General features: G+C 36.3%; 1 protein-coding gene across 6 annotated transcripts; it reads left to right on the plus strand.

The window, feature by feature from the left end:
- The first annotated feature begins 12,852 nt into the window (after positions 1 to 12,852).
- On the plus strand, positions 12,853 to 106,963 carry ATG4C (autophagy related 4C cysteine peptidase). Of its 6 annotated transcripts, XM_039255295.1 has the most exons (13): positions 12,853 to 12,982; positions 13,795 to 13,931; positions 14,810 to 14,935; positions 37,529 to 37,667; positions 45,826 to 45,909; positions 62,434 to 62,667; positions 64,508 to 64,838; positions 66,735 to 66,805; positions 69,359 to 69,495; positions 74,841 to 74,919; positions 75,575 to 75,651; positions 83,605 to 83,724; positions 105,810 to 106,963. In XM_039255295.1, the coding sequence occupies exons 4-13, from the start codon at positions 37,592 to 37,594 to the stop codon at positions 105,975 to 105,977; spliced, it is 1,377 nt and encodes a 458-aa protein (XP_039111226.1). In that variant the 5' UTR covers positions 12,853 to 12,982; positions 13,795 to 13,931; positions 14,810 to 14,935; positions 37,529 to 37,591; the 3' UTR covers positions 105,978 to 106,963. The 6 variants fall into 6 exon arrangements, with proteins under 6 accessions (XP_039111226.1, XP_039111225.1, XP_039111230.1 ...); XM_039255294.1 differs by lacking the exon at positions 13,795 to 13,931; XM_039255298.1 differs by lacking the exon at positions 13,795 to 13,931 and having other exon boundaries at positions 12,887 to 12,903.
- Positions 106,964 to 144,179: the final 37,216 nt, after the last annotated feature.

The following is a 144,179-nucleotide window of genomic DNA, read 5'->3' on the forward strand; positions in this document are numbered from 1 at the left end:
ACTTGAACTCACAACCTTAAGATAAAGAGTTGCTGCTTTTCCTACTGAGCCAACCAGGAGTCCCTATTTTATTTTTTATATATTCTGTCTTAACCAACTAAAATATAACCTCCTTGAGAAGAGGAATCATTGTTTTTGTCCACTGATGTAACCCAAGCCCCTAAAATAGTGCCTAGCACATTGTAGGCAATGCATATATATACATTAAATTAACAAATGTTTGTAATATTTCATGTTAATATATTCATAAAAAGTTAAAGAGTATATATAATATTCTTAGGGTTCATTATCTTGATTGTATGATATATTTCCTCAATGTCTGAATTTTTATCAAAGACTTAGGTTATTTTATTTTATTTATTTATTTTTTTTAATTTTTTTTTCTTTTTTATTTCTAGGAGAGAGAGAGAGCGTGAGCAGGGGAGGGTCAGAGAGAGAGGGAGTCACAGACTGAAACAGGCTCCAGGCTCTGAGCTGGCAGTCAGCACAGAGCCCGACGCGGGGCTCGAACCCACGAACCGCGAGATCATGACCCAAGCGAAAGTCGGACGCTCAACTGACTAAGCCACCCAGGCGCCCCGACTTAGGTTATTTTAAAAATCAGAATATATATGTGCATACATGTGTACATATATGTATACACATAGACACAAAAGTGCATGTATATGTATATCCGCGCGCGCGCGCACACACACACACACACACACACACACACACACACACACACATATTTAGCGCAGTCCAAATAACCTACTATTCCAAGACGGATTAAAAAATTTTTTTAATCTTTATTTTTGAGAGAGAGACAGAGCATGAGTGGGGGAGGATTAGAGAGAGAGGGAGACACAGGATGCAAAGCTGGCTCCAGGCACTGAGCTGTGAGCACAGATGACCTGAGCTGAAGTTGGAGGCTTAACCAACTGAGCCATCAGGCACCCCACCAAGATGGAATTTACTCTGAGGAATTTATTACTTTTGTATGCCACAATAAGACTTTGTGTCTTTATTAAGTCCTGTTCATGCCCTGCTTTGTCTTATAATTCATTGTATATACGCTTGTCTCCCTCGGTAGATTTCAAGCCCTTCAATGGCAAGAAAATGTCATGTTCACATAGGCACCTGGCCAACTCATTATTTAGCTATGATTCAAAATTAAACATTTTCAAAACTAGAATAGATGTATTTTGAAGCTGGCATTTGTCATTCAATGGTACAAACTTTGTGAACTTAAGTAAATAATAATTTTGAACTAAGTACCAAGACTTAATAAATATGATCCTTCCTAGCTTCTGTGTTTCTGTAGGTAAGTCAGAAAGAATAAATATCAGGAGGTATTCTCTTGTGGCAGCCTTTTTTTCTTTTTAAGTTTATTTATTTAGTATTGAGAGAGACAGAGACAGCACAAATGGGGAAAGGGCAGAGAGCAAGGGAGACAGAAAATCTGCCAGCACAGAGTCCAATGCAAAGTTTGAATTCAGAAACTGTGAGATCATCACCTGAGCTGACGTCAAGAGTCAGACACTTTACCAAATGAGCCTCTCAGGTGCCCCATTGTGGTTGTCTTTTTACTCTAAAATATAACAGTTTAAGGACACCTGGGTGGCTCAGTCATTAAGCATCTGACTTTGCTCAGGTCATGATCTCACAGTTGGTGAGTTCAAGTCCCAACATAGATGAGCTCCAGCCCAGCTACGGGTGAGCATGAGCCCTGCTTTGGGTAAAAACACAAGCCTCGAGGGAGCCCCGCCTCTCTTTCTCCCTCTCTCTCTCTCTCTCTCTCTCTCTGCACCTTGCTCACTTGTTCCCTTTCTCTCTCTAATAACACATAGTATTAGTTTAATATAAACTACAGCTTTTGTGATAGCAAGGTTTAAATTAATATCAACTTATTAAGTCAGTAATCCTTTTATATTTATAAAATAAACTACAAATTGTAAATCATTTGTAAATGCAGCAGTAAAAAAAAACATTATTCAAAACTGCATCATCTAAAGGCAACTACTATTGATATTTTTATCTATATTTCTTGATATCTTTTCTTCTAAGTGTCGTTTTCCATTTGTTTGTTTGCAAAGGTTGTGATTATTTTACAATCATAATTTTTTAGCCAGCTTTTTTTTTCACTTGCCATTAAAACATGAAGCACATTTCCATGTTATGATGACCTATTCATAAACATTATTATTTGAATCTTCCCCCATTTTAAAGTTTGAGACCTGGATTTTGGTTCAAGTGACAAACTGCCAGTATTAGGCTCTTTCTTCTTTCTCCAGGCTCATTGAATTCCAGTGTCTTAACACCCAAAAAAGTTAATGATTTTCTGTTACCAAAGAGAGACATAGAGATGGAGAGAGAGAGAGGGAGGGAGGGGGGCGAGGGAGGAGAGAGAGAGAGAGACTTTATTTATTTGTTAATTTATTAAATGTTTATTTATTTTGAGAGAGAGGGAAATTGGGGGGAGGGGTGCAGAGAAAGAGGTAGAGAGAATCCCAAGCAGACTCCATGCCGTCAGCGCAGAATCTGATGCAGGGCTTGATTCTACGAACTGTGGGATCATAACCCAGGCCAAAATCAAGAGTCGGATGCTCAACCGACTGAGCCACCCAGACTCTCTGAGAGAGGCTATATTTAGATTCAGAAGAATCTGAAACTGGGTCAGGCTAAAATTTAAACTAACAGAAGTAATGTTTATGAGCAATATTTAACTTGCTGTCTTTCCCTGGAAAGCAGTGTAAGGTAGAAAGAAGAGCATAGGTTTTTAAAAAATAATTGGAAAATAGTTAATTTTCCTAAGAATGGAAGAAATAAAGAGGAAAAAAATGTGAATTTTGAGGTAATACTGACCGGAGTTCAAATCATCTAAAAGTTGAGAAATGTTAGACAAGCCAAAGAGTGTAATATTTACTGCCTACAGGGTTCCAGGTACTTTACACATAGCAGTTATGCAACTAGCCCCAGGCAAGAGGAATCATTGTTTTATGTCCCCAAGCCTTAGAGGGCTGCATATATAATATACCCACAAAATCTATACCAAATACACAAAAGTGTCTTTATCCTTCTTTAACTGGTTCTCAGCACTAACTCAGTACAACCTCTTACGTATAATATTTGTTCTCATGATTAATATTGTTTAAGCCCCGAGGAAATGATTCTCACATCCTTTGCCCTGTATAATTCAACAGTGTTAAAAATGCTGTAACGGTTTTGAAATTTGTTGGTGGCAACATCAAAGATAAACACTGCCTCAGGGTATGGAGAAGATGTGAGTGGGAAATGCTTAGGTACGGAAAAAAAAGACAACTTGTCAAATCCTTTCTCTCAGAAAGCATGGATGCAATAGATTTTTTTTTTTTTTGCCTTGCAATAGATTCTTGAATAGCAAAGAATCACTTCAATAAAAATTGTCATTCACTTTCTTGCTTCAGTTCCTATTTCATTTTGTGGTTCCAAGGTACTCAAAAATTTGCATGATATTTGCAACAATTATATAAGGAAGGTGACTGTGGTAGGTATTTTTAAAGGGCTTCCAGGGATGCCTGGGTGGCTCAGTCAGTTGAGCTTTTGACTTCACCTCAGGTCATGATCTCACGGATCATAGGTTCGAGCCCTGCATCAGGCTGAGCTGACAGCTAGCTCAGTGCCCTGTAGCCTGTTTCAGATTCTGTATCTCCCTCTCTCTCTGACCCTCCCCTGCTCTCTCTTGCTCTCTCTCTCTCTCCATCAGAAATAAATAAAACATTAAAAAAAATGGCCTCCAATGATCCCTGCTTCCTTGTGTGTATGCCCTTTTGATATCATCTCTCCTTGAGTGTGGGCTAGATACAGTGGATTGTTTCTAATATGTAGAATACAACAGCAGTGATGAGATGTCACTTCTAAGACTTCCAGAGCGCCTCGGTGGCTCCATCGGTTAACTTGGCTGACTCTGGATTTTGGCTCAGGTCATGATCTCACAGTTTGTGGGACTGAGCCCTGCATCAAGCCCTGCATCAGGCTCAGCACTGACAGTGGAGAACTTGCTTGGGATTCTCTCTCTGTGTGTCTCTCTCCTGCTGGTGCTTGCTCTCTCTCTCTCAAAATAAATAAATTAAAAAAAAAAAAGAAAGATTCTCTCTCTTTTCCCATGTTCCTCTCCCCTGCTGACACATACTCTCTCTCTCAAATTAAAAAAAAAAAAAAAAAAAAAGGACTATGACTTCTATTTTGCTAGCAGACTCTCTAGTGCTTCTTGGCTCACATGTTTTTAAGAAGCAAGATACTCTGTGGCAAAGAAATGAGGGTGGTGATGACCAATAGCCCGTGAAGAACAAAGAACTGAATCCTGTCAACAACCACTGAAATGAACTTGGAAGCACATTCGTCCCCAGTCATGCCTTCAGATGGGTCCATAGATCTTCGCCATCACTTTGATTACAAACTTGATTGAAACCAGGAAGCAGAGGACTCAGCTAAATTATACCCAGATTATTAATCCTCCTAAATTGTGAAATAATAAATGTTGTTCTTTAAAACCACCAAGAAATGGGTAATTTGTAATATAGAATACATAATTAGTACAGTAGCTATTTAACATTTTGTAGTTTAAAACATTATATATTACTCTTAAGTGTGTATATGTATATATACCTATGTATATAGGTCTAAACATAAAAAATACATTTTAGTTAGCATAAAAATATGATTAGTGATGTTGAACATTTTTTCATGTACTTATTGACTACCTGTACATATCCTTTGGAGAAGTGTCTATTCAATTCCTTTGCCTATCTTTTAACTGGGTGTTGTCTTTTTATTGCTGATCTGTAAATTCTTCATATATTCTGGATACTAGACATTTATTAAATATATGACTTGCAAATATTATTTCCATTCTGTGGACTGTGTTTTCACTTTCTTCAGAATGTCCTTTGATACATGAAAGTTTTTAATTTTGATGAAGTCCAATTTATTTATTTTTTTAATTTATTTTTTTAATTTATTTTTTTTAAATTTTTTTTTTAATGTTTTTATTTATTTCTAGGAGAGAGAGAGAGACAGCATGAGCAGGGGAGGGTCAGAGAGAGAGGGAGTCACAGACTGAAACAGGCTCCAGACTCTGAGCTGGCAGTCAGCACAGAGCCCGACGCGGGCCTCGAACCCACGAACCGCGAGATCATGACCTAAGCGAAAGTCGGACGCTTAACCGACTAAGCCACCCAGGCGCCCCTATTTTTTTAATTTTTAAAAAACGTTTATTTATTTTTGAGAAAAAGAGCATGAGTGGGGAGGGACAGAGAGAGAGGGAGACACAGAATCTGAAGCAGGCTCCAGGCTCTGAGCTGTCAGCACAGAGCCTGACGCATGGCTTGAACCCTGAAGTTGGACCTTGATCAACTGGGTCACCCTAGTGCCCCTAATTTATCTATTTTTTCTTTGGTGTCATATCTAAGAAGCTACTGCCAAATCCAGGTCACAAAAATTTACCTGTACACTTTCTTCTAAGAGTTTTATTAGTTTAACTTTTATATTTAGATCTTCAATCCATTTTGAGTTAATTTTTAAATATGGTATGGAATACAAGCTGTTTAGGAATCCAACTTTATTCTTTAGCAGATGGAAGTGCAGTTGTCTTATCACTATTTGTTGAAGAGACTATTCTTTTGCCGTTAAATAGTCTTGGCACACAATGCTTTATTTCTCCTCCATTTTTTTTATTGTGGTATAATACACGAACATAAAATTTATTGCTTTTACTATTTTTAACAAATGCTTATTTGTTTATTTTGAGAGAAAAGGAGAGAGCACGTTTGTGGGAGAGGGGCAAAGTGAGAAGGAGAGAGAGAATCCCAAGCAGGCTTCATGCTGTCAGTGCAGAGCCCAATGTGGGGCTTGAACTCATCAACCATGAGATCCTGAATTGAACTGAAATCAAGAGTCAGATGCTTAACCAACTGAGCCACCCAGGTGCCCCCTGCTTTAATCATTTGTAAACACGCAGTTGAACAGCATTAAGTACATTCATGTTGTGGTGCAGCCTCACCACCATTTATCTCTAGATTCATTTCATCTTACAAAAGCGAAACTCTCTACCCATTAAATAATAACTCCTCATTCCTCCCTCTCCAGACCCTGGCAACCACCATTCTACTTTCTATCTCTGAATGTGGCTGCTCTGGGTACCTGTGTAAGTGGAATCGTATAGTATTTGTCTTTTTGTGCTGGATTATTTCATTCACTATAATGTTCTGAAGGTTCATCCGTGTTGTAACATGTGTCATAATTTCACAACTTTTTTAAAGATTAAAAAAATTTTTTTGTTTATTTATTTTTGAGAAAGAGAGAGAGAGAGAGAGAGAGAAAGCATGAGCAGGGGAGGGGCGGAGAGAGATGGAGACACAGAATCTGAAGCAGGCTCCAGGCTCTGAGCTGTTAGCACAGAGCCTGATGCAGAGTTCAAACCCATGAACAGTGAGATCATGGCCTGAGCCAAAGTCAGAGGTTTAAGTGACTAAGCCACCCATGTGCCCCAAAGATTTATTTATTTTTAAGAAAGAGAGTGCAAGTGGAAAGGACCAGAGAGAGGGGACCAAAGATACAAAGCAGGCTGTGTGCTGATGGCAGGGAGCCCAACTCAGGACTTGAACTCACAAACCATGAGATGTTGACTGGAAGCTTGATGGACTGAGCCACCCAGCCTCCTCTCAATTCATACTTTTTAAAGGCTGAATAATATTACACTGTATCTGTATACATTTCACTTATTCATTCACCTGTGGATGAACACTTGGGCTGCTTCCACCTTTTAGCTATTGTGAATGATACTGCTATGACCAGGGCATACAGCATGAACTGCTTTTCATTAGAAAGAGAGAGAAAACTTTCCCCAGAAGCTCTCTAGCAAATTTTCCCTCACATCTCATTGCCTGAAATTGTGTCACATATTCATTCCTAACCCAAGAAAAATGGGCCACAATGTTTAATTAGGGTCTAAACTTTAGGCAGATCATAATTATGTCTCGTGGGGTTTGAGGAGGGAGTAGCCCTCCCCAGAAGCTCTGGGCTGTAGGAAGACGGTGGATTCCATTATAAAAGAATGATGTAAGTGTGAGCAACTCAGTTATACTCGCTGCTGCCAAGAGGAGTGAAAGTGACACATACAAGTTAAGGTGAATCTCAGATTTATATAGAATTTCTGTTATGAAACTTTGAGGTTGGTGAATATACCTCATATTCCTGTCATCCTAGGTCATCATCTTCCATTTTGTGTTCTCACCTGTGCTTCCTTCCCCTGACCCAATCCTCTTTCTACTTTTCCCCCTCTGCAATCTCTCCATTTCTTCCTTCATGCTCTAATTTGCTAAAACCTGGTTCTCCTCATAGAATTCTTATTTCACATCCTGGTTTTACTGAATGCTCACTTTTCTCTGAATTTGGTCTCCCTGAAACCTTCTTGAATTTATGTGGGCCTTTTTTTTTATTGTCTTTTTTTTCTCATTTATTCATGCACGCCAGGTCCAGAGATGAATTCAGCTTTCTCCTCATTCTGTAGTCCTCTGCTCTTATATAAAAGTCCTGTTCCCTGAATGATTTGAGACATTTGTATATACCATACTCCATCCTACCTCATTTCTGGCTAGGAGCTTACATCTCTATCTACCTAGCTCACCATCTTATCCATGCCCATGTTTTTTTCAATTGTTGTTTAAAGTTAATCACTCCTAAAGGCATATATATTCAGCTCAAAGCTTCCTCTTAAGCTTCACATCTGTCTCCTGGACATAGCCTTCTGACAACTCCTAAGCATTCTTTTTTTTTAAAGATTTAATTAATTAATTAATATATTGAGAGAGAAAGCGTGCAAGTGGGAGAAGGGCAGAGAGAAGGAGAGAGAAGGAGAGAGAAAGAGAGAGAGAGAGAGAGAGAATCCCAAGCAGGCTCCGCACTGTCAGCCCAGAGCCTGATGTGGGACTCAAACTCACTAACTGTGAGATCATGACCCAAGACAAAATCTAGAGTTGGATGCTCAAACCAACGGAGCCATTCAGGTGCCCCTATTTTTTTTATTATTTTAATTTTTAAGTAGGCTTCATGCCCAGTGTGGAGCCCAACACAGGCCTTAAAGTCACTACCCTGAGATCAAGACCTGAGCCCATATCAAGAGTCAGACGCCCAACTGACTGAGCTACCTAGGTGCCCCTTGAGATTTTATTTTTAAGTAATCTGTACACCCAGTGTAGGGCTTGAACTCACAATCCTGAGACCAAGAGTAGCATGCTCTTCCGACTGAGCAAGCCAGGTGCTCCAAGCATTCCTAACTCAACATCTGGAAAATCGGAAAACCAGAAACCTGGAAGTCTTTCTTGATTCCTTCTCCTCTTCACATGAGCCTCCTCTTGGTTCTATTATCCTTGGTTTTAATATCTCTGACCAATTCTTTTTGTTCTTTCCTTATCACTATTTACTTCATATTTCTCATTTTTAAACCTGAATTTTAACAATCTCCTAACTGTTCTTTACAGCCGAATCATTCCCGATAATACTGCAACCGGCAACTAAAATGTCATTCCCTAAATCGTTCCTATATAACCAGGTTCAAGTCCAAGATTCTCATCATAGTACACAAGACCCTTTTAGGAAATAGCCCCAGTCTGTCTTTCCAGTCTTATATTGGACCACTCCTTCACTCTCATGTTCCAGCTATAATGAATTTCTAAATTATTCTACATTGGTTGAGCCCCTTTCTTTTTAGCTGGTTAATTATTTTTCTCATTTAAGTTATCTGAGGATTTTCTCCTCTAGGGTCCTTCAATTTGAGAGTAACTGACAATCCTTGTTTCCTTAATACCTTGTCCATACCTTTACATCATGTTTATCACACTGTATCATGGACCATAATTTTCTTATCTGAATTCTCCATATTTCCAGGATTTAGCAAAGTGCTGGGTGTTTGGTAGGTATAAGCTGTGAATATAGATCCTGTGCTGCATTTTAAGATGAAAGTTTACTTTGCAGCACTTGCTGAATGTGACTATGAAAGGAATAGGAGGATGGAATAATATTGCATTTAGGAGAGAAGCTGAGTTCACTGAAGTTGCTTTAAAAATTATGGGGATTCTGTGCATGTTTGTAGGTTGAGGTAAAGGGGGCAGTGAAGCAAGAGAGGTTGAAGATGCAGAAGTGACAGAAATTAGGTCATTTGAGAAGATGAAAAGGTTTTAAGTTTTCCTCAAAATAATTTTTTTAGCTTTTAGAGGCCTGCAAGTTATTTGTCTCATCAAGGCTTGAGTTCATTTTATCTAAAGATAATATTCTTGATCAGGGATTTATGTTACACATTTACTTATTAAGCAGAACTTTCATCTTTACTTGGGTCCAGGAAGGAGGTGGATAAAGAAGTATATTTGGTAGAAGTTAAGGATTTAAAGTTTACTAACAAAAATCTGGAGTTGTATCACAGTCAATGCTACTAGAATGCCTGATATTCTTTCAAAGGACAGTAAATGCCTGGGATATGATGACATTTTAGAAAGGTCTTGACACTTAAGATAAATGTTGTTATATATACCCATACACAGTAGTAAATGCTTTTTCATGATTTTTGAGTGTACCATTCTGATTAATCAAATATTCTGTTTTTAATACTTATTTTATTGTACAGTCTGAATTAATAATTAAGAAAATGAAGCTCAGATGCTAAAAATAGCTTATATTAAAACTACATAGTATGAATAGGGAGGGAGTTTCGGGACCTCAGATATCACAGTGAACTCCCACAAATCTCTTATGGAGAATAAGTTACTTTAAACAAAGTACTGTGTTAGAGCTAAGATGTACACAAATATATAAGATGTGGCTCCTGCCTTTTAGAATGTGTATTAGCTATTGTAGAGTTCCAATTAACTGAATCCATAAGTGATTTTTAGAAGACAATGTTACACATATTTTACTTTCTGCTTTCCATTCTTTTCTTAAAAATGTTTTTTAAAATAATTTATTTCTGAGAGAGAGAGAGAGAGAGAGAGAGAGCAAGCACACAAGTGAGCAGGGGAGGGTCAGAGAGAGAAGGGGACACAAGATCTGAAGCAGGCTCCAGGCTCTGAGCTAGCTGTCAGCACAGAGCTCGACTAGGGGCTTGAACCCACATACCGTGAGATCATGACCTGAGTCAAAGTCAAACGCTTAACCAACTGAGCCACCCAGGTGCCCCTCTGCTTTCCATTCTGATTAAGCTCTTATCTTCTTTTCATTTCCCTTTTAAATCTCTCCCAGCTATCAAAACTATCTGTGCTTCAGAAATAGACTTTAGTGGCTAAGTGGAGGGCTTTGTACCTAGCAGCACTCATTGTGTATTTGTTGAACTCAAATGAATATCTTGTCTGGTTTTGATTTTTATGTGCTTGGCAATTGGCTGGATTGGAAAGTCGAATTTTAAGTCACATTTAAAAGCGAGGAGGGAGGGGTGCCTGGGTGTCTCAGTTGGTTAGGTGTTTGACTTCAGTTCAGGTCATGACATCATGGTTTGTGGGTTCAAGCCCCTCATGGGGCTCTGTGCTGACAGCTCAGAGCCTGAAGCCTCCTTCTGATTTTGTGTCCTCCTCTCTCTCTGCTCCTCCCCCACTCCCGCTCTGTCTCACTCTCAAAAATGAATAAACATTAAAAATATTTTTAAATGAGAAGAGAACATTGCTGAGTACTGCAGCTGCAAGAATCTCCTTTAAAAACCTACAGTCTGTTACATAAATTATGTACTCTTTAAACTCTCTTCCATGTTCATTTACACAATTGATCATTGAAACTACTTTAGAATATGTGTATCAATTATTTAGCATATTTTAAAAGCTTCCTTAATAACATCTTTAATAAGTGGATGCAATTATGTATTTACTGCAGTTATGAATAACAGATAACCTAATTATAGTTTATCATTAGCTCTAATCATTCCAATGGAAATATTTCTCTCACTGCATTTGTATTGTTTTGGTGCATGAGTATAGAAAGCAGCAGATTGTTTTCTGTGATCATAGATTTTAAATATTTACTTGCTAGTGCTGCATAATTTAGTACACTGGAGTTGGAAAGCAGTTTGTATGGTATTGGATGCCATGTCCGTGTTACAGAATACAGTTACCCTCTGTGACTTCTATGAGAGGTTATAAACATGGTAAGTGTTCTACTCCATTTTTCCAACCAATTAAAATCTGTTTTGCTGTTAATCCACAGAAAACCAATGTTAATGGTATAAGTCAACTTTATTTTATATAATTACCATATAGTTTAAGAATTCAAGCATTGTTTCTCATGGCCTATTAGTGCACAATGTAAAAAATAAAATATATTCATTCTTGGTATTGGTAATCCAAATCTTTATCAAAGTAACAAAAAGGCATCCAGACAGCTTGTTCAATGGTTGCTATCTGTCCTAAGAAATCAAAACAAAGTTCTCTATTTTAAAATATGGTCTTGCTATATACCCTTTGTGTGATTGGTTACTTGTTGCCCTACCACGTAATAGAAAATAATAGTTCCAGGTACTTGTTTTTGTAAGAATAACAATAAAACTAATACAAAACCATTAACATGTTAAAAAAAAGTGAGAAATATTTAAAAAATGTTTCTTTAGTTTTGAGAGAGGACAGGCAGGGGCGGGGCAAAGAGAGGGGGTACAGAGAATACAAAGAGGGCTCTGCGCTGTCAGCAGAGATGTGGGGCTCGAACTCAGCAACAGTGAGCTCATGACCTGACCTCAATCTACTGAGCCACCCAGCCACCCCAAAAGTGAAAACCATTTTAAAATTTAATTTTGAACTTTCAACTCTGCATTCTGAAATGTTTCTTTTCCCTTGTGGGTACATAGTCCGGTAGTACAGACTGTTAATTTTTTACTCCCAGGTTTTACTATAATTTCCTATGCAATTCAGGAGCATGTCTGGTAGTCCTTGTTCCAACGCAATCTTTCAGTACTGCAAAACGACCTAGGATTACACTTTCCCATACTTTAGTATTTCCCTCATACTCCTTTCTTTTTAAATTTTTTTAAATTTATTTATTTTTGAGAGGCAGATTACAAGTGGAGGAGGGGCAGAGAGAGGAGGAGACACAAAATCCGAAACAGGCTCTAGGCCTCCGAGCTGTCAGCACAGAGCCTGATGCGGGGCTCAAACTCACAAACTGTGAGTCATGACCTGAGCCGAAGTCGGACACTTAACCGACTGAGCCACCCAGGCGCCCCAGCATTTCCCTCACACTCCTTAGGAATGTGGATAAAAATTCCCATTTCATAAAAAGCCTTGCTACCGTCCAGTGTTTCAATCCTTGAAAAATAATAGGAATTTGGAAAACGAGCGCATACATTCCTTAGTATTTTGTAAGTATTTATCTGTCAGTCTCAACTATAGCTTGACTTAGAGACTTTCACAACCGGATAGAAGGGATAATGGGTATGTTTATCAAAGTGGGGTTCGACAGTAAGGTCTACGTTATGACAAGAAATTAGTGACTCTTCTGAATACATAACTGGGATCTCAAGAGTGACAGATGGAAACCGAAGAAAGAGGGGCGCAGTGCACATTGGGTTTTGTAGTTCCGCGCCGAGGAGACGGTGTGGCGTTGCATGCTGGGAGTTGAAGTACCATTGTTCAGTGGGACCTCAAAGTAGACATAATGTGGGTTGTCTGTTAGAGACATTGCTTACAGATACTTTCCCTGTCTCTGCGCTTGCCCTACTGGTGACCCAGGGGCTGGGATGGCAAAGAGCGGAGAAGGGATGGATGAAGTGAGTGGGTCATGGGCCTGTGCGCTATTTGCTACAGCCAATCAAATGGATTAGTGCCCCGGAAGTGGCTGACATACTGGGTTCGAAAGGGAGGCCTTTCCTCATACTACGGTGGCCGGGAAGCTCGAGATGCCTGTGGCTGCGGCGCTGAGGTCGGAGTGTATTCGTGTGTGAGGGCTGCGTGAGGGCTGCTTTTGGGGCGGCTGCTGCTAGAGCTGGAACACTTCCCTGGTTGGTGGCTCCTGCACATTTTTTACACTTCTCCAGTTCTGTTTCGGTGAGGGGCTACTTGAGCCTGGTGGAGTCAGGAGAAGGTTGGGACTCGGTGTCTCTGATCCCCAAATAACCTGGTTTTGGGGGGACCTGCCTTCAGTGGAGATCCTCTGGCCAACCGTTTAGGCTTCCTGAGGGTTTTGGCACCTCCCTCATATACTTTTTAGTGTAATTTGTCTTCTGACCCCTTGCTCTTCCTGGGCTCCAAACCTAACTAACCGTAAGGCTTCCTGTGGGCAGCTGTTCCCCCCTCTCCCTGTGGCTTTTGTTAATTATTCCAGATACGACTTGTCCCCTAAGCTACCGCATCCGTTTAACTGTTTTCCATCAAAAAAGAAATGAAAAAAAAAAATTAGATTCTCAGGATCTCAATCTTATCATTCCTAACACCTTATCTCTTTTTTGGCCTTTGTTACTGCGGCAGACGTTAACACACTCGCCTGAATATCTTAATGCCTTTCCATCCAGAAATTAACGTTCACTCACTTTATTTGGTTCTCACTTACCCTCAACTTTTCTACCTCCATTCGCATGTAAGGGCTTTATAGGTTGGAGGTTCGAATACATTCTTATGGTGACTAGTGAACGTGAGAGAGGTCACTGGTCATCTCAGCATGACTCTGTTTATTCAGTTTATATTTCTTAATGTTTCTTGGCTTACATTTTCATTTTGTGTTATTTTCCAAGAGGTTTGGTGCTTCCTTACAGTTAAAGTAAAATACTTTGTCCTACAACTTAGGTGGGCTTTTTTCCCCTCTATTCCTACTCAGAATGTTTCCCTACTGGAATTTGCAATGACTTTAATAGCAGACACAACGGAGCGCTCTTCCCTTCTTGCTTGCTTGTGATTTGTAATTAGATTATGAGTCATTGAAAGTACCCAGAGGGATTGGAAAAGCTTTGAAAGGTAAAGTCTATGTATGTTCCAATTTACAAATTAATAAAGCTTGTATGCTGAACAAGGAAGATTCTAATTCTAAGAGTTTCTAATTGGCCCAGTAATCTGATATTATGGTGAATTATAAGTTCATTCTCTGTAAAATTTGGGGAACAGTTTAAAGTTAGTAAGTAGTCAATATAAGGCATTGTATAGTTTAGTAAAAAAAGTTTATAAACCATTTAACTGATACTCTTTCTGTAAAATAGAATGCACATATGTTGAAAAGCTTATTTGTTGTAATTGTTTATGGTATATTTTTACATATTTTGATAAATCTGGTAAAACAGCATTATATACTATTCATTAATGTTTTGTAGACAGAAATTATTGTACTTCCTGGCTTTATGGGGACTGTGTAAGCTCAAACAAAAAGTTTGTAGCTTTTCTTCTATTCTGATTATTGCACTATGGAAATCCTAATAGTAAAACTTTTGTTCTTCTTTAAGCATTCACATACAATCTGTGCATGTGAGTAAAATATAGATATTAATACTTGTACCCTGTCAAATGGAAATTATTCCTATTAATCAAAATGGTTTCAGCCATGCTTACAGTTTGGAGTTTAATATATAATATTTCAGATGTAATTCACTCTTAGAATTCTTGACTAGATAAATGTTAAGAAGTTAGACATTCCTCACACTTTATTTTTCCTGAGATTTTATTAATTTAGTAGGCATTCATTGAATATGCCTTACTATTTAGCAATCATGAAAAAAATCATCAAAACATTTATTGAGAGCATCCTCTTGTTCTCAGCTCTGTACTAGATGCTGTTAAAGAATTATTGCACTTAATCAATATAACAACTTCTTGAGTTGCTGAATATTATTTACATTTTGCAGATTGAGAAACTGAAGTTCAAAGAGTTCAAGTCATTTAGTCCAGTTCATTTTGACTCTTCCCACTCTACCGCAGCTGCAAAGATGTGTTCTCTACCCTCTATCCTATATATAAGGAGCATTAATTCAGTAAGTATTTACTGAAGCAGCTGTGATGTACCAGATACTCTTCTAGGTGCTGAAGATGTAACAGTGAACAAAAGAGACAAAAGTAAGCTCTTGGGGAGCTTACACTATAGCAGAATGTATGACATGTAAACCTTGCCTTCAAGAAGCAGTAAATATAGCCAATATGCATCAGATTTTATGTATTTTAGAATGTTAAAGTTGAAAAGAGATTAACTAGGAACGGTTTAATGAAGAGGATGAGATTTAATCTAGAACTAAAATAGTGTATGTAGATTTGGTACATAGAAACTGGAAGAAAAGTGATTCTAGCTTGAGGCATAAAAAGAACAAAATTCTGAATTGTAGGGGAGATAGGAGAGAGAGGGACAGAAAACTGGACTGCTTTGTTTGCTCAGTAACTTGCACATGTAAGTGCACAGTATTGGTTGAATTTGAAGCAAATGTTTAAATAAATGAAGCTATGACAAGAGTTCAGATATGAAGGAAAGAGGGATTAGACAGATCTACTGTTATTGTAGTGGGACTGGAAGAAAGGAATCGATTTGATCACTGTTGATGAAAGCACCAGTAGGTCCTGTTAATTATTGAATGTTGGGAGTAGGGTGGTGGCCAAAGGAGAAGTAAGACTGTGTTACCGATTTCGAACTGAGTGGACCAGGCATGTTGTAGATTTATTTACTTATTTCATCAAATCATGAGGTTTTAGGAAAAATTCCAAGATATTCCTTTGTTAATGAAGAAAATACTGCCAGTTAAACAGAACTTGTCAAGTATAAGTTGTATTCATTTTCAGAGTTAAAATGTGAAAAATGTGTGATCTAGAAATGATGAAATAAAGTACTCTTTATAATGGTTGGTGGACCTTATAACCATTCCCCCCCCCCCCCGTTTGTAAATAAACTTGTAATCTTTGAAATGCACATAATCATTTAGCATTTATTTGTTATTTATTAACTGGGTACTTTTCTAGGTCATAATGATGAAATGGTGAGCTTCATCATAGAACCACCCTCATAGAACTTACTGTATAATAGGGAAGGCAGACATAAATCAAATGTTCAAAGACGTTTAAAGTTCCAGCTATTTTAAGTGCTGTAAGAAAGGACTTGATGTTATACAGAGGAAAACCCTGTTTACAAGAGGGACAGCAAGGTGAATGGGAAGAAGCCAGATTAGAGATGATTATATCTTGGACTAGATGATGGTGAAGATAGAAGTGATGGATTTAGAGATATTTAGGAGGTGGAACTAGGTGATGGATTGGATGTCAGGAGTGAGGAAGAGGAGGGTGGTGCCGCCACTAGGCTTCTGGCTTATGTAACTGGATGGATAGTGGTATAGTTCACTAAGGTAGAGAACACTGTAAGATGACCAGGTTTCAGGGGACATGGTTTATTTGTTAATATTTTTTATGGTGGCATCAGTTTTCAAGGTTAATTGCTTATTCTTTTTTTTCTTTTATGTCATTGTTTCAATTAAGTATGTTTGAGGAATGATGTGCCTGAAATAAATGTTTTCAGTGTTTTTTTTCCCCCTTGAGTGAGCAGGGATAAAGTTCTAGATGAAAGCATATGGAAATATGTTGGTATTTGTTTTCAATTTATATGAACATATTCAACCATATATATGAATAGGTAACTGAGTAGTACAGTTATATATGATCTTTATTTTCACGTGGGATTTGGCAATACATTAGGCATCTGGTTAAATTCTAACTTTTTCATTCAGTTAGTGTATATGTAAATTTAAATGTGTATTTGGGAAGAAAGGCATGCTTTTGATTTTTCCTTGCAATGTCTCCTTTGTGTAATTTTTGATAGATTTTGAATTAATACAATCAGTTTATTTTTAAAATTTTACATTTCATAGTAAAGCAGTAGAAGAGCAAAGAGCATGGGCTCTGGAGTCAGACTGCCTGGTTTCAAGATGTGTTGTGCTGTGACCTTGTAGAAGTTATTTAGTCCTTCCAAGCCTTTTTCCCTTTAATCTGTAAGATGAGGATAATAATATTATCTGCGTTATTGTTGTAAGTATTAAATGATATATATGCATAGATTAATAAAATTCATAGTACATAGTTTATTATTATTATACATATGTGGTCTGAAATTATCTGTATATCTGTGTCAACATTTTAATTTTAGAGATCTTTGTAACTAATAGATCCCAATTAGAGAAAAAATGTGTTTGGTTAGTCATATTTGGATTTGGGATAAATATCATGTAACATAGTTCTGCTAATTCATAATTGTCCTAGATGACTTAAGACATGTCATCTTGTAAGAATTTTCATCGGAGACTATGCTTAGTCTGCAGCTATTATAGGAAACTAATGGTGGTTTGGTGTGTAATTACTTCTTTGTTAGGATTATTACTTTAATTTTTAGCCAAACCTTTCTGAACTTTGTACTTGATTTTAGTGCTTATGGATAGGATAAAGAAGTAGTTAGACTTAATATAGTCTGATCAGCTGCATGAAAGTATATTTAATTTCCACCCTACTTTTTCTCCCAACTTTTTTCTTTTATAAGTTTCAAACCTATAAAAAAGCTGAAAGAATAGTACAACAAATATCTGCACATCTTGTACTTAAATTCACTGGTTGTTAACATTATACCTCATTTGCTTTCTCTCTAAATACACACACATGTATGCCTTTTTTTTTTTCCATGCTGAGGAACCATTGGGGAGACATCCTGCTGCTTCACTCCTAAATTCTTTGCCATGCATCTTGAATGAACTAGGACATTCTCCTACATAGCTATGATGCTATGAGCACACTCAAGTAATTTAATCCTGATTGATATTATTTAATGTATAGGCCATATTCAAAAATTTGAATTTACCCAAATGTTTATCAGTAATCTCCCTTATAGCTTAAAAAACATACTGAATTCAATCAGAGATTATGAATATTCTTAGCTGCCATGTCTATTTTCTTTTATGTAGAGCAATCCCCACCTTTTCTTCTTCCTCCCTCTTTTTTTTTTTCAAGGCTGACATGTTTTTAATTAAAAAAATTTTTTTTTTTTAAATTTTTATTTATTTTCGGGGCGCCTGGGTGGCTTAGTCGGTTAAGCGTCCGACTTTCGCTTAGGTCATGATCTCGCGGTTCGTGGGTTCGAGCCCCGCGTCGGGCTCTGTGCTGACTGCCAGCTCAGAGCCTGGAGCCTGTTTCGTTCTGTGACTCCCTCTCTCTCTGACCCTCCCCTGTTCACGCTGTCTCTCTCTCTCTCTCTCTCTCTCTCCTAGAAATAAAAAAATAAAAAAATAAAAAAAAAATTTTTTTTATTTATTTTCGAGAGAGAGAATGGCAGAGTTTGAGCAGGGGAGGAACTGAAAGAGAGGGAGACACAGAATCTGAAGCTGGCTCTAAGCTGTCAGCACAGAGCCCCTGACACAAGAGTTGAACTCATGAACCATGAGTTAATGACCTGAGACGAAGCTGGATGCTTAACCAACTGAGCCACCCAGGCATCCCTCAAGACTGATTTGAAGAGTGTAGGCTGTTTTGTTTTGTTATATATATATAACATATATATATATCTTTCATTAAAATTTTTTCTTAATGTTTATTTTTGAGAGAGAGAGAGAGAGAGAGCAAGTCGAGCAGGGGCAGAGAGAGGGAGAGACAGAATCCAAAACAGGCTCCAGATTCTGAGCTGTCAGCGCAGAGCCCAGCACAAAGCACAATGTGGGGCTCAAACCCACAAACTGAGATCGTGACTTGTGCCAAAATCAAGAGTTGGATGCTCAACTGACTGAGCCACCCAGGTGCCCCCTTTTTTTCTTCCTTTTTTAAAGTAGGCTCCATGCCCAATGTGGAGCTTGGACTCATGACCCAGAGATCAAGATTCACATGCTCTACCAACTGAGCCAGCCAGAAGCCCCACTGTTATTCTTTTTTTGATGATTAAATGAGTTATCTCAAATTTAATTTTGATTAGTTCCCTCAAGCCAGTTCCTCTGGCCTTCACATATGTTCATATTGGTATTTGGGTACATTCTTAATTTTTTGTACAAAAGATGTTCCAGTCTCACCTTCCATATTCCTTGCTTAAGACCTGGAATTAGCCATTTTGCATTGGAGTCCTCGTTCAATTTAGTGGAAAATAGTACTCAGAAATCAAGATTGAATATACTCATTGCTACTGGAGTATCCGTGCTTTTAGGCTCTTTAAATAAATGGACACACATGCACACACACACATTTTAAAAGAAATCATGAATTTTATAGGATATTTTCAATTCAGATTCAGAACCACTTCACCTTCTGTCAGTTCATATGTATATCTCCCTTTTCCTACAGGGAGAATTCTGATTCAAAACTATTAATATAGGGGCGCCTGGGTGGCTCAGTCAGTTGAGCGTCTGACTTCAGCTCAGGTCAAGTCCCATGTGGGGCTCTATGCTGACAAGCCCGGAGCCTGTTCAAACTCTGTATCTCCTCTCCCTCTCCCCCTACCCGGCTGGTGCTCTGTCTCTCTCTCAAAAATAAACATTTAAAAAGAACTGTAGTAATAATTTACCCATCTATCCTATAAAACACTTAAGTTAGTTTTGGAATTACTATACTGATGCTCTCCAACAACAGATTTACCAATTAAAGATTTCTTTGCCATTTTATGTCCTTAGACTATATCTCACTAAAGATGTATAGTCAAATTATGTGTTCAAAGTTATTTGTATTATTTTTTCCATGTGATTATGTTACCAATTTAAAATATAAAGATCGTACTAAGCTAATTTTTAGTAGACTCTGTAAAATAAGTTGTCTAGTAAAATGATGAAAGTAGCCATGATAATTTAAACCTTTATCATAATATATAGTCATAGGGAACTCCAGAACAGTTATATCAGGTAGAAAATATGCAGTTTTTATCTTTGTAAGGCTGTAAACCTGTAGCTCTATTTTCAAATTGATACACTATTGTTTAAAATTAGAAATGATGAAAAAATGACATCAAACAATTCCATTTATAAGTCAAAACAATTGTGTTTGTGAACATTTTAAACAATGCTCTTCTTTTGAGTGATGATACAATTCAAGCATTAATGTTTAACAATAGACATAATTGTTGAGGGTACTTTAACACATTCCTAAGAAATATGGTTAGTGTTATCCTCATTTACACCCAGAATAGTAAGATTTGTGTTATTTGTGTGTCCTTGGTCTGTGTATTTGAAGAATCCCTGTTGTGACTGTGTGATATTTTTCCTGTGTGACTATTCTCATTGGAAAGGGGGAAAATATTTCTCTGAATAATTGTAACATTTTATATTTCTACTGTGAGACATACCATATTCTGTCTTGACTTCTGGTTAGTTATAAACATCTTTCACATTAGAATGTAAGTTTAATGGAGTCAGGAACTGGGTTTCATGGCTCATTATATCTCCCACAGTCCCTTATGAAAGTAACTACTCAAATACTTGATAAATGAATGAATGTGATATTTTGTGTTTAAATGAAGTATAATCACTAGTCTTAGTAATATGGATGCACCTTTTTGTCGCAGAAGTAAACTAATGGAATGGGACTTGGAAAAGATCTTATCCATATTTACTTGTTAAACAAACCTCAAAACTACTGTATCTCAAATTGAATTTCTCATCTTCCCCTTTAGTCTTCTCCTGTTGGGTTAACTGTTTCTGTTAATGGCATTATTATCCTCCAAGACATCAGACCTGAAATCTGAGTTACTTTAGTCTTTCCTGTATATGAGTATATAAACATTTATATATTTTTTGATGTTGCTAGTCCTACCATCTCAGCTTCTTGCTTATATCTCATTTTTTAACCTTACCAATATTCTGACTGAGGCCCTCATTAACACTCATATAGTAGTTTTCTGACTAATTGAAGGAATTGAGAATATTAATTTTTACAATTTTATTAAAATTTTTTTAAAATGTTTTATTTATTTCTGAGAGAGAGAGAGAAAGACAGCATGAGCAGGGGAGGGTCAGAGAGATAGGGAGACACAGAATCTGAAACAGGCTCCAGAGTCTGAGCTAGCTGTCAGCACAGAGCCCGACGTGGGGCTCAAACCCACGAACTGCGAGATCATGATCTGAGGCAAAGTCGGACACTCAACCGACTGAGCCACCCAGGCACCCCAAGAATATTTAATGTGGAAAAGAGATGATGCAGGTGGGAGGTGGGTGGGAGGGCATGGGAGGTCTTTATATGATGGGTTATCAGATGGAAGACAGATTAATTTCAGAAGGCCCAACCAGGATCAGTTGGTAGAAATTATAAGGATACAGACTTTTGATTTCATATGTCTTTCAAGCAAGTGAAGTTGTTTAAAATGAACTAGAATGGGTACCTGGGTAGCTCAGTGAGTTAAACATCTGCCTTTGGCTCAGTTCATGATCTCACAGCTCATGAGTTTGAGCCCCATGTCAGGCTCTGTGCTGACAGCCCAAAGCCTGGAGTCTGCTTCAGATTCTGTCTCTGTCTCTGCTCCTCCCCTGTTCGTGCTCTCTCTCTCTCTCTCTCTCAAATATAAATAAACATTAAAAGAATTTATAAATTCTGGAATCATGTAGTTATATGGACACTCTAGAACAGTTATGTTAGTAAAGAAAAATAGTTTAAAATACTATCAGGCTTTTACATTTATAGCTGTATCTTTAGCTCATGCGGTATAAATCTCATTAAATCCTGAGCTCCTTGTTTTGGAGGTGTTCCCTAGAAGCTGGGTGAGTGCAAATGGCTAGGATGTTGTAAAAGAGATCTCACTACTATATAGGTGGTTGAATGTGATTAATAATTAGTGAGTGAGTTTGAACCAGACAGCAGATTAGATTCCTGGGGATGGGAGTGTTGTTTTTTTTTTTTTTAATTTTTGAAATTTACACATTTTCTTTCATTGTACACTATAGGTTAGGAGAGATTACTGATAGATTGGAGTGAATTACGTGGGAAAAATGGTTAAGAACTGTTATTAATATTACTACTCTCTGGTTACTAGATAACTTTGTAAATTCCCTTTCAATCCTGAGATTCTGACATCCTTCAGTATTTGTAGAGGTTAGGTTAATTCTGTCGATTAAATGACTTGACCCCATATGTTGCTTCCTATATGAAGACTACCTATTTAACCACTTGCAAAGTTGTATTTTGAAGTATGGGGGCCCCAACCATTCATAGTTACCCCAGGCTCAGAGGTTATGTGATATAATTAAAATTTATTTATCAAATTATAGTAAATATGCTTCTTAGAGATAAGATCAAGTAAATATTATATGATCTTAGAGATAAGATCAAGAACATCTAAAGAATACTTAAGACAGCCCAGATATCATTGATACTTCTTACTAGAATTTTCAAGTAAATGACTGAAGTCATTTAAACTCCTTATATCCTGTTTAGATTGTTACGATGACCACTGAGTACAGTCTGAACATGCAATACTCTACTGCACAAATGGAGGCTTTTGCCTGTAGGTACTTGATACAAGACCTTGTTTGAGGGTAAATGAATGAATGCTCAGTACTTAGTATCTTCTTTTTAACTCTTAAGTTTAAGAGGATAATGCATAAGTAGTACCTTTTATTTGCGTTATCATTGTAAAGTAGCTGTGCATCGATGTAGTGCTTTTGCCTGGAGAGTGTGATCCTGCGGAATCCTAAGACTCTTTATAAGGTGTATCCTTGAGGCAAACTATCTTATTAAAAAAAGTTTTTAATTTTTTTTTTTTATTTTGAGAGAGAGAGCACTAAAGCAAGTGAGCCCATGAGCGGGGGAGGGGCAGAGATAGAGGGTGACAGAGGATCCAAAGCAGGCTCTGTGCTGACAGCAGAGAGCTTGATGGAGAGCTCGAACTCATGACCTGAGCTAAAGTCAGAAGCTCAGCTGACTGAGCCACCCAGATACCCCTCTCATCCCTCTTTTATTTTTATTTATTTTTTATTTATTTATTTATTTATTATTTATTTATTTATTTATTTATTTCTAGGAGAGAGAGAGAGAGAGACAGTGCGAGCAGGGGAGGGTCAGAGAGAGAGGGAGTCACAGACTGAAACAGGCTCCAGGCTCTGAGCTGGCAGTGAGCACAGAGCCCGACACGGGGCTTGAACCCACGAACTGCGAGATCATGACTTAAGCGAAAGTCGGACGCTTAACCGACTAAGCCACCCAGGCGCCCCTCTCATCCCTCTTTTAAAAGCCAGTTTCTAAATATGTGAGTTGTGCCTTTATTATATTGCTGCTCCTTTTCTCAGTCTTTTTTATCTTTATCTCTTACTGCCATCTATTTTGCCTAACCCTTAGGTCTGAAAGGAGACAATCCAAATAAATATTACCAGTGTTCTCCCTTTCTTCATATTAGTAACTTTTTAAAAGAAAATGCTAGGTTTACAAATAACATTGTTAGACTACCAAGTTCAGTGTAGGAAGATAGAAGCTTGGCAAATATAGGAAAAGAGGGAATAGAAATGGATACAGTAATTGATGTTTCTTCAAACAAAGAACTGAGACTGAGAGAAGTAAGAGAGCAAGGATGACACACCAACATATTGAGAGACATTCAAGGTCAGAGATGGGATTAATATTTGTTACTAAAATTGCAAGCAGGTAGAAAAGGTTACAGTAGATGAAAACTTAGAATGGACCTCACAGTTCATTTTATTTGATGGTATAGCTAAAAGCACATAAAAATTCTAAATCAATATCTATATTTCATCTTGCTGCAGAATACCATTTGGAGAAGATGCCCAAGCATACGCAAATCCTGTAAATCTGCAGTGTTTTTGTCGGTTGTACTATGTGACTGAGATATATTCTGTAGAATCAGTTCCTAAAGTTCTTTCAAGAGCTTTTACTTGGCTTTAAATTCTCAGTGGATAAAATATTCTATCTATTGCCATATGGGAGAGGCTGATTACCTTCATCTGCCCTTCAAGGGCATTGATTTGAGTACCCTTTACATTTATCAGTTTATAATTTATTGACTGTCTTAACTCATGGTTATGGTTAGGAAAGTGACTCTCTAAAAATGACATCTGGGTCTCAATCGATGATTTTCATATCAAATGTTGTAGCTCTGCTTTCCAAAGGAACTCTGCTTAGTCTTCACTCTGCTTTTCACACTATTAACAGTAAAGTTTAGGAATAAACCTCATCTGATAGCTTTATGTTTATTAAGATAAAATAGAATTGTCTCTTCTTTACTGCTATTTTTTTAATTAAAATGGATTTGTCAGAATATAAGAAGTGAACAGAAATATGGGAATGGTGGATGGTAAGATTTATTGTAGTATGCATTAATGAAGTTTACTTGAAAAGAGTTACTAATTTCCTTAAAGTTTATGAAATAAGTATAAATCCCTTCTTAAAAGTGTGTGGAAATTGGGAAGAGTGTTATTTTGATGGTTTTCCAGACTGAGGCTCTGACAGAACTACATAAAATAAATAAGAGTTTTGGCATATTGTTTTGATATGCAGCAGTGAAACCAGGTATTTTAGATAACAAAAGAGATTGAAATATACTAGATAATGGATAAATAATCAATTTATACCTGATAGGATGAATTTTAATTTCTTTTAAAAATCAGGAAAGCTTTTGGAAAGGGAATTTGTGGGTGAGGATAGTTTAGAATTTTGCAATGAGACTACTGTCAAAGCTCCTCGTGGTTTTATTTACTTTTTGTTCATTTGTGGTTAAACTAAAAGTACTGTTTGTCTTGCCTTTCATTGGCTTATCTCACACAGGTATAAAAAAAGATATTTTAATAGACTGAATGGACTCAGTTATTAATTTATTCCTTTTCCTCTTTCCAAATCTCACTATTATTTTAAGGAGAAGCAAAAATTATGAATTAACTAGGGATTTCCTCTAAGTCATTTTATTCAGCCAAAACTGCTCTAGGAAATTATATTGAGGAAGTTAAGTTTTCTACATGACTAAATAGCTGAGTGTGATGTCTTTAAGAACTGGAAAAATAAAATTGTTTGTCTTAAAAAGGAAAAAGCACTCTCTCAGCATTTTATCTTTCTTACAGGCTGTTTAGGAACTTTGTAATAGAATGTCTTCTCTGTAGACTTCTTAGTCAAGCAATTTCAGGCACATTTGTAATGTTCTGTATTCAGTTTTTAATGGGACCAGTTTTTGAATATTTTGTTAATTTAAAATGGGCTCAAAGTAAACAGTTTAGATAATATAGTACAAAAAATTAAGAAAAGATGACATTTCATTTTTTAGAGAGTTCTACTTTTAACGTGTACTTCTAGACATTGTTTTTGCATATTTTGTGTATGTGTGCAGTCCTATATACATATATAATATGCACATAGATGTGTAAATTGTACTTATGCTATTCTTTCTTCCTTTGCCTCACTCTATATAAAGTTAGTAAACTTTACTTTTTTAGGTTTATTGCAAAATTGAGCAGAGTTTTTATATTACCTCCTGTCCCACGAAACACAGAACCACACTGCCCAACCCCCAATAAACATCCTGCACCAGAGTGGTACATTTATTACAGTCACATCTACAATGACATATCATTATCACTCCAGGTCTATAGTTTATATTAGGGTTCACTTTTGGTGTACATCTTGGGGGTTTGGATTAATGTATAATAATATGTATCTACAACTGTAGTATTCTAGAGAATAATTTCATTGCCTAAAAGTCCTCTATGTTCTGCCTACTCATTCTTTACCCCTATAGTCTGAATCCTTCACAAACAAATCTTTTTACTGCTTCTGTAGTTCTTAAAAAATTTTTTAGGGACACCTGGGTGGCTCAGTCGGTTAAGTGTCCGACTTCAGCTCAGGTCATGAACTCCCAGTTCGTGGGTTCAAGCCCTGTGTCAGGCTCTGTGCTGACAGCTAGCTCAGAGCCTGGGGCCTGTTTCAGATCCTGTGTCTCCTCCCTCTCTCTCTGACCCTTCCCTGCTCATGCTCTCTCTCTCTCTCTCTCAGAAATAAATTAAGAAAAAAACATTAAAAAATAAAACATTTTTAAAATATTTATTTTGAGAGAGTGTGAGAGAGCGCATGAGCGTGATGGAGGGCCAGAGAGAGAGAGGGTGAGAGAAAATCCCAACCAGGTTCACACTCAGCATGGAGCCCAATGTGGTGGGCCTCCATCTCATGACCAGGAGATCAAGACCTGAGCAGATATCAAGAGTTCGATGCTAAACCAGCTGAGTCACCCAGGTGCCCCTACTGTGTCTGTAGTTCTGCTTTTTCCAGAATGTACAGTTTGACATATAGTGGCCTCTTGAGATCGGCTTCTTTCATTTAGTAAAATACATTTAGTTTTCTTTAATATCTTTTTATGACCTGATAGCTCATTTAAGTGCCTGAGTAACATTCTATTGTCTGGATGTATTCTAGCTTGTCTCTTCACATACTGAAGGACATCTTGGTTGCTTTCAAGTTCCAGTAAAACTGCTGTACACACCTGTGTGCAGGTTTTTGTGTGGATTGTCTTCATTTCATTTTGGGTAAATACCAAGGAGCATAACTGCTAGATCATTTGCTGAGAGCATGTTTAGTTTTCTAAGAAGCTGCCAAACTGTCTTCCAAAGTAGCTGTAACATTTTACATACCCATCAGCAATGAATAAGAGTACATATTCCTTGACATCCTTGCCAGCATTTGGTGTTATCACTGTTTTGGATTTTGGCCATTTTAATAGGTATGCAGTGGTATCTCATTGTTTTAATTTGATTTCCCTGATAACATACGTGGAGTATATATTCATATGCTTGTTTGCCATCTCTATATTTTCTTTGGGGTGAATCTGTTAAGGTCTTTGGCCCATTTTAAAGTTAGGTTGTTTATTTTCTTATTGTTGAGTTTTAAACATCTTTGTGTATATTTTGCATAGCATACCTTTATCAGATGTGTGTTTTGCAAATATTTTCTCCCAGTCTATGGCTTGTCTTTTCATTATCTTGACATTGTCTTTCACAGAGAAGTTTTAAATTAAGAAAATATATATTTATTTATTTTTGAGAGAGAGAGAGAGAGAGCGCACGCAAGTGAGAGGGGGAGGGGCAAAGAGAGAAGGAGACACAGAATCCGAAGCAGGTTTCCAACTGAGCTGTCAGCACAGAGCCTGACATGGGGCTTAAACTCACAGACCATGAAATCATGACCTGATTGGAAGTCAGAGGCTTAACCGACTGACCTACCCAGGTGCACTAAGATGTTCTTAATTTTAATGAAGTCCAGTTTACCAGTTATTTTTTTAGGGTTTGTGCCTTTGGTGCTATGACTAATGACTGCTAAAAAGTCATTGCCGTGCTGAAGGTCATTTAGGTTTTCTTCCACATTCTCTTCTAGGGATTTTTATAGTTTTGTGCTTCACATTTAGGTCTACAATCCCTTTGGAGTTAATTTTTGTGGAAGGTGTATGGCCTTATCTTGCTTCTATTTTTTTTTTTTTTTTTGCATGTGAATGTCCAGTTGTTCCAGCACCATTTATTGAAAAGACTGTCTTTGCTCCATTTTATTGCCTTTACTCGTTTGTCAAAGACCCGTTGACTGTATTTATTTTGGTCTGTCTGTGAGTTCTCTATTCTGTTCCATTGATCTATTTGTCTATTCTTTTGCCAGTACCAATAATGTCTTTGTCTGATTTTGGTATCAGGGTAATGCTGACCTCATAGAATGAGTTAGGAAGTATCTTCCTTGCTTCTACTGGGAGAGATTGTAGAGAATTGGTATAAATGTTTGGTAGAATTCAACAGTGAAACCATCTGAGCCTGATGCTTTCTTTTTTGGAAGGTTATTAATTGTTGATTCAATTTTTAAAATAGATACAGACCTATTTAAATTGTCTTCTTGTGTGATTTTTGGCAAACTGTCTTTAAAGGAATTGCTTCATTTCATCTAGGTTATCAAATTAGTGAGCATAGAATTGTTGATAATATTCCTTTATTGTCCTTTTTATGGCCATTGGATCTGTGGTGATGTACCATTTCATTTCTGATATTAGTAATTTGTGTGTTTTCTTTCTCTTTCTCTCTCTCTTTTTTTCTAAATTAGCCTGGGTTGAGGCTTTAGATTTTAGTGATCTTTTCAAAGAATCAGTTTTGGTTTTGTTGCTTTTCTCTATTATTTCTTTCTATTATTGCCTTAATTTTTACTATTTCTTTTCTTCTGCTTACTTTAGATTTAATATGCTCTCCTTTCCTGGTTTCCTAAGGTGAAGGCTTAGATTATTGATTTTAGATCTTTCTTTTTTTTCTAATATGCGCATTCAATGGTATTAATTTCCCTGTAAATTTTAAGGTAATTTTGCTGCATCTCACAAATTTTAAGTTGTAGTATCATTTTCATTTAGTTGAAAACATTTCTTAATTTCTCTTGATGTTTCTTATTTGGCCCTGTCTTATTTAGAAGTGTTTTGTTTAGTCTCTAAGTATTTGGAGATTTTCCAGCTAACTTTCTGTTAGTGACTTCTAGTTTAATTCCATTGTGGCGAGAACAAATGTTGTATGATTTTTCTTCTTTTAAATTTGTTAATAGATGTTTTATGGCCCAGAATCTGGTCATTCTTGGTGAATATTCTTTGTGAACTTGAGAATAATGTGTAATCTATTTTTGTTGGGTGAAGTAGTCTGTCAGTTATGTCCAGTTAATTAATGGTGCTATTTATTTACTTATTTATTCTTAAAATGCTTATATACTTTTGAGAGAGAACGAGAGCAAGTGGGAGAGGGGAAGAGAGAGAGGTGAACAGAGGATCCAAAGTGGGCTCCGCGCTGATAGCATAGAGCCCGTTGTGGGGCTAAACTTGTGAACTGCGAGATCATGACCTGAGCCAAAGTCTGAGGCTTTGACTGAGCCACTCAGGTGCCACTGATTTTCTGCCTGCTGGACCTATATTTCTGTTAGAGGGATTTTAAAGTCTCTAACCTTAATAGAGGATTCATCTGTTTCTTCTTACAGTTTTATCAGTTTGCCTCACATATTTTGATGCTCCCTGGATATCTTTTTATGGTAATACAGATCTATATCATAATATGCATATACTGTAATTTAGTCATCAGCAGATATTTGTGTCTATTAGCACATCAGTGTGCTAGGTGTAAGGATATAGTAGTGAACAAGACACATTCTCTGCATTCATGGACTTTATTATTTGAGAAATAATTATGTAAAATGCTTGTTTCTTCAGGCTCACCAATTTCATATCTTATGATGAAATAAATGAAATTCTTTAATAGGCATTGCTTAGATTTTATAATTTTGAAAACACTTTCCTGTGTTTATTGGCCTTTTTCTTTGGAATGCCTCGGTTTTTTTAGGGGGAATTTTTTTTATAGGAGCTCTTTGTATATTAGAGACATCCTTTTTCTATGTAATAGATACTGAAAATTTTCCTAATTGATGAATTGTAATTTAACCTAGTTAAAGTTCTTTTTCTTCTTCCTGTATTGAAGTTTTCATTTTTATGTAATTACATCTTCCTTTACTATTAAACTTAATTACTCTAGTTTTCTTTAATGTTTATTTTTGAGAGAGAGAGAGTGAGTGAGCACAAGCGGGGGAGGGACAGAGAGAGAGTGGCAGACAGAATTCAAAGCAGGCTCCAGGCTCTGAGCTGTCAGCACAGAGCCTGATGTAGGGCTCAAACCCACAAACTGTGAGATCATGATCTGAGCTGAAGTCAGATGCTTAACTGACTGAGCCACCCAGATGCCCTGAATTACTCTAGTTTTATAATGTGTTTTAATAGTCAATAAAGGAAATCCTCCCTTATTCGGAATTTTTACTTATTCCCTTTTTAAAACATTTTAAAATCTTTTTATTTAGAAGTAACTTTAAACTTAGAGAAAATATACAATAATAATAATAGTACATAAAACACAACTAAAACCCTTTATCCTGTTTAATCTTTTATATATATATATAATGTATATGTATATATATGTATACATATGAAATTATTTTTGGAACCATTTGAGAATAAGTTGTATTCATCGTGACCATCTATGCCTAAATATTTTATTGTAGATTTCATAAAAATACTACTGTCATCTAGTTAGATCTGTCAAACTAATACCTTTTATAATTTTATTCCTTTTGCTCAGAAGCAGGTATTACATTTATCTTTTGTATTTCTTTTGTCTTCTTTAATGTGGAAAGATTCCAAGCCTTTCTTTGTCTCACATGACACTGACATTTTTGAAGAAAATAATTCTCTCTCCCCTTTTGAAATACATTATTCCTCATTTGGCGTTTGAGTGATGTTTCCCCATGCTAGGTTCAGATTTCGCATTCTAGGCTGGACTGTTGTATTTGATGTACTCTTCTCAAGACTCACCTCTGAAGGCAAAGAAAGGCCATCTGTTCCACATTGGCAAAATGACTGTTTAATAGACATTTTTAGTGAAGTTTAATTTACATATAGAAAAGTATACAGGGGCACTTGGCATAAGTATGTGTCCAACTCTTGATTTTGGCTCAGGTCATGATCTCATGGTTTTGTTTGAGCCCATGTCGGGCTCTGTGCTGTCAGTGTGGAGCCTGCTTGGGATTCTCTCTCTGACTCTCTGCCCTTCCCTTGCTCTCACGTGCTCTCTCTCTTAAAATGAATAAACTTAAAAAAAAGTTAGAAAAATACACAAATAATAAATGGACAGTTCTGTTATCACAAAGTGATCACGGACCTTTGTTTTTACCATGTAGATTGTAATAGAACATTAGCACCCCAAAGCTTACCCTTGTATTTCCTCTTGGTCATTCCTTCCTCTTTCCCCTTTCCTGAAGGTAATCTCTTAACTGACTTCTAATATCATAGATTAGTTTTGCCTATTTTTGAACTTTTAAGAAGGGATTTGTGTGTGTGTGTTCTTTAGCTCAATATTATATTTATAAGATTTATTCACATTGTCGATATAGTTGTAGTTCATTCATTCAATGCTATATAATATTCCATTCAAAAAATATACCACTGAGGCACCTGGGTGGCTCAGTTGGTTAAGTGTCAGTTTAGGTCATGATCTCATAGTTCATGAATTCAAGCCCTGCACTGGGCTCTCTGCTGTCATCACAGACCCTGCTTTGGATCCTCTGTCTCCCTCTCTCTCTGCCCTCCCCTGTTCATGTGACTCTCTCAAAATTACATATTTAAAAAAATATATACCGCAATACATCCATTTCACAGTTGATAGGCATTTAAGTTGTAAGTTTGGAGCTACTAAGAATAGTACTGCTGTTAACTAACTAGAATTTAAATAAAATTTGAAAAAAAAAAGAATAGTACTGTTATGAATAGGTTTATACATACACTTTATTGAACATATGTATGCATTTCTGTTGGATATATTCCTAGAAATGCAGTTTGTGGGTCAGAGGCTATGCAAATGTTCAGCTTTAATAGATAATGCCAAACATTTTTGCGAAGTGGTTTCATTAATTTTTAACCACACCAGTAGTGTGAAAGAGTTCCTGGTGCTCAGCATCTCTCTAACACTTGTAATTTACTGACTTTTTAAGATTTAGCAAATCTGGTGTGTTTGTAAGATAATCTCATTCTGTTTTAAATACTTGTTTTCCCTTTTAAAGACCTTTTCTTAGGCACATTGACCATTTGGTCATCCACTTATAAAATTATAAGTGTCATCCACTGATTAATATAAAGTTCTTGGGTAAGTCTTTTGTGTATTGTTCTACTGGTTTTTCTGAGATTTTGTTATTGACGTGTAGGAGGTCTTTGAGTATTCTATTTTTATTAATTGAAATATTATTGACATATTAGTTTCAGATGTACAACATTGATTTGATACTTTGAGAAATAATCACCACCATAAGGCTAGTTGTGTGTTACCATACAAAGTTACAAATTTGTCTTTCTTATGATGAGAACTTTTAAGATTTACTCTTAGCAACTTTCTGCTATACAGTATCCTGTTATTGACTGTAGCCATCACTGCTGTACATTATATCCCCACTGCATTTTTATTTTATAACTGTAAGTTTATAACTCTTAATTCCTTCACTCATTTTGCTTATCCCCATACCTCCTACTCTTTGGCAACTACCTGTTTTTTCTGTGAGTTAGTTTGTTTGTTTAGATTCCACATATAGTGCAGTCATACTGTGTCTTTCTCTAACTTATGTCACTTACCAAAATACCCACAAGGTCCATCAATGTTGTTGCAAATGGTAAGATTTTCCTTTTTTATGGCTGAATAGTATTCGTGTGTGTGTGTATGTGTGTGTGTGTGAGAGAGAGAGAGAGATACACTTCTTTATCCATTCATCCATTGATGGACACTTATGTTGCTTTTGTATCTTGGCTATTCTAAATAATCCTGCAGCGAGCATAGGGTGTACATATCTTGAGTTAGTATTTTAGTTTTCCTTGGATACTTGGAAAGGAATTGTTGAATCATATGCTATTTCTTTTTTTAATGTTTTGGTGAACCCACATACTGTTTTCCAAAGTGGCTGTATCAACAATGTACACAGGTCCCTTTTCTCCACATCCTCACCAATACTTATTATTTCTTATCTTTTTGAAAATAGCCATTTTGACAGGTATGAGGTGATAGTCACTATGGTTTTGATTTGCATTTTTCTGATGATGAGTGATGTTCATGTGCCTGTTAGCCATCTGTGTGTCTACTTTGGGAAAATGTACATTCTGATCCTTTACACATTTTTAATTGAATTGTTTGATATTTTGTTATTAAGTTGTATGAGTTTTTTTAATATATTTTGGATATATACCCTTTATTGGATATAGGAGTTGCAATATTTTCTCCCATTTAGTAGGTTGCCTTTTTAAAAACAATTTTTTTTCATGTCTATTTATTTTTAAGAGGAAGAGGAATGAACATGAGCAGGGGAGGGTCAGAGAGAAAGTGAGACACAGAACCCGAAGCAGGCTCTGAGTTGTCAGCACAGAGCCCAACGTAGGCCTTAAACCTGCAAACCATGAGATCATGACCTGAGCTGAAGTCGGATGCTTAACCGATTGAGTCACCCAGGTGCCCCCATTCAGTAGGCTGTCTTACCATTTTGTTGATGGTTTCCTTCACTGTACAAAAGCATTTTAGTTTGATGTAGTCCCTGTTGTTTTTGTTTTTGTTGTCCTTGCCTTTGGATTCAGATCTGGTTATTCCTTTCTTATAGCATTTGATTTATACTGCTTTCTAACATGGTTCAAAGGATCACCTTCCAAAATCCTCTCTGCTCTCAAGTTAGTATTCTTAGAAACATCCGTTTAAATTTTTGTTATGGAAATAAAGTGGGTTTCTGTCTTTATAGAAGACTGGAACTCAATTTTATTTATATAAAAGTAATAACTACAATTAACTCTTGAACAACACAGGTTTGAATGGCATGGGCCCACTTATACATTTATTTTTTTTTTGTAAATACAGTACTATAAATTTATTTTATCTTATGATTTTTACTAACTCTTTTTCTAGCTTTACTGTAAGAATATAGTATATAGAATATACTATAGTATATAGTAATATGACTGTATACTATAATATGACTGTATACTATAATATGACTGTATACTATAATTAATAGTATATAATGCCCCCAACCCCTGCATTGTACATTGTTCAAAGGTTCGTCTGTATACCAAATTATTAGACCAGCAACATCTTAGCTAGTTTGACCTTATGATAATAATTTTATTATTCTCATCTACCCTTTCTATGGTGACAATAAAAGTATTCTTATAGGATAGTCAAGGATATGTTCCAAAAATGTTTCAAATGTTTCATGTTTGGGAATATAGTTATTCTGAGTGAATGAATAGTTTATAGCAGAAATTTTGAGGAAAAATAATAATAAAAGAACAACTTAATTTATTCTACTTTAAGTTCCTTGAGGTTAGAAAATTTTCTCATTAATTTCTGAATCTGTTATTTATTTAGGAGTCATCATCTAAGATACAGACTCCTCATACAAAATGTCTCACTTTGTCTTCATGTTCCCCCCACCCACTTTAAGGCATTAATTTTACATTCTTGCCTAGGACTATCTAAGGTATCCCTGGTAACCAGAGTTGTGAACTGTTTGAAACAAAGTCTTGCCTATGGCCTACTTTCTTTCTGACTTAAAAAGAAAATATATGCATGTACATTCTCTTATTTTCAACATTTGAATTTAGAAGATTCATGGTTGGTGGCTTTTTAACAATAAAAATTTTAAAGTCTAAAAGTTACATATGTTGTTTGTATAAGATTTGAAAAGGTGGACCATAGTGGTATAAAAATAACCACACACAGGAGCACTTGAATGGCTCAGTCGGTTGTGTCTTTTTTTTTTTTTTTGAGAGAGAGAGAGTGGGTGCAAGTGAATGAGAGGCAGAGAGAGAAAGAATCCCACAAGGGGCAGAGAGAGGAAGAGAGAGGGAGAAAGATAGGGGTGCCTGAGTGGCTCAGTCGGCATCCGACTTTGGCTCAGGTCATGATCTCAGAGCTTGTGAGTTTGAGCCCCTCATCAGGCTCTGTGCTGACAGCTCAGAAGCTGCCTGCTTCAGATTCTGTCTCTCCCTCTCTCTCTGCCCCATGCCCACTCACGCTCCATCTCTTTCTCTCCTTCAAAAATAAACATTAAAAAAAATTTTTTTTTAAAGGAAGAGAAGCATGGCTCACCTGAATAGGGGCTCATGTTTTTACCTGAAGCAGGGCACAAGTTCACCCTAAGTGGGACTCGGCTCAGGTCATGGTTTCATGGTTTGGAGACTTCTCTCTCTCTCTCCATCTCTGTCTACCCCTGCCTCACTCTAAATAAATAAATAATTTGATTTTGGCTCTCAGGTCATGGTCTCACGGTTTGGAGCCTTCTCTTTCTTTCCCTCTCTCTCTCTCTGCACCTCCCCCACTCTAAATAAATAAATAAACAAATAACCAACCGCGTACAATTTTACATCCAGAGAAACTTGTCAATTTTTGATGTACTTCTTTCTAACTCTTCCCCTGTCCCTTCCCCAGCCAGTATCATATGATGCATAAAGGTTTAAGTTCTGCAATGTTTTGCCATTTTCACAAACTTTCTGAAGACATTTTTAATGGATGTGAATTCCATCATGTGGATGCACATTTTATAAGCCTTTCTTCTTGCTTTTCCAAATTCTGTTAAATTATGCAATTTTCTGGAGGAAAAATTTTCTTTCCTTTTCTATATTCTAGTTGTCAGTGAAAAATATGTCCAATTGACTGAGGTTTATAACTTGTAGAGTGCTACTAGTGATATTCCTATATTTATTAATTTATCAGTTCACTATTCGTTTAATAAACATTTTGAAAACCAACCAAATGCCAGGCAGAACTTAAGGACACTCAGAAAGTTGACCATCTAGTGGAAGAGGTAAGAAGTAATTACAATGCAGTATGATGAGTCCTGTGATAGAGGAAGATATAGGATCCTGTAGGAGCTAAGAACAAGGACATCTGTCTTAATTTGAGGTATGGAGGTGGGCAGAAATCTTACAGGTCTTATAAGAGGAGGTGAAACTTAAGCTGAGTCTTAGGGACTCAAGATAATAAGGTAGTCAAAAAGTGAGAGTGAGCAGGAAGACCTTCCAGGTGAAGGAAATAGCACATAAAAGGCATAAAGTATCAGATAGCATGTCCAATTAGGAAGCTTTCATATTAATATTAAAAATGGCTCCAGTATATGGTGCATGGGAAGGAGTGGCAAGAGCATAAGCTAAGAAAGAGGGCAGATGTAAATTCTCGACGGGCCTTGAATATCATTCTCAAGGCTGAGAGTGTAAACATTAACATGGCAAAGTTCCTTGAGGAATGTGTTTGTAGCTCTAATTTTCTTTGGTACATCAGCAATTCTTAATAGCTCTTACTCTTTAAGCTCCTGATCTATATATATCCAGCTCCCTAGTTGGCCTCTCTAGAATATATCTAGAATGTAAGCTCCATGAGAGGAAGTATGTCCCTACTTTTGTCCTAAGCTGTATCTACATTACCTTGAACAGTGCCTAGCAATAATTTATTGAATAATTAACTAAATGTTTGATAGAGAATCATGTATCTCTCAGAAGCATCTCAAACTACATATAAATCAAATTTGTGATCTTCATCCTCTAACCAGATCCTTTCTGATGTTCCGTATTTCAATCATTGTCACTATTTATTTAGTTTCACAAGCCAGGAACATGGGTATATCTTTGGCATATCTGTTTTTATTGCCTTTCATAGTCATCTAATCACCAAGACATTGAAGTTTTGACACATTTCCTTATATGACTGTTTCTCTCCCTCTTCACTGTTCCAGGTTATTATCATCTCTTTCCTAGTCCTGTACAATCCTAGGAAACTCTAATCATGTACTCTGGTCCTTTTTAGTCATTCTTTGTGCTGCTCTTAGAGTCAAACAAATCCACAGAAATCAGATTTTGATATTCCTGTTTGAAATCAGTTGTTCTTAGGGTGAAGAACAACATTCGTAGCATGGTCTACAAGGCTCTGTATGTTCTAGCCCATATCAAACCTTTGGCTGTTACATCTCAAGTGCCTTTTCTGGACTATCCATGCTCTAGTCATATTGGCTTTTAAATTTTTCCAATGGAACATGCTTTCTCTTGACTCTATAATTAGTAGCTTTTAGTACATATTGTAAAATGGGTCATCTATTGTTAGAGAAATAAATGTATCAGTACTTTTGAGGAAATATTTATAACCCATTAAGGGCACTTTCCTGTGTGGCACTGTTTTCTTGAAAAGTAAACTTCTGTAAGTTATTGTAAATAAACACAAGCATTTTAAAGTATAATTTGTTCCTCTGAGATTGTATCACACATCTCACCTTTCCCTCAAGTCAGTTATAAGACAAGTACTTACAAGCTACATTTATTCTTATTTGAAAGTAAGAAAACATTTTCTGTTATGAATTTCAGCTATTTTTTTTAAATGCTGCAGTATTGAGATAGGAAGGAAATGTAGGAAATGTCTTAAAAAACAAAAAAAACCAATTAGGTTTTATATGAAAGTAATGACTTAATCAGTTTAAGTCAAAGCCTCCATTCTGAAGATAGTTGTCATTTCTTTTTTTTTAATTAAAAAAATTTTAACATTTTTATTTATTATTGAGAGACACAGAGATAGAGCATGAGCATGGGAGGGGCAGAGAGAGGGGGAGACACAGAATCTGAAGCAGGTTCCAGGCTCTGGGCTGCCAGCACAGAGCCCATTGTGGGGCTTGAACTCACAATCCCTCAGATCATTACCTGAGCCGAAGTCAGACGCTTAACCGACTGAGCCACCCAGGAGCCCTGGTTGTCATTTCTTATAAGATTTAAAACCACCTTCCTATAATAACAAATAAAACAAGTTGAAAAGCTTCACAATTACTAAAGCTGAGTTGTTTTACTAAGCTAATTTATTCTTAATTGTGAGCACCTGGTGGAAATTATTGTTTAGTTTTGTATGATAATTTTTATTGTATATTTGGTATTGAATGTTTTTGTAATTAAAATATTTATAAGAGAATATTGTATTCTGTTATGTAAAATGAGAAATCGGTTTGCTTATTTGTAGTTCAAGTTGTATTTAATCACTTAAGTAACTAGCAGGTATTGTACCATATAATATATATTCATTACTGATTTTTCTTTAATTATTTTTCCTTTTTAGTCAAAAGATTAAACTTTACAGAAGAATGCAATCAAGTGATGGCTTTTCCTTTAGAATTTGAATATGGAGGCCACAGGAACAGATGAAGTTGACAAGCTAAAAACTAAATTTATATCTGCTTGGAACAACATGAAATATAGTAAGTATCATGATTTAAAAATTATATAAATCCAAAGAAATATTTGAAGATGTATATCATCTGCCCTATAAATTCACTGACAATTGCTTGAGGTTTTCTTTGAATGAAATATTTATGCAAGGAATCTAAATAAGAATATATTCTGAAGAAAGAGCCAAAAATCATCATAAACATTGCCTAGAAACTTAGGCATACCGTGTGGTCCTTTTTTCTTTAAACATTCAGAAGCAAAAAGAATTTATTTAGGTGATGATAATACCTCAGTTTTTCAGACTCAGTTTCAGGCAACCGTATGTATAAACCAAGAAGCAAGCAAAACAGACCTTTGAACACACCAAGCAGATAATTTTCACACACCAATACCTATGAATTTCTTTTAGACCCTGATGTTTAACCTAGTTATTCTTGGTTTGCGAACAAATCCATTAAGGATCATACGGTGGTTTTAAAGCCCACCTTGGACTAGGAACAAATTGGAGATGAAGAAGTTTTCAAAGATGGAGAAATACTCAGCAGAACCAGTTTCAACGGAAAGAAGTTTATATCCATAAAATAGGAATGATAACCCACAAACCGCGAGATCATGACCCAAGCGAAAGTCGGACGCTTAACCGACTAAGCCACCCAGGTGCCCCAGGTTATATTTGTCACTGGGAAGGAAGTCAGCATCCCTCGCAGGTATATTTTGTTAATAACGGTATCCCTGGGGGGCACCTGGGTGGCTGAGTCAGTTGAGCGTCCCAACTTCGGCTCAGGTCATGATCTCACGGTTCGTGAGTTCGAGCCCTGCGTCGGGCTCTGTGCTGACTGCCAGCTCAGAGCCTGGAGCCTGTTTCGGAGTCTGTGTCTCCCTCTCTCTCTGACCCTCCCCTGCTCACGCTGTCTCTCTCTTTCCTAGAAATAAATAAAAATATTAAAAAAAAAATAGGAATGATAACATTTAGAAAAATCCCTTTATAATGCAAATTCAGGTAAAACACAATGGACTTTTGGCCATTTGGAAAGCATGGCCAGCTAGAGGCCATGTTAGATAGTTACAACTTGATAATAAGACATTGTATTTGAAAACTATGAGCATTGACTTTTTAAAATTTGATATATAATATACTAAAAAAATCATCCTTTTTATGATTCAGTGGTTTTCAGCATATTTACAAGATTGTACAACCATCATCACTAGCTACTTCCAGAACATTTTTATCACCCCAAAATGCAACCCTGTACCTATTAGCACCTACTCCCTATTCCTCCCCACCTCTTCTCCAGCCCTGGCCACCACCAGTCTAGCTACTGTCTCTATGGATTTGACTGTTCTGGACATTTCATATAAATGGAATTATGCAACTTGTGGTCTTTTGTGTCTGACTCCTTTCACTTAGCGTAATGTTTTCAAAATTCATCCATATTGTAGCATATATGTATCAATACTTCATTCCTTTATATGACTGAGTAATATTTCATTGTATGGCCATACCACATTTTCTTTACCCATTTATTAGTTTATCGACATTTGGGTTGTTTTTGAATTTTTGGCTAATATGAATAGTGCTGCTATGAACACTGTGTACAAGTTTTTGTGTGAACATATGTGTTCAGTTCTCTTGTGTATACACCTAAGAGTAGAATGGCTGGATAATACATTAACTCTAATTTTAACTTTTTGAAAAACTACCAAGCTATTTTCTAAAGTAGCTACACCATTTTACATTCCTATCAGCAATCTTTGAGGGTTTGAATTTCTCCACATCCTCACCAGCACTTTTTGTTGTCCATCATTTTTATTGGAGCTATTCCAGTGGGTATGAAGTATCTCAATGAGCTTGATTTGCATTTCCTTGATGAATAATGATATTAACCAACTTTCTATATACTTACTGACTTTTTGTATATATTCTTTGGAGAAATATCTATTCATATCCTTTGTGTATTTTTTAACTTGGTTATTTGTCTTTTTATTATGAGTTGTAAGAGTTCTTTATATATTCTAGATAGAAATCTCTTAGCAAATATATGATTTACAAATACTTTCTCCCATTTTGGGGTTGTCTTTTCACTTTCTGATAGTGTCCACTCAAGCACAAAACTTTCAAATTTTGATGAAATCCAGTTTATTTATTTTTTCTTTGGTTGTTTGTGCTTTTAATATCCTATTTAAGAAGCTGTTGCACAAATCAAGATCATGAAGATTTATATCTCTGTTTTTTAAGAGTTTTATTTTTTTAATTAAAGAAACCTTTTTTTATTTTAGAAAAAGTGCGGGGAAGCTAGCGTGAGTTGGGGAGAGGGGCAGAGGAAGAGAGAGAATCTTTTTTTTTTCTTAAATAGTTTATTGTCAAGTTGGTTTCCGTATAACACCCAGTGCTCATCCCAACAAGTGCCCTCCTCCATGCCCATCACCCACCTTCCCCTCTCCCCCACCCCCTTCAACCCTCAGTTTGTTCTCAGCATTTAAGTGGAGAAAGAGAGAATCTTAAGCTCCGCACTAAGTGTGGAGCCTGATGAGGGATCCTCGGATCTTATGACCCTGGGATCATGACCTGAAACCACAGTCAAGAGTCAGACGCTTAACTGACTGAGCCACCCAGGAATCCCAAGAATTTTATTATTTTAGCTCTTATATTTAGGTCTTTGATCCATTTTGAGTTAATTTTTGCATGTGATGTGAGGTAGAAGTCCAACTTCATTTTTGTATGTAGTTGTCCCAGCACCATTTTTTGAAAAGACTATTCTTTCTCCATTGAATGGTCTTGATACCCTTGTCTAAATCAGTTGACCATAGATGTTCAGGTTTATTTCTGGACTTCCAATTCAATTCCATTTATGTATACATCCATCCATGTGCCAGTACCACACTCTCTTGATTACTTTAGCTTTTTGTAAAATTACAAAATTGGAAAGTGTGATTCCTTCAACTCTGTTCTTCTTTTCCAAGATTATTTTGGCTCTTCTGGATGAATTTTTGATAATCTTATCAATTCTTTGTGCAAGAAATTCAGTTGGGATTTTGATAGAGATTTCAGTGAATTTGTAGATCACTTGGAGAGTATTGCCATCTTAACAGAGTATTGTCATATTAAATCTTCCAATCCATGGACATGGGATATGTTTCCTTACATTTAAGTTTATAATTTTTTTCAATCATGTTTTGTGGTTTTCTACTTAATAAAGCTTGTACTTTTTTTGGTTAAGTTATTCTTAATTATTTTATTCTTTTTGATGCTATTTTAAAGTGAATTGTTTTCTTTCTTCAAGTTTGATTGTTGCTAGTATATAGAAATACAGGTGCTTTTTGTAATTTGATCCTGTGTCTTGTAAGTGTGATGTTCTACTTTATTAGCTCTAATAGTTTTTTGTGGATCGCTTGGATTTTCTGTATGTATCATGTCACCTGAAATAGAGGCTTAGGTTCTTTTTAAGACATTTAATTTGGTGAATAGGTTATGTAATGAAGATTTCATTTGTAAGGTGAAAATTTTCATACAGGCACTAGATAACCTGTTTTTATTTTATTGTTTTTTAAATACAAATCACTTTTATTTTTAAATACTTTTGAGAGAGAGAGAGCGAGCAAGGGAGGGGCAGAGGGAGAGGGAGACAGAGAATCCAAAGCAGGCTCTGCATGCTGTCGGTGTAGAGCCTGATGTGGGGCTTGAATTCATCAATCATGAACTTATGACCTAAGCCGAAGTCTGAAGCTTGAAAGGACCAAGCCACTCAGGTGCCCCTAGAATAACCTATTTTAGCAGTATCCTAGGAATTGTTACTTAAACTATTATTTACATATGTGTTGTTTTTCTCATCTAGATATTTAAGTGGCCATCGTAAAATTATGGTAATTTCTAATCTCTGAAGAACAGATGGTTTAAGGTGACTAAGTGTTCTAGATAGCTTCAAGTTAGGGACTAGTATTTTTACTTGATTTTTATTGGTTGAAAATCACTCTAAAATGTTTTCTGTATTCTCCTTGCTTAAAGTTTGTCTGGTATGGGTCGTGTAGGAAGGACTAACATTATTGAGCACTTACTAGCATTTAAAAAAAATTTTTTTAATGTTTATTTATTTTTGAGAGAGAGAGCCAGATAGACCATGAGTGGGGGAGGGGCAGAGAGAGAGGGAAACACAAAGTCTGAAGCAGCCTCCAGGCTCAGCCTTCAGCACAGAGCCCAATGCAGGGCTTGAACCCATGAACAGCAAGATCATGACCTGAGCTGAAGTTGGAGGCCTAACGCACTGAGCCACCCAGGAGTAGATAATTTTTGTACCTTATTTAAATCTCATATCTTTCTGAGATAAAAATATTTCTGAGATTTTTTTTTTTTAAATATTTTTATTTATTTCTAGGAGAGAGACAGAGAGACAGCGTGAGCAGGGGAGGGTCAGAGAAAGAGGGAGTCACAGACTGAAACAGGCTCCAGGCTCTGAGCTGGCAGTCAGCACATAGCCCGACGCGGGGCTCGAACCCACGAACCATGAGATCATGACCTAAGCGAAAGTCGGACGCTTAACTGACTAAGCCACCCAGGCGCCCCTCTGAGATTTTTTTTATTTAGAAAACTGAGATTAACATATTTGTGGTCACATATCCAGGTAATAAGTCATGAAACTGGTATTTAAACCCAGCCTCCCTTGCTCCCCAGTCTTGCTCTTCTCTCTTGCTCTTCTCTGAATACAGTGAACATAATTTGGGATTATTTTTGTCAATGTCAATATTAAGAAATGATGAATATGAAACTAGAAGTGGCATAGCACTTAAGATTTAAAAGACTCTGGACCTTACTTTCTGGAAAAACTGCTTACTTTTTGCTTTTTTCTCCCCTACCTCCTTTTATTGCATCACTTTATGATGTGTGTGAACCTGACTTCCTTTTTAAAAGTGGTAATATGTAAACCATCCTTCTTCTGGATGTTTCAGATCCTTCGGGAAATAATTATCATCTGCTATTTCTACATTCTTTGGCTTGTTTGGATCTTTTCTTTTTTTAATTTTTAATGTTTTTTTTTTTAAATTTCTGAGAGAGAGAGACCATGTTAGCAGGGGAGGGTCAGAGAGAGAGGGACACAGAATCTGAAGCAGGCTCCAGGCTCAGAGCTAGCTGTCAGCACAGAGCCCGACGCGGGGCTTGAACCCACAAACTGAGAACATGACCTGAGCTGAAGTTGGACGCTTAACCGACTGAGCCACCCAGGTGCCCCAGAATATACTCTTGAGTATGAAAAATTCTGATGCAGAAGAATTCTGATGCATATATATTTTTCAATATGTATAAGAAGAACTTATAATCACACTTCTTATTCATGGCTCCTTCCTGTGCCCCAGGCTCTGTTATCTGAAGTCTCTACAGATTTTACATCCTTCATTTTTCCGTCTCTGTTTCCCACAGCGTCCTGGTTCAGCATCAACAAGCTAGGGCAGAGACAGTGGCATATCTCTTACACTACTTTTATAAAGATAAAATGAAAATTGGTCAACTAAAACCAAATAATCAAAAGAAAAAAAAAGAATATTCTATAGACTAGTCCTTTGTCATACTGGTCTAATTCGGCTTTGACATGCCTGTGGAAAAAGAGAGGGAAATGACTGGGCCTTATGAGAAGTCTGGAGCCTTTTTATGTACCTAGCATCATGGAGAATTAAAAGAAGTCAGTCTGTTATGGGGGTTAGGTCCTGCCAGGATTTGCACAGGAAGTGTAAGAGTGAGAGAGTATGCACCATTTGAGTAATGGTTGAGCTTTAAAAGCACCGTAAATCTGTGCTCAAGTAAAATGTGGATCCTTGCAATGCCCCAGGCTCTTAAGAAATCAGATTCACAACTTCTCTTTTCTTGAGGAAGTATTGGTGAATGGTAAGAGGGGGTAGGCAGAGGCTAGAGCATAGGGAGAAAGAGAAGTTCCTCCTTGAAGATTGTTTCCTTTTATTTGAAGTTGTTTTTGTGAAGTTGTTAAAATTTGCTTTAGAAGTACTGCCTTTGGAGGGGGAGGGGTTATTACTATTTGGGGATTAGAATCATTCTGGTACACGGTACTAATAATTCTCAGAGATAATGTTTGTAAAGTGCCTCGCCTAGTTCCTAGTATACAATAGGATCAGTCAATACCATTTTCCCCCCTGGAGTTCAGAGAAGAGCATCAGAGCCAGGTGAGAAAAAAAATGGCTTAGAAGTATATACATGAGGGTATGGAGCCTGCTTAAGATTCTCTTCTCTTCCTCCCTTTGCTCCTCCCTGGCTCACGCTTGCTCTCTCTCAAAAAAAAAAAAACAAAACAAAAAAACCATGCAGGAGCTATAAGAAGTAGATAGGCTGATATTGGGGAGGACATTTTTGTCATGGGATAGTATAAACTGAACAGCAAAGCCCACTTTGAGTACAGGTGAAAAGTAGTGGAAAAGATGACTGTAAAGGTAATTTGTATCATATTTTGGAATGTCTGTAGTATCACTGAGAAGCTCATAATAAGTCTGTTAAGTAATGGGTCACTGAGGATGGTTTTTGAGCAGAAGAGTTACCTGTTCAAAGCTGAGCCACAGGGAGATTAATTTGGCAGTGACATGTGGCCTATGCTAGAGTGAGGAAAAACTGATGACACAGAAACCATTTTGGAGAGTAGTGCAGTAACCCAAGTAGAACTTAATGTAAACCTGATTCATGTATTTATTTGCCATTCTTTCTTTCCAGCAAATTCAAATACTTTCATCTTCTTTATGATGAGCACCTATTTCTATTTGTTTTTTTTTTTTTTTATGTTTATTTGTATTATAGTACTTTGGGGAGCACTTTCATAAAAAGTCACTTATTTTACATTTTCTAAAACCTTTTCAATATAAATGGCAGCTAGTTTACTTAAGAGTAGACCTAAGTCTGTTGACTGACTCCCAATTTCAGATTCTTTCTGTTTATATGCTCTTGCATGTTACGAGCTGCTTTTAAGTCTGCCCTTAGCAGTCAGGAATTTCATATACTTAGGAATACTCAGGAATATAATGGGCAAGTGATTTTTCTTAGGAAATTGAGAACTATTAACGGCATCATAAAAAACCAAGAGGATAGACACAGTTTCATAGGAAGAAAACGGGAGGAATTGGAGTTTTCAGCTACAGCTGGGAATTGAGGATTTGGAGGTAGAAAACTGAGATGGGGCTCTCTGAAAGCTTTATTCACTATTTTCAGATATCCTCAGGCAGGTGAAATGGAGTTATAACATTTACCTAGGAAACTTCAGGGATCCACATTTATCACAAGCAGTAGTGTATTGTGTTATCTTTTCCCTAAATTACCTCATTGGAATACTCAATTACTTTAAATATTTTAATTATCTAAGATGGAAGGTAATACAGGAAATTGGTAACATTTGTTACATATGGGAAAAAGAGGTTAATGTCAGAGAAATTAGTGGAATTTGTACTGTCTTTTTTACAGTAACATTTATTTTTAAAAAATATTTATTTTTGTGAGAGAGAGCACGTGCACAGAAGTGGGGGAGGGGCAGAGAGAGAGAGGAGTAAAGAGGATCCCAAGTGGCCTCTGCGCTGACAGCAGTGAGCCAGAAGCAGGGCTCGAACTCACGAACTGCAAGGTCGTGACCTGAGCTGAAGTCAGACATTCAACTGACTAAGCCACCTAAGCACCCCTGTACTGTTATTTATTTATTTATTTGGTAATTTTTAATTTTTACTTGAGAGAGAGAAAGAGATAGAGTGTGTGCATGGGAGAGGGGCAGAGGGAGAAAGAGAATCCTAGGCAGGCTTGATCCTACAACCCTGAGATCACGACCTGAGTCAAAGTCAAGAGTTGGATGCTCAACCAACTAAGCCACTGAGGCGTCTATAGAATTTGTACCTTTTAAGTTTTATACCATAAGAACATTGTGGGGGGGTAAAAAAGAACATTGTGACCTGTTTGAGAATAAAATAAAATTAAGTTCTTTTCTTTCTCATGCTCTTCACATGGATGGAATGTATTTAAAATACTTAACTGTGTTTGAAGGTACCATAAATGACCTGTATTTTCAGTTCACTGTCCACATATTTTGCTATTCTTGTAAAAAATACATGTTCATAGTTGAGAAATGATGATCTGAAATTAAATAAAAAGAAAATGTTGCTACACTTTTAGTCTGAAATCCTTTAATTGTAAAACAATTTTCCTCTTTTCTTGTTTAGGTTGGGTGCTGAAAACAAAGACATATTTTAGTAGAAATTCCCCTGTATTGTTGCTTGGAAAATGTTACCATTTTAAATATGAAGGTAAGTGCTAAATTTGTAACCCATTTAGTATTTGTATTCATTCATTGTATAAAAGTTTTCATTGTTTTATTTTCAGATTAATTTACTTTTAGCATAGTTTTTTTGTTTTTTACTTCTACTTTTTTATTGTGGTAAAATAATAACAGAATTTACCTTCTTAGTTTTAAGAAATTTATATATTTTGAGAGAGAGAGAGGAAGAGTTCTGGAGATAAATGTTGGTAATTTTATTAGCACAACACTGTGAATGTATTTAAAACCACTGAACTGTACACTTAAAAATTATTAAGTGTGCATGAGCGTGCACAAGAACAGGAAAGGGCAGAGGGAGAGGGAGAGAGAATCCCAAGTAGGCTCTGTGCTGTCAGCATGGAGCCTGATGTCAGCGTGGAGCTGGATCCCATGAACTGTGAGATCATGACCTGAGCTGAAATCAAGAGTGGGATGCTTAACCAACTGAGCCACCCAGGTGCCCTGTACTGTCTTAATAAAAAAAAATTTTAATATTTCTCTTTGAGAGAGCGAGCACACACATGCATGCGTGCAAGTGGGGGAGGGGCAAAGGGAGGGAGACACAGACTCCAAGCCAGGCTCTGGGCTCCGAGCTGTCAGCACAGAACCCAATACAGGGCTCACGAGATCCTGACCCGATCCATGAACCACGAGATCATGACCTGAGCTGAAGTCGGAGGCCTAACCGACTAAGCCACCCAGTGCCCCAACTTTTTTTCTCAATGTTTTATTTATTTTTGACAGCAAGTGGGGAAGGGCAGAGAGAGAAGAGAGACAGAGGATCCTGTGGAGGTTCTGCACTGTCAGCACAGAGCCTAATGTGGGGCTTGAACTCATGAATTGTGAGATCATGACCTGAGCTGAAATCAAGGGTCAGACCCTTAACTAATTGAGCCACTCAGGTACCTCAACCATCATTCTACTTTTTATGCCTCTGTTTTGGCATATTTCTTTTAAGAGCCTGCATTTTATGTAACACGTTTGGTTTTCTAGTGAGCTCTTTGAGGATGAGAATTATGACCCCTTTTGTTATATCCTTCACAGTTTTGGATTTATAGTTTGAGTGTTAATTAAATATTATTTGAATTGATCATAATATTCTTTATCAAGTTCTCTGATAACTTTAAAGTATATGCTAATATGAATGGACATTTTTCCAAAGAAGACATCCAGATGGCTAACAGACACATGAAAAGATGCTCAATTATCACTCATCATCAGGGAAATACAAATTAAAACTACAGTGTGATATACCACCTCACACTTGAAAGAATAGCTAAAATTAACAACTCAGGAAACCACAGATGTTGAGGATGCATAGAAAGAGGAAACACTTTTGCACTGTTGGTGGGAATGCAAACTGGTGCAGCCACTCTAGAAAACATCATGGAGGTTCCTCAGAAAATTAAAAATAGAGCTACCCTATGACCCAGCAATTGTACTACTAGGTATTTACCCAAGGATATAAAAATGCTGACTCGAAGGGGCACATGCACCCCAATGTTTATAGCAGCACTATTAACAATAGCCAAAGTATGGAAAGAGCCCAAACGTCCATCAACTGAAGAATGGATAAAGAAGACGGTATATATACACAGAGAATGAAATCTTGCCATTTGCAACAACATTGATGGAGCTAGAGTGCATTATGCTAAGTGAAATAAGTCAGTCAGAGAAAGAGAAATACCATGTGAATTCACTCATACATGGAATTTAAGAAACACAACTGATGAACATAAGGGAAGAGAAGGAAAAATAAGATAAAAACAGAGAGGGAAGCAAACCATAAGAGCCTCTTAAATACAGAGAACAAACTGAGGGTTACTGGAGGAGAAGTGGGTGAGGGAATGGGCAAATGGGTGATAGGCATTAAGGAGGGCACTTGCTGGGATGAGCAATGTGTGTTATATATAAATGATGCATCACTGGATTCTACTCCTGAACCAATCCTGCATTGTATGCTAACTGAAAAAGATTGAGAAAAGAAAGTATATGCTAGTAATTTAAAGTATCACCTTACTTAACCTAAAAATGGTAGATTTTCTGATTCTTTTTTTTTTTTAAGTTTATTTATTTTGAGAGAGTGTGAGCATGATTGGGGGGGGCGGGTGGCGGTGGCACTGTGCAGAGCGTGAAAAGAGAGAGAATCCCAAGCAGACTCCACTCTGTCAGTGCAAAGCCAGATATGGGACTCCATCCCACAAACTGTGAGATCATGACCTGAGCTGAAGTCAAGAATTAGAGGCTTAATGGACTGTGCCACCCAGGCACCCCAGATTTTCTAATTCTTTTTTTTTTTAATGCTTATTCATTTTTGATAGAGACACACACAGAATGCCAGTGGGGGAGGAGCAGAGAGAGAGGGAGATACAGAACTGAAGCAGGCTCCAGGCTCTGAGTTGTCAGCACAGAGCCTGATGTGGGGCTCGAATCCATGAATTATAGATCATGATCTGAGCTGAAGTCAGATGCTTAACCGACTGAGTCACCCAGATGCCCCTAGATTTTCCAATTCTATTTTTTTTACGTTTTTCTTTTTTTTTTTTTTTATTTTTTTTTTTTTTTTTTTTTAATGTTTTATTTATTTATTTCTAGGAGAGAGAGAGAGACAGCATGAACAGGGCAGGGTCAGAGAGAGAGGGAGTGACAGACTCTGAAACAGGCTCCAGGCTCTGAGCTGGCAGTCAGCACAGAGCCTGACGCGGGGCTCGAACCCACGAACCGCGAGATCGTGACTTGAGCAAAAGTCGGACGCTTAACCGACTAAGCCACCCGGGCGCCCCTAGATTTTCCAATTCTTAAGGATGTTCCAATTTCTGAAATTACGGACTTTATTTAATGTTTTTGAGTTTCCACATATGCCCATCCTTTAAATAATTATGTATTTTCTTTTAATAATTTATGTCACTTAATGAATGCCTTCCTTGTATCAGGCATCGTGCTAAGCTCTTTGTCTTTAATTCTCACAGGAAGCCTACAAGGTTGATTCAAGTACCTTATGAGTATGAAAACAGGAGCTTAGAGAAGTTAAATAATTTGTCCAATGTCACACAGGTATTAAATGGCATAGCTGTGGGGCGCCTGGGTGGCTCAGTCAGTTAAATGTCCAACTTCGGCTCAGGTCATGATCATGTGGTTCATGAGTTTGAGCCCCATATCAGGCTCTGTGCTGACAGCTTGGAGCTTGAAGCCTAGTTCACATTCCCTCTCTCTCTGCTCCTCTCCGGCTTGCACTAGGTTGTCTCTGTCTCTCTCAAAAATAAATAAACATTAAAAAAATTTTTAAGAATGGCATAGCTGTAATTTAAACCAAGACTATGTCTCACTTTAATCCTGGCGCTTTTTTTCCCTACTATTTGTCTTTTCTTGGTTTTGTGTGTATGAGTGTGTGTGTGTGTGTGTGAGAGAGAGAGAGAGAGAAGGAGAGAATGTGTGTGAAACTATGTCACTATCAAGGCTTTTATTTTCAGTTGACCTATTTTGGCATCTAATTTGTCAGTAATTTTCTGAAGCCTTGTAAATGTCTTGTAATAATAACAGCTAACATTTATTGAGTATAGTGCCAGGTAGTATTTTAAGTAATTCACATGTTTAACTCATTGAGGCCTCACAGCATTCTTTAAATTTTTTTTTTTTAATGTTTATTTATTTTTGAGAGTGAGACAGAGTTTGAGCAGGCAAGGGGTGGAGAGAGACACATACACACACACACACGGAATCTGGAGCAGGCTCCGGGCTCCAGGCTGTCAGCACAGAGCCCAGTGTGGGGCTCAAACTCATGAACTGTTCGATCATGACCTGTGCTGAAGTCAGACGTTTAACCGACTGAGCCACCCAGGCGCCCCTGAGTCCTCATAGCATTCTTGAAGGATGAGTAGGAAGGTGATGGATAAAGAAGGGATGTGTTTTAGATCAATAGAATGGCATGAAATTTTAGAAAGTATATTTAACAAACAGCGAGATACCCAGTACAGATATGGAAAGAATTCTGGAAAAGATCAAACTATGGAGGAGCTTCTTGAATGCTGTGCTAAAGAGTTATGTCATTTGTTTATAGGCAGAAGAAAGTATGGGCTTTGGAGTCAGACATAAGCGCTTTTGAATTTTGGCTCTTTTTACTAATTAGTTGTTTCTTTAGGCAAATTATTTAATCTTCCTAAGTATTAATGATAATGGTTTCATAAGGGCTTAGTGATGTGGCTGTTAAGCATCCTAAATGGTATTATTATTCATGATATAATAAATTGGAGAAAAAGTTATTAGAATTTTTAAAAATTTAATTTAGCTTTTCAAAGTAATCTCCACATTCACTGTGGGGCTAAACTCATGACCCCAGGGTCAAGAGTCACATGCTATACTGAATAAGCCAGCCAGGCACCCTGTTTTAGAATTTCTTTTTAAGGATAGCATTGTATACTTTTTTGGATGAAATACTTTGAACAGAACCTTGTAGTGGGCTCTTGGGCGTCCTCAACTCAAGAGACAAAAAGTAAATGATAATAAGAGATCAGAATAAGAGAAATAGAAGACTACAGTTGACCCCTGAACAATGGGTTTGAACTTTATAGGTCTACTTGTATGCAGATTTTTGTAATAAATACAGAACAGTACTGTAATTATATTATCCTTACAACTTTCTTAATATTATTTTCTTTTGCTTATTGTAAAAATACAGTATATACTACATATACAAAATATATGTTCATTGACTGTTTATGTTATCACATAAAGGCTTCTGGTCAACAGTAAGCTATTAGTAGTTTAAATGTTTGGGAACTCAAAACTTCTATATGTAGATTTTTGACCCCTAACCTCCTATTGTTAAAGGTCGGCTGTAATTTGCTTTGGTTTAGGAATGGTGATACAGGGATGAAGAAGGTTGTAAGGATATAGAAGGAGAAAGGAGAGGAGCTAGGAAGGAGGCTGCATGTCCACGGAGACACTCCCTTGTTGACATCCCTTCATCTTAAGTAAAGTCAATTAAGTTCATGAGATGATTGATCTAAGAGGAGTTCTTTTGGAAAGGGGATGAATTTGGCATCTGGAATGAAGAAGACAACTTGTATTGCAGAAGCTGGGAGCAGGGAGGACCATTAAAACTTAAGCTCTGGAGAATTGACAGAAATTTGGGGGCTAGTTCTAGACTCCTACATGTCACAGAATTTTGGCTTAAGCAGGTTTTTTAAGTTTTCAGAGAGATAGAAAGTGGGGTGCCCAGCTGGCTTCTTAACTTACAATTGTTGTTATTATCTTAGATTTCTGAACAACAGAATGGCAAATTTCATTTAAATTACTTTCAGTGATCATATAGTGAGAATGTACTGGTTAGGATATTATCTTGCCCAGAAGAAGTACAGAATAATCATAATAAATGCATTCCTTGGAAGAATACTGATAGAAGAATGACTGGGAGTCAGTTAACAAGATACAATGACTCTGATATAGGGTAATTGAAATGGAAAGGAGGGGATGGATGTGAGATACTGTAAAATAGAATCAACAGTTTCTAACAAATAATTGGTTTTGGTAATATGAGAGACAGAGAGGAGATAAAGAAGACTTAAAAACTACTATCTTGGGGACGCCTGGGTGGCTCAGTTGGTTAAGCAGCACACTCTTGATTTCAGCTCAGGTCATGATCTCATAGTTCCTGAGTTCAAGCCCCATGCCAGGCTCTGCACTGAAAGTGTGGAACCTGCTTGGGAGTCTCTCTCTCTTTCTCTCTCTCTCTCATAAATAAACTTAAAAAAAAAAAAAAAAAACACTTCACTATCATCTTGGATGATAGGTAGTGTTAGTAACCATATGGTATACTAAAGGAAGCATGGGTTTGGGGTTATGTATAGTGTTTGAAGTAGACTCTTTAGAAATGAACAGTCTGAAGTAAGCTGTTGAGAATTGATTTGTAGTTATCTTCATTGAGGCCAATGGATATGGTTACATTGATTTTAAGTGTAGGTGGAGAATATCCACCTTTAAGGATATCCTGATGAAGAATTAGTGAATAGACTTAAGAAGGCATAGACAATATATAGGACAAAACTCCACATTGGTATATTATCAGAGACCAAAGGAAAGAGATTTTCAATAAGAAAGAGTTGGACAAAGTGCCTAATGCTCAAAAAGAGGTTGAGTAGGAAATAGCCTCAGTAGAAGATCTAGGATTTGTTAAGAGAAATTGCTGATGACTTCTGAGACAGCAGTTTCACTAGAGTGGTGAAGATAGAAAAGTAATAGCAACTAACCTGCATTTACTCATTGTGGGTTTGTATTATGCATCAAAGCCAAACTGTATTGTTTTAAGGAGCTAGTGGTTATATTCTGGTAGAGAAGAGCTTCTTTTGTTTTTTTTTTTAAATTTTTTAAAATGTTTTTATTTCTGAGAGAGAGAGAGAGAGGGAGAGAGAGAGGAGAGAGAACGTGAGCAAGGGAGGGTCAGAGAGAGAGGGAGGTACAGAATCTGAAACAGGCTCCAGGCTCTGAGCTAGCTGTCAGCAGAGCCCAATGCGGGGCTCGAACCCACGAACCGTGAGATCATGCCCTGAGCTGAAGTCAGACGCTTAACCGACTGAGCCACCCAGGTACCCCAAGAGAAGAGCTCCTTATATAAAACATAAAATACAACCTATACAGGAAAATATTGATCAATTTGACCAAATTCAAATTTAAAGTATGTACATGACAAAAGACACCATAAACAAAGTTTCATAGCAAGCCAGGGAGGGAAGATATTTGTACACGCTTTCTCTCATTCTGTTTTTGTATACAAAATACACAAATGTATCTGTGTGTATACGCATGAAGATCTTTCTGTCTCTCCATCTAGATCTTAAACAAAATGTTAGTCTCCAAAATAATAATGAACTACAAATTAATAAGAAGCACATAAACAACCCAAGAAAAAATGATCCAAGAATATGAACAAATTAGGCACTTTTAAGGTAGAAACTTGACAAAATATAGGAAAGTGCTCATGCTAGTAATAAAAGGAGTACAGATTAAAATGTGATTATTTCTTAGTCATCAGATTAGCAAAAATTTAAAGGTTTCAAAATATCAAATGTTAGCAAGGACATGAAGAAATAAGAATTCAAACATTGCTGATGGGAGCATAAATTGATAAAACCTCTTCATGAGAAATTTGAGAGTACTTAGAAAAATTGAAAATATATACATTTTAAGACCCAGCAATTTGACCTTTAAATATTTATCATAGAGAAGTTTGCTGTATGTGTGAACACATGTATAAGGATATTTAATGTAGTTTTATTAAAATAAAAAGTTGGAAACAACTTAAATATTCATTAGTAGGGGGTTTGATAAATAAGAAAATTCATTTACTCCCCAAATATTTATTGAGCGCCTTATTATGTGCCAGGCACTGGAGTTAATGCTGAAAGTATGAGAAGCACAGTCCGTACTCTCAAGGAGCTTACCGTCCAGCAGATAAGAGACATTAAACAAAAGTATAATAGTTGTTAATCCCATTATGATATTTATGGTGAAGCAGAAGTATAGGCTGCTATAAAACTACAGAAGGAGAAAAAATTAGAAAGGTGGCTAATGGATGCATTTCAAAATAGCTTAAACAATAAGGGGATGTATTACCATACACAAACAGAAGTCCTATGTAGGAATGGCTCTAGGTTGGTTAATTCAGTGCCTCTATGACATCTCGGACTCCTGTTCTATTCATCTTCCCACTCTGCTAAATCTCAGCATGTTGGCCTTATCTTCACCTATCACTCCTTAAAGTAGCATGTGTCTATTTCAGTACAAAGATAGGATATATGACAGACATGACAGAATCCAGTGAAAGAAAGACTTTTTCTTCTTTGTATTACTATTTTTTTAAATGTTTATTTATTTTTGAGAGAGAGAGAGTGGGGGGGGGGTGGAGGGAGAGAGAGGGGAATAGAGGATCCAAAGCAGGCTCCATGTTGACAGTAGAGAGCCCAATACAGGGTTTGAACTCACAAAACATGAGATCATGACCTCAGCTAAAGTTGGATGCTTAATGGACTGAACCACCCAGGAGCTCTGTATTATTTCTTTATTATAAATAGTAAATTTTTATTATTTTAATAGTTTTATAGTAAGTCTTTTTTGAAATTATGTGATTCATTTACAGAGAAGATAAAACCTTGTGTATATACTTTTTTTTTTTTTTTGAGAGAGAGAGAGCGCACAATAAGGGGAAAGGGGAAGAGCAGAGAGAGAGGGACAGAGGATCTGAAGCAGGCTCTGCGCTGACTGCAGCTAGCCTGATGTGGGACTTGAACTCTCAAACCACAAGATCATGACCTGAGCCTAACTCAGACACTGAACCAACTGAGCGACTCAGCCCGGGTGTGTGTATATACCCTTTTAAGGAGGATAACAAAATTGTACTTCAATAAGAAAAATACATTATGAGTAATTAATTTTAAAATTTATTTACTTAACTTTTAATTCAAATATAATTAATAAACATTTTATTAGTTTCAGATATATAATATAATGATTCAACAATTGCATATATTATTCAGCGTTCATCACAATAAGTGTACTCTTAATCCCCTCCACCTATTCCATCCCCCTTCTGGGAACCATCAATTTGTTCTCTATATTTAATTCTGTTTTTTTAATCTCTCTTTTCCTGTTCATTTGTTTTGTTTTCTTAATTTCCACATATGAGTGAACTCATGTGGTATTTGAGTAATTTTTAATCTCTGCTTGGCTTCTTCCCAGTGATAGCCTTTATATGTCAAAAAAACCCCAAAAAAACAACAAAACCATTATCCCAGTGTCCCTGATGATTTTATATTTCCTGTTTCTGACCTTTTTGAAAATGGAATCAAACTATATTTTGTTTCTGTTACTTGCCTGTGGCTTTCAAAATTGTGTTTTTAAGATTGGTCCATGTTGTACAGCCCCTCTGGAAAACAGTGTGGAGGTTCCTCAGGAAACTAGCAATAGAACTCCCCTATGACCCAGCAATAGCACTGCTAGGAATTTACCCAAGGGATACAGAAATGCTGAGGCATAGGAGCACGTGTACCCCAATGTTCATAGCAGCACTCTCCACAATAGCTAAAACATGGAAAGAGCCTAAGTGTCCATCAACAGATGAATGGATCAAGAAGATGTAGTTTATCTATACCATGGAATACTACATGGCAATGAGAAACAATGAAATCTGGCCATGTGTAGCAACATGGATGGACCTTGAGGGTGTTATGCTGAGCGAAATAAGTCAGGCAGAGAAGGACAAATATCATATGTTTGCACGTATAGGAGGATTAGGAGGAACTTGACGGAGGAACAAGGGGGAGAAGAAGGGCGGAAATGGTGGGGGAAAGGGAGAGAGGCAAACCATGAGAGACTCTTGAATGCTGACAAAAACTGAGGACTGATGGATGTGGGGGGGAGGGGGGGATGGGCATGGAGGAGGGCACTTTGGGGATGAGCACTGAGTGTTATGTGGAAACTAATTTGACAATAAACTATTTGTAAAAAAAAATTAAATAAATAAATAAATAAACATTAAGCATTTAAAAAAAAAAAAAAAGATTGGTCCATGTTGTTATAGGTAGTTCTAGTTTATTTTTATTGCTGTATATTCCACTGTATGAATAACCACAGATTATTCATTCTATTATTGATAGACACTAGGTTTTTTTTAGTTTTTTGCCATTATAGTGAATACAGTATATTACTATATTTAATGATTTTTAATCCACTTCTGTTGTAGTCAGAAAAAATACTTTCAATATCAGTCAGTAATAGAATGACATCTAGAAAGTGTTCAAATTTCTGGAAATTAAGTAATATACCTCTGTAGGGGTGCCTAGCTGGCCAGACAGTAGAGCATGCGTCTTTTAACTCAGGGTCATAAGTTCAAGCCCCACATGGGGCATGGAGTCTAGTTAATAAAACAAAGAAAAGTAATATACCTCTATATAACTCCTCATTTCTTTGTGCATTTAGTAAAAGTTGTGATTCAAAAAATTCCAAATTCTGGGATCTTATTTCCACAACATATGGGTATAACCCTGGCAAAGTCTGGAGCAACACAGATTTCTAAAAACAGACATAGTACAAAAACCAATAGCACACATAGTAAGACCAACTTGATAACTTTCATGCCCTTCTTTCCTACAAAGAGATCCCTAGGAATCCTGAGATGGTTTCAGTTCAGAAAAAGCTTTTATTGTTTTCTAGCCTCTGTGCTACCTCTCTGCTTCTTAAAAAGTTTCTCCTCGTTTTTTCTGTGTACTATTTTCATCCCTAAGGCTATATTAATGGTCTGTGGATGCTCCTCAGCCCCAAAGTTAAGAGAGTCTTATTTCTGTTCAATTTACATTAAGTCATTTTGGTCCCTAAGATAGAACTGGTATACCAGAGATAGCCTCAAATTACAGGTTTTCCTTAATAATCTCTGGGCCCATCATGTCCTGAATCATCTAAGAGAAAACCGAGAAAAACCCTAGCCAGGTGGGGACATGGCATTTGTGAAAAGATTAAACTTAGTTAAAATGAGATAAAATCCTTAATTGCTTCTCTCATGGATAATGTGTAAAATTAAATTTTGGTGTCTGACCAAGATAATATTAACTGGTAGGACCATCTGGATTTATATACTACAAATATTGACATAATGCACAGCATGATACCTTACACTAGGAGGGAAAAATTGTAATAGTATCAGTGAAGGGTTTATAGCTCAGGAAAGGTAGCAAGATAAATTAAAAAAAATTTTTAATGTTTATTTTATTTTTGAGAGCGAGAAACAGAGTGTGATTGGTGGAGGAGACAGAAAGGGAGACACAGAATCTGAAGCAGGCTACAGGTTCCATGCTGTCAGCACAGAGCCCGATGTGGGGCTTGAACCCATGGGCCGTGAGATCATGACCTGAGCCGAAGTTGGATGCTTAACTAACTGAGCCACCCAGGCGCCCAATTTAATTTTTTTTTTAATGTTTGTTTATTTTTGAGGGAGAGACAGAGCACGAGTACGGGAGGGGCAGAGAGAGACAGAAACACAGAATCCAAAGCAGGCTCTAGGCTCTGAGTTGTCAGCACAGAGCCTGAGGCAGAGCATGAAAGCATGAACTGTGAGATCATGACCTGAGCCAAAGTTGGTCACGCAACTGACTGAGCCTCCCAGGCACCCTGGTAGCAAGATGAATTTAAAAGCCTGAACAGTCATGACAGATTTGGCATGGTTAAAATAATCTAATATTTTGCAAGTGTGTCCTAATATTAGTAGAAGTAAAATAATAGGAGGCAGATTATCAAGTTTAAGAATCTTACACTTATTTATCATTAAGAATAAGTTGATTGTAGATGGTTCAGAGGGTAGTAAAATGAAACCACTGCTTCCTAAGCACTTAAGATTTTTTTTCTTTATCACTAGTTTACAATATGCACTGGTGTAGTTTTGTTCACATTTCTTGTGCGTGGGTTTCGTTGAACTTCTTGGAACTGTTGACTCATAGTTTTCATCAAATTTGAAATTTTTTTAGCCATTTTGTTTTCAAATATGTTTTCTGTCCTTCCTTCTATTCCTTCCCTCTCTTGGTTCTCCAAGTACACATGTATTAGCATAGATGAAATTCTTCCATAGCTCACTGATGGTCTTTTATTTTTTAAAACTTCTTTTTCCTCTATGTGTTTTATTTTGTATTGTTCCTGTTGATAGTCCTAAAGCTCACCAGTCTTTCAGTCTTTTCCTCAGCAATGTCTAATCTGCTCTAAATCCCAGGGATATATTTTTCATTTTGGACATTGTAGTTTATATATCTAGAAGTTCCATTTTTTTGCCCTCCTTGTCTCTACTTGCCTTTTTGAATGTATACAAAACAGTTGTAATAACTGTTTTAATGTCCTTGTTAGTCAGTTCTAACATTTTTAGTCCTGGCTCCGTTTTGATTGTTATCATTTTGGCTTGTGTTTTCCTGCCTCTTTGCATGCTTGATTGATTGCCAGACATTGTACTATTTGCCTTGCTGGGTGCTGGATATTTTTGTATTCCTTCCAGTATCGCATTGTGTGACTGTGCCAGACTTTATTTAATCTATTTACCCTTGGTGTGCATGTAGATAATTTTCTATTTTTGGCAATTGTTAAGAGACCTGCTGTGAATATTCTAGTACATACGCTTTGGTGAATGAGCATGTGTATGGATTTTCATTCACTATGTATACTTGGGAATGTAACTGCTAGATTACAAGGTATTCATATGTTCAACCCGAGTAGAAACCTAGTAGTTTTATAAAATAGATGTGCCATTTCATATTCCTACTAGGTGTGTGTAAGAATTCTACTTGCTCTTACCTCAGTATTGCTTAATATTTTTCTTTTTATTAAGAGCTGCATTTTTGTTTTAATTTGAATTTCTCTGATAACTAATGGAATGAGCATGTTTTCATAAACATTTTTTTTTCCATTTGGATATGTCTTCTATTAGATTATCCTTTACTTAGTGGTTCCTTTATAATGTAAAGGTTTCCTTTATGTATTCTAGATATGAATCCTTTTTTGGATAAAGATATAGGAAATGTCTTCTCCTAATCCATTAGTTACTTTTGCACTCAATGTTACCTTTTGAAGAACAGTAGTTCTTAATTTTAATATAGTCTGGTTAAGGGGTGTCTTGGTGGCTCAGTTGGTTAAGTGTCCGACTTTTGATTTTGGCGCAGGTCATGATCTCAGAGTTCATGAGTTTGAGCCCTGCATTGGGCTCTGTGCTAATGGTGTGGAGCCTGCTTGGGATTCTGTGTCTCCCTGTCTGTCTGTCTGTCTCTCTCTCAAAAATAAATAAACTTAAGAAAAAAAATATAGTCTGGTTAACTATTTTACTTCCTTAAGTCCTTGTTTACTTTAGGACAAGCAGATATTCTCCCTAGTTACTAGAAGCTATCATTTCTTTGTTTCTTGTGTCTGGTTGTTTTTAAGATCAGCTCTTTGTTGTGAATTTTATTTTATTCTACTTGGAATTCGTATCTTTCTTAAAATCTGAAATATTTTCAATCACTTTTAATTATAGCTGTTCACCATTTTTCCTATTTTCTCCTCCAATTTGATAAATTTTTCTTAGATTTTTTTCATGTCTCCGAAATTCTTTTTTGTTTTTTTAATTTATGCTGTTATTTTGTGATATATTCTGAATCATTTCTTTAGCTCTTAATTCTGGTTCCTTAATTATCTCCTGAGCTGTGTATAATTTTGTTTAATATTACCCTGAATTTATATTTTTAGTTATTATATTTTCCATTTCTAACAGTTCCATTTGGTTTTCTTTCCTTTGTGCCTGGTCAATTTTAATTGTTTTTTGTTATATATCCTTCAATACCCTTGTATTTTTTTAAGTTTATTTATTTTGAGAGAGAGAGAGTGAGCAAACACGGGTAGGGGAGGAACAGAGAGAGGAGAGAGAATCCCAAGCTGACCCTGCACTGTCAGTAAGGAGCCCGATATGGGGCTTGGACTCACAAACACTGAGATCATGACCTCAGCTGAAATCAGGAGTCTGACACCTACCCAACCAAGCCACTCAAGCACCCCACCCTTCTATTTTTTAAATATATGCCTACTTACTTTATCCTGTATCTGATAATTACAAGAGCTGTGGTCTTTGAGGACTCAATTCACAATTTGTTTACTTATGATTTTCATATTAGCTTGTTTAATTGTGATAGTCAGCTTTGATTGAACCCTCAATGTTACCTGCAATTCTCTTCTATTTCTTTTTTCAGCTTTTGTTTCATTTTTTGTTGTGGTTCTTTGAGACTTGGTTCATAAAGCTCTGATTTCATGTGTCTCTGGAGCAACAAAACAAAACAAAACAAAACCCCTCTTCCTTTGGTTCCATTTATCTTACATTCACCTGAGAAATGTTTATTGCACATCTTTTTTAAAAAAATTTTTTAATGTTTTAGTTATTTCTGAGAGAGAGAGACAGACAGTGTGAGCAGGGAAGGGTCAGAGAGAGAGGAAGACACAGAATGTGAAGCAGGCTCCAGGCTCTGAGCTGGCTGTCAGCACAGAGCCCAACGTGGGGCTCGAACCCACGAACCGTGAGATCATGACCTGAGCCAAAGTCGGACGCTTAACCAACTGAGCCACCCAGGTGCCCCTGTTTATTGCACATCTACTATGGACTGAACTCTGTGCTAGGTGCTGAAGATTCAGGAGTGCATAAAATATTCCTTCTCCTGTAATATATCTGAAATTTGGAAAGGAATAAGATGTAGATAAATATTATAGATATAATTAATTAAGACTGTGAAAAGAGGGGCACCAGCGTGGTTCAGTCATTTCAGCGGCTAACTCCAGATTTTAGCTCAGGTCTGTAGGATCAAGCCCCAAGTTGGGCATTGCACTGACAGTGTGGAGCCTACTGGGATTCTCTCTCTCTCTCTCTCTGCCTCTCCCCTGCTTGTGTCTGTGCTCTCCCTCTCTCTTAAAATAGATAAACATTAAAAAAAGATTGTGAAAAGTCAAGAAGTGGAATAGCAGGGACATTATTATTATAGTGGAAAGTCAACAGGACAATAAAGTTCATTTAGCTAGCAATTTTCCAATAATATTTTGAGTAAATTTTAAATTTAGAGCCAATTTAGAGTAATTTTAGAGACTAGATTTTTTTAAATGTTTATTTTGAGAGAGAGAGAAAGAGCACATGTGGGAGAGGGGCAGAGAGAGAGAGAATCCCAAGCAGGCTCTGCACTTCATGTGGGTTTGATCTCATGAACCATGAGATCATGACCTGAGCAGAAATCAAGAGTCAGATGCTTAACCAACTGACCTACCTAGGCGGCCCAAAACTAGATCTTAAAAGAATAAGAATTAATTACTTCATCAAGGTAGGAGATTAGGAATTATTATATATTTGGCAAGCCACAGGATGATGTGTGAGTTATGTACTATTGTGTCAGATTTCAAGCAAATTTAAATGTCTCCAAAGTAGAAATTTTGGGGGCACCTCATGGTTCATGGGTTTGAGCCCCTAGTCGGGCTCTGTGGGGGCAGTGCCAGAGCCTGCTTGTGATTCTCTCTCTCTCTCTTTCTCCTTCTCTTTCTGCCTCTCCCCTGCTTGCACAGTTTCCTTTTCTAAATAAATAAAAAATAATTTTTTTAAAAGGTAGAAAGTTTGGACATATTTGTAGTGCCTTGTTCAGAGTCCAGGCATATTTATTTGTAATTAACTTCAAACTCAAATACTGAGAGAAATTCATTGATATTAGGGGCTTGTCAGTCATTGAAACTGTATGCCACAACTTAGCTCCATTAATCTGAATATTATGAAGTTTAGGTGATTGTAATTTTTTCAGAATGAGTTTGAAGAGGGATAGCTGCAGCAAGGATAAAGAATAAAAGCATGATAAAATTGCTTTAATACCTTGCAGAAGGGCATCGGAAATTGAACTCCCTGGAATTGAGAGTTGTAGGCAGATTTATCTATATACCTGTCCACCCACCCAAACCAAGCATCATTTATTAGGATTTACTTGTGTTATGCAGTGTGCTACATGTTGAGGTTGTAAAAGTGACTAAATATATTCTCTAGGAGTAATCAAGGAATGTCAGTTCATTTTCAGAGAGTAATCAAGGAATATTAGTTCATTTTGAGCAGTAGTGTTTTATAAATTATTGGGCAAACAGTTTTCACACAGAAGTTCTTTTTTTAAGTTTATTTATTTATTTTAAGAGAGAAAGAGAGCAAGCGAGAGGGTGAGAGCATGAGCAGGATAGGGGCAGAAAGAGCGAGGAAGAGAGAGAGAATTCCAATGTGGGGCTTGATCTCACAGTTTGTGAGATCATGACCTGAGCCGAAATCAAGAGTCAGATGCTTAACCAACTGAGCCCTCCAGGCACCCTTCATATAGAAATTGTTTTACAGACAATCAATTTGAAAAAGCCTTTTAAAATGATATATGTGGGTGGTAACAGTTTTTAAAAAATTGTATTTCAATATGAAAAGATAACTGTATATTTAGGAATTTTATATTCTTACTCTTTAGCTTCTTAGTTTTGATTTTATAATTTGAGTATAAATATTCATGGCAATAAATACAGTGTGCACATTTTATTTGATTTTAAGAACTAGCTTATGTGATTATATTCATTTTACATATTGACAAATCATGATATTTTATTTGCAAATCTCATTTTAGAGAGCACTAATATCTACATCCTGAGCCAAATGAGGCAAAAAAGAAAAGGTATTTTTATATTATCCCCTCATAAAAAGTTATGTTTGGCATATAGGATATTATTATTAACAACAGTATTACTGATGATACTTTATATTAGCTAGTTCTAGAGTGTACAAAACATTTCAGCATCCATTCTCATTTGATTTTCATAATAGCCTGATGAGGCAGAATAACATTTATCTTCATTTAAATTGAAAAAAAGTATTAGAAAAATTATAATATACTTCCTATCTCATGGACGGTAATAGGAACATAATATCATTATTGACTTTACTTTGCATATATTTAGACTATACATTTTTATTTTGTAGATGAAAATAAACTGTTACCTGCAAGATCAGGATGTACAATAGAAGATCATGTAATTGCGGGAAATGTAGAAGAATTTCGTAAAGATTTCATTTCAAGAATATGGCTGACCTATAGGGAAGAATTTCCTCAAATAGAAGGCTCGGCTTTGACCACAGACTGTGGTTGGGGCTGTACATTAAGAACTGGCCAGATGCTATTGGCTCAAGGACTCCTACTACACTTTCTTGGTAGAGGTAAATCAGATCTCTGTTTTTTGGGGGATTTTTGTTTGTCTTCTTAAATTTGGACTCCAGCTTGCAAACTGCATAAAATTTACTTTGGTTAGTTTCTTGACTCCCTGATGTCTTCTAAATGTTGTAACCAATCTAGCATATTTTCGTCTTTACTGAACTAAGCTAGGTATCACATATGTAAGTATAAGATTTTAGTAGTCTTTGGAGTTTGTTGTTATTATTTAGTTCTTTTTGATTGAATTCTCTGGATTATCTTCAGTTCAGTAAACCTTGGGCAGGTCAGTACTATGACTTTGAGCAGATAGTTGTTATTTTTATACTATTTGAATCTTAAGAAATTTAAGCTAGTTTATTTTCTCTCTACATATGCTTTAAAATATTTTTATCTTTACAAATATGATTATAATCAGCCAAACTGATGAGGTATATTCTTAATAAGGTCATCCTGCTTATACTCTTTTAGACTCTCAAAAATGTCACTGATACTTAATTTACATATATCTATTTTTTAAAATGTGCCACCTTTCTTACCATTTCTATTAGTCCTTTTTTATAATCTGTACATTTGTAGGAAGATTTTAGTTTACAATTTGAGGCTATCATACATGGGTATTAGTGAGTGTTACCACATTTTAAAAGTGTTAGACATTTCCCTGCAATGCATGGCAAATATTTGATAACTTTTCTGTAGGGATTATTGATGAGATTATTTAGAGAGAATGTTTATTCAAGAGTGGTATGGATAATACAAGGAAACAGAATTTTTATAAACTTCTCTGGAATGATTTATTTGTAGTCTCGTGCAATCAAGGGCAAGAATGGGGATATTTTTCACAGTCCTGACTATTTCTCTGAATGTGTCTCATTTTGTTAAAATTACATGTATTCTTGGAACTGCCTTGTCATTAAAAACTGTGAAGTAGTGAATATAGTTGATTTGGGGGGGGGGATCTTTGATCTTTAATGACTTCCATTTATTAACTTTGCATTTACTAGAGAATTACTATTATGCCCTAAACAATGACTGAGTTATTCTAAAAGGACTGTATGAGAAACAAAACAAAACAAAACAAAACCAGAAAGAAATTTAAAACTTCCATGGTTAAACTTCTATTTTAACATATGATCAAAGCAAAATCCACTTTCTGAAGTTATTCTCTCATGAATGTTAGTGTATATGTTTATTGTGCCTTTGAGTAGCAAGACTGGAGGTCTGATAAGCAGTACTGGTAAGGAGTACAAAAGTCCTCATTCTATTTCAGCACTGTCAAAGAAAAGAAAAGAAAGAAAAGCATTTTTCCAGACTTGTTTATTTGTACCTGAGTTTGCTATTTTCTCTTTCATTTTGGTAATTTTTTCCCTGATCATATGTAATATATTCCCATTTTAGAAATTTTGGAAACTACAGAAAACTCCAGAGAATAATATTACCACTCAAAAGTAAACATTATCAACATTTTGACATACTTTCTGGGCTCATATCTTTGTTTTTTAAAGCAGCTTTATTGAGATATAATTTACATAGCATAAATTCACTCATTTAAAGTGAACAATTCAGTGGTTTTTAGTATGTTTACAGGGTTCTGCAACCATTACCATAACATAATTTTAGGACATTTTCATCATCCTGAAAAGAAACCTCACACCCTTTGGTAGTCACCCCCAAAACACTGCTTGCCATATGCAACCATTAATCTACTGGCTCTATAATTTGCCTACTTCTGAGTGTACTAGTGTAGTTTAGTAACCTATGTGCCTTTAAATGCGACATACTTATTTTAGTAGAATTGTTAAAATCTAACTGTTTAAACTGTTTAACCTTGCTTTGGAACTACTATAGCTTGGACCTGGCCTGATGCTTTGAACATTGAAAATTCAGACTCTGAATCATGGACTTCCAACACTGTAAAAAAATTTACTGCATCATTTGAAGCATCGCTTTCAGGGGAAAGAGAACTCAAAACCCCAGCAGTTTCTCAGAAGGAAACTATCAGGAGATACTCTGATGATCATGAAATGCGAAATGAAATTTATCACAGGAAAATCATCTCTTGGTTTGGTGATTCCCCTTTGGCTCTCTTTGGTTTACACCAACTAATAGAATATGGAAAGAAGTCTGGGAAAAAAGCCGGAGACTGGTATGGACCAGCTGTAGTTGCTCACATTTTAAGGTAAAATTGCATTAAAATCTTTCGTCTTATGACAGAAGTCCTTAGGCTAGAGATACTGATTTTTGCAGTGTATACATATATATATATACACACATATATATATACCCTATTGGACCTTTTGAAGTGTTTATGAGAATGTTCATAAGGGAGCTTTCATTTGCTAATAGGGAAAAAACAAGACATTGGAACTCTAGTTATATTTATCTATGACAGTTTTTTTCTCTTTTGTTCATAGGTATAGATATGCAGGGTCTCTTTCTAACCAGGTTTTCATTAGACTGCCTTATTGGAATGTTCTAAAAACTAACAACTCTTTCAACCTTGGAACATACATAACATTATAATTTTTTTTTTTAATAGTGTAACCTGGGGGCTATAATGTACTGATAGTGTAATGAAATGTCAAGAGCTAAAATTGATGTTTTCAGCATTTCTTTGCACACATCAAATTCTTGTGAATTGTAAATGTATGGGACTATTAATATTATAATTATATCATAGTAAAAGTAAAGGGTCTGTGACATTCAGAGTAGTTAGAAAAAAGTCGAAAGTCAAATTTCACTATACCTCAGCTCAGGTTTTTATGTGCCATTTATTAGGATACTGCTTAAATTTTTAAAAGAAAATTGCCTTATTTGTTGTGTGTCCCATTGTTGTTGTAAATGCAATCATTAATATGTTATCCAAATATAGTGTGTTTATTCAAATATAGTAAGTTTACTCTATTTAGAATCATATCTAAATTTGAAATTATTATAAAGTTTTTTGCATATTAATAAGCTTTTATATTTTATAGGCCAGATGCTTACAATTGGAAATGTATTTGCCTACAGTTATTAAATGTATTGTTAATAATAATATCAAGTCCTGCTTGATAAGACATTTATAAAAGCATAATCATAAAAGTTTAGTTTCTAATCTTCAAGATACTATGTTCTATACCCTAGTGATTAGAACACTTTTTCTGTAAAAGGCCTGATAAATATTTTAGGCTTTGCAGTCTATATAAGGGCTCTGTTGTCCATTTTTCTTTTCCTTTTTTTTGTTTTTTTTGTTTTGTTTTACAACCCTTCAACACTGTAAAAAACATTCTTAGCTTGCAGGTTGTACAAAAACAAGCCACAGGTTGTATACGGTCTAAGGGCCATAGCTTGCCAATCTCTCTTTTCAGTTAACACAAACATACGTAATAAGGCAAGTGAAGTTAAAAAATTATAAAGATACAGTTAACTAAAGATGTTTATACTTCTCCAATTTGTGTAATTTCCTTTTACAGATATTATTGTGACTTTTTTCATATCATGTGCACCACTGAGAACATTTTATTCACTCAAAAATATTTTTCAATTTGCAGTTTTATGTACAGAATTCTAAGGTTCAAAATTAGGAAGTTCCTTTGTTCAGGTTATATAAGTTTTTGAATGATGTGAAAAAAAAAAAGTCATGCTATTTAAAGAAAGGAAAAAACGTTCCTAAGTGTAACAGAGGACAGCCATACAGTAATTCACTGCTAGTCAGTAATGTAAGTTAATATGATGTAAACCTGGAAGAATGCTGTAATACATTGGTTAGAAATGTTTCACAGAGCCAGTAGAGTGGTTGAGAGAAATCCTTCTTGGAGGGCAGGGTTTACGGCTTTACACCCAAGAATTTTTTTTTTTTTTTTTACAGCTTTTGTAACTTCTGTTTTAATGTTCTATGAGTAATTGAGTGTAATACTCTACTTTGAAAAGACTGACCTGATTTTTGACACCATTCAGATGATAGTGTTGAAAGCAGACACTAAAGGTTTAATATAGGAAAATTAAAAAAATTATGGTTTTCTTTCCCCTTAAATTTTTAATAATAAACTGGAAATATTAGGTTTTTAAAGGATGATACTTGTTATTTTCTTAGAAAAGCAGTTGAAGAAGCCAGACATCCCGATTTACAAGGAATAACTATTTATGTTGCACAAGATTGTACAGGTGAGGGATGTATATAATTCTAATTTTTATCTGTTTATTATACTTTTAAAATTTAGACATAACTTGCATATAACATTATATTAGTTTCAGGTGTACAACATAATGATTCAATATTTATAGATATTGTGGAATGGTCACCAAAGCAAGTCTAATTAACATCTGACACCACACATGGTTACAAAATTCTTTTTCTCGTGATAAAAACTTTTCAGACCTAGTCTCTCAGCAACTTTCAAATATAACATGGTATTATTAACTTTAGTCTCCATGCTGTACATTATATTCTCATGACTTCCTTATTCTGTAGCTGGAAGTTTGTACCTTTTGACCACCCCCCTTTTACCCATATCAGCCTCCCCTCATTCCCTGCCTCAGGAAACCAGGAATCTGTTCTCTGAAGAGAAAGCTCATTTCACTGGAGTGTATATTAGTTCAGAAGAGTCTGAGATAAGGATGGTCATGTGTGTACTGCCTCAGAAAAATTAGAGAATTTAAAGGTTTATGATTAGAAGCCATTACTGAGTAGGTTGGAAAGAGTAAGATGAAAGAATTAAAACATGGAAAGAACTGTTGTTGTACTTTTGTATTTTTGGTTTAGATTGACTATGGAGATAGGGAAGCTGCTGAACAGAAGAATTGATAACTCGTAACCTAAATTTGGAATTTAAAAGGAAGAACTGGGGCACGAGTGGCAGAATTTGTTAACTAGCTAACTGTGCAAGAGCAGGAGAGTTTGATTTTCTTCCAACAGCGAATTTGAAGAAAACTTTTTTGTTGCTGAACAAAACAAAATAAGGTTTTATTTATTTTTGGTTCTACAAAATCTTCCCATTTTCTCAGGAACTACCCTACGTAGGCTGTCATGCCCATCACTCTACCCAAACTGCTCTTATCAGTAATTTAATCCTGCTAAATCCAGTGGTCACTTCTCAGTCCTCGCATCACACAGTCTGCCAGCAGCTGGCAGACTATATGACAGCTATATGACATAGTTGACCACTTTTTCCTCCCAGTAATGTTTTATTTCCTGAGTTTCTAGAATGCTATTCTTCAGGTTTTCTTTCTACTAATCCACTCTTATCACAGTCTCCTTTGCTGGTTTTCCTTATCTCCCTGTTTTGTTGTGCTCAGCATTTAGACCTCATCTGTTTTGTACCCAGATTTGAATTTACCAGGTCTCATGGCTTTATAGGACCATCTATGTGCTGTCGACTCCCAAATTTATAGGACCTCTCACCAAATCCAGGCTTATATCCATAACCGCCTATTTATCCTCCCTGCTTGCATATGTAATAGATCTCTGAAACTTAGCATGTCTAACACTGAATTACTGATTATCCTCCTATTCTTTCCTCTTATAGTTGTCTATGGCTATGTAAATAGCACTTCTCTTAGTCTACTTATACCAAAACCACTCAAATCACCTGACTCCTTTTTTTCCCACTCTCCCAGCTTGCATTTAACATATTAAGGAGTTCTTTAAGTTACTGATCACTTTTAACCAGTTCCACATGACCATCCCATGACCATTCCCTATCTTCACAATCACTGCCTTTGTTCGAGCCACCAGCATTTCTTGCTAGATTTCTGCAGTTTTTATTTTTTTAATTTTAAAAATATCTTTGTTTTTGAGAGAGAGAGAGACAGAGAGAGACAGAGCATGAGTGGGGCAGGGGCAGAGAGAGGGAGACACAGAATCTGAAGCAGTGTCAGAGCTGATCCCAACACGGGGCTTGAGCTCAAAGACCTCAAGATCATGATGTGAGCTGAATTCAGATGCTCAACCGACTGAGCCCCCCAGGTACCTCTCTTCTTTCTAACCGTTCTCTCTGCTTCAGCCCTTACCCCTACAGTCTGTTATCAACACAGGAACCACACTGGTAAAGTCTAAGTCAGATTAGGTAGGATATTCCTTTTCTAAAAAACTCTTCAGTGGCTTCCCATCTCACTCAAAGTAAAAACTGCAATTTTTACAATGCCCCTTACTAATTCCCTCCAGAGACACAGGCCTCTTGTCCTGGAGCATGCTAGCTATGCTTCTGCCGTAAGGCATTTGCATTGGCTGATCTCTATACCTGGAATGCTCTTCCCCCAGGTATTGGTGTTTCTTGGTTTCTTACTTTGTCTTGACCTACAGGTTATATTGTTCATAAGGCCCTCCTTAACTACCTTATTTTAAATACCCCCCACCCCCATTTCTTTCCATATCCTGTCCATTTTTCTCCCTTTGTTTTTCTTCAGAGCACCCATTACCATCTGACATATCTTATATTTTACTTATTTATGGTCTATTTCCTCATATTACAGTATATGCTCTGTGGGCAAAAGGGATTTTTCTCTTTCCCACTGGTAAAGCCCTAGTGCCATATAGTAGCTACTCAATAAGTTATCTGCTAAATGTATAAATGGGGTAGACATTTTTTAACTCATTGAGACACTGACAGTGATATCAGAGATTAGATGACTGGCCAGTGTGGGGGAGGGATTAGAGTAAAAATGTTTCTGAAAATCATTTTTATAAAATGTAATACATATTCATTATATTTTTCACAGTTTATAGTTCTGATGTAATTGATAAACAGTGCACTTCCATGGCCTCTGATAATACAGATGACAAAGCTGTTATTATTCTAATCCCTGTCAGACTTGGTGGAGAAAGAACCAACACCGACTACTTGGATTTTGTAAAGGTATGAAATAAGAACTAAAATATTTTAAGGCATTGCTAGCTAATATGAAAAATACAGAAGGTTTGCAATCTTTTTTTCTATTAAATGGGTAGTGATGATTTTATAGTTGTAGACTGTAAACATTGACATTAGAGATTTTAAATTTCAGTATTTCAAGATTAGATGTGATTTAAAGAGTATCATGTTCTATGACCAAGTGAAAAGCCTTTTAATCTTTTTATAGTTAATCAAGGAGACACAGATGCACCAATAATCATAATCTGTAAATGTCTACAGTTCCCATTATCCCTGTTTGTTATTGATAAAAGCAGGTACCTTTGTTTATTTATCAAACCCACATTAAACTATTTTGAGATAATGACTCAAAGTTGAGTTTTTTTTTACTGCTGTATTATTTCTTAATTTGTTTCCTGTGCCACCATTAAGTAAATAAGTGTGATGAATATTTTTTAGACAGAACTGATGAAGATCATATGGGGGAAGGTTCCATCTTTGTTTTCTTTATATTAACCAGTTAAAAATCTGTTCTATTTGAGAACACAATGCTTTTTTCCAAATGGACCTATTTTTATCTAATGTTATTTTGTTGTGGGCACCAACACATTCAGTTGTCACAAAGCTTTAACTTAAAGCGTAGTTGACACACAATGTTACATTAGTTTCAGGTGTACCAACATAGCAATTCAACTTCTCTCTATGTTATGCTATACTCACTACAAGTGTAGCTGCCTCTGCAACCATACAGTGCTGTCAACGACATTTCCCTGTGCTGTGCCTTTCATGACTGTGACTTATTCATTACATAACTGGAAGCCTGAATCTCCCATTCTCTTTCACCCATTTGACCATCTCCCCTACCTCCCTTACTCTCTGTATTTATAGGTCTGATTCTGCTTTTTGCACAAAACTTTAACTTCTGAAATACTTACTTTTGGTTGAGATTATAGTATGTTATATTATTTTCATAGTTTTAATAAAGTTTCTCATCTTGTCAAGGCCAGAGATGGAATTCCTCTTTGAATGGAGTGTTATGACATATAGTAATCAAAGTTTCAGTAATGGTTTGTTCCTCATGTAAAGCATTAGGGTCCATGTCTGTATAGATGGACCACGTGCCTTCACTATAGACTGTGGTACTTCTAAAAATCAAGAGCAGTTTTTGTCAATACTATATATATGTATATATATAGTTCTAGCTAGAATGTGCTAGAATATATATAGGTGTGCTAGAATATTATATATAAATATGTTATAAATTATAGAAATATATATAAATTATATATTAATATATATTAGTATAATACTATAATATATTGAAAATAAGCATGCATTTTACTAATAGTACTAATACTTTAATATATCGAAAATATATGAATCTGCTAGATAGAATGAGGTTTTAATTTCTAACATGTGGGCTCTTTAGTAGAGTTATGTTAGAATGTGGGAAGTTATGAACCATTTCACCTAGTGAGTCTGAGGGTTTTGGGACTTTTGGCATGTTGCTGTGTCTCAGTAGGTTGTAACCAAGTCTAAACTGGGTGGATTCCCTCTGCCTTTTCTACTGCCATTTAAAGATTAGAAACTGAGGCAATCTTGGAACTGACTTCCTTTAGTCAAACCCTTATTTCTGTTGGAATGGGCTGTAGATGGCTTCAAGGCATGTTTCATCTGGCTGAAAGCTATGCTATTGGTGCCATTAATATTTTTTTTATCAGATGGTAGGCTTGCCTCATGCTCTTGAATGATTCACTGGATCTTGAAGTATAGTGAAAAAAACCATGGTTAACTGTTAAACTGATCCTCAGTACCCAGCATACAGGAGTTGCTCAACAATTAATTTGTTAACTCTCATATTTGTATAACACTTTTAATACAGATATATCTCATTTTGTCTTCACAACAGCTAGGAACTGTCTTGTCTTTATAAAGCAGAAAAGACTGAACGAAGTTAAATGATAAGTTTAAGTTCAAATAGTAAACTGGTAAAAACCAGAACTTTTGTTATTTATATTTTTCCCTAAAATACGGATTTTAAAAAATGTAATATTTCTTTGAGCTTCTACCAACTGACTTTATACATAGTCCACTAAGAGAGCACTGACTATTGAGACATTTTAATTTTTTAATTATCAGCAAAAAATGGCCGAGATGGCTGAGTGAAGTAGGTTATATGCTAGGTGTTATATTTGCTTAAGGGTTGGTTGGAACAAAAGCCAACATGATAACTTGTCAAGAGGCATTCATTTAGAAGTGAAAAAATAGTTATCTGATAGTCCTAAAAGAAGAATAATCGTCCTCTTCTCTTTTTTTCTTTCTCTACCTCCTCTACCTCCATTCCACGCCTTCCACTCCATCTCCCCCTCTCCCTCCACTGCCTCCCCTTTTGTCAGCAGTTGTAGATTTTTCCCTGCCAAACCACTGTACATTATACTCTCCAAAATTCACCCCTCAGCTCTATTTTTCAAATTTATTAATCAAGGTAATTTCAGTCTTTCAGAGATGGTACCATCCCCTGCTTCATTCTGTGAGGAGAAAGAATCTGGTGTGCTGCTTTATCAGCTCTTAGCTCAGGAAGTTTATTTATTTATTTATTTATTTATTTAAAGGACCTGGAATAGGAAAATCTAATATGTTCTCCTTCTCCAGCAAGACAAATTAGGACTTTTCTTTTTGACTGATTACTTCAGTCTTATTTATTGCTTCATGGGTACAGCTCAATAAATTCTCACCACAAGATAGCTGTGAAGAAGCTTTTTTAGGAACTGAAAGGTGTTTCAGGTTTCCAAAGATACAGTCTCTTCTATGTAATGGCATTCTAGTTCCTAATCTGCCTCTAAGTATTTATTGCTAAATCCGCTCTAGTCTGTTGAAAAGGAAATATAGATGTCAGGAACCAGAGTCTTTATTCCACTACTTAGAATCATTCTTTTTTGCTGAGGAGAGTCACTGATGATTCTTGCTATATACTTTTTTTTTTTTCTTGGCTATGAGGGACTTAGAATTTTCACTTCCTCATGGCTCTCTGTCAGAAACATTGTGTGTCAGCTGATCAGATTGCCTCAAGTTGAAGTAAGGCACTAAGAATTTTTATTTGAGGGGAAAGCAATAAAATAATAGACTATTCATGGAATAATAATAAAAAAAGAATAACATTGTTTATTTTCTTTATAATTTCATCTTAATGCATTTGTTAACTCTAAAATTTTAACCTATATTATGCCTTCTCTGTTTCATTTAACTTTCTTAGTTGCAGTTCTCTTTTCCAATTTTCACATGACTGAAAATATACAAAGTTGTTGTTTTCTCTAAAAGGGTTATTTATAACAGTGAGAACCTAGGAACAACTTAAATTTTATAATGGAGATGTTAAGGTACATTTGGCTAGCTTCACAAAATAGAATATTTTACAACCATTAAATATACTAGAAATCTGTATTTATTGATAGGAAAAGAAGTTTATGACATAATGACTGACCAAAGTTGTAACAGCATATGTAGTATGATTCCACATACATAGAATTGTGTGCATAAATCTCTATCTAGATATACATAGTTCGAGTTCAAGAAGGTATTCCCCCAAATGTTAATGATGATAAGCTCTGAGTGTCTGGATTTTGGGAAATTTTTACTTTTTAATATATATTCTGTGTATTTTTATCTTTTTACAACAACTACATTTTTTAAACGTTTATTTTTGAGAGAGAGACAGCATGAGTCAGGGAGCGGGTAGAGAGAGGGAGACACAGCATCTGAAGCAGGCTCTAGGCTCTGAGCTGTCAGCACAGAGCCTGATGCTGAGCTCGAACTCACAAGCTCTGAGAATATGATCGAAGTCAGACACTTAACCAACCCAGGTAACCCACAACAACCACATATTTTTAAGACAATAATTAAATTAAAAAAAAAAAACACCTTATGGTTTAATTATGTTAAAGGGAAAAAAGCATTAGTTCAAATACTTTTTATTTTATATCTTCTAGATATAAAAACATCCTGTCATTTAAGAGAAGGAAAGCATAACTATTATTTAATACTTAGGGTTTTATAATGTGTATCTTATCATCATTAGTCATTTCTACATTGAGAATACATGATAAATTATATATGTATACACATACACGCTAAAATACTGATTAAGACTTTATTAACTGATTCCACTAGATATGTTTATAACTGATTCCACTGGACATTTTTTTTTTTCTAGGAGAGAGAGAGAGACAGCGTGAGCAGGGGAGGGTCAGAGAGAGAGGGAGTCACAGACTGAAACAGGCTCCAGGCTCTGAGCTGGCAGTCAGCACAGAGCCCAACGCAGGGCTCGAACCCACGAACCGCGAGATCACGACCTAAGCGAAAGTCGGACGCTTAACTGACTAAGCCACCCAGGCGCCCCTGGACATGTTTTTTAAAAGGTATAGAATTATTTGGCCTAGGGGCACCAAGGGTAGCTCAGTCAGCTGAGCATGTGACTCGATTTTAGCTCAGGTCATGATCTCAGTGCTGTGGGATCGAACCCTGTATTGGGCTCCATGCTAAGTGTGGAGCCTGCTTGAGATTCTCTCTCTCTCTCTCTCTCTCTCTCTCTCTTTCTTCTCCCCCTTCTTTCTCCTGCTTTCTCTCTCACTCTAAAAAGGAAAAAAAATATTTTGCCTAGCTTAAATAGAGTTCTATACTTAGAGTAGAGGCTGAGAGGCATACTAAATAATTTACTAAGGTATCCCTGACATTTTATGATTGCTAAATAAAATTGGCTTTAATAACAATTATTATTTGCCTTACATTATATTGTTTTCATTTATCTTTATGTTTATTCCAAATAATAATGGGTCAAGTGAATGCTGTTGATTAGAGAATGGTTTTATTTTGGGATTCTAAGACTTAAAGTTCAGTGAAAAGAGTAATAAGGTCTAAGAACTATTTCTAGTATTTTAAAAACTTGATGAAAATACTATATTGATCACGATAAGGCTGCACCAGCTAACTGAAAGGGCAAGTGTTTTGGTTTTGGTAGGAGTTGTATGCCTTTATATGGTGACCTTATTTATTTCTGTATCTGGTACATAGTAGTTGTTAATGTTGTTGAGTGACACCCTGATCAGAATACTTGATCTAGTCATGTTACTGTTGAGTGATTTAAAGAAAATGAAAAATAGTATTGTAGATAAAAGGATTTTAGAATATGGGGGCATATATAATAAAAATAAAACTGGTGGTGAAAAATTTGGGAACTATGAGACGTACTACTAATACTGCTACTTACTACGTAATACTGCTAATACAAATTTGGTTGTTTTGAATAATTACCATTTGCCTCATGATTCTAAATCTGTATTAATTTCTTTTTGCAGGGTATTTTAAGCCTTGAATATTGTGTGGGTATTATTGGTGGCAAACCTAAACAGTCATACTACTTTGCAGGATTTCAAGGTTAGTGATTTAAGAAAATATTTTTATTATTGTTTTCTTTTAAAAGTCAGAAGTTAATTTAGGATCATTGGAAACAGGATGATTAACAGAGCAAAATGAGTACCTTATAAATTCATCACTCCTACCATACCCACTCATTTGTCATTTGGTCCACAACATAATTGGATTCTGTAAAATGTATGTTTAATTTCTGTTATTGCATAAACAGGCGTAATTTATTGGTCTCACTAAACTTGAAAAGACATTGCTGCCACATTCTGGCAGTTGCTATTTACATATTTACTTTTAACCAGTTTTAGTGGTGCTACTTGATGATAAAATGACAAGCAATATGTTCTTCCTGTCAGGATAAAGTAGTGCAATACATTTTTCATATGCAAACTGTAGAATATAATTGTGTGTTTGTGAAAGTAATTTTATCACCAAAAATTAAATGACAGTCTCATCACTTTATAAAAATTCTGCTTATACAAGCATATTTGATTATGCAAAAGTTAATCTGTCCTGTGCAAACCTATGTTTCAGTCAATGAATATCAGTCTGGCAAGCTGTTACTCCCAAGTTTTTTTCAGCTATTCTACATAGAAATTGGATTGTAAGCAGAGTAATAATAAGGTGTTTTTTGAATTACTTGTCTTCTGTTTTGTCCTTGTAGATGACAGTTTGATTTACATGGATCCTCATTACTGCCAATCTTTTGTAGATGTCAGCATAAAGGATTTCCCTCTTGAGGTACTATGGATAAAGAGCTGGTACTATTTTCTTACCATATGAAGCAAACTCTAATTATTTAGAGATGTGTTAGACAGCTATGCTTTTCTGGTATTACAATTCCAAGTTAGTAATATTTTACTGATTTATAAGACTGTAATCCACACAGTGGTCAAAGGTTAAATAATTTGTTGCTGAATTTTAATTTATGACATACTTTCTTCTTCATTTATCTTTGTCTCTGACTTGTTAGATATCCTAGCCCTATCAAAATAAATGATCAAGCCTCCAAGTAATTTTGTAGATAAGCAGCTGAGTATTACTGAAGAACTTAAAAATGTTAGGCATGTTTTTTAAAAAGGAAAAAAAGGGTGGGAAAGAAAAAGATAATGGAGTTGAGTTAGAATGACAAAGTGACTTGTGACTATCTGCTAACTTATTTTAAGTATAATAGTTAAGTCTTAGCCCCTCATTAAGTTTCTCCAGAGCTTAGTTGGGTTTCTAATAATTGTTTCAGCTCTGATTTCTTAGTATGTTCTTTTCCCTTATGTTGGGCATTTCTGATCCAGTATTTTATTTTTAAATTTTATTTTTATTTTATTAAAAAAAAGTTCTTTAAGTTTATTTACCTTGAGAGAGACAGAGAGAGTGCAAGTGGGGGAGGGGCAGAGAAAGAGAGAATCTCAAGCAGGCTCTGCACTAACAGTGCACTGGAGTGCCTAACAGAGCCTAACACGTGACTGGAACTCACAAAACTGAACCAAAATCAAGAGTTGGACGCTTAAACTGACTGAGCTACCCAGGCACTCCTAATTTTATTTTTAAAAATATTTATTTATTTAGTAATCTCTATGCCCAATATGGGGTTTGAACTCACAACCCTGAGATTAAGAGTTGCATGCTCTACTTACTGAGCCATCCATGTGCCCCTGTGTTCCAGTATTTCAATTTAGAAAATTCTGAGAGTACATAAGTGAGATATGTAATTATTTTATGGGTTTTGTTTCTTATTTTCCCAGTTGTTGCTTTTATGGACTTTTCAAATAATTTTACTTACTTAACTGGCACGGATCCCTAATTCTCAAGGGCTTGACAAGTTGGAAATGTGGTTTAGTATTTTCTTTTAGTAAGAGTTTGCTACTTAATAATATATCTAATAGTGTTTAAGGGATAGATTATAAAAATAAACTGTAAGATTAGAATCTGGTTCTGAAAGATACATTATAAAACATCCTAGCATCTTTTGTAAACTATTACCTGAACTAAAGTACAAGTATCTTGAGGCCAGAGATAAAGTTTGCTTTCTGTTTTCTTCCTTCATAGTATCTTGCATGTAAACCTTAATAAATATTTCTAGGTGATTTATTGATACTGTGGGAGGCACAACAGAATTGTGCTATGTGATGGGGCACCTGGGTGGCTCACTTGGTTAAGCATCTGACTTCGGCCTAGGTCATGATCTCGCCATGCCTGAGTTTGAGCCCCGCTTTGGACTCTGTGCTGACCGCTCAGAGACTGGAGCCTGCTTCAGATTCTGTGTCTCCTTCTCTCTCTGTCCCTCCCCTGCTAATGCTCTGTCTCTCTCTCAAAAATAAGTAAACATTAAAAAGAATTTAAAAAAAAAGGAAAAAGAATTGTGCTATGTGAACCGTGTTGTAATTCTCTTTCAGCTGCATTGTGGCCTTGTGGTACTGATTCCTATGCCTAAGTTACACAGTATATCTGTGACTTGTGACTGTCTGTGTATCTGTGCCATATTAATGCCTTAAAAAAGTAGATATTTGAAATTCAGATGGAAAATTAATCGTAGTGTTCTAGTATTAAAGTAAAACAGGCAAATTAAAAGCTTCTTAATGTTGACTATTTTGACCAGTAGAGACTATGCATCTGATATTTTAAGAGATTCTGCAAAGAAGCCAGATGAATGACTATCCTGGTTATGTCTACACCAGCAATATTAGAAAGGCTGCAGCTCACTATTGGGAGGCAGGTGCACGCCAATAAAAGCTTGAAGTGGGGGTGTTGGTACCATGGGAATGGAAGAGAGGAAATTATTTTAAGAGACTTTGTAAAGTAAAATTTGGTGAAACCAAGAAACTTCTGAAATGCACAGAAGCATTTGTTTCTTATACATTGAGACACTGAGAAAGTGGGTTTAGATTTATATTTTTGGGATGCTGGAAGAGAATCTCAACCTGTGTGGATAATCCCTCTGGACAGTTTTTCATTTTTCTCAGTTCAGGCATTTATTTTTCTAAGAGAGTATAATATAAAACTACTGCAAGTTGTCTATCTTTGTACAGAAATAAAATTTCACTTTTTGCTTTTTATCATAATTAAGCTTAAAATGCTCCAGGTGGAGATACTTTAACAACCCTGTATTATTAATCATCCTTGCCTTGTTATGCTGTCATGTATATTTATGCTTTGAAATTTTGCAGTTGATTGCTGTAATTATATGAAGATTCTAAAACCACCCCTTGTAGCACAATTATTAAAATTATTTTTAAAAGCAACTTTCTTTGATCAATACTTGGTTTTGGTCAGTAGATGGGAGAAATTAAAATCTTAACTCTTTTATCCAACACCATGTAAAGAATCATTGGTAGTCTTGATATTTTGTGTGAGTGCCTTAAATCCAATAGGATTATGAAAATTTAAGAAAACAGTAATATCTGAATATTTGACATTGAAGAAGAGATTTAGATTCTATCTTTTGTTCTTATGGTATGGAATTCCTATATCTGTAGAGTTGAGCTTTAAAAATTTTGAAGCCAAATCAGAACAAGTATTTTTCTTTTTTAAACTACCACTTGCGTTCTTTCCATGTGCAAGGCACTGTCCTAAGTACTATTGTTAGTCCTCTCTTGAATTTTTTTCTTCCCTGTGGTTCCACAGATGCTTTGATTATGTATATATTTTTATTAATTTTCAATTTTATTTTTTAAGTTTATTTATTTTGAGAGAGAGACAAGCATGCTCATGCAGAGAGAGTGGGAGAGAGAGAATCCCAAGCAGGCTCCATACTGTCAGTGCAGAGCAACACAGGGCTTGATCTCATTACCGTGAGATCATGACCTGAGCTGAAATCAGGAGTCGGACATTTTAATGACTGAGCCACCCAGACGGCCCGATTTTTCCATTCTTGTGACACTTTCTTGTAAAATATATTCTCATATATTATTTGAAGAAGAGAATTTCCTCCATCTTTATCTTCACTGAGGTTTTAACATTGTAAAGTGAATACAAGTAGTCATCTATGTATATATGTCTATAATTTTCATATAAAGAATGGGGTTTAAAGGAGCAGCATGAATTACCTTAAGGAAAATAGTTGTGAAAAAACAAGTTGAAATTAGGGAATGAGGAGAACTCAAATGGACTTTTGCAGTTAGGGTATGCTGAATTGTGGGTTCCCATTGTCATTGGTTCAGGCAGAGTATCAATTGTTGGGAGGGGAGGACTAGAAGATACATATTTTCGTGTGTGTTTGTGTGTGTGTGTGTGTGTGTGTGTGTGTGTGTAATATTTCTTGAACCAGAGACTATTGTGTCATGTTATTTATGATACACTTTCAGAATGACTGGTTCTAACTCTTACAAATAACAAATTCTATTCTGTTATTAAGGCAATATTTGGCTAAATATTTAATATTCTGTTAGTAAGGCTTTATAAATACATGTATTAGTCTGTTGTGATTCCTGGGCCCCCAGTTTCAAGTTTCAGACTTTAGGAGGTCCATGCATTGGTGATTATTTTAATCTATCCTAGTAAATTCAGAGAACAGTGGCATTAAAGCTATGAGAATGATGTGATGTGATTAGATAGATGGATGAGTGAATTCATCAATGAAAGATGTACCCTTTATGAATTACACATGTGAACTGCATTTAGTAGGAGGTGCTTTGTAGTAAGGGTATTCTCTTAACTATCTCAGGAAGCTCCATCTAAATCACCAGAATAGCAGAGCTACACCTAAAAGTATTTGTTTCAGCTTTGTTTCTATGTCCAGGTAAGAGAGACCACTATTCCAAAAACTAAGCTTACAACACTGCCTGGCATTTGGTAGATGCCTAATAACTATTTGTTGAGGCAGTGAATAAATAATGTATTAAAAAATGAAATAAATGGGAATTGACTTACCATAATTAGTTTTTTTCAGAAACACATTTCATTGTCACAGAAGGATGTATAGCAAATACTCCCTAAAATGTGTTCATAAAGTAAAAAGTGCTACTCTTGGGGCGCCTGGGTGGCTCAGTCAGTTAAGCGTCCCGATTGTTTAGGCACAGGTCACTGACAGTGTGCCTCTTTAGGCTCTTCATTGACAGTGTGGAGCCTGCTTCAGATTCTCCCTCTTTCTCTGCCCCTCCCCTGCTTGCACTCTCTCTCTCTCAAAATAAACTTAAATAAAAGTGCTTTTTTTTTAAAAAAAAAAGGTGCTACTCTTACCAATCATCAGAATTTTAAATATTAAAGAAGAAATCATAAGTACAGAGCTGAAAGAATTATTACAAAGTGAATATAGCTGTGTAATGCCCTTGGGAAAATAATTTAAGGTCTAACTTGTTCTGTAACAAACAGATGATTCTGAGTTATAAATTAATGTTAGTTTGACTTCAGAACCTTCTGAAGTGAACCAAAAAATGGGGCGCCTGGGTGGCTCAGTCGGTTTGGTGTCCGACTTCAGCTCAGGTCATGATCTCACGGTTTGTGGGTTCGAGCCCTGCATCAGGCTCTGTGCTGAACACTTGCTCAGAGCGTGGAGCCTACTTCGCATTCTGTGTCTCCTTCTCTCTCTGCCCCTCCCCTGCTCATGCTCTGTCTCTCAAAAATAAATAAATGCAAAAAAAATTAAAAAAAAAAAGTGAACCAAAAAATATAATTTTAAGTTTAATGGTATAAAATGCCTCTTTGTAATACGAGTCCTACTACCATATACTAACACCCAATAGCAGTATCATTTTTCAGTGATCAGAGATTTATACCTGTGTTTTTGTGAATAATTTAAAAAGTTCTTTGTAGATACCAAAACAACCATGAATAACAATGTAGTGTTTGTCATTACTGTCTATGAAGACTGAGACAATACAGTGAAATCGCACTAAGCTTATTAGTTTTAGTCTTACTGGTTCTTACATGAAAACAGTAATACAGCATACTGTAGGAGATCCTTGTAGTTGAGTTTAAAAATCCTTTGTTGGACCTTGTACAAACTTTTGACCCTTCTTACTTAACCTTAAGTAGTAAAAACTAAATAAAATTCCTTATTACTGGATTTGGAAGGAGTTGGGTAAGTGACTATTTTTTAGATATCTTATAGGTAGAATAACTTTTTGTAAGTATGAACTAGAGGGGTCTATGCCTTACACACAGACCTCTTATACTCCTGTATATTGTTAACTAACACGTTTATGTAGCTCTTCTGTGCCACTCTAGATCTGCTTTCAATAAAATAGATAATTAAGCAGGTGAAACAGTTTTGTAAAATGTCCAACTAAGACAATACTTGTTTTCACTGGTACTTTGGAGGTTCAAAGGTTGGATCTCACTATATAAAGTAAGTATTAGAGTGCCCGGGTGGCTCAACAGATAGAGTACCCGACTTCAGCTCAGGTCACCATCTCGTGGTTCATGAGTTCAAGCCCTGCATCAGGCTCATTGCTGTCAGCTGAGAGCCTGCTTCAGATCCTCTGCCCCCACATGCTCTTTGTCCCTCTCTCACTCATGCTGTCTCTCTCAAAAATGAATAAACATTAAAAAAATTTATAGTAAGGGGCGCCTGGGTGCCTTAAAAAAATTTATAGTAAGTATTAGTTAAGCATTTTATAGAAGTCATAATTTTAAAAATACATTTCTTTGGTCTGTATTTACTGGAATGACATTGGATTTGAATCTAATATATGACTGAACTATCTATAAGGGAAAAATGCAGCTTGAATGCATGTATTTTGCATATTCTCTAGTGATAATATCGGACACTAAGTGGATTACTAGGGTATATGGGGAGAGGAAAGAGTGATTTTGACTGATTCACCATGAACATAAACACGAAAGCCTATGTTTTTCTGTATTTTAATAGATAATTTCAAGTTAAAATACCATTGTTTTAGGCATTAAATGTAGGGACATTTTAAGTTTGAGTTTAAATTCAGCTTCGATCATTTCTTAATTGAGCTTACTCTTTAATTAAAAAATATAAAATATGTAACAAAGAATTTCTCACACCCGTCTCCCATCTGCCCAGTTCTGTCTCTCTCCTGTAAACTTGGCATATCCTTTTAAAAAAAATTTTTATTTATTTGAGAGGGGAGGGGTAGAAAGAGAGGGAGAGAGAGAATCCCAAGCAGGCTCTGTGCTGATAGAGCAGAGCCTGACATGGGGCTTGGACTCATGAATCGTGAGATCATGACCTGATGATCTCATCAGTGCCACATAACCTGAGCCAACACCAAGGGCTGGATGCTTAAACAACTGAGCCACCCAGGCATCCCAATTTTGGTATATCCTTACAGAGTTTATTTATACAAATGTAAATAAATATGACTATATATATATATATATATATATATATATTTATGGTCTTCCCTTTTTACATACAACCTTTTTTTATACATACCAAAACAGACTTTGGTAGTAGCATCAGTGATTTTTAAGGACAAGATCTTTGAGCATTCAAGCAGTTTTAAAAAAAAATCTTTTAAGCAAAGCACCAGAACGTTGGAATGATTAGCTTTTTTAAAAAAATTTTGTAATGTTTTTTATTTATTTCTGAGAGAGAGAGAGCGACAACATGAGCAGGGAGGGTCAGAGAAAGAGAGAGATACAGAATCTGAAGCAGGCTCCAGGCTCTGAGCTAGCTGTCAGCTCAGAGCCCTATGCGGGGCTCGAACCCAAGAACTGTAAGATCATGACCTGAGCTGAAGTTGGATGCTTAACCAACTGAGCCACCTGGCTGCCCCAATTAGCTTTTTTTTTTTTTTTTTTTTTAGAAGGTGCACGCAAGTGGGGCAGAGGAAGAGGGAGGGAATCTTAAGCAGGCTTCATGCCCAGTGTGGAGCCTGACATGGCTCAATCTCATGACCTGAGCCAAAATCAAAAGTTGGATGCTTAACCAACTGAGCCACCCAGGCGCCCCTGAAATGATTAGCTTTATATTCTACCTTTTTATTTTCTATTTTCTGAAGACCCCAGACTCTACTAGTTAGCCATATCCCATTTGCAAGAGTAGAGAGGCTAGTGCAGCCTCCCTAGCCAATTTATATCTGTGGAACTGTGACCACATGAGAAAAGCGAACTAAGGGACAGGAAGACTGGTAAGGAGAGCAAGGACCATAACAGAACAGTTTTCAACTGTGTCCCATATGGGAATAAATAAGAACTTAAAGGATAGTAGAAGAGTGAGTTGAGTTGGGAGAATATGCAAGTATGTACGAATTGTGTCAGTTGCTAAAATTCTCAAGTCGACCTATTTTTATATCATTATGGAACATTTACATGAGTTTGTGTATTTGTTTACAATGTCTTGATTTCCTTATCAAAAGGGTTTTAAACATTAAATATCTCAAAAAAAAAAAACAGGCTTGATTGAACTTTCATAGAAATAGCTAACTTAATTCTAAACCTTGTACTAGCTTATGTATGTCTTTTTTGGTGGCACATTTTCCCTCCCTTCTGCAAGTGTTCGAAATGCATACCCCTTTTGACACACTTCTTTTCTTCTGTGGAATGGCACTAATGTCACATACAGTGGAGATTTGGTGAACTGAATGTAAACAGAGTTGGTTGTCATGTTTTATAGCCTTGGGGAGTGGGAAGGACCATTTGCATAGGATAGACTAAAACACTGTTTGAAAGTATATTTACAATTTTGAGAAAAGCTAGATGGGAAATTTTAAATTAAGTTATATTTTGTATATACTGAAGTCTGTCAAATAAAACTAAATTAATTCGAAAGAACTTTTAAAATTACAGACATTCCACTGCCCTTCTCCCAAAAAGATGTCATTTCGAAAAATGGATCCTAGCTGTACAATAGGATTTTACTGTCGAAATGTTCAGGACTTCAAGCGAGCATCTGAAGAAATCACTAAGGTAATTTTATTTAAAATGTTCTATTTATAAATGACCTAATTTTTATTAGAGATAGCCTATCAGAGGACAGCAATCTGTAAATTATTCTTTTGTAAAATTTCCCCTTGAATATTAATATTATTAGGAATACTGTGAACCAGAAAGTAAAACAATTTGGAGACTCCTAGCCTTTGAGACTAATAAAACCAACTGGCTGAAAGTATCAATTGCCCCACTAGGTGGCACTGTTGAAATAAAAATCCCTTTGCAAATTGTAGCCATGTGCAAGCAATTAGGTTATATTTTATTTGAAGAGGATTTTAAAAGGGCAATACCTTAGGGGGTAGAAAAAAATTAATGAAGTATTTGATCAAGCCAAATTGTGCATTATTTCTTGTTAGTCCAAGTGCTTCTTTGATTTTTTTTTAAAGAGAAATGGTATTTTTGGATTTCTCAGAACTGCTTTATAAAATGAGCTGTGTTGTTATCTTCCAATAAACTTGTCTAATCTGATCTATTCTACTTATAGGATCTTTGAAATAGGTTTATTTAACTCTCTCTCATTACCTTTAAACTTCTGCTTTTTTTTTGGGGGGGTGGGTCCTTGAGTACTGATAAAACATTTAGAGAACCTTAAGGTCTATAGTACTGAAAGTCTTAGTACTGTAGAAAATAAGAAGGATTACTTATTTAGGAAGTAAGCATAACTGGATGGCTGTCTTTATTAGTATCAGTAGTTATAGGCTATCATTTTATGGTAAACAGAACCAATACTAGAATCATTTTTGGGAATTTTTAAGTTGAGCTTGGGTATACCTCATTACTACTTTAACCTCCAATTAGTTTTACTCTGGAAAATGGACATGTGGGTTGAAATTTGATCTTTACAATGTAAAAAAAAAAAAAAAAAAAAAGTTAAATGAGAAGTTTCATATAAGCTAAGTTTAGTTTACTTGACCTGCCATGTAAAAGATGAAAATTAACAGGAACATGACAGAAAAGTGAATGAGAGGAGAAAATGAGACACATAGGAACCTTTCTTTACTTCTCATTTCTCAGAATTGTTCTTTTCTTTCTCCTTTTTTAACCCAGAAGGACACGTGAATGTAACAAAATGTGTGTTCTCCATTTTACCCCCTTTCATTACTTGTAGTTAGTATATACACTTGACTATTTTTGTTTGACAGTTCTGTCTTTATAAAGTATCATGTAAAATATGTGCTGAAATACACCAATCCAGATGATATTGTAATATAGATTGATGTTGACCATCATTTCCCATTAGAAAGTCTTGTTTCTGTTTCCACTAATTTATTTTCTAACAAGTGAAAATAAGTATGTTTAGAACAATAAAAGTCTATTCCTGGAATAGAAACAAACCAAATTATTATTACCAAATTGAAAAAACAAGATTCAGAAATGAGTTACATGTTGATATTTTCTGACTAAAGCAGATCATTTTTGTGGTTTATATACACATATGTAACCTATTTATATCTATATTATGGTTTTTACATGGGAAAAATATTTAGAAATTATTGCTCATGGTGCATTAGAGTAATTATGCAATAGTAAAGCAAAGGGAAACAATATTGAAATATCATGTGGAAATACTGATAATTTTGCCGGAGTCCATTAACTTTGCTTTAGTAATAGGGTTGTTCTTAAGTTAATAGTATTTTTGTGGCAGTGTCAAAAACTCTTTGTCGATTAATAACCTGATCATTTACTTTTGCTTGGAAGGCTGTAAGTTAAACAGTTTTCCTTTTCTCCTTAAAAACAGAACTTGGCATTTTTTTGGTGACACTGTTATTTTTTTCTCTTTAAAAATTAAAACAACTTAAATTATTTGTTTCAATATAGGATATAATTTCAGTTGTCTCATTTTGAAAATGAAGCTAGGTAGCCTAGATTCTCGTGTTTAATTTGTAATGCTATATGAATATTCTAATGCCTTCTACTACATGATTTTTAAAATGTTAATAAATACTGTGAAATTAATTCACCGTTTAGCAGAGCTCAACCCAGCAAGTATCTGAGTAACTACCATGTTGAAAGCATAAAATGACCAAGCTATAATCCCTACTTTTGAACAGGTCTAAGGCTTCCGCCCTCGAGTAGCATTTATAGGCCAGGAGAGGGAATAAGACAGGTAGACATACATTACATTGAATATGATAAGCACCCATACAGAACTAGAAATAAATTGATAGCGGAAGGAAGGATGTTGAAATGAGAGCAATGTCACATCCAAGTCACAGTTCTTTACTGTGACGGTGATATTTAATTTGAGCCTTAAAGTGTAATCTTAATTTCTACTGGCTTATTAAGGAGAAGGAAGGGTACTCCACGCAGAGGAAATAACAAGAGAAAAGGTATTGAAAATGGAAAATGTAGAGAGCTCTTCTAGAGAATGGCAAATAGTCCAATTTGTTAGGTACCAAGGGTACATGTAGGTAGGCTTTCTGTCTTCTTACCGCCTAAATTAAGGTCCCATGTGGCTTGGAGTTTCCAGTTTAGAAAGCCTCCCTCCCAAGTCGTCTTGTACACCAAATGTGAGAACGACTGGTGTAAGAGAGTATGACCCAAAGTGTGATACTTGACGTTTTTAGGTGGCACCAGGGTAAATATCTTAATACTTATATATTTGTTTATAATCGTATTAGAAAAATGTAACTGGCAATTTAAACATGATTTCCTGTTAGTGATTTGTAAAAGGCTATTTATGTTAAAAACTATGAAAAGGAAAATAATCATTAATTATAACAGAGATGGATTACATAACAAAAATAATGAAGGAGGCCTATACATGTCCAAGGCTTGAAAAACACTGCTATGGGAAATAGCAAAGGATGAGGCTAGAAAAGGAGGTTGGAATAATATCGTGGAGAGTCTTGAATGCCAGGCTGAGGTTTGTACTTTAGTAGTATGTTGATTTTATTAGCTTTTTAAATTTCAAGCATATAGAAATACAGAGAATAACATAATAAATACCCATGTGTTACCACTGAGCTTAAGGGGAAAAAAAAACATATATAGTTGAATTGTATTAACCTTCCCCAATCTCATTCCCTTCCTTCCTTCCCAGTGGTAATTACTATCCTAAAGTAGTATATAATACTCACACTTCATATATACATAAACAACATGTTTTGCTTTGTATGTTACTAAATTTATCATTAATGATATGTTTATATAAAAATGTATATATCTTACAACTTGCTTTTTCATTTAATAGTGACTTAGAGATTATATCTATATGTCTTGGTCTAGCTTATTCCTAATTGCTGAATAATAGCACATTCTGCGATATGCTTTTTATTTAAACTGTCTTTTGTTGACGGTCATCCAGCTTGTTCCATTTTTTTAATTATAAATAATGTTTATAAGAATATTCTTATCCATATCTCTTCTTGCATGTGTACTACTTTAACTGGAATTATATTAAGATACTCTAGATTATGCTGGAGTGGAACTGCTGGGTCACATGGCATGCATATTTTTAGATTTGTTAGATATTGTCAAATGCTCTCCAAAGTTATCATACCAACAGTATATGAAAATTTCCAATGCTCCATATGGACACTTGATATTGTAAAACTTTTACATTTTTAGCCAATCTCATGTATATAAATAGTATCTCTTTGTAGCTTTAATTTGTATTTCTCTGATTAATAGTGAAATTGAATGTCTTCTCAAAGTTTATTGTTCCATTGGTTCCTCTTTTGTGAGTTTCTTACTCATTTCCTTTCTCTAATTCTCTATAAGGCTATTTGATTTGAAGAAAATCAAATCACATTTATAATTCTGGATACTATCGCTTGTTGGCTCAGTGTTTGCAGATATATTCTCCTAGGCTACTGTTTTCACTTGTCAATGATAACTTTAATTTTAGTCAAATTAGTAAATCTTTTTCTTTATGGGTTTTGAATTTTGTACCAAAGAAATGTGTAATAGCCAAAGTCATAAACATATTTCCTACATTCTCCTACATTTCTTTTCTTTTCTTTTTTTTTTTTTAATATTTTTATTTATTTCTAGGAGAGAGAGACAGTGTGAAGAGGGGAGGGTCAGAGAGAGAGGGAGACACAGACTCGGAAATAGGCTCCAGGCTCTGAGCCGGCAGTCAGCACAGAGCCTGACGTGGGGCTCGAACCCACAAACCGCGAGATCATGACCTAAGCGAAAGTCAGACGCTTAACTGACTAAGCCACCCAGGCGCCCCGATTTCTTTTCTTTTTAAAAAATGTTTATTTTGAGAGAGAGAAAGAGCTAGCAGGTGAGGGGCAGAGAGGGAGAATTCCAAGTAGGCTCTGAGCTGTCAGTGCAGAGCCTGACATGGGGCTCAAACTCACAAACCATGAGATCATGACCTGAGCCAAAACTAAGAGTTGGCCTCTTAATCAAGTGAGCCACCCAGGAGCCCCACATTTTCCTACATTTCTTCCAAAAGGAGTAAAGTTTTATGTTTCACATTTAGAACTTGGATATGTCTTAAGTTATGTATTTTTTTTAAAAAAAAACCATGAATAATTGGTTCTAGCATTCTTTATTAAAAAGTCTAACCTTTCTTCATTGCTTTGTAATGCCTTCTTCAAAGCCGTGGATGAGGACAGAGCTGTAGGATGGGAGAGGAAGGAACTGTATTCACAGAGTCTGTGAAAGTAGAATCTAGAAGACCAAGCAGCCACTGGGACTTGAGGGCAAGTGAAAAGGAGAGTCCAAAAACAAGTCTGCTTTACATTTAAGTGTCTAGGAGAAAAAATTTTAATTGCTCTTTATATGGTGATTCATTTAGTCAACAAGAGATTTGAATGCTCTCACCCCTTCTACTCCACCAAAGGTCCTCTCAGGGTCACTGATGCCCCCCACATTGCTGAGTACATTAGTTATATCTTAGTCTTCATCCTACCTATCCTAATGTTAGTATTTGCACAGCTGAACACCCACTGTACCTTTATACACCTTCTTCATTTGGCTTCTACAACCACTGTCTTGGTTTATCTCATTCTTCACTAGGTTTTCCGTCTCAATTCTCCTTTGTCTGCTCTTCTTCCCAGTCTCTTCATGTTGGAGCACCCCACAGCTTAATCTTTAGTTCTCATGTCTTCTTTATGTTGGTGATCTCATCTAGTCAGACAGCTTTAAATATCAATTATAAGTCAGCTAAGACCAAGATCGTATCTCTAGTTCCCCACCTTTTGCCATTCATGAATTGTACATGTCCAGCTGCCGTTCAGCATCCCTTGTATGTCTCATGCGCATATACAAAATCAAATTCCTGATCTTCCTTTTCAAGCCAGTTCTTTTTCTTTTTTTAATGTTTGTTTATTTTTGAGAGAGAGAGAGAGAGAGAGAGAGAGAGAAGCATGAGTGAGGGAGGGGCAGAAAGAGGGAGAGACACAGAATCCCAAGCAGATTCCATGCTGTCAACACAGAGCCTGATGTGGGACTCAGTCTCACGAACTGTGAGATCATGACCTGAGCTGAAATCAAGAGTCAGAGGCTTAACCAATCAAGCCACCCAGATGCCCCTCCTTTTCAAGCTGTTTTGCTCATAATTTTTCTCATCTCATTTAAGGGCAAATTTATCCTTCTATCTGCTAAGACCAAAAGCCTCGGAGTTATCCTTACCTCCTTCCTATCTCTCCTGTCCTACAACCAATTATATGTTCAGTATAAATCTAGAATCAAACCACTTTTCATACCTCTGCTGCTACTATAGTGGTCTGCAATGGTCTAATTTGTTTCTAAGCTCCCTTCCCGCTGAACCTTTTCTCAGTTCAGCAGCCTTGCTGATGTTTTTAAAACTTAAAGCACACTTACTCCTCTCCTCAGAAACCTGCATGGACTTTCCAGTTCACTTACAAGTAAAACAGTTCTTACCAAATCCTCCAAGGCCTCAGATGATGTGTGTCTCCATGCCCCACTCTCTTACCCTAACCCCTCATCTCTTACTCTACCCTCTTTCATTCTGCTTTAGCCATATTGGCTTCCTTGAAGATGTCTAACCTAATAGGCAGGCTCCTATCTTAGAGCCTTTGCAATGGAATGTGATGCTTTTTGCCCTCAGATGTCTGCAGGACTGATTCCCTTGCTTCATTTAAGTCTTGGCTCAGATGTCTCCTCAATGAGGCTTCATCTGACAACCGTATTTAAACAGTCTTCCCTACCACTCCCTCTTACCTTGTCATTTTTTTCCCCTTAGCACTTACTACTTTCTAATACACTATATAATTTACCTAATATATATATATTATATTATGTATTTATCTGTTATATTTATTATTATCTGTCTTCCCCGGTGGAATATAAACTTCACAAGGGCAGGAATGTTTTGCCTATTTAGGTCACTGATGTATCCCAAAACTTCTAGAACAGTGCCTGGTCCATAGTGAGAATTCACTGAGTTTGCTGAATGACTATCTAGAATTGGGTATGTAGTGGTGAACAAGAAAGTTGTGACTCCTGGCTTCATGAACTTGTAGTCAAAGTGGACAAAATAGACATTAAATCCACAAATAAATGCATAACAAAAATTTTAAGTTCCATTAAAAAATAGTTTATGGGCAAAAAAATAGGAAACAATTTAATTTGGCGAGTGCAAAAACATTTTACAAGATATACTCATTGTATTTTCCTTAAGATCCAGATAAAAGTTTAACCTCATTTATGAAATCTGCCCTATTTGAATCTACCAAACAGTTAGTAAAAATCAGCAAGAGAACAGTCAGGGTCTTCTTACTATAATGAACTTATTAATTGATAGAGTTTCATGACTTGCTTTAAGAATGCTTCAAAACCTTGAATTGGGAGCAGATGAAATGAGCAATAGAGTTTGGCATGATAGAGACAGCAGAATTTCAGATAGAGTTAGGAGTATCTTTTATTCATTGAAATGGTCAATCATGGAATCTCTGTGGATAAGGAGGCAAATGAACTGGGAGAATTGAGAGAAGTGGAAAATTTTAAAGTCAGGTGAATATGATGAAGTCAGGTTTACTGGGAGTGCATCGAAAACAATCCTTCCTGGGGTGCCTGGGTGGCTCAGTTGGTTAAGCATCTGACTTCAGCTCAGGTCATGACCTTATGGCCCTGCATTGTGTGCTGACAGCTCAGAGCCTGGATCCTACTACAGATTCTGTGTCTCTGTCTCTTCCTGCTCCTCCTTGGCTCATGCTCTTTCACTCTCTTTCAAAACTAAATAAACATTAAAAATTTTTTTAAATGTAAAAATAATTAAAAATTAAAAATATCAATAAAACATCCCTCTTTTCATTTTCTACTTCTTCAGACTTCAGCACCTCTATGGCATAGTTCTTTTTAATCTTGTCTCTGACAATCTCCTTCCTCCCTCTTGTCTCTAAGTAGTTAATCGTGTTGTTAAAAATCTTTCATATCCTTTTTGTTCCTGCATAGTATGTAAAAGATATGATGAAAGTTTCCAATTGTAATTGTGGGTTTGTCTCCTTTAAGTTATCTTGCTTTTTGTTTTATATTTTGAGGCTATGTTATTAGTTACATACAAATTTAATATTATTAGGTCTTACTGAATTGACTCTTTTATAATTATATGACCCTCTATCTCTAGTAATATTTTTTCCTTAAAGTCTATTTTCATGCTTTGTTGTATATTTTAATCCTACATATATTTTAAACTCCACAAAGCATTTTGTTTTAAACATAAGTCAATATTACCCTTTCTGATGGCCTTCATTCTTTCATGTATTCTTTTGTTTCTTTCTGGGATCATTGTGTTTCTCTCTGAAGAATTTCCATTACTGTTTCTTCTAGTGTTGATTGCTGGTGATAAATTCTCTCAGTTTTTGTTTGATTATAACTTTATTTTGTCTTCATTAAAAAAACTAAAATAAAAGCAATCTTACAGAAAAGTTGTAAATATAGTGCAAATAATTTTTTCTTGAGCCATTTGAGAATCATTAGTTGCCAACATGATGCCCAAAACCCTTGAAAAATTGAGTGTGCAATTCCTAAAGACATTCTTTTACCTAACCAAGATACAACTATTAAAATCAGGAAAGTAGCACTGTACATTATTACCATGTAATTCTCAGAAACTATTCATCTTTTTCTAACTGTCCCAGTAATGCTCTGTATAGCAAAAAGCTATAGTGTGTTGCATTATCAGAATAATGTGTTGCATTTATATACAGTGAATCTCTTTTAATCTAGAATAGTTCCTCATCTTTCCTTGACTTTCACATGACCTTGATTTTTTCAAAGATTATGGGCACTTTTGTTTTTGGCTTTATTTTTACAAGATACTTTTGATAATTTTATAGATTATCCCCTCAATTTGGGTTTGCCTGATGTTTCCTCAGGAGTTTTCAGTTTACGCTTCTGGTATATCACAAAAGTAATACTGTGTGTTCTTGCTGCATCCTAGTGGTTGGCACATTATTTCAATTTGTCTTTTTACTGGTGATGTTAACTTTGATCATTTGACTAAAGTAGTATCTGCCAGGTTCTAGTCTGGCTTTCATATACTCAGTAGACCAGGATGACTTCTCTGACCCTGGCATGGATGCCTTTTTTGTCCAGCCACATCTAGTGGCTTTAGAAATGAATTGTTTGGGAGGGGAAGGAATGATGAAGAGGTTGCCTTTATTACTGAAAGATATTTTTGCTGCATAAAATTCTGTTTTAGCAGTTTTTTGTTCAGTACCTTAAAGATATTTATTCCATTGTGTTTTGGCATTTCTTTTTTTTAAAGTTTTTATTTATTTTGAGAGAGAGAGAGAACAGGGGAGTGGCAGAGAGGAGAGAGAGAGAGAGAGAGAGAGAGAAAATATCCCATGCAGCCTCCATTTTTGTCAGCATGGAGCCTGATGGGAGGCTCAACTCACAAACCATGAGACCATGACCTGAGCCAAAACCAAGAGCCAAATGCTCAACCAGCTGAGCTACCCAGCTGCCCCCTGGCTTCTGTCCCTTCTTGATAAACATCCCCTAAGATCTTCATTTCTCAGGACATCCTTTTCTTGGTTGCTCTCAACTACTTTCTAAAAGTTGCTTTACCTAATTTTTTCCATTTCTTAATGATTGTTGTTGGTGGCATGGTTATCTCATCATGACCTTCTAAATAATTATGTTTATAAAATACTTTAATTTTCTCCTTTAAGTTGTAAAATATAACTGTAAATTTAAAAAATCCATTTTAGAAATCCTAACAAAATTAGTTTTATTTCATTGGAGTTTTTACCACATGACTCTCTGTATAGAAGGGAACGTGGCATTACAGTTTTATCTTAAATCCAGCCAAAGAAATTTTACATCAGCAAATTTATACAAGTAAAGTAAAATAAACCAAATGAAAAGAATTTGGTTACTCTATAAATGACAGCTGCACTATTCTGGTCATTCAGTCTAAAAACTTGGAATCATCCTTGGATCCTTTGTTCTGTTTCACACCTTATGCCCAATCCGTCAGCAAATTCTATCATCTCTCCTTTACAATATATTTAGAATTCGATGATTTCTCACTATTACCATTATTACCCTGGTCCACCATCATATCTTCCTTGGGATTACTGCAGTGGCTTCTTAACTGCTCTCCTTTGCTTTGTCTACACAGTATCTTTTCCATACAGCGGACTAAGTGATTTTGTTAAAATATAACTAACATGGAAAATTTTTTAAAAAGTAACTAATATTGTTACTTTTTAAAATTCAGAACCCTATAGTTGCTTTGTAACTCACTCAGTGTAAAAGCCCACAACTCTTCCAGTGACCTATTAGGCCTTCTATAAGTGGAAATTCCCTCCACCTGCCTTGCCTCTCTGACCTCATCCTCTTCTTCTCTCGAGTCCAACCCCACTGGCCTCTTGAAAATGCTAGGTGTCCTTATGTTTCAAGGATTCTGCTTGTTTTCCTATGCCTGCAATTCTCTTCCTGCAGATATTCTCATGGTTCCCTCCTTAACTTCTTTTAGGTCTTCACTTACCTGTCACCTTCTTAGCCCTTTCCTTGGCCACCCTTTGTAATTGTTACTTCTCTTTTTCCTTGTTTTATTTTTTGTCCTTAGCATGTTCATTTAAGTGTACACACATGCACTCTGCTATATCATCTATAAACACATTCTGCATATTTAATTTATTTGCCACCTTTCTACTTTACTGGAATGTAATCTCAGTAAGGGGTATTTGTTGGTTTTATATATTATTGTTTCCCCAGTGTCTAGAAACTGCCTGTCATATTGGAGGAATAAATAGTTGAAGGAATGAATTAAAGAGATTTTGTTATAAGTTTGTCTTACAAATTAGCAAGGAGCTCAGTAATTGAGTTATAGGAAATCCAGTATATTTTCATCTATTTCTTCTGTTGTATTCTCTTCTTTTTCAATGGATGTATTTTCTCTTCTCCCCAAGGAAATTAATTATAGTAATTTTGAAATTTTCTTCTGCCTGCTTCTTTTGCTGTTTCTATTTCTTTCTGGATCCTTTTTTTGTTTTTGTTTTTGTTGTTGTTTCTGTTTAATCTTCCAGTTCTCCTTTGGATGCCTTCTTTCAAATAACTGCTCTGTGTTTATACTTAAGAATGAGGCACTAAAGAGGTGAGGAGAAGTTCTGTGTGTTTGAGCATAGCTTGTTAGCTGGTGATTTTCATAGTAGGGTGTTCAGGTGATGAGCTTGCCTTTTCATTGGGTGACCTCCAAGTGTTAGTAAGTGCTTATCTTTTCTCTAGAGTTGCTTCCTTTTTTTCAGAGGGGAGTTCTGTCATCTCCCTGTGGAATGTATGTTGCTTGCTGGTGCTGTAGGACCAAGAAGTGAAGGATACTGAAAACCGTACAGTGTAATATTCTAGAGTCACTTCATTCTTTAGCTTTTAGTCATTACTGGGCCTGGTGTACTAAAAAGGCCATATCTTTATTCAGTTTTTCCAAAGAATACATCTTCATTTTGCTGTGTGTAGGATGGTTACTATGGAGCAGAGAAGGGGGTTGTGAAGAGGATCTGGGAACGGAGTCTATAGAGGCTTTCAGTTGAGTTTCCTTGTTTTCAGTTTTGTGTCTCACCCATTTTTGAGCCTTTATATAATCTTCCTCTCCAAGTTCTGTGGTGTAAACTTGCTCACTTTTCATAAATATCCTGCCATCACATCTCTATCCCAATCCCTGAACTTAGATATCTCCTCTGCTCTGCTGTCTTGTAAAAATTCTTCCTCTTTTTACTGATGCTTGAGGCCAAAAGATCTCAAATAAAAATGTGAGTATTAGGAAGTTAATCATTTGGTTGTGGAATGGATGTCAACACAGGAAAAAATATTTAGAAGAGGATAGTTGTCCTCTAGCTGCAGAACAAATTTTTAAAAAAATGTTTTATTAGGGGCGCCTGGGTGGCTCATTTGGTTAAGTGTCCAACTTTGGCTCAGGTCATGATCTCATGATTCGTGGGTTCGAGCCCTGCGTCAGGGTTTGTGCTGACAGCTAGCTCAGAGCCTGGAGCCTGTTTCAGATTCTGTATCTCCCTCCCTCTCTGACCCTCCCCTGATCATGCTGTCTCTCTCTCTCTCTCTCTCTCTTTCTCTCTCAGAAATAAAACATTAAGAATTTTTTAAGTTTTATTATTTATTTTTTATATAGAGAGAGGCAGAGCACAAGCAGGGGAGGGGCAGAGAGAGAGAGAGAGGGAGACACAGAATTTTAAGCAGATTCCAGGCTCTGAGCTCTTAGCAGAGCCAGATGTGGGGCTTGAACTCGTGAACCACGAGATCATGACCTTAGCCAACGTCACCCAGGAGCCCCAGAACAAAATTTATATTACAGCTATTGAATCCTAGATATCTAAGAGATCTTAGAGGTTATTCAGTCCAAAGCTAACATCTGTGGAGTCCTTACCATATATCTGATACTTAATATACATTATCTCATTTAACCAACACAAACCTTCTGAGGGAGGTACTGTTATCCCCTTGTATACATGAGGATCTTATAAAAGTTCAGTAACCTTCACAAAGGTTACCACTAATAAATGGTGGTGGTGAGATTCAAACCTCAGACAATTTAACTTAGGAATACATGATCATAAGCACTATTCTATACAGTTTTCTATTTATACATCAATCCACATGGTCCAGACAGTTGACTATCTAGACTTCATTTCAGCTAATGATGGGCTAATTATTTTTCTTGGAGGTCTTTTCAATTTTTGGACAGACCCCTGTTGTTAATAAAGCACTTCTTCTTTTTTTTTTTTTTTTTTTAATGTTTTATTTATTCCTAGGAGAGAGAGAGAGACAGCTTGAGCAGGGGAGGGTCAGAGAGAGAGGGAGACACAGACTCTGAAAGAGACTCCAGGCTCTGAGCTGGCAGTCAGCACAGAGCCCGACGCGGGGCTCGAACCCACGAACTGCGAGATCATGACCCAAGCAAAAGTCGGACGCTCAACCGACTAAGCCACCCAGGCGCCCCAATAAAGCACTTCTTATATTGAGTTAGAATTATTCTCTATGTGACTTTTACTCTTTCATCTCACAAAGTCAGAGAATAAGTTTGCTTCTTCTTCTAGAACACATACTACCATTCTCTCCCAATGGTACACAGTTTCTCATACCTATCGCTATTTTGGTAAATGTCTTTTTGTATACACCTTAGTGTGTCAGATTTATGTTGATGATTCTATTTCCCATCCTTCTAGTTCTATATTCTCCAAGTGAAATCTGCAGGATATTTTTCTTTCATAGGTCTTTTTTACTTCTGGGATTTAATGATAAGAATTCTGATTACAATTTTTTTTTAAACTTTATGTATTTTTGAGAGAAACAGAGACAGAGTGCGAGCTGGGGAGGGGCAAAGAGAGAGAGGGAGACACAGAATCTGAAGCAGGCTACAGGCTCTGAGCTGTCAGCACAGAGTCTGATGTGGGACTTGAACTCACGAACTGCAAGATCATGACCTGACCAAAGTCAGATGCTTAACCAATTAAGCCACCCAGGTGACCCAAGAATTCTGATTTCTTTTAAAATCTTCAGGACTTATTGTTTAATTGGGAAGACATGAAATAGATATTAAAGATAAATGACTACAAAAATATATTTAGTAAATGCCAGAAAACTAATATTATGATAATAATGACAATAATAAGAGCCAACATATTAGAGGTCAGGTAATCTGAGTACTTTACATATATTAACTGATTTAATCATCATAACTTTGTAACATAGATGCTATCAATACTGACATTTTGTAGCTGAGGAAAATGAGTCCCTCTAGTTAAGTAACTTGCCCAGGGTCAGATAGTTTGAAAGTATTAGCCAGGTTTTGAGCAGAGTCTCAGTTCCACAGTCCACGTTTGTAATCTTTGTGCTATACGAGACAATTCTGTAGGACTTTGGAGAAAGGTATACTCACTTCAGACTGAGGTGCTTGGCAGTGTAACTTGGGCTGGAATTTTGAGGACTGATTTTATCTGGTCAGAAAGGAAGCATGAAGGGTGGCTAGATGATAGCAACATCATGAGCAGAAACACTACAGTAGAATGTTACAGGATGTTAATGGTAGAATAGTGTGAGGAAGAATATTTCATGTGACACACAAGGGCCTGGGTGATCTTGCTCTTGTATACCAGTCTGTCTTCCTCTACCCTTGACCCATTCTAGCCTTCTTTCTGTTCTTTGAATGTGCTGAGGGTACTGGCATCCTAGTCCTTCGTACCTGGAGTGCTCTTCTCCTAGAACTCTTACATGTGACTTGTTATTTGGGTCTTGGCATGGACTTTTCTGACCACACAATATACAGAAGGCTTCAAGTGCTTCCTTATCACATCACCCTGTTTTAGTTTTATCACAAGTTCTCCTTTTGAATGGTGTATAAGCACCATTAGTTACCTGTTCAATATTCACCTTTTGTTGTTTTTGTTTTTGCTAAGAGAATCCTGATTTTATTTGGTATAATAGAACACCTACTTAACCACTCATTTTTCTTGGTCTCCCTTGTATTTAAGCACAGTTTGCTCAGTGAAATATAAGTGGGTGTGTGCGGGAAGCTTCTGGGAAGATTTTTGCTCTTCTGATGAAATGATAGATATAGATGTGGTTCTGTCACTCCCCTTATATCTACCTGTCCCTGCCTTGAATGTGAATTCAACACCTGGGATTTCAGCAGTCCTGTGTGATCACGAGGGAAAGGCCAAGAGAATTGTAGAAACTGTCTGACATCAATTAACCAAAGCTAGCAATCAGACTTTTATACAATGAAAACAATTTCTATTACCTAAAAACCATTGCGGTTTTTTATTTTATTTTGCTTTTTGTCAGCTGGCAACAAAAACCGTTCCTAATTAGTATAAATATGTTACCAATGATAGAAACCTAGAGAAGTTTGGAAGGTAGCTAATTTTGGGAGGCAGAAATGGTCATTTTATTTTGATAAATCAGTTTGCACTGACACTGCAGCATGCCTCCACTTACTGTAGGAGGCGGTATAGTATAGTGGTTATAACAGAACCAGACCACTTAAGCTTAAATCCTGGCTCTATGACTTTCTAGCTCCGTGAACTTGCAGAAGTCACCTAATTCCTCAATATTTCAGTTTCTACAAACATGGATAATAACAAAGCCTAACAGAGAAATGACTGAAATATAGTAGAGGTATCTATAAGAGACTATAGGATATAAAGAAAAGATAAAGGATTAATATCTGTATTTTGGGATGCAAGCATAGAGTCAATGAAGGAGATAGAGAAGAAATAGTTTTTAAAAATAGGAGGAAAAACAGGAAAGTAAAATATTACAGAAATCAAGGGAAGTGACTATTTTCAGAAAGAAATGCTTAGCAGTGGTGATCGCTGTAAAAATATCAAGAGAATAGGAGCTAATAAAAGTCTTATTTGAGGATTAGAAGAGTGTATTTTCAGTACAGTGAGGGGTAAAAGCTGGATTGCAGCAATTTAAGATTGAGCAGTGAGAAGACAGAGAAGAGTATCATATGCACATTTAACTTACTTCAGTTCAACTACATGAACTCTTGTAATAAAATAGAAATGTATTTTTCCATGTATACTGTTTATTATGTACTACAGACTGCAGTGTATTGTACATTAATACATGTTACAGAATACGGTTGTACACAAAAAACCATGCATGACACCCTTTAAACAGTTTAAAGGCCTTCTGAAGATAATTTTGAATATACTGATTTTGTTGTTCGATATATATTGATTTTTGATATATTGTATTTGATTTTCACATTATGGGCTGACTTTAGAACCTAACCACTCCATAAAGTGTAGCTCCACTACGAATACAGTGGTGAATAGAGACCACAGACCACAGAGGTCTAGACTGCTCTGTACTGGGCATAATTGTACACGTGCGGTGGTAGAGGCTAGAGGAAAAGGTTTTGGCCTGGGGAGAAGAGGTCATCTACTGGTTCTATTTCTGTTCTTCCTTATACCTACTAGCATTATGAAGGAAGAAATTGCTTAACTTCTGTCCTACAGCTGGTTCCTGTGTAGATTTTGAGACCTGTCGAGGTAGCACATAGGAAAAATGTGATAAATTATTTGACCTCTTGAAAAATGATTTGCCTTTTATTTTATTTATTTTAAATATTTTTATTTATTTCTGAGAGAGAGACAGACAGACAGACACAGCGTGAGCAGGGGAGGGTCAGAGAGAGAGGGAGACACAGAATCTGAAACAGGCTCCAGGCTCTGAGCTGGCTATCAGCACAGAGCCCGACACGGGGCTCGAACCCACGAACCGTGAGATCATGACCTGAGCTGAAGTCGGATGCTTAATCGACGGAGCCACCCGGGCGTCCCAATGATTTGCCTTTTAGATAATAAAGCTACTTCAGTATCTTTAACTATGTTATTAAAATAGAAGAGGACCTGCCTATTCCAAAATTATTGTTGAGCAAACCACTGAATTCCCTTTTGAAAAGCAATTATGAGATAGTAAATTCAGTTATCTTAAAAAAATTTTTTTAAACATTTATTTTTGAGAGACACAGACAAAGCGTGAGTAAAGGGGAGGAGGGGACAGAGAGTGAAGGAGACACAGAACCAGAATCAGGCGTCAGACTCTGAGCTGTCAGCACAGAGCCTGACGTGGGGCTCAAACTCATGAACTGTGAGGTGATGACCTGAGCTAAAGTCTGACGCTTAACTGACTGAGCCACCCAGGTGCCCCTTAATTTTTTTAAAAAATGGTTTTCTCCTACCTGTATAAGAAATACATGTTAGAAAGTTTAGAAATTAGAAGTATAAAAAAAATCATCACTAAGTCTTTCATTCAGAGATAATATTTTGTTCTATATCCTTCTAGTCTTTTGAAAATACATATTTAAGATGATTTTAAAATAACTGAGATTAAATTTTATATATAGCTTAATAATCCTGTTTTTTCTTTTAACACTATACGCCATTTCCTCAAGTTATTAAATAATTTTTGTTATCTTTTATTTTGTATAGTATCTCAATTGATAATACCCCATGTCATATAGATAACCTAGTTTAGAATTTTTTTTTCATGTAAATTTTGTGTTCTCCATTATGAAGAAACTTTTGACAGTGTGTCCTTTCTTGGATTATAAAAGAAGAAAACTAAAGTTTTCACTTTGGATAAAAGTTTTTAGAATTAAATTTTCATTAAAAAAATTAAATCCAAGTTAGTTAACATAGAATGTAATGATTTCAGGAGTAGAATTTAGTGATTCATCACTTACATATAACACCCAGTGTTCATCCCAGCAAGCACCCTCCTTAATGCCTCGCACCCATTTAGCCCCTCCTGCCACCCACCTCCCCTCTAGCAACCCACAGTTTGTTCTCTGTATTTAAAAGTCTTTTTTTTTAATGTTTTATTTATTTCTGAGAGAGGGGGAGAGACAGCATGACCAGGGGAGGGTCAGAGAGAGAGGGAGACAAAGAATCTGAAACAGGCTCCAGGCTCTGAGCTGGCTATCAGCACAGAGCCCAACGCGGGGCACGAACCCACGAACCGTGAGATCATGACCTGAGCTGAAGTTGGACGTCCAACCGACTGAGCCACCCAGGTGCCCCTGTACTTAAAAGTCTCTTATGCTTTGCCTCCCCTTCTGTTTTTATCTTATTTTTGCTTCCCTTCCCCTATGTTCATCTGTTTTGTTTCTTAAATTCCATATATGAGTGAAATCATATGGTATTTGTCTTTCTGTGACTTACTTTGCTTATCATAATATACTCTAGTTCTATCCATGTTGTTGCAAATGGCAAGATTTTGCCACAAAAAGATTTCATTCTTTTTGATCATGGAGTAAAACTCCATTGTGTGTGTGTGTGTGTGTGTGTGTATGTGTATATGTGTGTTGTGTATAAATTGCATCTTCTTTATCCTTTGTCAGTAAATGAACATTTGGGCTCTTACCATAATTTGGCTATTGATGCTAGTGCAGCTATAAATATTGGGGTGCATGTGCCTCCTTGAATCAGCATTTTTGTATCCTTTGGATAAATACCTAGTAGCGCAATTGCCGGGTTGTAGAATAGTTCTATTTTTAATTTTTTGAGTATCCTCCACGCTGATTTGCTCATTGTTTCCTTTGCTGTGCAGAAGCTTTTTATCTAAATGAGGTCCCAGTAGTTCATTTTTACTTTTGTTTCCTTTGCCTCTGGAGACATGTCAAGTAAGAAGTTGCCGTAGCTGAGGTCAAAGAGTTTGTTGCCTGTTTTTTTCCTCTCAGATTTTGATGGTTTCCTGTCTTACATTTGGGTCTTTCATCCATTTTGAGGTTTGTTTGTTTGTTTTCATGTGTGGTGTCAGAAAGTAGTCCAGGTTTATTCTTCGGCATGTCGCTGTCCAGTTTCCCCAACACCATTTACTGAAGAGACTTTTTTCCATTGGATTTTCTTTCCTGCTTTGTCAAAGATTAGTTGAATATGTTTTTGGATCCACTTCGTTATCTATTCTCTTCTACTGATTCATGTGTCTATGTTTTTGTTTTTGTTTGGTTTGGTTTCTTTTCTTGCCAGTACCATGCTGTCTTGGATAACTACAGCTCTGTAACACAGCTTGAAGTCTGGAATTGTGGTGCCTCCAGTTTTGGTTTTCTTTTTCGACATTATTTTGACTGCTCAGGGTATTTTCTGGTTCCATACAAATTTTAGAATTGTTTTTTATTGCTCTGTGAAAAATGCTGGTGTTATCTTGATAGGGATTACACTGAAGAAGCAGATTGCTTTGGGTAGTATTAACATTTTAAAATATTTGTTCTTGTGTAGCAATATGGATGGAACTTGAGGGTGTTATGCTGAGCGAAATAAGTCAGGCAGAGAAGACAGATACCATATATTTGCATGTATAGGAGGATTAGGAGGAACTTAACAGAGGACCATGGGGGAGAAGAAGGGGAAAAATAGTGGGGGAGAGGGAGGGAGGCAAACCATGAAAGACTCTTGAATGCTGAGAACAAACTGAGGGCTGATGGGGGTGGGGGAAAGGGGATAGGGGTAATGGGCATGGAGGAGGGCATTTGTTGGGATCAACACTGGGTGTTATATGGAAACCAACTTGACAATAAACTATTTAAAAAATAAATAAAATATTTGTTCTTCCCATCTATGAACATGTAATATTTTATCATTTCTTTAAGTCTTTTTCAATTTCTTTCATAAGCTTTCTAGTTTTCAGTGTATGGACTTTTTACCTCTTTAGTTATTAGGTTTAGTCCTAGGTATTTTATTGCTTTCGGTACAATTGTAAATGGAATCAATTTCTTGATTTCTCTTTCTGCTGCTTCATTTTTGGTGTAAAGAAATGCAACCAATTTCCGAATGTTGATTTTACATCCTGCAAATCTGCTGAATTCATGTATCAATTCTAGCAGTTTTTTGGTAGTCTTAGAAGTGAATTTTCAAATCAATGGTTATTTTTTTAAATGCTTTTTTAAATTTATTTTTGAGAGAGAAATAGACAGCGTGAGCAGGGGAGGGTCAGAGAGAGAGGGAGATACAGAAACTGAAGACGGGCTCCAGGCTCTGAGCTAGCTGTCAGCACAGAGCCCAACGCGGGGCTCAAACCCATGAAGCGTGAGATCGTGACCTGAGCCGAAGTCGATGCTTAACTGACTGAGCCACCCAGGCACCCCAGTGGTTATTCGTTTTTAAAAAACAAGTCTAAAAAAAGCATTCTTGATATGGTACATAGGATCTAGGAAAAGTGTTTGAAAGGCATGTTAAAGTGACTGAGGCCTAATGTCCCAATAATTCCTTATTAGTTTATCTCTTTTGTGGTTGTTGCTGCTGTTAGGTCATCTTGGGAAAGTAGTTTAAATCTTTTGGGGCTCAATTTTCTTATTTATAAAATGAGAGCGCAATATTTCTCAAGTTTCCTTTGGCATTTCCATATTTATCCAATATATATTTTTAAAATAGGCTTTATTTTATTTTTAAAATTTTTAATGTTTATTTTGGAGAGACACACAGAGAGAGAGAGAGACAGTGTGAGAGAGACAGTGTGAGTTGGGGAAGGGCAGAGAGAGAGGGGGACACAGAATCTGAAGCAAGCTCCAGGTTGAGCTGTTAGCACAGATCCCTACATGGGGCTCGAACCCATGAACCATGAGATCATGACCTGAGCCAAAGTCAAGATGCTTAGCTGACTGAGCCACCCAGGCACCCTAATAGACATTATTTTTTAGATCAGTTATAGTTTCATAGCAAAACTGAGTGAAAAGCACAGAAGGTTTCCATATACTCCCTTCTCCCTATCAAGTCCCCACTCCCCAGACATGTGTTACAGTTGATGTACCTATATTGGATACATCATTATTATCACCCTGAGTCTGTAGTTTGCATTAGGGTTCGTTCTTGGTAGTATACATTCTGTGGGTTTGGACAGATGGATAATGCTATGTAGCCGCCCTTATAATATCACACAGAATAGTTTTCCTTCCCTAAAAATTAATTATACTCCACCTATTCATCTCTCCCTTCCTATTAATCTCTGACAACCACTAGCCTTTTCCAGAACATCATACTGTCAGAATGTTATACTTTGTAACCTTCTCAGATTGGCTTCTTTAACTTAGTGATATGCAGATAAGGTTCCTCCATGTCTTTTATGGCTTTGACAGCTCATTTCTTTTTAGTGCTGAGTAATATTCCATTGTCTGGATATACCACAGTTTATTTATCCATTCACTTACTTAAGGACATCTTTGCTGTTTCTAAGTTTTGGCAGTTGTGAATAAAGCTGCTGTAAATATTGTGCAAGTTTTTGTGTGAACAGAAGTTAAATTTTCATTTGAGCAAACCTTAAAATGTTTTTCAGTTGATAATCTTTAAAAATAATTTAAATAAATATACATAAGGGGGCCTTACAGTGCAAGTGGGTTTGCAAATAGTAGGTGCATTTTATAATTAAAGAATAGAAGGCTCCTTTCAGATATTTTGCCCTAGGTCACAGATTTGATTCATAGTTGATGAGCAGTTAATAAACCCAAATGACTTCTTTATTGATCTTGAAAGAAAGGATGAAGAGATGGTAATATAAGCTTTGTTGTGTTGATTTGAAAATGATACAATGATACCTGCCTGTTAGATAATGGACTTTTACAAGTGACATTAAATGGATATAAAATGAGAACAATTTTGGACTGTATTCCAGCCATTGGCTGGAGGTGAAAGAGGCCTGATCAAATGCCAGATTCCTCTGTCTCTTATTTTTATTTTCTGCATTTTTCCTTTTTTTCAGTAGAATGTAAATAAAATACATTTGAGCAATGTATACTTTAGGAGTGCAAGAATTATAGGTTATGATTTTAATTATATCTAGTTTTTCTAAGTACTTGATTGTTTTTAAATGGTTCATTTCCATTCAGTTAAAAATGTATTTCACAGTAACTGTCTCACTGGAATATATTTTAGGTTAAACATTGTGTCTGTACGCTAGGGCTACATATTTATTTTAGCCATGTTTCAAGAGAACCTATAAATTTGATGATCCTGCAGTTGAATATTCACATTTGGGAGAATTTAGTTTTTACCCCTGAAATTATCCTTTAGAAACAAATTATAATTAATTGACCATGATTAATAATGTATGGGTAGGGGCACCTGGGTGGCTTAGTCGGTTAAGCGTCCGACTTTAGCTTAGGTCATGATCTCTCGGTTCGTGGGTTCGAGCCCCGCGTCGGGCTCTGTGCTGACTGCCAGCTCAGAGCCTGGAGCCTGTTTCAGAGTCTGTGACTCCCTCTCTCTCTGACTCTCCCCTGCTCACGCTGTCTCTCTCTCTCTCTCCTAGAAATAAATAAAACATTAAAAAATTAAAAAAAAAAAAATAATGTATGGGTATTGTTGATATTATTTCAGCGTTCTCTAATTCACATAAAGTTTTCAGAATCCTTATAGGCTGGTTATCTATAGAAAAGTTGATTTTTGTCAAAAAATTCCATTCAAAAATTTATATTGATTTTTAATAAAAACTGTCTTAATTTTTAATAGAATTTGTTTAACAGAAAAATTTAAAGTGGTTTAGAATGGGTTGTTGGATTGTTAATGAGTCCCAAATTGACAGAGGTTATAAAGGTTGTTGGTATCCCCACAAAATTCCAGGTATTACTTTCTTCACTTCTAAATTATATAGTTTTAGAAGGTGATAGGTAAGGTATGGATTATTACTATGTATGAGAACATTATTTTTCATGTTTACTAAATTAATGCAGAAATATTTTTTCAAATAAGTGACTCTGAAAAGATTAAACTTAATTTTTAAAAACTTTTTATTATAGCTTTTGGTCAATTTAATAATTCTCTGAGATAAGGAGACTGGATCTCTTTTGCCCTATTTTGTAGATGATAGGTAGAGTAATTTTGTCCAAGGTCAAATCAAGGTAAGTTGTAGAACTGAGATTAGAATGGACCTTGTGACTAAGTTTAATGGTGTTTCTTCTGTAATGGTACCAGTCTTTCACAGTATTTTACTACAGTTAGGGATACTGTTTTGTTTCATTTTCTGTTAGCCAGAACAGTGAAACAGTGGTACTAGATAAATGTAGATGAGAGAAGCTAACAAGAGAGATTCAGGGCTAGCACATTGGATTTAGTCATGTCCTACTGTGCACTCTTGCATCCACTAAAGGATCTTTCTGTACTTTTCTGTTACAGATGCTGAAAATTTCTTCCAAGGAGAAATATCCCTTATTTACTTTTGTAAATGGTCATTCCAGAGACTATGATTTTACATCTACTACAACCAATGAAGAAGACCTTTTCTCAGAGGATGAAAAGAAAAGGTTAAAAAGATTTAGCACAGAAGAGTTTGTCTTGCTCTAAAGATTAGTGCATTTGTGTTTGGTGGGAAGAATTCCTTTGAAGGGGAACAATGAAGAGAAACAAGTTTACTTGAAACTGGCTTATTTTCACAAATATCTTAATTTTATACGTTCTTTAAAAGAGAACATTTGGAAATATACAAGATTTAAAGATATTTTTCTGAAAGATAAATGATTTAATGAATCTTGATTTCTACTAAATATCAAGTGATTCTGGCTGCATTCCTATTTCCCTAAGATCTGCTAACAATTACTCTAACTTAACTGCAGGCCTTCCAGTCTTCAAATTCTTCTACCTGACGCCACTAGTCTGAAGGTTTTGTGATATAGGCCCCAAAATTAGGATCACCAAATAGGTTCAAAAGCTTCAATTTATACTAACAACCAGAAGACCAGAGAATGAATCTTCAGTGCTGCCCAGCCTCCTGATATTAATGCAACCAAAGGATACTTATGGGTGTATCTTGATGTATTAAATAGCAGTTGTTAGCTATGTTATGCATATAATTAGAGAAGTAGAACTGTGAGCTAATGTAATAGTTAGCAATATGATTTTATAATGGCTCCTCATTTTGCTTGCTATTGAGCCTTCTCTGAGGAATATGAAGTATTGGTTTTCCCCAGAAATTTAAAGGTTATGTTATTAATAATAACTTCATCCAGTCATCTCAGATAAAGGAATTTTACAGTGGGAGTAGTAGTTTGTTTCCTATTCCAAAAATGAAATTTTATGAGAATTCTACTTACTATGGAATTTTTAAATCTAAAAATAAGTACTAAAAAAGATATCAGTAGATGCTCCTCTATGTGATTTTCGCCGTTTGTATAAATCAGTGTCGTGATGTTTAGAAACTGAGGCTATCTAGAAGGTAAATCTGCCTTAAGTGTATTGTATGTTACTGAAAGGCAAATTTGTGATATAAAAATATAAGAGTTATTATTCAGCCAGAATTATATACTATAATAAAGATGTGAGAACATAAAATACCTTTGTATTGGTTTTAATAGGATTATTTTAATTTTTTAATTTGAAAAAAATCATTGTCTCCTATGAAGTCTATTTATTTATAATGAAAGCAAGTAATATTGTTTCTCTGAGAGCAAAATATTAACTTATTTTATGGAGCTTTCATGTTTCAATTTGGAAAGGTGACTTATAAAGACATAAGATTGTTTATTATTTAAAGTCATTGATCACTTCTATCAGAAAGCCTATTTGTTAGGTTTAGAGTTGCATGCAAAACTGAAACACAGGGTGGGCAGATTGCTTTAGTATGCCTGATGAGAGAAATCAGGTTTGACATTTCCCAGTGAGGACAGTTTACTGAATTGATATAAATAGGCTGAAATCTAAAATTTTCCTTCACTCCAGAAAAAACTGGACAATTAAGTCCAGTACTAATTTTCCTAGAATGTCAAAGCAGTACTAGGAATAAGATGCCAGAAGTATGCCCATTTTTATGCACTGCAGTTGTCTCATCTAAATTACTGCAGCTTGTTCTTTATACAAACATGCAGTGATCACAGGATTTTACAACAAACACATCAAATGAGAGTGCCTATACTTCAAATGAATCAGAACTGATTGTAAGTATTCTCTTACAAGAACTATATAAAAGTTTAGACTTCTAGTATAGCCTTCTGTTATTTTCTCAGCATATCTGGGGATCATTTTTAAGTAAGATTTGGGATGAGATAAAATTACATCTGGCCAAAGTTGAGGTGAGAGGAGGTAGAAACTGCCTTTACATTAAATTATGTTGAAAATACTTATAATACTGTACAGACAAAACAAACCAATCTTACAACACAGTCATCCCCATGACTGAGAATAAATATATAGAAATCAGAAATGATCAGCATAATATGCACATATAAAGTATTCAACAGTGTGTATGAATGAATGCATGTATTCATGAAACTTGGGACAGGCTGATTGACTTATCTTGCCTGTTAATTTAACGTCGGCTGAGGACCAGCCAAAAGTTGTACTAATCGTTTATCAGAAAGGCAGCAACAAAACTACATCATTACATTTGGAATAGAGGTACTGTATGTCCTGGTTTCAGGCTTTGTTTTGAACACAGATTTCATTTCAAGTTCTGACAGCCAGTAAACTCGGTCAATAAAGCTTATGGATGATCTCTTTCAGCTTGGAATAAAGGAAAGTAAAAGACAAGGTACTAAGACTGGTGTATAGTTAAAATTACGATAGTTGGATCTTCCATTTGGACATCAATATTAAAATACTAGTTTCACCATCAACATTTCAAAAATGAATTTTTAAAATTGTTAATGTGACTTTTTTGATGGTGAAGGTTTCTCTTCTCTCTTCCTCGTAAGATTTGACACTTTGAATCCCTTTTTGTCAATGTATTAACCACCAGCAGGCAATGTTGAGAGTCATTTTCTGAATGAGTGAATGAATCCTTTACAGTACAAGTCTATCCAAAAGGTTTTCCCTGAGGTATCCATTTTTCTGTTTTTATATTAAACTAACCCCATTAAATCTGTATTAGTGAGACGACTTTATAGGATTAAAAATTTAGGTCACTTTTGTGTTCTGTTAACCTTAGGCATTGTCCAAGGGCAAGCATACCCAAAAGCATATATGTTAATTCCATCTGGTTTTTAGAAGAACTAAAGAAATAAAACAGCAAAAATGACTTATCTGTATAATCTATACAGTGGTAGGTCAGAAACCTTAATTTTTTAGAAATTAAATAGTTACTTTCTATTATTCCATGCTAGAAAGCACTCTATTTCTGGTCAAATCATAGTGTTCTAGCTTTATTTCCCCTTTTCTCTCCTAATTATTTGGAAACTAGATTTCTTATTTTCATGCTTTATCACAGATCACCTTCAACAGCCTGCATTGTATAACTCTTTTTTTAACTATATATTCATATAGCCAAAAACTCTTAAGAATTTTCCAGAAACAAGAAACAAGAGGAAGAATAGATAATGAGAAAACACTTTGAAAATATTAATTATATATGAATTGCTATCAAAATAGAGGGAGAAACTAGAATTCAATAGAGAAATACAAGTGAGATACCCAGAATATATTGATAGAGGCAATTCCTTGGAAAGGATTAAGGTATTACTATTTTCTATAAAAAGAGCAAATTCCTTACTAAAGAAATTTAGGAGAATAAATATCACGTAATATTTATAATAGTGTCAATATTGTCAATCACTACAATTTAGCAGTACTGTATTCAGTTGAGCATTTTTAAATTTTTTTAATGTTTTTTATTTCTGAGAGAGAGACAGCATAAGCAGGGGAGGGTCAGAGAGAGAAGGAGATACAGAATCTGAAGCAGGCTCCAGGCTCTGAGCTAGCTGTCAGCACAGAGCCTGATGCGGGGCTCGAACCCACAAACTGTGTGATCATGACCTGAGCTGAAGTCGGATGCTTAACCGACTGATCCACCCAAGCGCCCCTCAGTTAAGCATTTAGACCGAATATCTTGAGATACTGAATTGAAAAGGTGAAACATCAGACCAGGAAAAACTGGAAACACTCCATCCTATTCTAAAATAAAAGTTTTATATCATTTTGTAGTTTGAATCTTAATTGAGTTTAGAAATCTCAAGCATTTTTGTATGGTTTTCATGGTTATATAAAGACTTTCTCCTTGCCTATAAACTTTGAAAAATATTATATTTAGAGGCAGTATTGCAGACACATTTTTAAATTAGCATTTTCCTCTTTCTTTTTTATAGTCCTCCTCAACATTATTGGTGGCAAGCAATGGCCCAAAACATTCACAACTACAGTTATAAAATTTCACTTATTCTCTCACAATAAGAAAAATATATTAAGAGTGGAGAATACATGTTTGTTATTAGGTGGGAAAATTACTGTGCTACTCTCTAACCAATTCTCCATAAACTTAGAAACTCAATCCTCTTATTTATTTATTTAAATTGAAGTATAGTTGACATACAATATTATATTGGTTTCAAGTATAAAACAGTGATTCAACATTTGTATATGTTATGAAATGATCAACATGATAAAAGTACAGTTACCATCTGTCACCATACAAAGTTACTGCAATACTGTTGATTATATGTCCTATGTTGTACTTTACATTCCTATGACTCATTTTATAACTGGAAGTTGTTCCTTTTAATCCCCTTAACCCCCTGCGCACCTGTTTACTCTATTTATGAGTCTGTTTCTGTTTTGTCTTGTTCATTTATTTTGTTTGATTCCACATATAAGTGAAATCAAAATGTTGTCTTTCTTTGATATATACACACATATGTATGTATCACGTCTTCTTTATCCATTCATCTATTGATGGATACTTCCATATTTGGCTATTGTAAATAATTTTGCACTGAATATAGTGGTACATACATCTTTTTGGATTAGTGTTTTTGTTTTCTTTGGATATTACCCAGGAGTGGAATTGCTAGGTTGTACAGTATTTCTATTTTTAATATTTTGAGGAAACTCCATGCTGTTTTCCATAGTGGCTGCACCAATTTATATACCCATCAAAAGTGCAGCAGTGTTCCCTTTTCCCTATCTTCTCCAACACTAGTTTTTTCCTGTCTTTTTGATACTACCCATTCTGACAGGTGTAGAGGTGATAATCTCATTGTATCTTTCATTTTATTTGCATTGTCCACATGATTAGTAATGTTGAACACCTTTTCATATGCCTGTCGGCCATTGGTATGTCTTGGAAAAATGTCTATTCAGGTCCTTTGCCTGGTTTTGTTTGTTTGTTTGTTTGTTTTTAGAGAGAGAAATAGAGCATGCACACACAAGCATGGTGGGAGGGGCAGAGACAGAGAGAATCCCAAGCAGGCTTTCCACTGTCACCATAGAACCCAATGAAGGGCTTGAACTCATGAGCTGTGAGATTATGACCTGTGCTGAAATCAAGAGTCGGACACTTAACTGACTGGGCCACCCAGACTCCTTAGTTGGCCATTTTTTAATTGGACTGTTTGTATTTTTGGTGAGTTATATGAATTCTTCATATATTTTGGATATTAATCTCTTATTAGATATATTGTTTGCAAATATTTTCTTCCTCCATTCAGTAGGTTCCCATTTTGTTTTATTTGATAGTTTCCTTCACAGTGCAAAAAATTTTTAATTTGATATAGTCCCAATTATTTATTTTTGCTTTTGTTCCTGTTGCCTGAGGAGACAGATCCAAAAAAAATATTCTAAGAGTTTACAAAAAATAAATTAATAAATCCAAGAGTTTACTGCCTATGTTGTCTTTTAGGAGTTTAATGGCTTCAGGTCTTACATTTAGGTCTTTAATCCATTCTAAATTTATTTTTGTGTATGATATAAGAAACTAATCAAGTTTCATTCTTTTGCATGTAGCTGTCCAGTTTTTCCAGCACCACTTACTGAAGACACTGTCTTTTCCCGCTGAATAATCTTGCCTCCTTTGTCATAGGTTAATTGACCATATAAGTACGGATTTGTTTCTGGGCTTCCTATTATATTACATTGTTCTGTGTGTCTTTTTTTGTTCCAGTATCATACAATTTTTATTACTTTAGTTTTGTAGAATAGTTTGCAATCTGAGGCTGTGATACTTCCTACTTTGTTTTTTCTCAAGATTGCTTTGGCTATTGGGGATATTTTGTGGTTCCATACAGATTTTAGGCTTATTTGTTCTAGTTCAGTGAAAAATACTACTGATAGAGATTGCACGGAATCTATAGATTGCTTTGGGTAGTATGGATATTTTAACAATATTAATTCTCGCAATCCACGAGTATGATATGTATTTCCATTTATTTGTGTCATCTTCTGTTTCTTTCATCAGTGTCTTAATTTTTTAGAGTACGGGTCTTTTCACCTTCCTGGTTACATTTATTCTTGGGTACTTTATTCTTTTTGATGCAATTGTAAATAGGATTGTTTTCTTAATTTCTCTTTATGATAGTTAGTTGTTAGCATGTAGAAACAACAAATTTCTGTATCTTGCAACTTTGCTGATTCATTTATTAGTTCTAACATTTTTTGGTGAAGTCTTTAGGGTTTTTTCTATATACAGTATCAGGTCATCTGCAAATAATGACAGTTTTACCTCTTTCTGAAAACTTGGATGCCTTTTATTTCTTTTTCCTGTCTGACTGCTGTGTCTGGGACTCTCAGTACTATGTTGAATAAAACTGGCAAGAGTGGGCATTTTTGTCTTGTTCCTGATCTTAAAGGAAAAGCTTTCAACTTTTCACCATTGAGTATGTTAGCTGTGGGTTTGTCATTAGTGGCCTTTATTTATACTGAGGTATGTTCCCTTGTTACCCACTTTGTTGAGACTTTTTATCATAAATGGATGTTGGATTTTGTCAAATGCTTTTTCTGCATCTACTGAGATGATCATATGATTTTATTAATGTAGTGCATCACACTGATTGATTTGCTGATATTAAACCATCTTTGCATTCCTGGAATAAATCTCACTTAATCATGGTATATGACCCTTTTAATGTGTTGTCAAATTTGGTTTGATAATATTTTTTGAGGATTTTTGCACCTCATGCATGAGGATGTATTCATGAGAGATGTTGGCTTGTAGAGAGTGTGTGTGTGTGTCTTTCTTTGGTTTTGGTATCAGGGTAATGCTGACCTTGTAGAATGAATTTAGAAGTGTCCCTTCCTCTTCAATCTTTTTTTTGAATAGTTTGAGAAGGTTAGGTATTAACTCTCCTTTAAATGTTTGGTAGAATTCACCGGTGAAGCCATCTGGTCCTAGACTTTAGTTTGTTGGGAGTTTGCTGATTACTAATTCAATTTCATTACCAGTAATAGGTCTGTTCAGATTTTCTCTTTCTTCCTAATTCAGTGTTGGAAGACTGTATGTTTCTAAGAATTTATCCATTTCTTGTAGGTACTCCAATTTGTTGGCATATAACTGTAGTAGTTCCTTATAATCCTTTGTATTTCTATGGTGTCATTTGTAACTTCCCTTTCAATTCTGAGTTCTCTCTTTTTTCTCTTGATGAATCTGGCTAAGTCTTATCAATTATATTTATCTTTCCAAAACTAGCTCTTAGTTTCATCGATTTTTTTCTTTTTTCTTTCTTTCGCCTTCTCCTTCTCTGTTTTTTGTTTTTTGTTTTTGTCTCTATTTATTTCCACTCTGATCTTTATTATTTCCTCCTTTCTGCTAACTATGGGCTTTGGTTTTTCCTCTTGTCCTTCCTTGTTCCTTTCATTGTAAGGTTAGATTCTTTGAGATTTTTCTTGATTCATGAGGTAGGCTTGTATTGCTATAAACTTCCCTCTTAGAACTGCTTTTGCTGTGACTCATAGGTTTTCAAACACTGTGTTTCCATCTTCATTTGTCTCCAGGTACTTTTTATTTCCTCTTTGCTTTCTTTGTTGACTCATTGGTTGTTTCATAGCATGTTGGTTAGCTTCCACATGTTTGTATTTTTCCTAGTTTTTTTCTTGTAATTGATTTCTAGTTTCGTACCATTGTGGTTTGAAAAGATACTTGATGTGATTTCAATCTTAAATTTATTGAGACTCGTTTTGTGGCTTAACATGATCTATTCTTGGAGAATGTTCCATGGGCACTTGAAAAAAATGTGTATTCTGCTGTTCTGTGATGGAATGTTCTGTATTTATCTGGTAAGTTCATCTTGTCTAATGTATCATTTAGAGTCACCGTTTCCTTACTGATTTTCTATCTGTATCCATGCTGTAATGGAGGTCATAATGTCACCTACTATAAATGTATTACTTTGTTTCTCCTTTATGCCTGTTAATATTTGTTTTATATATTTAGATGCTAAGTTGGGGTGCATAGGTATTTACAATTATTATATCCTCTTGTTGGATTGATCCCTTTATCATTATGTAATGTCCTTCTTTGTCTCTTGTTACAATCTTTGTTTTAAGGTCTGTTTTGTCCAAAATAAGTAGTGCTACACCAGTGCTCTTAATTTTTTTTCATTTGCATTTACATAGATTATTCTTTTCCATCTTTTTACTTTCAGTCTATATGTGTCTTTAGGTCTGAAGTCAGTCTTTTCTAGGTAGCATATAAAGAGGTCTTATTTTTTTTTTAATCCATTTAGTCACCCTATGTCTTATGATTGGTGCATTTTGTCCATTTAACTTAAAGTAATTAACTGATAAGTATGTACTTATTGCTATTTTATTCGTAGTTTTCTGGTTGTTTTTGTAGTTCTTCTCTGTTCCTTTATTCTTGTACTCTTCCCTTATGATTTGATGATTTTGTCTTTATTTATTTCTCTTTATTTCTGCATATTTATTATAGGTTTTCGTTTATGGTTACCATGAGATTCATATATAATATCCTATGTATACAGCAGTCTACTTTAAGTTAATGGTCATAAAAGTTTGAACACATTCTAATTTTTTATATATCAAATCTCAGAATAGTTTTTAATGCGTATTGAGAAGTACTGAATTTAAAAATGGCAGGATGAATATATATAAAATATCATTTTTAAATTTTTTTTTCTATTTTTTATTTAAATTCTAGTTAGTTAACATACAGTGTAATATTAGTTTCAGGTGTAGCATTTAGTGATTCATCACTTACATATAACACTGAGGGCTCATCCCAAGTGCCCTACTTAATACCCATCACCCATTTCACCCATTCCGCTGCCCACCTCCCTTCCAGCAACTCTCACTTTGTTCTCTATATTTAAGAGTTTGTTTTATGGTTTGCTTCTCTCTCTCCCCACTCCCCATGTTTATCTGTTTTGTTTCTTAAGTTCCACATATGAGTGAACTCATTGTGGTATTTGTGTTTCTCTGAGTTAATCTGCTTAGCATAATACTCTCTAGCTCTATCCACATTATTGCAAATGTAAGATTTTATTCTTTTTTATGGCTGAGTAATATTCCATTGTATGTATATGTATATGTATGTATATATATATGTGTGTGTGTGTATGTATATATATATATATATATGCCACATCTTCTTTATCCATTCATTAGTCAATGGACATTTGGGCTCTTTTTATAATTTGGCTATTATTGATAATGTCAGACAGGGGAATGCCTGGGTAGGGTGTGTAGTGCTAGCAAGGTAGATGGAGAGTGTCCGAACTAGTGCCCACCATTGTTGGCCTAGGCAGGAGGGCAAGGAAAATGGCAACCACCAGTGCTTTTGTTGATAGGGTAAGTTTTTATGGATCCTTGCTACTCTAGCACTTGCTCTAAAGTTAGTCAACAAATCTTCATGTATAGCCCAGGCACTTTTCAAGCTGCTGCTTCTGTGCTGGGTCTTAGAGTGAGTGAATTTGTGCATGGACCCTTGAAGAGCAGAGTCTTTGTTTCCTATAACCTTCTAACTCTCCTGGAGCTAAGCTCCACTGATTTCCAAAGCTCCTGGAGTTAAACCCTGCTGATTTTGAAAGCCAGATGTTATGGAGGCTTGTCTCTCTGGTGCAGTTCCCCAGAGCAGGCAGATGTCGGGCTTGAACCCCTTGCTCCTCAGGGAGGACCTCTGCACCTGTGATAGCCTTCCCACTTGTGGGTTGCCACACTGGGGTTGTGGGTTGTGACCAGACTGCATCTGTGACTCTTCTGCCCTTGATGTGGTCTTTTTCTGTACATCTTTAACTCTGGAAGAGCTGTTCTTTTAGTCTTTTGGTTCTCAGAGAGAGTTTTAAGTAACAGCTTTATTAACATGTAATTCACCCATTTTAATATATTCACCAAGTTGTGAATGATTACCACTATCAAAGTCCAGGATTATTTTCATTACTTTAAAAAGAAACCCTGCATCTATTAACTAATCTACTTTGTTTGTATGGATTTGCCTATTCCAGACATTTCATATATATGAAGGCCTACGTGTCAGACCCCTTTCACTTAAGCATACTACTTTCAAGACTTGTGGCATGCATCAGTACTACATTCTTTTTTGTGGCTGAATAATATTCCATTTGATGGATATACCACATTTTGTTTATTCATTAGTTGATGGAGATTGGTTGTTCCTACTTTTGGATTATTATGAACAATCCTATGAACATCTGTGTACACAATTTTGTGTAGACACCTGTTTTCATTTCATATCATTTATCTTGGGTATATGCCTGGGGTTTACTTGGTGGTCATGTGGTAGCTCTATGTTTAACTATTTAAGGAGCTGCCAAATTGTTTTCCAATGTTACATATCATTTTACAATCCCACCAGCACTGTATGAAGTTTCCAATTTTTCTGTTTCTTCAATAACCCTTGTTATTGCCTGTCTTTTTCATTATAGCCATCTAGTGTGTATAAAGTGGTACCTTATTGTTATTTTGATTTGCATTTTCCTACTAACTAATGATGTTGACCATCTTTTCATGTGCTTGTTGGCCATTTGTATATTTTCTTTGGACAAGTGTGTATTCAAATTCTTTGCTCATTTTAAATTGGTTATTTGTCTTTATTGGGTTTAAGAGTTCTTTGCATATTCTGGATACAAGTCCTTTATTAGACATATGACTTGCAAACATTTCCTCCCATTGTGTGGGTTTTCTCTTCACTTCCTTGATGGTGTTACTTGAAACACAAATGGTTTTAATTTTGATAGAGTCCAGTTTATCTATTCTCTATTTTCTTTGGTTGTATCTACTTTTGGTGTCATATTTAAGAAACCATTGTTTAATACAAAGTCATAAAGGCTTACACTAAACTCTTAAATTTGACTTTTTGTTTTTTATTCATTTTGAGTTGATTTTTGTGTAAGATATAAGTGTCCATATTCCTTCTTTTACTAATGGATATCCAGTTGTCCCAGGCACTATTTGCGCTCTTGGCATTCTTGTTGAAAATCAACTGACCATAAAAATGAGTGTATTTCTGGACTCCCACTTCTATGCCATTTATCTATATGTCTATCCTTATGCCAGTGCCACACTATCTTGATCACTAGAGCTTTGTAGTAAAATTTAAAACTGGAAAGTACAAGTCTTCCAGTTTTCTTCTTTTCAAGATAATATTGGAAATTCTGAATTCTTTGTATTTTCATATGGATTTTAGGATCAGCTTATTAATTTTTGCAAAATTTGTGTTCATTTTTTTAGTTTCTGTTTTAATAACATAAAGAGTTATGTTGTACTTTTACAGAGTTTAAAATTGGTTCCAAACACCAAAGATACGTGTTTAGAAAGTAATAAAACATGTAAAACACAGGTCTTATAGTTATGGTCATATCATAAAATTACAGTAGATTATGTTATATCCACACAGCAGCCACAACAAGTACTTTAAAGGTAAGAGTACCCATATTCACTTGAAACTACTAGTTTAGAAAAAATTATAAATGTTTCTATTTAGGAAAAAACATATTTAGTATCCTGTGAGGCTCCAGTGTTACACGGTGGAGATGGCATTAATAAACTGATTGAACTGTAGAGTCCAACTGGCTCTGGTCAAATTGTGACTTTAGCACTTACTAGCTACATGGCCTTGAGCATGTTGCTTAATCTCATCTATAAAATATGGATAAGAGTAACCATAACATTGGGCTATTGGGAGGATTAAGTGAGGAAACATGCAGAAACACTTAGGAAAAAATGCCTTGCCCATAATGAATACTCAGTAATTAATTAGCCGTTAAAACTGTTGCCAAGATTTCATTCATGTCGTCCTTAAGATTTGAAAAATCTTTATTTTTTTTTTTAATTTTTTTTAATGTTTTATTTATTTCTAGGAGAGAGAGAGCGTGAGCAGGGGAGGGTCAGAGAGAGAGGGAGTCACAGACTCTGGAACAGGCTCCAGCTCTGAGCTGGCAGTCAGCACAGAGCCCGACACGGGGCTCGAACCCACAAACCGCGAGATCATGACCTGAGCGAAAGTCGGACGCTTAACCAACTAAGCCACCCAGGCGCCCCAAGATTTGAAAAATCTTTAAAGAGTATTTTGTGTGTGTGTGAATTGGGACTAGAGAAGAACTGGAAGGAAGGGAGGGAGGGAGGGAGGGAGGAAGGAAGGAAGGAAGGAAGGAAGGAAGGAAGGAAGGAAGGAAGGGAGAGAGAACAAAAGAAGGAAAAGAAAAGAAAAAAGAAAAGAAACCCTGTCCTAAACCTCTTAATTCCATTCCAATACTGAATGTCTGTAGGCTCTACAGAATACACCAAAATCAAGTGACACTTCTGTCAGGGAATTTAGGAATTTACTTAAAGGTGAGGAAAACACACAAAAACTCGCACTTGGTAGGGGAAGAGAAGACTTAGAATAGAAGTTCTACAAAATAAAATTATATTTGGTTTCAAAAGAGACCTTGCATCTGGTTATGGGGGTAAAGAAAGTCTTCGTGGAGGAAGTGGCATTTGAGATGAATTCTAAAAATCTGGTATGATTTATATACCAGTAGGGTTAACATAAATGTTTGGGCCAGTAAGGAAAGAGCACAAAGATCCAGAGAGAGAGAGATACATTGACATGTTTTCCAAATGAAAGTGGGGTCAAGGTAGATGGCCATCCCCAGAGAGTACATTTGAAGTACATGTGGCTGATTCTGGTTGTTCTGCCTACAGAGCACTGCTGTTATTGACTAAGGGGATGACGGTAAACATCCTTTCATGATGTAGACAGAAAAATGAATGATAAGAATGAAGTGTTTATCGAAGGCCTATTACTGAGGGCCTTGAGTATCAGGCTGAAACCTATACTTATATAGGTAGATGCCTAGGAGAGAGACATGGGGGAAGGATACTATGAAGGAAGAAACAAAAGTACAAAAGTCAGAAAAAGTGGGATTTATTTCTAACACTTTAAAATGTGAAGATTTAAAATTGGAAGATGATTTCTCAAGCCCTCTCCTTAGAGTCTGTTTTACCTAGATATAAGTCTATAACCTATGGATGAAGTCAGTGTATTTCAGTGGGGCTGAAGAACCATAGTTCATTTAATGTAGAGGTTCTTAACTTGATGAACCCAGAAATAGAATTCAAGGGTCTATGAACTTGGGCATAAAAAAATTACATCTTTATTTTTGCTAACATCAAAATGAAACACAGACTTTCCTTCCACTATGAATGTAGGCAACAAAGTGCAGTAGTAACAGCAGTATCCAGGACTTTGTCACTAACAGAAATCATAAATACTTTCAAATAATAATTAATGCAGTTATTTTGAAATATTTACACTGCTTTGAAATGATGGCAAGACTTGTTGCTAGGACTTATTAATGTGTTGATAAAAAATGTTACTATATGTCACAAATATGAAAATACTTTAACAACCATTTTCCTCTGTAGCCCCGTAGTCTGTTGAAATATATATACATGAAATATGTATATAAAAATATTTTGAGAATGAGTCCATGGATTTCAACAGACTACGGGAGAATTTACAGTGAGAAAGTGGGAGACATGGAATGAAAGGAGGTCCTGAGAACGATAGTCAAGGCAGAAGTTCAGGCTGAAGTCAGGAGCTGGAGCATTTTGAGTGTTTGAATAGGAGACGATGTGAATGATAACAAAACCAGCACCTGGAAGTGGGAATTCACAACTCTCCCTCTGAGTGAGAGGGGTTTAAATGGAAGGAGGAGTCTCTGCTGGAGTTTAGGAATTCCTTAGTATTGTCAAGAGAAATAAAGGTTTGAGTCAATGTGAAGAGATAGAGGTTTGATGATTGGGATAATGATACCAATGGCCATTTTGGGGGTACATATTACTTTATAAAATACTATATTTAGTTCAGTCTTCACAATAATTCTGGGAAATTAGGTATTTATAATGTTTCCATTTTATAGATGAAGTAACCAAGGGTCAGATATGGTAACGTAATTTGCAGATCTGGGACTTAAACCTGTTTCCAGATTCCAAAGCCTGTTTTAGTTTTCTCTGTATCATATTGAGTTAGAGGTTCCAAAGGATGGAGAAGAAGGCGCAAGCAAAAATAGCACAGGGTGGAGGAGGGCTGAACTGCCTGAGGATGAAAGCAGGGCAGCTGTGGAAGGGAAGTCTTTGACCTAATGTGCCTAGAATTTTGGAAAACTGGGATTAAAGACACAGGCCATTTGGTTAGTAGACTCGATAGGCTGAGGAGAGGAGATAGCACTTGACAGATTTGCTTATATTTTACTGGCATTAAGCATCAGGTTCCTGTTGTTTCAGAAACCGTGAGATACGTGGGAAGTTTATGTAAGATGTTCCCTTTCTCTCTTGCCTTCGCATAGTACATCTTGCCCACCCTGAGGTGAAGAGTCTGATTTTAGTAGCCTTATGAGGCAACATTTTGAGCCTTTTCTTCTTTGCCTGGCCTTCAGACCCCAATTTTCCAGAGACCGCAATTGAGAAAGAACCTTTTGTTACCGTACAATAAGAGGAAAACTCCCAGTGGTATTAAGCAGACTGAGGACTTTGCAAAATATAGCAAGTTCATGTCTGCTAATATGTTAAGTTATTTGGCCTCCCTAGTTTAAGTAGTGATTTGTTGTTTTCATGCTAATACAAATTCTTGTATTAATAGGAGCATGGCCTGGGTTTCTTCATCCGCCTGGGAAAAAATTACTTGTTTGATGGTAAACAAAGAACAGAAGAAATGATTCACTGTCCTCATTTTTAAAAAAGATGGTATGAAGCAATAGTGGAATAATTTTAATTGTAACCCGCTAACACTTGCGATCAGTAAGATCATTTGTGTTCTGTTTTTAGGAAATGGAGTATTAAAGAGGACATAGTGCATTAGAAATGCAAAACATGACCGCATGTTCTCAGGATTTTGTCAGTATTACATGAAAGAGCACTTGTACTGGGATGCTCAGCTCTGAGGGTATTCTCTGTTCAGTGTGTATTTACAGAGATGTATGAATATTTGATTAATGAGTCATGGTCTCTGGAGAAATTTAATAACTGTGTTGCTGTACAAAGCCAGGCCCTTAACTGTTAACACAGCTGCCAATAGTGTCATTGACACTGCAACCCCTTCTGAATCTAATATATTCTGTGGAGTAAATTCCTTGGTCAAAAAGGGATCTGTGAGACACATTATTCAGTTATCTGTTTTGAACTTTACTCAATTTGCAGGCTCTGATTTGTAAAGATTTTTCCAATGAAAACAAGCAGTGATACGGAAACTTAAAAATGACCTTTTTTAAATGATTACTTTTTCCAGAAATTAGCTAAAAAAATCACTGATAAATAAAAAGCAGTTGATCACCCTCTTCAAGATGATCTGTTAGGAATTCAGCAATAATTTTTGTCTTGCTTATCACACAAGAAATATCCATAGGAAGTAGAAATATGAGATATATTTGTGATTTAGATATAGATCTCACATTTATTTGAATGCTATAAACTAAATTCATTATTAAACATAATTTAATGCTTTTTCAGGAATTATTGAAAGCTAATTTATCCCATCATCTATTTTTTGTTGTTGTTTTTAATGTCTATGGAGAAATCAATTCTAACTTTCAAAGTTAGGTGGGTATTTTAGTAATGTTACTTCATTTAACTGCTTCAGTAACAGGGAGAAATGTCAAAAAAAGATAAATTTAGTGCAGGAGCTTTTGCTAGAAGCTGTAACTGCAGGTTAGAATTATCCATGCTATGCAGAATTTCCTGCAACACTTCTCCTTAGGGCCACAATGCATTACAGCAGACGTATAATGAAGCTGCTATAAAATCTCTGGTAATTAAGGGGGATTTGACAGTAATTGCAACAGTGAATCAACTTAATTATTACCTGCTTCAAAGAGAGCTAACCTGATGTTATAATCTAACCTTTTCTACTTTTAAAATGGGAGATTAAACAAGTATATGTAGCATTTAAGAATTAAATCTGTTGAGATAGAATTGTATTAATATACTTCTAATATACATTTTATGCACATGTACACATCAACTTTTCAGAACTAGCATGAGGCTCTCTGTGATCCATTACAGTTATTTGGTATACTCAGGAAATTGAACCAAACCCACATCTCTGATTCAAGTCAGCTTCTCCTCCTCAAGCTACAGACAGACCTTGACTGTGGTTTCCCTGACTTCTACAACGTAAAGAAGGATACTTTCTTAATATTAGTATGTAAAGAAAAGAAACACCAAATTGATTGGTTACATTTAGATAGACTAGCTCTGAGAATCTTAAATCCCATCAAAAGCTACAAACAAGCTGATATGAAGGTGGAGGTTTAGAATCATCTGAGAGCTCTTATATAACTTGCAATATCCAACCCTGAGTACAAAGAACAAGATACCCAGGTTTCAGCCAGAGTTCTGTCTGCAGTAATGCTTTCTTATAAACTGTCTCTTCCCATTTCCTATTGCTCACTATCTCTTCCTTCTCACAGGAGTGGGAGTGGAGAAAGATGAAGAGTACTCACTGTCACTTTATGAGTTCATGTCATATACCGTCGATTATCAGTACCTTAGAACATTTAATACCAGGTTCCATATTTACAGTTTGGCCTTCTCTCTGGCAAATCCCCCTAACCGCCTTTCTGCTTGTAAGTCTTCTGTATTCATTGGCTTTAACTTTATGAATAGCCATATTAACTTCTGTAATAATAGAAATATTGGAGTATAGTAGTTTGATTTTGGAATGTGAATCTTTTTGTATGGTTTTGTGTTTCCATATGTAGAGACTTAATAAACTGGCTCATTTCACAAGGGATGACTGATTAGGCATAGATTTGGTACAGAAGGGGTATGAGATAATCTCATCCTCTACCAACGCTTGCCACACCTAAAGTATGCTTATATTTAAGTTAACCAGAAATGATTCTCCATCTAGGAGCAGGACCCCTGGGCAGACTTTGATCACTGATCTTTATAAGATTTGTTGCAAATTCAGCCTGAATTCCCTGAAGGAAGATTGAGACCACACATTATATACCTTGTTTTCTAATGTTGCTTCATACCATTAACCAAATTCTCTCTCAATATAGGAGGCAAATAAGTATGGTCAATAATTGAATAATGATTAGGAAATTAAGCAGCGAGTTCTACTTTCAATTTGGTCACCGAATGACCTGGAGCAATTGTCTAGAACCTCTTTCTGTTTTATTTCTCTGTCAGACTGAATTACAACTATCCCACAGGGATCCCCTAAAAACCAATTTGCTTCTTTGTCTGTTAGAAAACTTTCACCAAACACTTTCACCAAACCCACCAAAACAGTGGCCTTTGTAAAGGTAGTTAGAACAAATTCCAAAGGTACCTATTTTGTGATCAAGAATTCTCCTGTTCTGTGTAAATCATGGTTGTCTTTAGTTCATGCTCATAACTTAATTTACCAGGGATCAATGATCTATATATGTAGGGTTTCTACCTCTGACTTTTGTTTTTTACATAGCTCAAATTAAAAGGCATGAAACTCAAACCATGTGACTTCTATGTGATAAACAATGGAAAAGAAGTTGGAGCTGTTGGTCAGAGTAATAATCTGCATTACTTATGCAACTTTTCTGTTCATTTGAGATAGAAAGATGAACAAAACAGGCAAGATTTCTGATTTCCTGAAGCTCACATTTAATTGTAACTTATATTTACTGAGGTCTTGAAATTCTAGGCATTTTGTATGCATTATCTCATTTTTATGACATAAACAGAGATCTGTGCTTTATTAGGAAGAAACTTGAGATTCAGAGATTAATCAAATAGCCTAAGGCTACCCAGCTGGTAAATGATTCATTCAGGATTCCACCCCAGATCTATTTGATTCCATAAATGGTTGAAACCACTAAATTTTGGAATTGTCTATGGAATTAATGAACCATATTATTCCTTTCCTAGATATTATAAATGAAAACTAACTTTACCATACCAAATATTTACCATATTTTACTATAATAATGCAACAAGATAGAGAGCCCTAAGTTTTATTTTTGCTTGTTTGTTTTTAACTAGATTTATGCTAAAATCCCATCTCTGACTAAACCCAGAAGTTAGAAAGTTTTCATGAAGACCCTATGAAATACAACAGAATTTTCAGTGTCAGCATTTTCCATGTCAATAATAAGAACCAGTGAGTTTTGAAGCTATTTTGCTCTATGCTAAAGCTATTACCCTCTTTCAGTTCCTCTCAGATCTTTTCACAAGCAAAACATGTGCTATGCTTCTTATGAACTTTATGAAGAATGGGTATCCATTTAGACACTTGCATGGTAAAGACAAATTGTCATACTTCTTTGTTCTTATAGAATGATGAAGTAAAAAAAATTAGGATTATGCTCTGAGAGAAAGTTAATTATACAATCACCTCAATTATTCAGGGGTAGAATATTAGATTAAGGATATTCATTCCTGCCTTGGGCAACAGAGAAAGTCTTTTTAGTTGACACTAGCCTGATCACAATAAGAGTCTGAGTGAGCTAGCATTACCTGAAAAATAACATATATCTTTGAAAGGTGGCAATGTCTAAGGGAGCTTAAAGATTATCTTTTCCATTGTCTTCTTTTTACAGATGAGGAAACTGAGGCCCAGAAAGATAAAATTACTTGCCCAAGTTACACACCTACATATGGCAGGCTATGACTTTGTTCTTTTGGCTGAGAGGAAACTTGTTTTAAAGAGCTAATGTTTGGCAACTTTAATATGAATTGCAGAACATCCACTGATGTCTTTTAAAAAATCCACTCTTCTTTAAGTAAACTGAGTCATTCTGTTGACTTTCAAGACTAAAATCCTGAAAAGGGATGGAGTTCTTGTTAAAAAAATTGCCTTTCTTTTGGTGTCCAATTTGAGCACTGGTATAGACATCAGATATTGAATGAAACTCTAAAGAAAGAAAACAGAAAACTAATAGCAAAGGGAACCAGTCTGAGCTCTTTTTTCTTGGGTCACTTCTATAAGAGGCATAGGAAAATAGGTGTTGACTGGCAGCTGATAGAACTTCAAAAGGAGGGTAGGATAGGAGAAGGAAAAAAAAGGGAGATTTTTCTTATAAAATCTCTGTTTTAGTTATCTATTGCCATGTGACACATCACCTGAAAACTTGATGTCTTAGCCTAACAAGGATTTGTTATTTCTGATGATTCTGTGGGTCGACTGAGCTCAGCTATGAGGTTCTCCTGCTCCACATGGTAAAGCTGCAGGTACTGGGGAAGCTGCTTTCCCCTGGGAGTTTGTCCAGGCCTGGAACACTCAGGAGAGCCCACTCTCCAATTAATCACTCAACCTTTGGTAGTCTAACTTGAATTTTTTTTTTTTTTTTTTTTTTACAGCATGGCAGCTGACTTCTAAGAATGCAAAAGCAGTAGCTTCTCACCTTCTCAAGGGTTTGGCCTGGGATCTCACGTAGCATCACTTCTGCTAAATTCTTTTGAACAGAACCACTCATAAGGCCAACCTAGGTTCCTGGGTAGAGGCAATAAACTTCACTCACTGAAGGGAAGAATGACAAAGATTTCTGTAGCCATCTTTAATTCACTACAATCTCAATTTTTTAGAATCCCAAATTTTGTTTCTCACCCAATCTTATATCTTACTTTCTTACCACGTTAATGTCTACATCAAATATTCAACAAATGCCAGTATTTCCTTAGCCTATGTAATAACCCTTATCTTTCCTCAGCTTCCCATAAAGACAAAACAATTCACAGAGCTACACGACTCAGGAAAATACTAGGGTATGACTTTGTGAACTCCTAGATTTCAAAGATTACAGAAAGATCCCTAATTATCTGCATTAGAGCTGAAGTAGATTTTCCAGCCTCTTCTACTTTTCAGGGGTATAAAAACAAGGCCTCAAGTCCTAGGAAATTTATATTTTAGAATAAAAAGAAATATGAACATGTGAGAGTAAGCCAGAGAGAGAATTTTGGCTGGGCAGTTAGATGTGTAATTTGGTTCAGCAAGAAGACCCAATCCATTTTCCCTTTGGCTGCTTAATTCTAATTTCTCTAATAGAGTCTGAATTTAGAGAATCATCTTCTCTGACCAGGTACTCCTCTGCCAGACCAACAGCAAGTGCCAAACTGCCTCAGCAGTGATGGCCAATTTGACATGGAGACATTGTAAAAATAGGAATGAGGGATCAGCTTTGATTTCCCTAAACTTTATTTTTAAAATACTTACAAAGGCACTACACACAGGCACTCTGTTTTCTGCTGAAAATGCAGCAACTGCACAGCTAGCAGGGCCCTCCTACTGAAGCATTTAGACAATGGTGGGAATGGGCATTATGGAGTGGATTACACTGTAAAGACAGCAATGTGATTTCGAATCCCCTTTTCCCTGAAGGCACCAGCAGAATCACCAAGAGGCAGCCTATTCCTCCTCAAATGAGATACAGCAGTTTATCATGTCAGACTATGCCATGGAGGGTTAAAGCTATAGGGCTTCTGGCTGTCAGGAGCAGGATTTCATCTTGGGGCCCCTCAGGCCATATGGAGGAAGCCTAAAAAGTTCATTCTGCTTTTTCCGTTGTCCAGCATCTTGGCTCCTTTCCCCACACTAGTGTCCTCTTGACCAACCTTATAGCTTAAATTCAAATCACGTGTACGAAATAAGCATTGTCAGACTTTCCTCTTGTCCATAAAGAGGAGCTTCCCAATTGTATCCACATAAATTTAGAAGAAAAAAAGAAAGGAATGGATTTTTAATTTATAAATTTTCATATCCTTTCACAAACTTAGAGAACTATCTTTTAACATAGGAATTTGAAATTGTTTCTGCCTAATAAAAGACATAATTGATGGGCTGAATCATGAGAGAAAATATACATATGTAATTCTTTTCTGGAGCTACAATATTAAGATTCTGTTCACAGCTCCTATTAGAGTTCATCACTACCTATTTCAGATTTTGCACAGTAATTGTTTCAGTGTAAAAATCTTTTGTGTCTATTTTCTGAATTGCTATGTTGTCTATAAATATTTAGTGATAATTCATGATTGGGTTGTATTTACCCCTGTAGTTATGTATTACAAATGAAACGACAGCATCTGCTGAAATTAAAAGTGGCCACATTTTCACTGGAGCTTAATTAAATGCCAAAATTTATCTACATTAACAACAAAGTAGTGAAATTTATTGATCAATTCACATGATATAAGTTGACAAATGGCTTAAGCAATTTCCATAATTTTCTACACGTGTTAAAATTTGTAATGAAAAAGAACACTATATTAACATTAAATGAGAAATGAAAGGGAGGTTTTGTACTGGGGCCAGTGCCCTGGAGCAGTGTACTTTGTTTTCCAGGCCCTGTCCAGGCTTGCTGTTTGAGCTGTGTACAGATGGGTCTCTGACAGTCCTACAGCTGTTCTCCTAATTGTCCATTAAGTGTTCTATTGATTCTCTGATTCAAAGTACATGTCTTTCAGCTCAAGCTATCGTGTGAAGTGGCAGACACATTCCTTGTAGAATGACAGAGCTGCTTGAAACCTAAAAATGTGGTCTGCCAGTTTCAATTGAGGATCCTGCTTTCAAAGGAGAAGGCTTGGTTAAAGGCGCTTTGTAATAGCTGGTTAGGTTTTATTTTCTAAACTTTTAGCATCAATCAATTAAAGCAGCAGCAGCATGAAGAGTTTTAATTCCTGGTTAAGCATGTACAGATTGCACCTGGCTGATTCAGGGCAGGGCAAGGGGATCAGTATTGCTAATAGATCAGCCTTGTTTAGCTGTATGCAGATTCTTCCTCCTGTGCACCTGACATGCGCAAAGTCATTTTCATTTGACTTGGCAAGTTCACTTTTAGCATTTTTTAAAAAATTGAGATCATCTGCAATTCCAGATTATGCCAGTCAGAAGCCTGTTTAAAACCATCTCTCTTTAATCTGGAAAGTGAAAGATAAGATGCATATCTGTTGCGAGGACCATAAATCTTCAGAGAAACAAATAACCATAGATAAAACTGTAAAAGTTATTTAGTTCTCCACTGGAAGGGGTTTATTAATCTAAAATTTCCAGTCCACTGTGCCATGATTTGGTTAGCACTCTGTATCTCATTTTGTGCAATTGTACCTCAAGCAAAGAGCCAATCACTTCAGAGTTTTAACTTTATCAATTGTGTAGTTGAGGTATAATCTAAGTGCAAGGAATAAAACAAAAGCTGCTATAAAAAAAAAAAAGTCCAAAACTATGGTTTAGGTCACCCCAAATAGTATTTGCTTTCTTGTCTTAATGAGATGATACATCTGAGTGTTTTTATTATTTAGGTTTAGCTCTTGGTATTTTGTAATATTTTAATAAAAAACAAACTTTATTATGTAGTAAACTTTCAGCTATAAATGAAATGAACAAATAATGTTTGTTGCATCTGTGTATCAGTTTAGTTAGGAGCTATCCCAATGGCCCTAACAACAGTTGAGGTTCTCTAGTGTGGTTTCAGTTATTAAATAAGTTTTGAAATTCATCTAGATTTTCAAAGGGGAAAATATGAAGCATACACATGTAAATGTGTTTAATGTATTAAACACTGAAATGTGTACAAATGGAAAATACGGCTTATATCGAGGAAAACACTTTAAGGGAAGGATGAATTAAAAACTGCTGTTTCCCACAATTAACTGTTCATTATTTTCTTTTTCTTTTTTTTTTTTTTTTTTTACGTCTCCTTTGCATCTTCTCACAATAGTGCCTTTTGAAGAACACTCTTTTCCTCTCATTATTGTTGGGTAAAAGAGCATGGCCATTAAACTAGTGTTCCTCTTGTCAGAAGCAAGTGATTTGTATCCTTATGCTGTGTCTGAAGTATGCCTTTCTCTGCTCTGACACTCCCAGTCTATAAGCCTCCACAGTGTAGCGTCCTAAGTAGGAAGTGAGTTGCCCGCAGTAAGAGTTCCTGAAACAGGGAGACAGAATTTGTGTACTTTTAATTTTTTCTAGTGTAATAGATTTGGAATTTGGAGGCTTTAGGAGCATAATCTATTTGTTTTTTAAAAATATTTGTTTTGAAATTATGTAAAATACATGAGTGAATGAAACATATGGTATTACTACCATGATATGTTATATTATCTAATCTTCAGTTAGGGATTTATAATTTTTCAGAATATGGAAGCTTCAACCAAAATGTCCTCTTACCAAAGGATGATAAATCCTCCTATCTGCTTTTTCTTGGGAAACAAGTGAAAAATCTATTTCTAACATAGTAATATAGTATATATTGATACCTGCAAAACATTATGTGAATCTACTTAGACGCCAGCACTTTCAATTACACTGTTAGCCAGTTTTTTAAAAAGATTTTTAGAAGCTTTCAACTGTAGACTTTTGTCTTGTTGAATGAACTTCAGCTACACTAAATTTTAAGTAAATTTGTGATGACTGAGCAATATACATTGGCTGAGCTAGAATCCAATAACCCACAGGACAAATTAATTTTCAACAAAAAGGGCAGAAACCTCAAGTGCCATGAGTATATGGAGTCTCATTCTATCTCTCTGGAGCCATTTTTGCAAATCACTACAGCTATTCATAATCTAAATCAGTCTCCTTTAGCAGCAGAAAGATCTTTTTTCATGACAAAACAGAAGATGACATTCATTAGTGCCTAACTTGCATAAGCTACCTTAAATTTATTGGTGCTCTTCTACTTATCTGAGTAAGAATTCCTTTGTCTACAGCTATAGGAAAATTCCAGTTGTACTACTTAAAAATATAAATTGTCACTTTTATCAGAACTTTTGGCAGTTTACTTTATTTTAGAAGTAAAACTGGTGGTTAAGGTTTTAAGACTTCCAATGGGCGTTGTTTCAATCATATTTAATAGGTGCCTAGGATAGTAATAGGATTATGTATAAGCTTCTCTGCTGCAAAAAAAATCTACATTTCCATCCATATACTGCTAGGAAGGTCTGTGGGGAAACTAACCTCTGTGGTGGGAGATACAGCTACATGCATACTTCCTGCAAATTGTGGACCCACTTAAAACCACCCAGCCTGTTTGCTCATCATATTAAAGAACTATGTGTGATTTAAAAAGGGGCAAAATGCTTATAAGGCATCATTTTGAAATGTCCCATAAGCTGTTCTAAGCCTTTCCACTTAAAAAAAAAAAAAGTCCAGTGAGTTGGAAACTTAGTCTTATATTATGCTCAAAATCTTCTGACTACAATCCTTCTTTTGTTGGCTGAATGTTCTTTTCAGTTTATAGGAACCAGCCTTGGATCCACCTGAAAACACTAAGCTGTTGCTATGTCATTAGGGCTGCATTTTTTTGTTTTTTGTTTTTTGTTTTTTTTTTTTTGCTTTTTGTTCCCTCCTACCATCACTCATGCTGGTTAAAAAGAAATAAAGAAAAACTGAATATATATAAATTTTGCCGTGATGGTTTTTGTTAGTTTGTTTTTGTTTCCCTGATAACCAGATGGGTGGCCTGGTGAGACCATTAGGAGAATTACCCAGCAAGAGCTATTATGGCAAGGCAAGATGGTACTGTGATGTATGCATCTATGGAGAGCAGGAGGAGGAAGAGAATGTGGATGTGACCTTGACTGAACCTGACTTGGCTATGGGTTGATAGCCAGATCTTGAAAGAATCTTTCACTGAAGCTTCTTTATTCTGTGTCTACATAGCACCTCCAATGCCTGAATTCACATTTTATCTGTTGCTGGTTATCATTTATCATAGGTGACAACACTGAGGCAAGCCTTGGATACGACCTGGAATGAAGGGAGTGTTGAATCATACCACAGTGGTGTGGCCCACGAATAGGAAGAAGGCTTGCACTCTCATCACAACAAAAATAAAGAGTTATTTCCACTGTGGGAATTGTGGGGACATTTGGGGTTTATGGGAGATGAAAAAAGAGCTACAGATACTTTCTAATTATTTATTTGCAAGGTGATTTCAGAGTACTGATCAGTAATACTCTCAGATATAACCAGGCTTAACAAAGATTGTCAAATGGTCTAAACACTGGATCCGAGTTAGTGGGTCAACATGTAGAATGAAATTTAAAGTGACTACCCACGATAACATCAAACATAAAGTTTATTATAAGTTTCTCATAACCTCCAAAAATGTAGATACAGTACATCAGTGTAGGCAGAACCGAGTTTGGCCGTGAGATCTAAATAAACAGGGCAGATGCCAGGACATGATTACCTGAGTAGTAAATTTACTCAGTGAGTTCTTGGAAGTTTAAATTGCAACTGACACTTGGATATTTTTATCAACCAGTATGAGCTGCCCAAAGTCTTATAGATTACTAACTAGGTAATGCTCCCAGAAAAGGTAGAGTTGATTTTTAAAATTACATAAAACACTCAGCTAAAATTTATTTTCTCCAGATGTATTAAAAGATATCCCTGAACAGTGGGCTCTGAACCTTGCTAATGCTTTACTGGGGTTTGGCCTCCATCTGATTGGTTCCAGAATATAGTCTTTCCCATTTTTATAAAGAGTAGCTATTTACTCTCCAAAATATAGACATTAGTTTAAAGATCTGAGCTGTTGAGGATGCTATCATCTTGTGAAGATGCGGCATAGTAAATTATCCCTCTCTTCAGCACTAAAAACGAAAATAACATGTCTTCTGAACAGGAAAGAGGTACTACTAATACCCTGGCAACAGAACACATACTATAATTATTTTCTCAGGAGATGAACTGCCACATTGAGCCTGTATACAAGATATTTGTCCAGGGCAAAAAATTTAGCTTATGTCCACAAAACAGAGTTGTTCTGGTAAAACTGACTGGTTCATGTCAAGGAATGCATTTTCACCCCTTGATGTCAATCACTGTGATCTAACCAATTGAGCTCACTAGGCTAGTCATGGTTATTAATTAAACACCCATAAATTCTCCATAAAGATGGTCTTTTAAAGTCAATCAACGCCTTTTTCCTGACTTGGAACAAAAAGGTCAACAGCAGATCATATCAATGAGTAAGATCAGAAATAGTAGAAGTAACATTCTAGGGTGTTTTCTTTACCAAGTAGTCAACTTCACATAGAATGTCTCTCTCCTGTTTTCCCTATTTCCCCTGGCAGGGCTTGCTCCAGAACTACACTGCCTAGGTTCCAAAGCCAACACTGCCACTCTCTTGCAGTATGACCAAGTTACTCAATGTTCCTGTATCCCAGTTCCCATCTTTGAAGAATAACAGCAATCCCTATCACAGAGACTTGTTGTGAGTCCTAAATGAATCAATAATATTGGTGTCCACCTACTTCTCTTGTGTCCGTGTTATTAAACGCAATGACCAATTCTTAGTTTTCTTTTATTTGGCCCATCAGCACAATTCAGCACAGTTCATCACTTTCTCTTCCTTGACACTCTATTCTCCTGGCTTGCAAGATTCTCCGCTGTCCTGGCTTTTCTCCCACTTCACTGCTCCTCCTTAAGTTCTCCTCCTCTCTCTAATCTGTAAATGCTGGAATGCCCTAAAGCTTAGTCCTCAGTCTTTTTCTCTTCTCTTCAGTGTTCATACTCCTTTATGATTTCCTCCAGGTTCATGACTTCATAAATGTCTATATGGTGGCAGCTCCTCACTTTATAATTCCAGCTTGAATCTCCCCCCTTAACTAACTGTTTTACTCCTCTAGTTGGTTATCTAGTAGGCATCTCAAATTTAACACAAAGTTAAACTCTTGATCTCTCCTCCCTACACCCACTGCCAAAAGCTGCCTCTTCCACAGTGTTCTGACTCAATGAATAGCAATTCTATCTACTGAGTGACTCAGGCCAAAAACCTTAAAGTCATCCTTGACCTCTCTCTTGCTCTCCTTGCCTTACATCAATTCCATCAACAAATCCTGCCATCTTTACTTAAATATGTATCTTGAATATATATCTTAAATATAATCTCTCAGTACCCCACTGCTCCCATCCTGTTCCAAGTCTCTGTCATTTTCTATTTGGATTATTGGAACAGTTTCTGTACTTCAGTCCTTGCCCTCCTATGGTCCACTGTCAACATACCAGAGTGATGTTAACATCTGTCACAACCCTCAAATGGTGTCCCATGCCAATCAATATAGAAACCAAAGTTCTCATAATGGTTCACAGGCCCTTTGTGTTCTGGTCCCTGGTTACCCTCTGACCTCATCTCCACCTGTGCCCACTGCTCACTCTTCCTCAGCTACGCTGGTTTCTTGTGCCACAAAGGTGCCAGGAAGGCTCTGGCCTTAGGTCTCTGTACTTGCTTTGCCCCGTTTGCTTCCTAGCCTCTTTCAGGTATTTGCTTACATATCACTCCTCACTGATGTCTTCTCTGATAACCTCATTGAAAAGTGCCACCCCACCCTCCATACCCCACATTCAACTCTTTCTATTTCCATTCTGTTTTACATTTCTCCACAGCATTTACCACCACCTGTCATTCTGTATGTTTTGCTTGTTTGCTGTACCTTCCCCTACAAAATGTAAACTCTTAGCAAGGGTTTTTGTGTGTTTTGTTTCCTGTTGGATTCCTAGCACCTAGAACAGTGCCCATAATATATCAGACCTCAATAAATATCTGCTGAATGAGTGAATAAAGTACGTACACTATCTTAGAACATAATGACAACCCAGTAAATGTAAACTATTATTTTATTTCAGTTATAAAGTTGTCATTGTGCATATAGGATAAGTCTAATGAAAGAGTCTCCCTGTTCATATTAATAACCCTCTAACTCTATAAAGTAAAACTCCTTTATTATTTCACTTTAGCTTCAAAATATCCCTTTTGGATTACTGCAATGCTTAGCACCACACTTTGTACACCCCCAGTAAATGTTTGTTGAATAAAATGAGTGGTTCAGATTCTGAACTGAGAATCTTTCTTTCAGAATGCCAAGACTAGAAACCCAAGGTCTTTTGGGACCAGCTCCCTGATGAAAGCTTTTCAGAACAAAAGCAACAAGGATGGGAGAAACTTCTCGGTTAAAATTTCCCCTTTTTCCATTCTAAGTCTTTGTTGTTGGCCCTGGGTCTTTTTAACTTAACATTACTAGGTCATTTTAAAAGTTTAACTTTGTTTTTCACTGTAGAACTTGGTATTTGTGTTGTACTATAATACAAAATTCAATATAACAGCAAATGATAGATATGTTTATGAAGATACCTTTGTCAGGTCATTTCAATGAATAGAGAGATCTACTATGTACTAAACAGGGCTCAGTGCTAGGGATTTGTAGATTAATATTACTTGGTTCTGCCTTTCAGGAGCCCAAGAACAATGAAGAAGACAGACATGTAAATAACTGCATTTCAGTACAATGTAGTAAATGCTGTAACAGAACCATGTACAAAGGTAGAGATGTAGCAAACAGGAAGAAGTGATTAACTTTGGGAGATCGTGTGATCTCTTCATAAAAGTACATTTCCTGTTCCCAGATTCTAAATGAGTTGGAGCCTCATCATTTGCTGAGAAGGCATACTGAGAACAGAAACTATGGTAGGACTCCATACCCCATAGGCCCATGGTAGAGTAGGGATCCTTTGGGGTTTCACCTCCAGAACTGAATGGTTAATTTCTAAGGCAAAAATCTCCAACCTGGTCTCTGAGAGCTGGAGGGAGTCTTAGAGGTCACTGTCCAAGCTTCTACCTAATGCAGGAACCATTTCTGTATGGATGCTCCCAGACAGAAGATCAGACATCCACTTCCAGTCTGGGGATTTTGCCACTCCTGACAGCAGCTCCTTCTACTTTTGAACAGCTCTATTAGAAAGCTCTAGTCTTCACTGAGCCAAAATTGGCCTTCTATACTGTGGTTCTGGTGATATCCCATAAGGTTACATAAGTGTGATTCTTTTTCAAGAAGATGTCATACTTGGGAATTAAAGATGACTTCTGGATCCCCCAAGTTTCCTCAGTTCCAGCCTCTTCTTGTGAGACTTGGTGTCTGCACCCCTTATCATCTTGGTCATGCTTCTGTGGACAAGCTTGTAATAATAGTCCTCTTAGGAGGCAACATCAACAGCCTAACATAAGACTGCACATGTGGCTTAGCCACAAATGCCCAGTGATCTGGACATGTGTTTTCATCAATGTAGCCTGACTGAGGCTCTTAGTTTTTTCTAGCAGCCAAATCACTGGCACCTGTTGAGTTTCTTGTCACTGAAGCCCCCCAAACTAAACTTTTCTTATCACATCTTACTCTGCCAATTCTATCCAGTTCAGTTCATTTTTAGAATCTAAATGCAGGCACTTTCAACAATAACCAAAGATGATGAATGAATAAAGATGTGGTTTATATATACAATGGACTACTACTTGGCAATGAGAAAAAAATGAAATCCTGCCATGTGCAACAAAGGGTGGAACTGGAGGGTATTATGCTAAGTAAAATAAGTCAGTCAGAGAAAGACAGATATACATTTTCACTCATATGTGGAACTTGAGAAAATTAACAGAAGACCATAGCAGAGGGAAAGGGGAAAAATAGTTTCAAACAGGGAGGGAGGCAAACCATAAGAGACTCTTAAATACAGAGAACAAACAGGATTGATGGGAGGGAATGGGGGAGAGGGGAAAATGGGTGATGGGCACTGAGGAGGGCACTTGTTGGGATAAGCACTGAATGTTATATGTAAGCGATGAATCATGGGAATCTACCCCCAAAACCAAGAGCACACTGTACACACACTATGTTAGCCAACTTGACAATAAATTATATTTTAAAAAAAAGAATCTATGTACAGGACTTTATATATATATTCCTGTTAAATTTCACTTTCCTTTTATTTTTTTAAAATTTTTAAGAAATTTATTTCTGAGAGAGAGAGAGAGAGATACAGTGTGAGCAGGGGAGGGTCAGAGAGAGAGAGAGAGAGAGAGAGAGAGAGAGAGAGAGAGAATCTGAAGTAGGCTCTAGGCTGAGCTGGAAGTCAGCACAGAGCCCGAGGTGGGGCTTGAACCCATGAACTGTATGATCATGACCTGAGCTGAAGTCAGATGCTTAACCAACTGAGCCACCCAAATTTCACTTTCTTGGTGAAATTTGGTGCCCCAAATTTCACTTTCTTGGGTTCATAGACCCAGAGTTTGTATGTGATAAAAATTAACTGATCCAAGACTCAAAATGGTCATATATTTTTTAATGTTTTATTTATTTCAGAGAGAGAGAAAGACAGTGTGAGCAGGGGAGGGTCAGAGAGAGAGGAAGACACAGAATCCGAAACAGGCTCCAGGCTCTGAGCTGTCAGCACAGAGCCCGGCTTGGGGCTCGAACCCACGAACCGTGAGATCATGACCTGAGCCGAAGTTAGATGCTTAACTGGCTGAGGCACCCAGGCGCCCCTCAAAATGATCATATTAACCATGCTTTTAGTTTTGTGTCATCTGTATATTTGATTTCCTTGAAGTTTACCTTTAATTGCATCCCCTCTTCACCTTTATCTGTTTATATTCCTTTCCTGTCTTCATCTCCTAATCATAGAGGAGCTCAGAAATGGACTGTTTTGCTGCACCAGCTGACGTGGCCCACACTTCACTGCCCCTTAGCCTCTGTTGCTGCTGCCACTGTCCTGCTGTCACCCTTGGTGATGGGGGCTGACTCGGATGTCTTTGGGTTTGTCACTCCTCTGTTCACTGCTCACTCTCACACTGTTGCTGATGTTGTTATCATTCATTTTGCTTCTTGTCATCCTAGTACTTCCTGTGTTCCAGCAGCCCCTGCACTCAGATGGGGAAGCCCTCCAGCCCCAAGCATTGCAGTTCTTTAATTACACTCCACAGAGGGAGTCTTAGTGTGTGTGTGTGTGTGTGTGTGTGTGTGTGTGTGTGTGTGTGTGTGAGAGAGAGAGAATGTATGAATACCCCTTGTGGTGCAGACCCTATTTCTCTCACCCTATCTTTACGTTTTTACAGGCTCTCTAACTCTGTAAAGGATTCCTTCAAGGCTGAGACAAAAGACAATATAAGTTGTAAGTAACAGTCATAAGCTTTGTCGAAAGCTTGCTATATAGTCAGTATTCAGTGTCCAGACTGTAACACTCCCAAATCTTCACTTCCCACCAGCATGCCTGGCTTGAACTGGTGACTTTCCACTAGCTACTCAAGGTAAGTTCCACCTCACCCCCATTCTCTCCTTTTAGAGCACATGAGGAGTTGAAGGATATCGCTTTTCCTCTACCCCTGGCTAAGAGTCTTTGTCCTGGAAGTGATAATCAGTTCTAGCTCTATGCTCTCTCTTTGGACTGTTGCCTCTTCACTTAAACAGAATTTATATAGGTGACTGTAATATGCCTGAATTCTGAAGCAGGTCCCCAGAATGCTCACGGTTCCCATCTATGATACTCACCACATCTCTTTTATTAAATGTGTATGCCTCATCCAGCCTAAGAAACTCACATTTGAAGTTTTTTCTTTTCAGATCTGGTCTAGTCACACTAGCAGTTATGACTTAACCTTTCAACATAGCTTCCCCCCCTCTATAAAATGAGAATAATACCTCTTATACCTTAATTTTTTTAGGGATCCAATGAAATACTGTATGTAAAATAATTTTACACGTTCTAACAAACTGTGCGAGTATTATTTACTAGAATCATCCATGGTCCAATTCAGCTATCAGAGTCTAATTCAGGCTGCTGGAAAATACGTGACCAATAGAAGGAATAAAGTTGGTCCCCTGGGGGCTACAAGACTGTCACAGGGTCAGAATCGCCAGATTTTAGAGTAGGATGAGGCCTAAGAGATCATTTGGTCCAACCCCCTCATTTTGCTAATGAAAAATCAGACTAAAGAGGAGTCCCAGACTTGCCTTTGAGATTTGCTTGGGTCAGAGGATCTGCAGAGAAGGAGCAATCCCAAAGCTGGAGAAGGCAAGGGGCTGGCCAGCAATCCGAAAATGTGTACTGCCTCTCCCTAGCTCGGGGACCTTTTATCAGGCATAATGTTTTTTAACCTTGTTCCTTACCTTTGAGAGCAAAGTCAGGCTTCCTCAGGCTCACGAGCTCCTCAAAGACTAACCTGTGTCTTTTTTATCAAATGGGTTTCCCAAGCAAACACAACTATGTTGTTGTCTGTGGCTCAGTCACTCTGCTGTGCTGGGAACGAAGGCTCCACTCTTGATCAGCCAGGGACTCCAGGGCCAAGTCTCTGATATATAGTGCGGGGACTGCAGGGCATCTGAGTTGTAACAAGAACAAGATGAGCTTGTGGCCTCGGGCTTGTAACCTGCTCCTCAACCCACACTTCAAAGAAAGTTATTACACAAGAGTTAGACTAAATCAAACCAAACTGCAATGTTTGCGCACTGAGGCCCATTTTCAGATCTCGTTGTATCTCACTACAAGTCTCTCGGAAACCCAGTTGGGAGCAGAACAAAACGATCCAATGATAATTTAGTTGTAGGTCTTTAAAAATGAGCCCAACTGATTTATTTTGAAATTTCAGTTAAGCATGATGTCAAGAAAATCTCTCTGGCTATCTATCATCTTTTTTCCTCTTGCATAGTCCAAGTAGGCAGAATAAAATTAGAAAATGGCTATTCACATGCTTCCCAGTTTTTGTTGTAAGCTGATACTGTTACTAGAATATCAGAAGGTTAAGATGTTTCGGTGATAATTTTCTGCCAAAAGAACACTCTTTATAATGCAATTTACTTTCTTTATTAGGAATGTTATAGGGGCACCTGGGTGGCTCAGTCAGTTAAGCATCTGACTTCGGCTCAGGTCATGATCTCGCGGTTCATGGGTTCGAGCCCTGCGTCGGGCTCTGTGCTGACTGCCAGCTCAGAGCCTGGAGCCTGTTTCAGATCCTGTGTCTCCCTCTCTCTCTGCCCCTCCCCTGATCATGCTGTCTCTCTCTCTCTCTCAGAAATAAATAAAAAAAATTAAAAAAAATTTTTTTTTATTTTTTAAATGTTTTATTTTTTTTATTTCTAGGAGAGAGAAAGAGAGAGAGAGAGAGAGAGAGACAGCGTGAGCAGGGGAGGGTCAGAGAAAGAGGGAGTCACAGACTGAAACAGGCTCCAGGCTCTGAGCTGGCAGTCAGCACAGAGCCTGACGCGGGGCTCGAACCCATGAACCGCAAGATCATGACCTAAGCGAAAGTCGGACGCTTAACCGACTAAACCACACAGGCACCCCTAAAAAAATTTTTTTAAAGGAATGTTACACAGGTGCTATAGGAAGAGATACTGTAGATGATCTAAAGATATAACTTCACTTTGGTTAGACCTACTACTCCCACTTTTTCAAATCTCCACAACCTGTAATTATGAAAATTATATTTTTTCTTTTGTAGCTTTAAACAGCAGATATGAGATCCATAAGGCTTTTTGAATCATCAAAGAAACAAAACTCATTTATATTTGTTGTTTAGTGTTGAGTATCTGTTGTAGGATGGTTTACAAAACTTCATATGGTAAATATGGTAATTATCATTTAATTTAGTAACTGAACTATTAAAACCCATACCTCTTAGCCATTCACCATATATTTATTCTGTGGGACAATGAAACTTTTAGAAAATCCTCTATCCAACCATGAATCATTGCAATGTCTCTGAATCATGGAGGTTATGGCTTGGAGAGATCATCACATTGTATGAAGAAGGAGACTGAGACCACAAAGACACGTGATTTACCCAAGGTCACACAGCCAGTTCCCCAGGGCCAAGGCTAGAATTCAGGTTGGCGCTCTCTGCTTACATTCCAGATGTAGCACCTCTCTTGTTAGATCATGGGTAACAGAACAAAATCCAGAATCAAAGCATTTTACGTGAGACAAATGTGAACTGTTATCATAAACCCAAGGCCATTAAGTAAAAAATAAATAAATAAATAAAAAATAACAACAAGATAATCAAAGCAAGAACCCCTTATGGGTGGAATGAGAGGGTCCAAAGCCCAGGGAAAGTTACGATCTTGAGGCTGAAGGTAAGAGGAGAGAAACACTCTTGTGGCTTCTATGGGCTAGACACACCCATGGTGCAGGAATGGAATATTTTCATGGTTACCTTTCCACACTTCTATGTATTACTTCAGTATTTGTGTCTCATCCTTAGGTATCAGAAGCTTCAAGTTGCTCTGCCTTGGAAAAATTAAAGACTGAGATGCTGCTCTGGTTCCTTACCCTTTGCTCTGTCTTGCCCCTTTCTGGGTAGGTGCTACCATTGTCTGTCTTCTGAAGCAGAAGGTTAATTAGTCTGTCACTTAGCCTTAACTAACACCCTCTGCATCCTCAGCCCCAGCAGGCACAGGAGTATCACACAGTCACAGAGGGGGATGATCATATGCTCAGAGGTTTCAAGGGATATTAGAGTCTCAAAAATATTTACAAAATTTCATGTATGTGGGAATATCTTTGAGAAGAATCCAATAAATATCTGATTTTTGGAGGGGTCCATGACTCAAAAGTGGTTAAGATTAACTGGTCCAGTTTGAGAGACAAGACTAATTACAGAATGGGCAAAATGAGAACAGTATGTAATACATTTGTGAGATCAAGGTGGGTCAGTGTAAGACAGCTTCCAGAATGAGGAGAGATTTTTAGGTATGTCTTGAAAGATGGATGTTTGGATAGGTGGAAAGAAGAAGGCAAGTGTGCCTGACTAGGGGAATAGAGTGGATTGGAAAATAAAAAGTATTCAATAGAACACCTATGATACATTAGGCATCTTACTACATATGATCTCATTTAATCTTCACAAGAAGGTAATGAAGTGAAGATTATAATCTCCATGTTACAGGTGAAAACAGATTCAGGGAAGCAGGATGACTTGTCCACAGGTAGATTAGCAAAGCCAGATTTAGAAACTAGGTCATTTCACCTTAAAATCTTTGTTCTTTTTTCCACACTGGCCTACAGTAGCTATAGCATAAACAAAGTAAGGAAAAAGGAATGAGCATGGCAAATATAAATGAGAGAGGGAATATACATGATTGAAGTAAAGGCTTCTTGCTGAGGAACAAGGCTTATATGGCAACAGTAGAGTTAGATCCTATCAGGCTAGGATAATAACTAACCTTTATGGAGCGTTTATCACGTGCCAGTCATAATGCTAAGCTCTTTATCTCATTTAATCCTCAAAATAACGTGATGCAGGGATATTGTTATTATCCTTGTTTTGCCCTTAGTGAATTTAAGGTTACAAGTAATCCGTCTGGGTTCACACAGACCATGGATGGCTGAATCGGAATGAGCTGAAATTCAAATCTAATTTGTTTGAATCTAAAGTCTGCACTTTTGAAACATGCGAGAATTAACATTTTGTGAGTATTTGTGCTGTGCCAGTCACTGTGCTGAGTGCTTTTTTATATGCATTGTATTGTTTAATCCCAGAGAAGCCCTAGAAGGAGAAATCATTATTATTTTCTCTATTTTATAGATGAGAAGCAAAGTCACAGGTGAACTGAAGCTCAAGAAGCTTTAGTAACTAGTCCAAGGTGACACAGTTTGGGAGGGCTGGAGTCTAACTCAGAATTCCTAAGGTATGCTGTTTGCCCAAAACAGGGATTCTGGGAGTGAAGGACTAAAAAGGACACTTCTCTTAACTATTCCCTCTCCTCAAATTAAATTTCTTATCTTCTTCTTGGTTTTTCATGCCTTTTAATGGCTCCCCTATTGCTTCGGAGCCCCATATACATTGGACCCAAATCACCATTAAAAGAAAGCCTGGGGTAAATGTTTGTTGTAATGTTATAAATGGAGGTAATGTGATTAAGACCTCATTTATTCATCAAACATTTATTGAGCCCCTAGTAGGAACTGTTCAGAGTGCTGGGAATACAAAGATACCAAAAACTAAGTAGTTACCTGTAAGGACTGCACAGTCTTGTAAAGGGGGATAGACACATAAACCAATAATTAAAATGCAGTGTGATAGGGGCACCTGGGTGGCTTAGTCGGTTAAGCGTCCGACTTTCGCTTAGGTCATGATCTCGCGGTTCGTGGGTTCAAGCCCCATGTCAAGCTCTGTGCTGACTGCCAGCTCGGAGCCTGGAGCCTGTTTCAGTCTGTGACTCCCTCTCTCTCTGACCCTCCCCTGCTCACGCTGTCTCTCTCCCTCTCCTAGAAATAAATAAGACATTAAAAAAAAATTTTTTTAAAAATGCAGTGTGATATTTCATGTGATAGAGGTAGGGACAGAGTAGTATTAGAACAGGGATAAGAGGCATCTAACTCAGAATGGGGATGAGGGCATTGGTGGGAGTTAAGGAAGATGGCCCAAAGAAAGTGACACTTCAATGAACTGTTTTTATCTTCCAATTTTCTTGCATGTTTTCTATATCCAATAGGGTGTTTATGACATTTTGAAGCTGTTAGTTAAAGATGGCCAATACAATGTCACTTAACTGCATTTTCTTACACACACACACATACACACACACACAGTTTTTCTCTCACACTACTTTTATTCTCTCATTGCACAACTGCTTTCTTAAACTTAAAAAGTCAACACAAAAGCAGTGGTTTGTGAAGACATTTGCTGCTTGCAGGGCTTTTGCTGGTGGTATCAAATGCACTGCTCTTAGGAAAGGCTTTGGATGCTTCCCTATTTGACCAAAGCAGCAAGCTCAGCTGATGAAGCACTGAGTCAAGGTATCTTTCATCACATGTGACTTTTAAACCAAGAGGCATTTCCAAGGTCTTTCCATATTTCTTTATGATTTTTAGATGTAAAAAAGATTTATTGCCATATAATTTACATATAATAAAATTCAAGTGTACAGTTTGATGAATTTTGACATATGTTTATAATTGTATAATTAACATTACAGTCAAGATACAGATATTTCCCAAAACTGAGAAAGTTCCTTTGTGCCTTTTTGCAGTCATGGGACTCCGTCATAGTGAGGCCTGTAGTGAGCAGCTGTTAAAGATGTTCAATGCTGGAAATAGCAGGACCAATGTAGGAACCCAACACTTATCAAGCACTCTCTAGATGCCTTACTTAAGTATATGCATAGATTTGTTTACACCCCCTACCATGGAGGTATTATCTCCATTCTTATAGAAAAGGAAACTATGGCCCAGAAAATTTAAATAACTTGCTTAAGGTCACTAAGCCAGAAGACGTGGAGCCAGGATTCCACCCAAATTATGGTTCCCAATGTAACTTCTCACTGCTAATACAGAGAGAAAAAGAAACAGAGAAATATGGGAAGCAAAACACAGAAGACCAGATACTGTCTAATTCTATTTGTATGAAATTCTAGAAAAGACAAAACTAGTGATCAAAAGCAGACCACTGGTTGCTAGGAATGAGGGAGAGGTACAAGGGAACTTGTTCATGCTATGGAAATAGTCTGTATCTGGACTACAACAGTAATTACATAACTATATACATTTGCCAAAACTCATCAGAATGTATACTTTAAGTTGAATTTTATTATATGGAAATTACACCGCAATAATGCAAATTTTAAAAATATCTAAAAAGAAAAAAGACTTTTGAAATATCCCTTTGTTTAAAAGTCACAGTAACATCATCACCTTTAAAAATACAACTTTTGGGATGCCTGAGTAGGTCAGTTGGTAAAGTGTCTGATTTGATCTCAGCTCAAGTCTTGATCTCAGGGTCGTGAGTTCAAGCTCCACATTGTGCGCCATGCTGGGCATGGAGCCTACTTAAAAAAAATCTATATCTAACTTTTGTCATGTTGAATAATAAAGGTATAGAAATATTTTTTATGTGATTAGATGCTAAATTTTTTTTATCTGGCAAAAGTAAATAGTGCTCACTGTTACAGTGAAATCCAATCAGCAAGCTCTATTTTCTTGCATTAAATGAACAATTCAATATATACATTTCTGAATCTGTTACAAACGCCTGGTGAATGTGGGTCTGATTAAGCATGATCCAAAAAGAGCTTGAAAGTAGGACTGTTTACTAACATTTCAATTTCTATGCCTCATTTATTAGACTTAGAATAAAAAGGTGAGAGGGCTGTTTGGGATTGTCTTTAACCTTGATGATATTTCCACTGAAGCAGCATAATGGCTCTTAATTGCTTAAGTGAAGAGAACATGTTGACGTGTCCTTCTTTGGGCTAAGAGCTTAGAGCCTAAACCATTATGCTAATTCAAGCATTATATACACCAAAGTATTTATGGGTCTGACACAAGTGATGTTGCAGGTAAAGGGCTGTGAAATGGTCTGTAAACAGAGAGAATTGATTTGAGGCCCAAAAGCAGTGCTGTTAAAAGTCACAGCCATTGAACAGCCAACCCTACAATTTCTATCCAGATTGTCAAACTGGGTCAGACAGTGTCAGCAGGGCTGCCATTAGAGATCAGATGGGTGGTTTAATAATATGTAAACCAACCACATAAACAGGTAATTCTCATGGTAGAGATCCATACCTGTCTGGGATGTGTGTGTATGTGTGTGTGCGCGTGCGTGCACGTGTGTGTGCAAGCATGTGCGCATGAGAATTTTCATTAGA

The sequence above is a fragment of the Hyaena hyaena genome, unplaced genomic scaffold (assembly GCF_003009895.1).
Source record: "Hyaena hyaena isolate Hyena2069 unplaced genomic scaffold, ASM300989v1 scaffold_521, whole genome shotgun sequence".
NCBI lineage: Eukaryota > Metazoa > Chordata > Mammalia > Carnivora > Hyaenidae > Hyaena > Hyaena hyaena.

What these genes read in the sequence shown, in the direction of transcription:
- ATG4C (XM_039255299.1), top strand. Translation starts at nt 37,592, where the DNA reads ATGGAGGCCACAGGAACAGATGAAGTTGACAAGCTAAAAACTAAATTT. An exon ending in GTAGTTGCTCACATTTTAAG is followed by an intron (nt 64,839 to 66,734) that starts GTAAAATTGCAT and finishes TTATTTTCTTAG; the next exon opens with AAAAGCAGTTGAAGAAGCCA. An exon ending in CTACTTTGCAGGATTTCAAG is followed by an intron (nt 74,920 to 75,574) that starts GTTAGTGATTTA and finishes TTGTCCTTGTAG; the next exon opens with ATGACAGTTTGATTTACATG.